A 144,179-nucleotide genomic window follows, 5' to 3' on the forward strand; every position below is an offset into this window, starting at 1 on the left:
TACAACATACGGTCCAAACCATCTTTTTTAGAACTTACGCATGACTGTGTGCTGGTTATCAAGGCTACTATCATACACTAAAACCCAGTCACCTTTGTCAATTGCTTTACTCTTGAGCCGATGTCGCTTATCAAAGTAGTTCTTGTTTTTCAGCCTTGCATTTTTTAAGCCTTCTGTTGCAGCCTCAATGTCTCCAGGTTTTCTCTCTAATTGCCTTATGCACAATGCAAGGAGACCTTCCCTGCTAAGCCCCTCTTGCTAAGGTAGTACATTCCATGTGGGAATTGTGTCTTCAATCGGCATCATTGGCTTTTGACCATACATGAGCTCCGCATGCATATAGCCAGTTACTGAGCTATGTGTTGTACGATTAGTCCATAAAGCATATGGCAACAATTTTGGCCACTCACCAACTCTTCCTTCGCAAGCCTTGGCCAAAGCTTTGATGATAAGATGATGCCCTCTTTCACTCTTTCCATTGCCTTTAGGGTTATAAGCTGTAGTAAGAGAAAGCTTACATCATCTCCCTCGTCAAACAAATGGGACTCATCTTTATACCTTGCCCTTGATAGCATATCTGCCACTGTATTATCTTTACCTGAAATGTGCTTAAACTCGGGATTTAAGGACTTAATGTAGGCAATCCACCGCAACATAGCAATGTGTGGCATTGATCAACTTGTAATCATCCCAAGAAGTGGTAGACAATCTGTTTCTAAAACCACATATGCACTAACATTTTTCAAGTATGTAACCATACCCCAGAACTCTCTCTTTATCTGTGGATAATTTCTTTGGCGAGCACTTTGTACCTTTGCTTCAAGTCTCACCATATACCTGTGTCCTTCTTCGTCATCTTGCCCTATTGCCCATCCAATCCCTGCAAGACTGGTGTCAACTATCACAATTATTGGCCTTTGACACTCATAGTCTACCTTTCTCAAAGTTGGTGCTGATTACAGTAACTCCTTTAGCTTTTTCATGGCTTTTACATGTGCTTCAGTCCATTTAAACTTTTGATTCTTTCTGAGTAATTGATAAAGAGGATTAGCTACATGTGTATAATGTGGAATCCAAATAACATAGTAGACACATGCTCCCAAAAATCTTCTAACTTCAGTGATGCTAGTGCTTGTTTCTTTCATTATTTGGACGGAATCTACCTTTGTTGGACAAGGTTTCCTACCATATGGCCTGCACATATGCCCCACAATGAGCACTTCATTGACACCAAACATAGACTTGTTCTCTGACAAAGTAAGATTCACTTCTTCCAACTTGGACAAAATTTTATCACAATCATTTATGTGATTTACCACAAACCTGTGACATCCCTTGAGATCCAAAGATTCATCTTTCTCACTTTATTCTCAACCGTGGCTCCAAATAAAGAAATAAAAATAGGAGCAAAAAATTCAGCTCATTAGCTACGACTCCCATTTTATTTATTTTTTCCAATTCGGATTGGAATCTTGTGTAAAAAATTCACCAAAATAGGGTATCTTTTTGGCATCAAAAGTCTTCTTATGGTCCCCTTAGCTTAGACTTCCACTTGATTCCAATGGACACCTCATGCAATATGAAAACATGACATTGCTCCTTGACGAAGGTTTGTAAGCATCCTCTTAAATAATAATGCATTAAAATGAGTGCATCTTTGAAAATCATGCAAGCTAGTGTCCCACTAGGATTTGATTCCTTCCTAGTAGCTATTAAAAATAAATATAAGAAATAAATAGAATATATATATATATATATATATATATATACACACACACACACACACACACACACAAATACACACACACATGTCTATATATATATATATATATATATATATATACATATATATATATAGACACACACACACACACACACACACACACACATATATATATATATTAGTAGTTACCCTAGATATAAGATCCAGCTAGGGTGTGAGATGATAATGAGATAGTAGAAATAAAGAACCAATGCTTTTTGCCCCAAGTTAAATAGGCACAGCTATTGACGCTTTTTCCACATTAGTTTTTGATGGTAAAGTAAGAATATGTTACCCTTGAATAAATAATAGAATGAGATAGAAAGATTATTATTATAATTAGATATGCATATGTACATTATGGAAAACATACTTACGTATCTAAAAAGTCACAAGATAGATCTTGTAGCATTCGTTTTCACTATGTAAGTGTCACAGTACAACAGCGTGCCTGTGACTGAGTTGTCGGACAACGAAAGGGTTTGGAAGGAAGGGAAGGTGCAGCCGGTTTTGAGGGTAGCCATCTGGTAAGGCAGCAAGCTTGAGAGGCCGATACTGTCCAGCCAGAGGTGCTGTACGAAGCGTCCTGTGATGGCGATGTTGGTTATATTAAGAAGAGTGGAATCTGGACGGATGATATTATTGAGATGAGCATTTACACACACACACACACACACACACAGATACACATTCCAAGCCACCATCTACGCATGAAGCATGGACATTACTCCAAGTGACCATATGCAAATACATGCCACATACATGCATACATAGACACACGGGGCATGGGGAGTGCACACTCACACTCTTTGACACCCACGTTTTGACAAGCTCAGCGGTTTCAAATACATCCACTTGTGCACATATAGGTGCATGTACCCACGAGTCACAACAAAAATATGCAATGCAACAAGGAGGTGCGCCCACATACTGTACCTAACCTAAACATGTTATGTCATGGCAAAGAGAAAATATGGGCGATCTCTCCTCTCTGTTAGCCTGCCCCAAGGACCTACGGCCTGCTCTCTCTCTCTCTCTCTCTCTCTCTCTCTCTCTCTCTCTCTCTCTCTCTCTCTCTCTCTCTCTCTCTCTCTCTCTCTCTCTCTAATTCTAGCTCTCGCTTGGACTAGAGTGCTACATATCTTCACCTTGGCGGAACTGGCAAGGAGGGGGAGTAGGGGGAGAGAGAGAAGAAGAAGAAGATGAAGAAGAAAGAGGTTGCTAGAGAGAGAGAGAGAGAGAGAGAGAGAGAGAGAGAGAGAGAGAGAGAGAGAGAGAGAGAGAGAGAGTCAGAGAGAAGAAGAAGAAGAAGACGTAGGTGTTTAGGGTTTTCAACTTTGCAGAGATTGAACGAAAGATAATTTGTAAAGTGTCCAATATTTTACTCTATCATGAGGACAGAAGGTGGATGTGTAAAGAGCCCCATCATCATCATAGCTTGAAATTAAAATCTTTCAAATGATGCAAAATGCTTCTCTTTGTAATGAGTATCTTATGCATGCTCCAACCAATTATAAAAAATACATTTAAAAAATATAACCTCCTTTTTCATGAGCAAAAAGGGGAGGCATCACTAAGGCCTCACCCCTTTGGGGCAAGCCAAAGAAAAGAACTAGAATGAGTAGTAGTATATCTATACTAAAGTTTGATTATCTTTACTAGTTGACTAGCCCATAGCTTTTCACCTTTTGAGTTCTTGGTTTGTTTTCAGCCCCAACACTATCACGGGGTCTTGGAATGAACCCCAAGCGGTGGGATCGACAACGGGGTACATGGGCATGATAATCACGGTGATTTCCATATATCAAATGGGTTCGAGTTTACTTGTTTTGTCAGAGTTTATTTTTTCCTAGACTAGTTCAACAAATGAAGTGGCAATATGGACAAGAAAACCCATACATGGGCATGGATAGGGCATCAGCTTGCCAACTGGGAGGTCATGGGTTTGTTACGTGAGTCATGAGGGGGCATGTTAATTTTTTGTAGCCGTTCATACTCTTTGAGATCCAAATGCTTCACTGCTCACCCACTGTAGATCCCACCTATGGGAGTTATTCAGTTGTACGCTTAATAAGCTAAGTTTCATGCTAGACTTGCCCTTGTCTTGCATTCTACTTGTAAGTAGCCAAACATTTTGACTCAATTAAAAAATGTTTCTGCTAGGGTCAAAGTTTTACTTAATTAGTGGTTATTAAATCATGCAAGATAAGTGATTGAGACGCGCCCTTGAATTTCTTCCATTTATTTTTTATATTCTTGGTTTACAAAAGGAAATGGGAATCAAGTATATGCTATTACATATCGATTAAAGCAACACATGTTTACCCCCAAAATTGTCATATTGAAACTACTAATTGTTTAAATATCCTTAAAAAAATTTCAAATCGTTCTCCTCCAAATTATGGGATATTTTGGAGGATTGGTGAAGCGCACACACTTTTGGTAAATGTCATCTAATTAGGTTAATAGTAAAAACTTCAGCAATACATAAGACATTGAATTATTCTCGACGATCATGTCATAGTTTAACTTCATTTATTTATTTTTTTTAAATTGTTCTTTGGAAAATAACAAAAATATGCAAACTAATTTCAAAAAATAAGAAGAAATGATCCAAAACCTATTTATGGTGCAATTTATCAGTAGTTATGAAATAAAAAATAGAGGTAGATCACATGTGAATGTGTTCAACAATTAAAGCATAGACTAACTTCATCGCCCTTGCGAAAAGGAAATTAGCTTCAAAAAATCACAAGTAATTACTCAATGCTTGGTTAGGATGTAATCTATAATGTATCAATTTTTGTAGTAGCTAATGTTATCCTTGCTATCATTGGTGGACTATAGCCCATGACTTCACATAGTTCTTGTTGACTAGATTGCTCGTTGGTTGGCTAGGATAAAGACATAGCAGACAAAAGCTGGCTTACCTCAAGAACCTTTGAAGTAAGCTTAAGCTTTTAGAAAAAAGGAAAATATTACACTCAAGAATTTTAATAAATACATGATGCTACACATGATTGACAGAATGCTAAATGAGGGCTTTGCATGGCATGTAACCAACGGACTAGTAAGATTGTGAATTGGTTACTTAATTAGATCCGTGCAACCCTGTGTATTTCTAGGATTAACACTTTCTTAAAATTTAGATATAAAATTATAGTCCCAAAGTTAGCATAAAAGGTCAAGAATTTAGTGGAGACTTCTATAAATAAGTTAAATTACACACATACATGTGCTAAAGACGGGCTCCAATGTTTCTATAATGAGTGTCTCAAAGGTAACTAAAGATATTGACACAATCTGTTACAGTCAACTTACTTTGGCCACAAAATGATGCTACTAATGATTGAAACAATGCTAAATGTAGGCATTGCATAACCTATCAAGTGTTGCACCGATGAACTAGTAACAAATGTGATCTAGAAATCAACAACAACCATCCCTATGCTTCTTTGAATGATGGAATTTGAATGTTTTACATATAGAATGGTAGTCCCACATGTAGCACAAAAATTGGAGACTTTAATGGAGACGACTATAAATAAGTGATAGGAGAGCTTGAAATTACTATAAATATTGGAGAAAGTAGAGTCATCAATTGTAGGGAACGCCAAGAGAACTCAAATGCTCCCTCTCTCTCTCTCACCGTGTGCACATCTGCTCTCTCTATGCACAGATCTCACCCAATAAATTCCTAATGAATGGCACCAAGCTAAAAGCAAATGGTTGATTTTTTGTTGCAAGATAAGAAGATTCAAAGAGGACACACTCTTATCATATTTATTGATCTCAATGAAAGGAGTGGCTCACAGCTAGAATATATCACAAAATTTGAGTTACCAGACAAACTATTGAAGATAAGAGTGTGACTAGGAGGGGAGATAATACAAGAGAAGAGATAATTAGAGCAAGATGGGGAGATTGGGGTTGATTAGGATCTCTATGAGATTGGAAAATGCTAATTACTATGTAGATTTGATGCCACTTGTAAGTTGTTTTGGAAACGTTATATAGCATTCACAGTGATGTTAATCGCATAAGATTAAAAATGGTGTACATAGATGCCTCTTATATAGGCAAATGGCAAAGCATCCTGTTGAAATAGAGTAGAACATATAGGGCATCACCATCCTCAGTGGACTATCAAAGAAGACCTCATGGCTCTTGTTGGCTAGGCTACTTGTCTAATTGAGGATGATACATACATAAAAGACAACATTTTTGCTTATTAAAAGATCATTCCATGTAAAAGCATATAGTTGAGTGATGAAGATTTCTTGATAATTTATACTTCTTTTTCCAAGTAAAAAAATCTTGATTTCACACAGAAAATTCATTTGGAGACTTTAGAAAGGACCCTAAAATATTAGAAGCTTTCATTTTAGGATCATTTGTTCCAATCTTGCATGTAAGTTTTCCATTTAACCTTTAGTACTTTCTAATGCCCACTTTTGATGTCTTTGTTGGTAACAATGATGTGCGAAGAGCTACATGGTGATATTAAAGCTTTTGGAAAACATAGTCAAGCTAGCCCATGTGCATGACATTGGGAGAACTAATATACGTGGTTCATATTAAACATCCAATGTTATTGAGCCACTGCAAGAACTCCAATCCTCTCAAAAATAGTGTGAGCAAACCTCCCAAGCTATTAGAAAATTGCTCTAAAAGCCCATGAGGATGGAACAAGGTACTACAAATGATGATAACTTTCAACATAAAATGTGACAAAAATGAAGCTCTTCTCTGCTCAAAGGAGGCCAAGTTCAAAAAAGAGGGCCATTAAAAAAATATATATATTTTTTGTCATATAAAATCTCTAACATAACTACATCAGCTAATGCTCTACTTTTGAGAAAATGAATAAATTTATAGATGATTCCTCTAGTCAATGGCTAAAGATATTACACCCTACACAGAAGAAATGTAACTATCTAGAGAGAGAGAGAGAGAGAGAGAGAGAGAGAGAGAGAGAGAGAGAGAGAGCCCATCTGGTGTCAATGTACTTCATTTCTCATTGTTAGATTTTAAATTGCATATGGGTTTAGTGTGCTATGAATATATACCTAGATGAATCTAAGAAGCGCCTAGATTCACCTTTGGAGGGAAGTTCAAAATATAGACTCAAAAGTAGTCGTCCTAAGAAACCATATACTGCTCTTATAGTTTTATTGAATCCTCTACCTATGACATCCTGTTCAAAGACTACCTTTAGATATGAGCATTCTTGCAAAGATTGTCAAGGGACGACAAGCCATGTTTGGTCAAGTTATCATCTTCCTCTTAACACCAGGAACAAGCTCATCATTGCTTACATGTACTCCATATCATAGACATCTCATTTGTGCAAGCTGCATAACCACACTTTTGTACATATCCTTTCTGAACAGTCGTATGACCTTGACTTCGTCCTCAATCAGTAGAATATAAAATCCGACAGACCATCAACACAGAAAACCAGACGGAGTAAGCACTTTTAGCATATAAAATCAAAGAATAAAACCAAAACTGGCACTAGCAGAAAATGAGTCAGACTCTTCAAACTAAACTACACATTCAGCAAAAGATGAGTTATTACATTCACTTGTTAGGGGAGCTCCTCTCTTAAAACATGCAAGAAATTCAATGTTTCCATCAGCACCCTTCAATGGAGACTCTATCCATCCATCACATCTAAAGTCATGACCCTCAACCCCAGCAACCACTTTGTCAATTACCTGCCACACATCCACATGCACATAGTTAATGCCTTCGGAGTATCTAAAGAAACTCTTAAGACAATAAAACTTTCAAGTTACTACGGTTTTCTGAAAACTGACTAAAAATTCAAGTAATATGTGGTAGCCGTGTGAATGACAAATGCTATATTGCTTAAAAATGGATAACAAGGGCGCAGAAAAGTCCATGTTTTGTGGTGTGAACATAACAAGACCAGAAAGCATGCTTATTGCTCTACTCCTGTACTCATTAAGGTGCAAATGTTTTGATGGGTTTAAGTGTTCAAAAAAATGCGAAAGGCCCATAGTAACGCATGCTGAGCTTTGGAAACAACCTTTCCTTGCCCTTCATCTTCTTTAATCTTGCCTTTTCAAATCGCAAAAGAACCTAATCACCAAGTGAAAACAAGAGTTCACGCTGGTGACGATCAGCAACCCTTTTCTGCTTTGCCCCAAGGCAAGCTTAATTTTCTTATGCATTCCATCCATATTTTCTACATATCAATCTCCTTCAAAATCTTTGTGTGCAAAATGGGAGGGAGGAACCTTTTTGCCCCCTTCAACAATTTCAAAGGGTGCCTTGCTTGTTGACAAATGCACCGTATTGTTGTATGCATACTCAAGCATGAGTAATTATTGTTCCCACTTGCCCTTATTGTCTGACATTAGCAGATCTAAGACAATAGAATTAGCCTCTTCTGACATTCCATCAATTTGTGGATGAAATGAGGATAAAAACTTAAGCGTAGTGCCCATGTTATCAAACAAACCTCTCCATAACAAACTTGTCATACGAGGATCATGATCACTAACAATTGATTGTGGCATACCATGGTACTTAAAACACATTGTACATGAACAATTGTGCCATCTGATCAGATTTTATCTTCTTCCTGACAGAAATAAAGTGGGCCTGTTTGCTGAACCTCCAAATAATGGTCCATATACCATCATTCCCTGTCTGCATTCTCGGAAGATCAAAGATAAGATCCATAGCAATACTTTCCCATGGCTGATCGAGAATAGGCAATGGCTGTAACAACCCTAGTGCCTTTTGCCTCTCAAACTTGACTTCTGGGCAAATTATGCATGCTCGCACAATAACATCCTCAAAGTAGACCAATACAAGAATGTCTCAACTGCTTTCACTATCGCATTTATACCACGATGCTCCGCATATGTTGGGACATGACTTTCTACCATAACCTTACGTCGCTATGGCCTAGTGATACATAGTCTTCCATGCATCATCATAAAACCATCCCTGAGGAGATAGTACTCTAACAATTGTTCAAAGATTCTTGCAAAATCTTCATCAGTAGCATATTGTTTCTTCATAGCATCACGCTCATGATGATGAGGAATTGACACAATTGAAATTTGTGGCTTTCTTGGCAATGCATCAGCCACAACATTCTTTTTGCCTTCCACATGCACAATCTAAAAGTGGAACATACACAGAATGTTTGCCCATCGCATATGCTTTTCAGATAACTTTGACTTTGTCAAAAAGTAGGTCTGATGATCTGTTTGGACAACAAATCAGCACTAGCGGGTAATGTTTCGCATGAATCACAACCAATAACTCTTTCTCATAGACTTGCATAGTCTTTTTTGGCCCTTGCAAGATCCTGCTTTCATAGGCTACTACCCGACCATCTTGCATTAATATTGTACCAATACTATTGCCACAAGCATGACACTTGGGCCACAAACGACTTCCTCAGATCTGGTAAAACGATTACTGGATCCAAAGTCATCTTTTCCTTAAAGAGATTAAAAGTTGAAATCTCTTTTTGAGTCCATTTGAAAGCGATCCCTTTCTTCTGCAAAGCATGTAGGGGTGAAGCAATTTCGGATAAATCGTCTATAATAAGAACATAATCCCAAGAAGCTATGGACATCATGCACAACCTTCAAAGTTAGCCATGTCTTGATTGCTTCAACCTTGGTAGGATCCATTCAGACACCATCCTTTGACACTATGTGCCCTAGAAAGTGAATCTCTTCCAAGAAGAATTCACTTTTCTTGCCCTTGATGAGCAACATGTTACTGCGTAACTCTCCAAACACAATGGTCCTCCTCATTCTTCAAATAAAATATCATGTCATCAAAGAATGTGCCAACAAACTTTTGATGTGGGCGGAAAATCCGATCCATCATCCTATTGAACGTAGCAGGAGCATTTGTAAGACCAAATGGTATCCCCAGAAACTCATATAGAAAAATGTCGTTCTAAACGCAGTCTTGTGCACATCCTCTGGCTTGATACGAATCTAATGGTATCCACTCTTAAGATCTATCCTGCTGAAAATTGCCACCCTCTCCCGATCTTAATGGTATTCTTATTCAACGCACAGTAATCAATATACATGCGCCAGGAGCCATCTTTCTTCTGCACTAAAAGAGCACTAGAGAGCAAAATAGTGAAGAACTAGGTTGAATCGGCCCTTTTTCTAACAGGTCCTCTACTTGGCTCATAATCTCTTTCTGTTGGGCCGCACTAACCCTATAGAGAGGTCTATTTGGTGGACTACAACCTGGCACCAAATCTATTGCACGATCCTCGGGCCTCTTTGGCGACAGCTGAGACGGTAATGAATCAGAGAAACAATCACTAAACTCCTGCAAAAATGTTGATCTTTCTTTATCTAACGCAGATAAATTTAACTAACAATTATCTAAAACCTCAAGTGCAAAAATTAAGTATGCAGAAAGATGATTCTTAATTACAAAAATGATAGCAGAAGCTACTACAATAGGGACAAACTCTCCGTTTAGCTTTACATCCAAGATGTGAGTTTTGCCCCTGATCTTTTTGTTGAGAAGACATACAACACTCCATGTATATGGAACATCCATGGGATTCTCCACAAAGCATCGCAATCTTCCAAAGGCATGATATATTTTTCTTTTGTTTCCATATATGACTGAATTTTCAAATGCAATTTCCAATGATGAGAGCTACATTCTTTCAATGTCGAGGACATGCCAAACATGCTTCACTTGTGTACCCCATCTCTTGAGCTTTAATGCCCAGCTTGATAGCCAACTTTGGTGAGATAAAGTTTTCCTTCGCACCTAGATAAAAGAAATAAGCGTTGTTTGATCCTTGACTTCACTCCATGCTCTGCATAGCTCACTTGCATCAGAATTTGGCCTATCCCCCACCATATCTGGCACAAAACCAGCTATGGGTTTGGGCTTCTTTCCTTTCTTGTCCTCTTTGTCATTTGAGTTAGGTGGCCTCTTCTTCTTCTTTGAACAATCCTCTAAGTTTTTGCACGTAGCCACAATGAGTTGGTGTCAATCTGTCATAACATTAACTTTAAACTCATTTGACAGCCAAGCAGATGCAGACATGTTTTTGAAGTAAACCCAGTGGCCGGTGCCTGTCCTTGCACTAACAACCTACAAGGTCGTCCACCATGAACGTGCATTTCCTTTCAAGAAAGTGGCAACTTTCCGAACCTTCGAAGCCTTTATACAAAGTCCCCCCTACATAAGCAGTATCAAACTGTTGGAGGAAGGTAAGAGCATCCGTCTTGTCTTCAAACCACTGAAAGTGTCAAACTTCATAGTTGCACCACCTTCATAGTTACGGCTTGTCAAGCGCTATCAAATTGTCAAAGGGAAGTGTCTGCAACACGGGCACAGTGGTTGGAATCATCTTTGCTCCCTGGCCATTCGCATTTTGTCTTTCTGGCGTTATATTTGCTTGCTGATTAGAAAAACCAGCCACACCAAAACTGCCCTATGGCACCCCACACTAGCCCTAAGTACTCTGAAACCTGACTATAAGCCAAGATTACCATATATAGGATTTGGCATCATGCCTTGCATACCCCCAAACATTGTTCCTAGCATGTACTACTGATTTTCAGGCGCATAACCAGCCATGCTTTGAAACACAGATCCACCTCCAAAATACCCACGATGTACCAATTGGTGGTGGAAATACCTGATGCATAGCCTGGAAGGTAGTTCCTTGTCCATTTAGACCAACATTTGGAGATTCAAAGGTGGCTGGCTGAATTGGTATAGCCTGAGAAATTGGCATCCTAGCCACTTGTTCATGGACAAAAAGGGTTTGCCTTGGAGTCTCAAGTGATTGCACAACATGTGAATGCTCCCTACCTGTTGGGTCACATTTGGGACCTGCCCATGAGCCTCAACAGGCTCTACTGGATGAGAATGTTGCCTTGCCTACTTTGACAGTGGTGGAGCTTGCAGAAACTCCATAAACCTGGGATTCTGCATCAACCGGGTAAACACATTCACAGCTGCTACCAACCGTCTCCTAAACACATCCTCATCTAGTTACCCAGTCATTGTCCTTTGAGCTTGCGATACATTCACATCAATAGTAGGTACAGACAGTGGTGGCTGTGAACTTTCGCCAACCTCATGCACTGTAGGAATAGTCTATTTGTCCTATGAAGAGGAACCCTCTTCTCTAGTGTCATTCGTCATGTCAGCCATAGTGGAATTCCAAGTTCCTATGCTTTGTGTCTTCGCCCAAAATAGACCAAGGCTCACTTCTTGAGGAAAAAGTAGTGATGTCTCCACAACGGAACCATGAAACCGGCCTGTAGCCTTACTAAAGGGCGGTAAACTTTGGCTTTCACCCAAATTATATCGTCTAACTTTTCGTGTACTCTACGACACAAAGTAAATTCACAAATAAAGCCATAACTAGAATTCACCACTTCAAAAGAGTTCACGACTTGGTAGCTAGAGCACTCCCAAGTAGACAACAACACCTTGTAGGCCCCAAAGATTGGCACCCTTTCGGTATTTCTTTTCACCTAACTGTTGGAATTAGGGTTGCACGAAAACACACACAGCTCGGAGAAGACGAAGGGAGCTCAAGGCACACAACCGAGAGTGTATAACTTAGTGTGCAGTGGAAAAAGATAGATAGCCCTAAAATGATGGGCGTATATACAATGCACAAGAGAAAAAACCTCCTAAAGAAAGAAAAAATGCCCCGGCGGTCTTAAGTGTGTTCACACACATCACTACCACATGTGTATGGTAACAAATCCTCCCTGGAGTGATGCGGTGAACAAGAGCTGGCACATAGAGTAAAGGGAAGTGTCAGTCCTGAGGACATGATCAGTCCACAAAGGGGAGTAAGCCCAAAGCTTTGCGAAAAGCTTCAAACTTCTCACGAGACAATGCCTTTGTGAAAAGATCTGCAAGGTTGTCCTGCGTTGGCACATAAGCCAAGCTGAGCTCTCCTGCTGAGAGCCTCTCCCTAACATAGTGGTAATGCACCTCAATGTGCTTTGTGTGAGCATGAGAAACTGGGTTCCTCGAACTGCCAATGAACTCTGATTTTCAGTGTAGATAATGTTGACAGTGTCCTGTCCAACACCCAAATCAGGCATAAGGTGTCTGAGCCATACACACTCAACCGTAGCTATGAAGACTGCCTTGTACTTAGCTTCACAACTCGAAGTGGCCACAATAGGTTGCTTCTTGATCAACCATGATATACATGAACTGCCAAGCATGAAACAAACAAAAACCACTTGTGGACACTCGCGTGTCAAAACAACCAGCTCAATCTGAGTCCGAAAAAGTACGTAAGTCCCGCGGCAATGATCCCCCCTTGGGATAAAACAAGACAAGATGTAAAGTACCACTCAAAAAGCGAAAAATCCTCTTGATAGCCTACCAATGCTTAGACACTCAACTATGCATAACTCTGTGACCTGTGAGACTGCAAACTGAATATCCGGCCTCGTGTTGCATACATAAATGAGGCATCCAAAGAGTGACATCTGTAGGATCACCAGCATCATGAAGACTCAATTTCAAACCTGTTTCCATGGGAGTGGCAATAGGTTTGCAATCCTCAAGTCCAAACTTACATAGCAATGTCTCTATGTAACTTTTCTGACACAAGGCAATCATAGTCACAAGGGATGCATCCCAAGAAGTGGGGACGGGGAACGGGGCTCAAATGGATTTTTGATGTAAAAAAGAGGGCGGGGCGGCAAGTGGGGATGGGAAGCCCAAAAATGGGTGTCCCCTGTGACTATGAAGGCAATACCACCATCACACTTCTTAAATTGTATACCCAAGTAATGATGCAACAGCCCCAAATCTTTTATCTTGAAAGTAGCCTTCAAATCAGCCTTAAATTCAGCAATATGTCTCTCATTTGGTCCAGTTATCAGCAAACCATCCACATAAAGAACCACAATGAGAAGTACATTACCCTCATGCTTTACAAACAATGTGCTTTCTGTTGGTCTGTTACGAAAGCCTCGTTTGACCAAATGAGTGTCAACCTCTCATACCAAGCACGAAGAGATTGCTTCAACCCATACAAAGCTTTGTTACATTTGCACACCTTATCCTCTTCTCCTTTCTTGACAAAACCGCGAGGCTGCGTTACATAAACTTCCTCAAATGTGTCACCATTCAAGAAAGCAGTAATAATGTTTGATTGATGTACATCCCAACCAAAATGAGCTGCCAATGCACATAGAAAACGCACAGTAGTCATACGACAAGTGGAAGCAAAAGTCTCTTCATAATCTATGCCTTTTTATTGTGCATAACCTTTTGCAACAAGTGGAGCCTTATAGCAATCAATCTCACCATCCGGCTTGCATTTCAACTTGTAAACCCACTTCGTACCAATGGCCTTTTCGCTAGGAGGCAAAGCACATAAAGTCCATGTGTCATTTTCTACAAGTGCATCATATTCTTTTCTGAATTATGTGCTTCATCAAAAGACAGAGGTTCCTCAACATCATGTAAGCTAGACACAGCGAAAGCATAACAATTTCATGCATAAGATGCATGGCGAGAACCTGAACGAGTGCAACTAGACAACGGTGCATCCAATTTACTGTCATGCAATGTATGCACCAGCCATTTTGGTATACCTCTAGCCTGCTCATTTTCAGCCATTTCCTCATCAAGTACATCATGTACATCTGCATCAGTAATAGGCTGATCTGTAACATTTTCAGAAACCCCCATAGGTTGTACATTTGCCTCATTGGAATTTACATACGAACTTCCACCACTGAAAAGAGGTAACAAAGTGTCATAAATGTCCTATGAACTGACATTAGTGTCTTTAGTATATGACAGCAAGGGTTGAACAGAATCTTCCACAAACACAACATCCCGTGAGACCAAGATACGCTTTGCTTGTGGATGATACAACCTATAACCTTTGCTTTCAGCACTATAACCAACAAAAATACATTTTACAGCCTTACTAACCAATTTTCTGTGCTGTGTTTGTGGCACCAAAGCATACGCCAAACAACCAAAAACATGTATGTGCTCAATAGAAGGCTTTCTATATGGAGTAATAGACTGCAAAGCTTTCGTAGGACACCTGTTAAGTATATAAGTGACACACATGATGGCCTCAAGCCAAATCGAATGCGGTAAAGCTTGACTTTTGACCATACATCGTGCCATTTTTGTAAGTGACCTGTTTTTCCTCTCAGCAACGCCATTTTGCTGAGGCGTATAAGGCACTGTCATTGGTGTTTTATCCCACGACTAGCCAGAAATGCATTAAATTCATGAGACATATACTCCTCCCCTCGATTGAAACGGAGGGTGTCCATAATACATTTCGAGACATTTTCAGCCATAGCCAAAAATTGTTTGAAGCACATAAAAACTTCGGACTTCGCTTTAAGCGGAAATACCCATGCATGCCTGGAGTAATCATCAATGAAAGTCACGAAGTAAAGGTAATTGCCCAAGGACGGAGTTTGCATGGGCCCACAAACATCACTATGCACAAGCTACAATCTGCATGTGGCTCTAACTGAACCATCCTTTGGAAATTTAGAACGGTCCATCTCACCCAAAATACGGCCTTTACAAACATGTTTGACACGTGCTTCAAGAGGCGGTAAAGAAGCAACCATATCAGATTTCTGCAAACGCAACAAACTGACAAAATTCAGATGACCAAAACGGCATGCAACAGTTTTGCATCTGAAATAGCCTTTGAATCCACAACTACATTTGCAAAATTCTGCCCCCACTTGTCATACAAAGTGAGCTTATACAGCCCATCGCATAAAATGCCAGAAGCAACAATTTCATCACCAAAACTGAGATCATGCACAATACATCTTTCATCCACAAATTTGACTACAAGACCAAGTCTAGCAAGTGCAAATACAGACAAAAGATTCTTCTTGATCCCAGGTACATAAAGTGCATCAACAAGCGTGGAAGAATTGCCATTTGTAGTAGTAAGCACAATCTTTCCAACTCCCTGAACCGGATAAGAGACATTGTTGGCACAAGTAACTGAATTCCCATGAGGGACAGACTCAAGAGAGGTGAACAAATCACGATGTGAGGTAATGTGCTTTGTAGCACCACTGTCAAAATACCACACATGTGAATCTGCAGCAACTGACATGCATGCATCATGGACAGCACGATTATAGGTACAGTCTGCACTAAAATCCCATTCTGCATCAACATCAGCATCACAGTCTCCTTTCACAGAAAACTCAACAATAGCTGCATTTGTAGTGGAGCTAGCATTTGCATTGGAAGCACCCTCTTTCTTCTTTGCCTCTTTGGTCTTCAACTTAGGACACTATTTGATCCGTGATCATTAGCTTTACAATAATGGCAACGCATCTTCTTTTTGCCTTATCACCAGAATTCCTAGATGAATTGCTGCCCGTAGAAGCATTAGGAGCAGGTGATTTTCCACTCGCAGAAGAACCATGAGAAGTGGCTGCATTATTGTTACCACCTTTTCTTTGAGCAACAATAAAGGCCTGTTCAACTGCACGTTGTCTAGTCTCGTTTTTTCTCGAAAGCGACTCTTGCAACAGCAATGTGCATAATGCATCAAACTTGACAACTTCACGATTTCATTGGGTCATAAGTCTCCAAGTATTGGCAAAAGTCTGGTAAGAATCTTGCGAGGCATCAAGAATAGTTTGCACAAAGGAACTGTCTGAAATAACTTCACCTGCAGAAATAAGTTGCTCATTGATATCCTTGACAACAGCAAGGGAAGTGTCCATATCATCTTCCTCATGCATAATCTTCGATTCCAGCTCTTTACGCAACAATGCGATTTTAGCCTCATTGCGACTTGCATAAAGACCAGCCAGAATATCACAAGCCTGTTTGACAGATTTTGTTGAACGAATGTGGGGAGTGATAGTGCGCTTCACAGACAACGCAATCAATGCATGAGCCTGCGCATCTTTTACATCCCAACGAGCTTGCTCAACTGTAGGAAAAACAACTCTAACTGTAGCAATCCTTGCAACATCCTCGACATCACCTACATCCTCACAATTAGAACGTACATCAATGCCCTGCACAATATTCCAGACGCCCTTCGACACAAGAACATGTTGCATCATATAAGCCCACATAGGGTAATTGTCCCCGTCCAATCTGTCCATAGTAGGAAACATCTTGAACACATCTGTTGTTGTCAGCCATGGTAAATGTTGCACTTGATGTGAAAACAGCCCGAAAAGAGGAGAAACGAAGCGGGAACAACATGTGCTATGTAGCACACGTAACTCAAAATTATTTCAAGAATTCCCATGTCAAAGTACTTTCATAAAGTCATACAACAGAATACTATCAACCAGTTAGTATCCCTAAAATCCAAAAGAAACTCAGTGACTTTATTCTAGCTGGGTAACCTGTGACAAACGAGCAGAGTGATCTCCTCTCGTGCAGTCCCATCTGCACCATATTCAACCCTGCTGATCTGCGAGATCTCTCAGAATAGTCGAAGCTAGACCGAAAGTCTCAAGGTAAAGTTCCAGTATTTGAGTAGTATCTCCTAGGTCCTCCTCATCCACTTCGCATCCAATGCTGGATAGTTCTTGACTAAGAACCATCGTTTACTTTATTTTTCTCTTTCTTTTCCTTGTGAGCCGGTATCTATTCTAGAACGAGAATCTCCTCGCTCTCTTCTACATTAGGTTGCTCCCCATGCTCCCTGTCAACCGAGTCCTGACACCTCACTCTTCAAAGGTTTCAACACGCTCACATGAAACGCATTGTGAATCTTCCAAGTATCTGGCAACTTCAATCTGAAGGATACATCAATGATCTTCTCTTGAATTTGGAAAGGACCATAATGCCACATACTTAGCTTTGGAAAAAGCCACTCCTTTCCCTTTCATTTCCTTAGGCGTGTCTTCTCAAACCATAAGAGCACCCAATCATCTTCCCTCAGCTTGAAGTCGCACCGATGCTTGTCCGCTGCCTTCTTATGCCTTGCTTCAGACTTCTCAAGAGCCTCGTGCACCTTGGCAAAAGCAGTATCCACATCTAGATCATACTGATTTGCTCCAAAAATCTTATCCTTGGTGTGGGGAAATCTCTTATTACCAGCCAATTCCCTTTTCCTTTCTTTCCTTGTGCCCTAGGACCTGTGAGTAGCTTCACTAGCTTCCCCTGTCCATTGACACGCTTGTCTCAATCATTGAAACCCTGAAATGCACTATCATCTGATCCCCTTTCTTCTTCGGAATCCTCTGATGAACGTGCATCCTTGGGGGGTTCACCTCTTAAACATGTAAGTTACCACGTGAGTTTAAATGAATGGGTTTTTTAACGCCAAAATTTTAAAATTTTAATAGGATTTTATTAACAAAGGGGTTTTTTAAATTGATTTTAGAGATGGTGTTCTGTGAACCGTCCTACAGAGAAGGCAATCTCAAACCGTTGTACAAACTCAAGGGCTCGATGGGTGTCCTGGTAGCCTAAAAACGTCTCCAACCTGACGGCTTGACCCCCTTCCTTGAACTCCTTGGTCTTCTTGCTCATCTGGTCACTTTCAGAAGAGGACGAGCTCTCCTCCTCTGAGTTGCTAGATGGCCTTTCATGCCTTCTAGACCTTCTCACAAATCTGCTTTTCTTGCTTTTTCTCCGCTTCTTCCGCCTTTTCTCGTTCTCTTTGGAACTAGAGGACGATGAACTATCGGAACTCTCTGAAGACGAAGAAAATCTGGGTCATCCTCGAAACCAGCACGCTTCTTGGATCTGCTTGCCACCTCAAAACTTCGACTTCTGGCCCAAATAACCGGAGAAATTCACCGATTTCCTCTTCTTTCAAGAGTGCAGCTTTCCTCTTGACTCGAGAGCAGAATCAATGGCCTCGCGCCATCTCAAGTGAATCTCATCAAAATCGGGTAATTCTTCAGGTGTTTCGCAAATCTCGAGTCTCTAGAATACTTGAGCAATCTTTTCACACGTGTCAACCTGCAATTGACGCTTGTACTCCGCTTTGGCAAACTTCTCCGCCGAAAATTTGCACAAATCTTCATTGTTTTCTTGAGTTCCCACACCAGATTTCAATTTTTCTTTGCCTTCCCCTTGAGAGGTGTTATCTCCGTCAGATTCTCCACGAGAACCCATGTGTAATCTGGGGTTCTTTATGGCTTAAGCCCTTTAAGACAGAGCGATGAAGACGGGAGCGTGTCCGATGCGCGATGGACAAAGGGTGGGAGTGGCTAATAAGTTCGGGATCGGGACGCGAAGATTCTTGCACAAAACCCTGCTTGTGCTGCAAAAAGGATCGGATCCTCTGTAGAAGAAGAATCGTTTTGAGCTTTGATACCACTGTTACAAGCTTGGACACTCCAAGCGTAAAAGCAATAGCAACACACGAATAGAAACTTCAAAATCACTGAACTTCAATAGAGAGAGGGAGAGACAACACAGCGCGGTGTAGTTGCCTGCCTAGAGGTATCTGCCCCAAAGTCTTGAGCCCCTTTCGGTATTTATTTTTATATTAATGCTTGAGCAAAGTACGAAGTCTGAGAATCCTCTATGCTCGGTGCTCCGATCCAAATCTGAGAGACAGAGAGGCCCTAGTTACAATTTATAGACTTCGGGCCTTCTAAAAGTAGTACATGAAAAGCTTCAAGTCTCAAAAGCTTCTGGTCCAAAAGCTACCAGCACAAATCGCGGAAATCCATACACAGTGCCACGTCAGCAACCAGCACGTTTTGCGGACATCCGTATAGCTTGCCACGTCAGCAGCTTTTACGCAATTTGGTCTTCCGGCATATTTTAACTGTCATGTGTCCCTTGGGCCTCGTCGGAAAGGAACCCATAAGTTGGAACAATTTATAAAATCACTTTTATTTGCAAGGGATTGTTCGGGTGGTCATGCCACATCATCACTTTGTGACAAGATTAGCAATTAGCTAATTCGATTCGTATTCAGAAGGCTCTTGTCTTGGCAAACGCACTTAAAACCCACAGAATTGTACATGGTCATTTGAGTAGCCCAATTAGTGGGGCATTACCAGATGTGCAAAGGGAGAGAGATGCACGAGAGAAAATCATCGAGCTACATGAGACAAGGGAGAAGGTAAGCTTTCCATTAAAGCTATGATCACCTGCACCCACTACTCACACACACACTGTAGTCACTTAATGAGCAAAAATCACCTCCCCTCTCAATTTTGGGCTCTTCGCATGAGACCTTCTAGATGTTGAGCTGGCTTGCAAGTTACTCTCCTTCTGCTGTGTGTCCAGCTTGCTCCTTTTGGTTTGATTCCTAATATCCACCAACTTATAAAGTCCTGCCGAGGGGCCTAAATGTCTTTAATTGATCGGATTTCAGTATCTCATGGCTCCCTGGCCTTGACTCCTGTGAGTGAAACTCTTGCTCAACAACCATTTCACACTGGCCATGCAATGTCCAGGCATTTGTAATTTCAACAAGAGGGTCCCAAAAATTAAATAAAAATCAAGGGAAGGAAACCAACAAATAAGGTTAGTGTTTGTCAGTCTCATGACACACAAACAACACGGATAAGAAAATCATGGCAAGCTTTTGGCATGGAATGGGTCTAAAATTAGCTCATTTGTCAGCAATATTTGCCTGACGCATATCTTAGTCAAAAGTCTAGGATACTTTTCCAGCTGGATAGAGGAAAGTAAAGCATGTACTGACATGCCCTCCACCTACTGGACAACCTTTTTCATTCAAAAAGGAATGTGGGTAAAGCATGTGCTGGCAACATTCCCACTCAAATCATCAGTGCCCCATCCAGTCATCGCAACACAATACATACAAAAGAGAATACAGTAATACAAAGGTGTCTGTAGTTTCCATTGTCGCTCCAGAGACGCAATGCTCCTGTTTAACACAATATTGATCTTTCTACATTCTCTATACGTACGTGGAAACACCTTTTTGACCAGTGAAACGCCTCAAAAGGAGATGAGGAGCAATATTCCTTTGACAACAACAAGGGGTCAGCTAAAAGTAATCAAGAGCTGGTGCAACTTAAACACAAGGGCCTTTTGGTGAATGTTTACTGGGAAACACGTAGCTAACATTGATTCACCTCTTTATGTACAGCTGGATCTCTCACGATGCCTCCGCTGCCGACCTGCATGGGGAATCAACAATATCGATGAAACAGTTCACAGCATTAAGATGCTCAATCAAGCACGTTGCCAACATGCTTTGTGCCTCTTGTGCTACCTTCTCTCTCTCAACTCTTCCGTGGCCATATCAAGCTAATAAATCCCTTTTTTTCTGTGCTTATGCATACCAAAGGACAGCAGGGCACATTGTGCTAGCACACATTGTCTGGTGATGCTTGTGAGCCGATGTTTATGCAAGATTTCACAAACCTGAGATCTTTGAGCCTCAAACTGGGGTTTGATCAGTGTAATTAAAGTTGAGCTCTCCTTCATTAGGGCAGATACAGCAGGCATCACCTGAAAAGTTTCAGGTTACCTGTGTCAATCTAATTTTTGCAGATTGTGTCAACTGCATGAATGGAAAGAGTACAAGATGCTACCGTGAGAATAGAAATAAAAGACAAGTCAAGTGTTGCAATATCCACAGGTTGAGGCAAAGATGATAGGTGCCGCAAATTGGTTCTCTCGAGCACATGAACCCTTCTATCAGTCCTGATTTTATCGGCTACCTAAAGGTGGCAACAGTAAGAGAGTCCTCAAAATTTTTTCCAACATAAGCTTCAAACAAGAGAACTATTGCTCATTCAACAGCATTCGAGATCAAAGATGAAATTTGATATGATTCAAGATAAAAAGCAATCAGCTTGCCAAAATAGACAAACAAAATATGCAGCTTAGAAATCAAACCTCAGAAGAAAGAAAACCCCTGTATTTACAGAAATAACAGCTTGACAACTTTGTGCGGCTTATTACATTATCCTAATTGCAGAAGTTAATCAGTATGCTAATTACACTATGCTGATTGCAGATGCAGTCCGTCACAAACAGCTGGCATGTAATGAAACTTGGCAGTGAGGCATCACATTCTCCAACTGGCTAGAGTCTAGATCATGCACAAGAGCTTAACAGTAGATACTGTGAGACCATGCTAGTGATAAGAAAATACCTGCCCATAACCCACATCAATGCCATAGACACAGGCTGCACCCGACTGAAGCAAACAGTCTGTAAAACCCCCAGTTGAGAGTCCTGCATCAAGCACCACCTTCTCAGAAACATCGCACTTGAAATGCTCAATAGCAGCCTCCAGCTTATATCCTGCTCTGCAAAATCCAAAGATTCTTTCAAGATCTGTACTGTTTAATAGCAGCCTCAGCTTGCTAAACCTACTGACAATGGACTGCTAGCCAGAATAGTACAAATATGGTAAGATAATTTCATTAAAGCGCAATTTAATAAGGATAATTAAGGATAGCAGTGTCAGACCATGTATGCCCACACACGCGCGCGCGCGCGCGCACACACACACACACACACACACACACACACACACACAGAGAGAGAGAGAGAGAGAGAGAGAGAGAGAGAGAGAGAGAGAGAGAGAGAGAGAGAGAGAGAGAGAGATGAAATGTAATATTAATGTCTTCAAAAGGCCAAAATGACCTATGAGACCAAAAGGTTACATGTGGTGAATCTAATACCAGGGCTGGGTACAACAAGTACAAAGAACTGAAAAGAAAATAGTGGGTAGGGGTAAGGTGAAGGCTGATACAATGGAGCTCTCTGACAATCGAGGCATCATATACATATACATCAGTATCCAAAAGGCTATAGAGATTCAATGTCCTCCAAGGTAGGCACTCTGTCGGGAGGGCTCCTATGTCGCACCAGTATGGTATGGATCCTCTGTCGCAATCTGTGTCGATGTCGAGAGGGCCCCCTCATCCGTGGGCGACGGGACCGTCCCAACTCTGTCGCCCAATCAAGCAGTATGCCTCTAGTGCCTCTGGTGTTGCTATGCTGTGGGGGCTGCTCGAACTCCTCTATCTGTGACTGAAAGAAATCTGTAATCTTCTGCTGTCGCTGGATCTCTCTCATTGTGCCCCTCTTCAGGAGGTCCTCTCTGTGTTTGTGAATCTCCAATAAGTATAATCCAAGGCATCTCTGATCCTGGTATCTCATGACTCTAGAAAGTGGCCCAAAACCCTCTCTCAATAGACGGTGAAAGCGGCCTCGTATCTCATAGTATACTCGGCAGTGACATATGTAAGGTAGCTCTGTCTCGGGCTCTATCTGGCACACCAGACAAATCCTGGACTCAGCAGGTACTCCTCTAAATCTTCCTGTCTCGATCTCTAGCTGATGTGAGGATGTGCGTATCTGACCAATAGCACATCGTAATATCGTATCCCATGGGATAGATGAGTATCCATGTATCTTGGTCTAATCACAAAACCATCCTCTGTGAGCTGGAGAAGATGCTCTCTATAGAAAGTCATCTTTGTACCTAGCTCATGTGTAGGCTGTATCCATGTCCTCTTCGTATCCAACTGAATCAAGTCCTGTCTGATGAGCCTGGTAATCTCTGTCCTAGTGAGGGAGATGGAGGGTGCATCCAAAGAGTACTGAAATGGGGGTAGCCGATCCATGCTAAAGCCATGTAACTGAAACCAAGATGCCATCTCTGCATACCAACATGATTCATCTCTCTGCAATGCCAGCTGTCGCGAAGACTCTAGTGCTAATCGAGCATATCTATCTCTAGGGAGAGCCCAAGTGCTATGCATAAATAAAACTGATCGAGTGAGTGACTCCACTACCAATGGAGGAGCAGTGGCCGAAGTGACCAAAGTGTCAAAGAGCCAAAGCTTTGTTCGAGGTTCCTGGAACTGAACCTGCGAACATATCCTCTCAAGTCTCCCCAATGCTGCATAGGCTCTGGTCAATTGCGTATCTATTGCACGTCTCAGGGAAAATACTAGACCACTAAAACTGCCCCAAGATAAGTGTATGTATATGCATACTCCACAGTCTCTTGACCATATGTAAAAGTGGGGGCGGACCTCCTTACCCACTGCACCGTGGTGTTAAACACCATTACCTTGGTCTTACCAAGGTTCACAGACAATCCACTATCCCGTGCAAATACATGCAATGCATCCAAATGACGTTGCATCCCCTCTGGAGAATCTGAGATCAGCACAATATCATCAGCATATAATAGCAACGAAATCCATGTCCCTGCAAGCTGAGCTCCTCTATCACTCTCTGTCTGTACATAATCTGAAAACTCATCTACATATATGAGAGTAGGAGATAGGGGACAACCCTGCTTCACCCCAACGGTGGAGTGAACCATGTCGGACATGCCCTGAGTAGTGCGTACCTGTCCTACCACTGTCTTGTATAAAGCTAAGATCCCCCAAATCAGCTCTGTGGGCACCCCCATGTCTTGCAATCTGCGTATGAGTCTAGCTCATGGCACTGTATGAAAGGCTTTGCAGAAATCCACAAAGCTACAATACATCCTCCTGCCATGGTGTCTACCCTCCTCAATAATGGCTCTGAGTGTCAAAATTTGGTCAAGAGTGGAAAAACCTCTCTTGAATCCTGCCTGTCGTGCTGCCCATATGCCCTCTCTCTCTGCCCATCCACTCAACTCATGCTCAAGAATTGATGCATATAGCCTAGCCAGAGTGTGACAAACCATGATGGTGCGGTAATTCCCAGGAAGCATAGGATCTCCCGACTTGAAGATAGGCACAATCGTGGACATACTCCCAAGTCTCAAGAAAACCCTCATACATGGCTCTATTAAACATCATAGCAAGAGGCTCTGCAAGCATATCTCTGGCATGGATAAAGTGCTTTGCTACCAGACCATCATGATCCTGTGCTCTTCCTGTCTTTATCCTGTCAATGGCTTTCCTTACCCTCTCAACAGTAAAGAAAGTACATGTTTCTGGGCATGCCTCTGGAGGGTCAGGCAAAGGGTGCTGCCCCGATGCTGTATAGAGAGATGTAGCATATTCCCCCCATGTCTCTGTGGAAGTGATGGCTGGCGGTGGAGTGTGCTCATTGAAAAGCCTCCATGTCTCACTAGAGTCCCGACTCATAAACAACTGATACAGATCACGCTCTAATTGAGATAGGTAAGCCCTCTTCTTTCGTCGCACTAGGCGGCGAAAGTTAATCCGTGACTGTCTATGTGTAGTGGTACCCATGAGCACCTCTCTGTAATCTGTTCCTCGTCTCTTTACACTCCTCATCATACCAACTGTTCTGAGGCATGCTCCCAGATCGTCTGCGTGTAGGCTGGCTGTGGGGATATGCCTCTGATGCTGCATCATGGAGCGTCTCTGTTAGAATCTGGGTGAGCTCATCTAGTGGTCGCCCTGGCCCTTGAGTGCATCGGTTGCCTGTATATCTCATCAGTGTACACGAGATCCGTCTCCCTCGTGAAGGTATACCGAGTATGTGTGGAGGCCTCTCCCAATACCTTGGGTGAGGTTCTTGGCATTTCTAAACGCGAGTTTCATGAAGAAATTATAGATATCATAAAAAGAAAGAGGCAAACTCTCACTGAGTCTATTTCTCCACAGTCTGAGGGTGAAGGGGAGTCACTTAAGGCACATGGAATACATGTCCAAGAGAGTGATTGTGATGAAAATATGGAAGGATGCTACCAATCTTCTCGAAGAGATGCACATGCTCGATTTGCAGATGATGATGATGATGATGAAGCCTCCTATAAAAGCCACTACTCCAAAAGTCATTAGGCAAGAGCTACAACAAAAACCTTAGTCAAGGTGGGTGATCTTGAGGAGCCATATGTTACATTGATAGATCATGGCTCTGAGATCAATCTTATGTCCAAGAGTCTTTACATAAAGGGTAAGTGGCCAATAGACACAGATCATGGGTGGATGATTAGAGCTGCAAATAACTCATCAGGGGAGTTGTATGGGGCTTGTCCAAATGTGGAAGTGACGATTGGTAATGTGAAGGATGAGGAAAATTTCTTTGTGCAGGAGATGTCTACCTATCCTCTTATCCTTGGGCAGCCATACATCACAGCCGTTCGCATGGAAACAAAGGTCTTGGATGATGGATCTGCTTATGCTAGGGTAAAGAGCAGAGATGGGAAGCGAGCTGTGCAATTTTTGACTGTGTGTGTGAATCACGAGAGGAACCGCAATAGTCTTCATGAGTATCCTCTACCAAAAGCGAGCAAAGAGTTCAAAGAGTACAGGGAGACAAGGGGTTTTGGCCATGTACCATTGTGAAGCGGGATTGCAATGGTACAAGAAGAAAAAGATTCTCGCCTGACCCAAAGCGAGAAGAAGCTTTTTCTATAGGTTTCCAGGGATTAACAGAGCATGGGTCAGTATGTTTTATGAAGCTTGAGGATATGAAAAGAAGTGCACGACAATATGTATATAGTGTATAAAAATACATGAAAGAAAATGGTTTCATAGAGGATAGTGAATACATTTCAGGTTTCTTTGAACAAGTTTCTCATGTAGATACTATGCTTGAGCTTGAAGCTATAATGGATTCTAGCATGCAAGATGGAACCCACATTGTGGAAGTATGCTCTATGGAAATGTGTGATGTGATTGTGGCTTTTGAAGATCATAAAGATTTCAATGCTAATGAAGGACCGGAAGTGTGTGTGGAGACCAAGTACAAAACGGTGGCAAAGAAAGTGAGACCAGTGGCCTTACCTTTACCATCAGATTGCAGGAAAAAGCTAGAGCAAAGCTTCTTTGCAGCCGAGTCTCAGGGATCCAAAAAGAACTGGACACAAGTTTACAATGGAATCCCTAAAAGCTGTGTTGCAGGAAATGTTTCTACTTGGAAATGTCAATAGGCAGAAACGTGAGGAAATAGCAACACCAAACCCAAGGAAACATCGGAGGTAGAATGAGTTTCTACTATCTAGTCATGCAAATTATTGAGACTTACTGAATATGAAAAAATTTACAGTTTGAAGACCAGCATGGATGAGTTTTTGACCAAATAGAAAGCAACAACTTACAACACCCAAAGTCCCTCTCAGCAGGTGATTTATAAAACTCTCTCTCTCTCTCTCTCTCTCTCTCTCTCTCTCTTCCCCCAAAGTCCCTCTCGGCAGGTGATTTATAAAACACTCTCTCTCTCTCTCTCTCTCTCTCTCTCTCTTCCCCCAATTCTGGAAACGCTCAGCTGTACGTGGAGTCACCCAAGCCAAGCGCAGATACAACCCGTATGTGGTATGGCCCAGGCCACGCACATCAATTTCAGGTAAATTTAAGCCACGCACGTCAATTTAAAAAAAAATTTAAGCCAGGTGGCAATAAAAAATGGTCCCTAAAATTGAAGCCGTTTCATAAGTGTTTCCAAAGGTGGGAAACTGACGCAAGGCTGGGAAACGCTGAAACGCTGTAACAGGAAGGACCCTTCACGTTTCCTGCAACACAGCCTAAAAGAGATAAAAGTTGGCTGTGAAGAGTTTTTAACAGAAGAAGAGAAGAAGAGTTTTAAAGAAATGCTTTCAAGACATGGTAAGGCTTTTGCTTTCCAGCCACATGAGATAGGGTGTGTTGATCCTAATGTTGTTGCACCTATGGTGATCTTCACTATCCCTCACGTACCTTGGAATCTACGCCCAATTCTGGTTCCGAAAGCACATTTGCCAAAGTTAATAGAATTACTCAATGAAAAGATTAGCATGGGTATCCTGGAGCCTTCTTGTGCGCCATATTCAAACAGGTGGTTCACTATGCCTAAGAAGAATGGAGCTTTGCGGTTCATACAAGATATGCAACCTGTAAACAAGGTTACCATCAGGAATGTGGGTACAGGACCTATAGTGGATGAATTTACAGAGGCGTTTGCAGGAAGGTCAATTTACTCAATGGGAGATCTCTATTCAAGGTACGATCAATTTCAACTAGATGTTGAGAGTAGAGATCTGACAACTATGAAAACACCTTTGGGATTGGTAAGGATGTGTACCTTACCTCAAGGAGCAACAAATTCACTTGCACACATGATGAATGGGATGAACATGGTTCTACGTGACTTCATACCTCAAATCACAATGCCATTTCTTGGTGATGTGCCCATCAAAGGATGTGAAGACAAAGATAAAAATGAAGCTATGGATTCAAGGGGGTGCCGTAAGTTTCTTGCAGACCATATCAAAGATTATGAGAAGATTTTGTCAAAGCTAGAAGAAGTTAATCTCACCCTGTCAGGGCAAAAATCTGTATTTGGTGTTAATGAAGTGTTGATTGTGGGGCATATGTGTGGTCCTTATGGTAGAAGGCCTTGTCCAAAAAAGATGGATGCAATCAAAAACATGAAAGAAACACGTACAACTATAACTGAAGTTCGAAGATTTCTTGGTGCTTGCGTCTTCTATCTTATTTGGATACCACATTATGCACATGTAGCAGATCCCCTTTATAGGTTGTTGAGAAAGAATCAGAAGTTTCGATGGGAAGAAGAGCACACAAAAGCCATGAGAAAGCTAAAGAATCTACTTCTTTCATCGCCAACCTTGAGAAAGGTAGACTATGCATGTGAGAGACCCATCATTGTGATAGTGGACACGAGTCCTACAGGGATAGGATGGGCAGTAGGGCAAGATGATGATGAAGGAAAAAGGTATGTGGTGAGATTTGGAGCCAAGATTCTGAGTTCTCGCCAACGCGATTATGCACAAGTAAAAAGGGAACTATGGGGGGTGGTTACAGCATTGAGGTGTGATAAGGAGTACTTGATAGGGGCATCAGTGGTTGTGGAAACTAATTGTTTGCCTCTTCTTGGAATGATCACAAACTCTTCGACTCCTGATATTGCAATGCTACGATGGATAGCCTACATAAAGTCCTTGAATCCTGAGTTCAAGCATATTGCAGGGAAAGACAATCCAATGGCAGATATGCTATCTAGGGCAAGGTATGAAGATGAACAAGACATGATTATTGAGGGAGATGATGTTGGCACAAAGTTTTACACTATTGATCATGCAAAGAGTAGTCATGCATGTTTTGTGTCTTCACTTGAGTCCTTTTCAGAGGAACTATATGAGGATGAATGGCTCTTGATAGGTCGCTACTTAAGTACTCTGCAGAAGTAGGATGATTGGACTGAGCAAGAATTTAAGAGGATAAGAAGAAAAGCATATGGATACTTCTTGAGGGATGGCTACTTATGGAAGCATCCTAAACGAAGAGATGGAACACCATTGCGCGTAGTATGCGATAAGGTTACTCAGCAACAAATCATCAAGGAGTTCCATGAAAGTTTATGGGCAGGACATCGAGGTGTATGGGCAACATTTGCCAAGGTAAAAGAAAGGTATTGGTGGAAAGGAATGTATAAGGATGTGACTGAGTTTGTGGAGTCTTGTGTGACATGCCAAATGTATTCAAATATACGGCATCGTGATGGACTACATCCTACTTATCCATTAGCCATGCATTACAAATGGGTTGTGGATTTGGTTACAATGTCTTTGGGACTTTGGCAAATGAGGTATTTGGTGCTTGCAAGAGAAGATTTGTCTAATCAAGTTGAAGGGCGTGCATTGAGGACAAAGAGTACACAAGCTGTATGTAAATTTCTTCTTGAAGATGTGATCTGTCGCTATGGGTGTGTGGGAAAGATAACTGCAGATAGAGGAGAATTGGATGTTGATGAAGAAAGGGAATTCTTCTCTAGAATGGGCATCAAACTAGCTTTAACTTGTGCTTATAACCTAGAGGGAAATGGCAAAAGTGAAAGAGGGCATCATCCAATAATAAAAGCTTTAGCTAAGGCTTGTGAAGGTAAGCTTGGAGAGTGGCCAAGGTTACTGCCATTTGCATTGTGGGCTGACCGTACAACACATAGTTCAGTCACAGGCTATATGCCTGTTGAATTGATGTATGGTCAAAAACCTGTGATGCCAATTGAAGATGTAGTTCTTACATAGAATGTATTGCCATGGGAAGATGGAATGAGTAGAGAAGACCTTGCATTGCGCATACGGCAGCTAGAAAGAAGGCCTGAAGACATTGAGCTTGCAAAAGCTCAACTAAAGAATGCAAGGTTGAAAAACAAAGACAGATTTGACAAGATGTATAGGCTCAGACCGAAAGACATTGAAGAAGGTGATTGGATGTTGGTGTACGATAGTAGCCTTGAAAACCAGCACTCTACAATAAGGAAGCTTGCAAAGAGATGGTTTGGTCCTTATGTTGTCAAACATGTGCATGGAAATGCAACTTACACCTTGCGTGAACTGGATGGGACAGAACTGAAAATTCCCGTTGCAGGAAAAAGAATTAAATTATTTAAAAGAAGAGGGGATTCTGATCCATTTGATGCACAACCAAGTGAAGAGGATGATGAAGCCAACTATATGCAAAGTGAGGATGAAATGTGAGAATATGGCGCTTGACCATGAGTTTTAATGCTCTACAAATGTTGTTGTGGCACATACCGGAGGATGTGCAGGTTCAAAGGGGGTGGATGTCGTGCCGTGGCACGTACATAGTGTGAAATAAAAACATTCACCTCACTCTTGACACTTCTCGATGTATGTAAATAAAAGCAACCATGTACATATTGTGATATATGTTGAAGCGTCTACGGCGGTCATTATCATGTACATACCTATCCGCGGAGTCGTGGCCCTGGATGTGGCGCATTTGCGTGCTTTTCCACTTGATGAGATTCTTAATTTGGTTTTACAATGTATATATTCCAAGTGTTTCATGGTGGCACACTCATCTCGCCTATAAAGATTGATGCGGGCAAAAATTGCCAAAAAATAGCTAACGGTCGTCGTTGCAGAATTGCATGGAAAGTGATCCAAAATGGTATATTGATGGAAAATGATGCTTATTTATGCTTTTTATGCTTATGTGAGTGATCCCACAAATTTAGGGATTTTTCTGATTCCGTTTGGGATTTTTCGCATCAAAATTGGCATTTTTTGGATTAAAAATGAGCTGAAAATGACCTTGTTTTGGTCCAAAGTGGAAAAATGGCCCAAAAATTGACACATCAGCTGAAAATGCTGTGGATAAGAGAGAGAGGGCTGCCTTTTACAGAAAAAACCTGCAATTTTGCTCTACTGTGTAATACCCAAAATGGTATATTGATGGAAAATGATGCTTATCTATGCTTTTTATGCTTATGCGAGTGATCCCACAAATTTAGGGATTTTTCTGATTCCGTTCGGGATTTTTCGTATCAAAATTGGCATTTTTTGGATAAAAAATGAGCTGAAAATGACCTAGTTTTGGTCCAAAGTGGAAAAATGGCCCAAAAATTGACACATCAGCTGAAAATGCCGTGGGTAAGAGAGAGGGCTGCCTTTTACAGAAAAAACCTGCAATTTTGCTCTACTGTGTAATAGCTTTCATGGTTGCTCAATCTATGTGTAGGGCAGTCCCGCCTCTTTGAAATCTTGTATCTGAGCTAGTGAGGGAGTGAATTAGGGTTTCCCCTTATCAAAATGGTGTGTGGGCTTCACTTTCGAAGCTCTTAAATCTCTGTAAATTCAGAAAATGGTCACCATGAAGGTGGAAGCTCGTGTATTCCTTTCAGCTGTTTGATGTTACGACTATGTAATTGGGGGCGAGGCTACATGATACCATGAAAGAGGTTTGGGTTTTGATTGAGAATTGTGCTTGTATGAGCATCGAGGTTTCATGGCTGAAACATTAGTGTTTTTCAATGGTCTTTTGAAGTGAAATTGAATGTGATTTGATGATCCTCTCATCATACTCTTGACTACGAAAACAAGCAATTTCCAAGCACAATAGGAAAGAGGGTTTGTGACTTTGCTGTCACAAACGCTCTTAGATTCTCTGTCACCCTTAGAAAGAGGGTTGGTGATTCTCCACAAACGCTTTCTCGCAAAGGGTTTGTGACTCTCATCACAAACTCTCACAGCCAGAGATCCTGCGCCCTCCCAGCTAGACCACACACTTTCCGACAGCGGTCTACTATTGATTGCACAAATCTCTACACTGCTTTGGACTTGCCGAGTATGTCGACGACGATGAGGACGACGACGAGACGGGCTGAAATCTGTAAACGCTAATGGCTGAAATCTGCAAATATTTACTTGCCGAATTCTGACTCTATGTCGATGACAACGGTGCGACGACAGATGCTGAAATCTGCGTTTTCCGGGCTGAAACTGTAAACCTTGCGGAATCTGACCGTGCGGCGAGCAACTACTTCGGAAAGGTGAGATCTGCGAGATTCGGGACTCCTTCTGCGAGTGCTAATTGCTGAAAACTGAAAACGCTGATACTTGTGGGGATTCCGTCGCGAAGATCTGCAAAAACGCGGAAGTGTCCGCAGATGCAAAAACGCTAAGGCTGATCTTTGCCTTCTGCTGCTGCCGATGGTTTGCAATGCAAAACGCTAGGCTGATCTGATGGGGTTCTGTCGCCAGGAAGATGCATAAGCAAAAACGCTGGCTGCTCTGGTCCAAAAACGCTAGGTGTTGCAGTCTCTTGCAAAACGCTAGGCCTCCGTGGGGTTCTGCTGAGAAGTTGCCTGTTGAGCAAGGTGCTCCTGTTGCCTCTTCTGCCAGAAAGTGCTAGCGCTAGGTTTTTATTTATACAAACTTAGCAAAATTGCCCTACCTACTTTCCAACAAAAGTCACTTAATAAATAAGTGAAAAATGTCAAAAAAATAGGGAAAATAGGTTTAATGCACTGGAAAATTCCCCTGATGGATTCTGATAAATTCCGATCAAAATGCTTATGATCATGTTGTGTGCAACCAGAGGATATGCATCTAATTTAAGTGTCTGGACATGCACGGTCTGGGAACAGACTCACAAAAGTGCCAGATCACTTCCTATTCTAAACTGACTTGACTGAACTGAACCCTGATCATGCTGTAGCTTGTCCACGGACACATAGGGTTGGATGTGTCACATGACAAAAAGCAATGCTCAAAAGGCTTGAAGCATGGAGTTTGCAGCATATTGAGAGGTCTCTAAATGATGAAGCTCATGATGCTGCCCAAGAGATGATCACTTGTGTGTTTGTGGTAAACGCGGATGCCTCTTTATATCATGGGAGGGAAATTTTATCAAAGGAAGTGGACTTTCTATTGATAGGTGTTCTACCTGAAGGTTTACCGTCTTCTAAAAAGTATGCGTTTATAAGAAAAGCTAGGAAATATAAAATGCTTGATGATGTGCTTTACATGAAAGGGGGTGATTTGATTTTGCGTCGTGTACATTGGAAAGAAGAAATTTACAAAATTCTAGAAGAAAATCATGAGGGGTCTTGTGGAGGCCATTTGGCTATAAAGATCATGTTGCATAAGATCTTGCAAGGAGGTTACATATGGCCGAGTATTCAACGGGATGTTAATCTTTGGTGCAAGTCGTGTTTGCCTTGTCAAAGGATGGGAAAGAGAATTTTGAAGCCTGAATTGCGAAAGATAATGCTAGCTTTTGATGTGTTTGAGAAATGGGGTCTCGATGCCATTGGACCCTTATCTATGACTAGCAAAAGAAATACTTATATCTTGACTGCAGTGGATTATTTGTCACGATGGGCAGAAGCCAAGGCTGTCAAACAAATTATCAGTAAAGAAATGGGAAAATTTGTTTATCAGTACATATGTTTCAAATTTGGTGTGCCACTAGAGTTACTTTCTGATAGAGGACCAGGATCTAGAGGAGAGCTGTTTGATTTCTTATGCGAAAAGCTCAATATACAGCAAAGGTATTGTTATCCCTATTATCCACAATGCAATGGTCTTAATGAAAGGTTCAATGGAGAGTTGGTAAAGATCTTGACAAAAATGACTCAGACACATGGGAAAACTTGGGATTTAACGTTGCCTTGTGCGTTATGGGCCTACAGAACTGCTATCGAAACGAGCGCAGGATTTTTCCCTTACCACTTGGTTTATGGCAAGGAAGCTTTATTGCCAATTGAAGTGGAAATTCCTGCTCTCAAGTTGTTGTCATTGGAAGATGAGGAGAAAACAAATGCATGGCAGAAAAGATTATTGGATTTACAATGCTTGCAATTGGATAGAGCTTTAGCTTTGAGCTACTTTGAGGAAATGTCAAGGAAGGCTCAGCTAAAAGCCAATGAGTGCGTGGAGGATAAAAAAATTGAGAAGGGTGATTTGGTGTTGCGATACAATAGTAAATTGGACAATACCTTCCAGAAGAAATTTCAAATCAAATGGGAAGGTCCTTTTACTGTTGTAAACAAGTTTGAAAATGGCACATATTAGTTGGCAGACTTGAATGGTGCACAGCATAAATATCGTGTCAATGGTTATAGATTGAAGGAATATCTGGCACATTTGATGATAGTTGTGACTGATGAAATGCTGTCAATAGAAGGAGACAATGTGGAAACATCTGAAAATATGGATGAGGTTTCTGGGGATGAGATGCAGCAGTTGTTCACCCTAGACACCTCTGCTTGTCATGAATGATCAAGCAGGCTAGGGGGGGTTGGCAAGCTATGTCAGGCATTTTTTGGATGAAGATAAAGTCACTAATCCATGCTAAAAAACTTGCTCACTAGCCTCGATTACAAAGATGTACATGATGCTTTTAGTTTTCAGAGTGCTCTTGTAAAATTTATGTATAAAGGCTTGGTTCTACTTAGTCATTTGCAAGAGTTTCGGGTTGGTCGAACTTCTAAAAGGTGGGCTTCAATGAGTACTTTCAATCGTGCTTGATAGCCGGTGAATCGGACTCATACATCATAAGTTACATGCATTGGAAGTGGGCGGTTCCTTACTTAGAAAGTGGGTGCGGATACAAGCGAGGAAAGGCAAGTGGGCTGATTTGATGGATTTAATTAGAAAAGGTGTGGCCAAGGATTTCTCGAAATAGCCGAAGTGATAAGCTCCGAGCCGGGCTTTACAGCGTCGCATTCGGTGCTTGGAGTCACCCGCCACGCCTCCGCCAAGATTGCTCGGTACGGGGAGCAAAATAGAAAATTTATTGGCTTAAGTGGGGAGGTGGGAGGATGGTGCCAAGTGGCAATAGAGTAATCCCACATGGGGGGGAGCAAGTGGAAATTGGAGGGTATAAGGGGGGGGCGTGGGTACCTCCTAAGGGTGTATCAAAGGAGCAAATGAAGCCTCCTTGCCTTGCTAATAAGGGCTCGTGGGTGTTGGGGGAGAGAGGGGGCACCCTTTTTCAATTCCCACTGCTGCCCAGGTGCCTGGCCACTTTTTGGTCCATTGGACATCTCCCTTCCCCACTTGCCTTGGTCAAAAAGTGGCCGACAGCTCATTTTTCACCCAAAAAAGGCCTAAAATGGACCAATTAAAAGGTGCTCGAAGGGGGAAATGATGTCGGCTAAGAAGAGAGAAAATCACTTGGGATAAGAGCCAAAAAATCCCCTTTGAATAGCTGCAATTCCTTGCATACCCTTTTTCCTAACAGAGACTAGCTTTTTGGAGCTTTTGAGAGATACCCCGACTTCGAAAGCTTGTAACTCTCTCGTCTGTTGTCGGAATCAAGCATATGGATACTCTACGGAGGTCTACACGACACGAGCTTCATCTTTATGGTCTTGGTTTTCATCAATTTTAATCATGGTTCGGGTCAAGGCTGTTTCCCGCCAGACTTTACAGGTGTTCCACATAGGTGTTTTCCGCAGCTTTATGGTGTTTCCTTCCGACGGTGTGGTGTGTGCAAGGCTATAGAGGTTCTCGTTTTTCTTCTTGTTTGCACGCTAACACCGTCAGTCTCATGCTTTGGCCACCTTTCCTTCTGCAGCTGACGGTTAGCCCTTCCCCCTCTTTTCATTTTCTGTTTTTTCTTCATATTTGGTTGGTTTTTGTTCTTGATGTGGTTTTCGTTTGCATACTGTTTAGGTGGATGAGTTAATGTGTGCGTGTGGGTGTCTCAGCGTGTGGCTTGCCTTGGTTTTTTTTTCCTTGGTTCTGTCATTTGCAGGCTGGGTGAGTATGGATGTGTGGGTGGGTGGGTGGGTGTGCCTGTGTGGAAATGTGTTTGTATGTGAGTTTTGCTTGTTGTTTCTCTTTCTTGCGGGGGTGATTGCAGCGGATTGCTCAGTGTGGTGTTTGCTTTGTTTCTTTCGATGCCGACCTTGCTAGCTCCCTCTTGCGGTGTTGCTTTTAAGCCGCTACCTAGTGATTGCATCTCGGTCTCCTCGATTTCCTTCATGGAACACTGGAGGTTTTTCTTCTTCCTTCCTCCTTGCTTTGCTGGTGATTGCTCCGCTGGCTTTCAATGCCAACCTTGTTGGCTCCCTCTTTCCATGGTGCTTTTAAGCGGCCGCGGTCTCTTCAATTTCCTTCATGGCATTTCACGTGGTTTTCTTCTTCCTTATGGATGGGCATCGACCACGACAGCAGTTTGTGGTCATCCTCTTCTCTCGCATCTTTCACCCTCCTGTGCAATGGTTGCCTCTCAAAGCATTCTTTTGATGTTGTCTCAAGCTTCTCAATTACGCCCCGTACCTTCTTGGGTGGTTTTCTCTTCACATAAGTTGGAGATGTTTTTCTTTTAGAGGCTTTGGTGGATACCCTCCCTCTCTTCCTCCTTCGTTAACAGTGGTTGCCAGGGCATTTTTTTTCCCTCGCTCCCCTCCAAGTTCATGTTATTTCCTTTCACATCAAGTGGAACCAAGGTGGTACCAAACATACTCTACGTGGCGTATATGTACGTACTGTACATTGTTGCATACAGTAAATTTTTTTATGTACGTAAAAATACGTACTCTTGTAAAAAACCCACAAAGTACTAAATTTTCTAGGACATTTCCAATAAAAAAACAAGAGAGAAGTCAACAACTTATAGAGACATTCAAAGACACGTTTTACAAGACAACCACATACTGTGTAACTACTGCAAGAGACTTAGATTTTTATTTTAAATCAGCACCGTACGGGCTTCTCACAAACAGGGGGGGGGGGGGGGGAACGGCGTACGGATCGTTCCATACGGTACGGAACCGATCCGTAAGTACGTTTTGATCCAACCTTGAGTGGAACAGTGTTAACTTGGGTATCTTAGACCTCAATATCACTCTCTCATACCTTAGTGAAGTACCTCAATTTTCTTCTTTAAGAAATACACCCATACCTTCCTTCTGCAAATATGGATATGGAAGCACACAATTTGGTAGAATTAGCCAAAAATCAATGCAACAATTAGTGTGAATTCGTGACCTACACACAAAAGTCAGTGCAATTAGTGCAAACTTAGTGTGTGTGTGTGTGTGTGTGTGTGTGTGTGTGTGTGTGAGTGAGCTAATTTAGTGCATGCAAATGCTTAAATTAGCAAAAGATGTGAGCTAAGTTCAACCAAAAGGGGGTAAACTAATACCTTTTTTCAGGTTTTTTCATTGTCGGACATTGCATATGGCCGTCTCATCTAACATTTTTTGTATTTCCCCTTGGGGTAGGCACCATTTTGGGGGCTCCGAGGGGCTCAAGTAATAAAGTGTCAGCCATCAAAAGACACACACAGAAATGAAATGTTATAGTAACGTCTTCAAAAGGCCGAATGACTTATGAGACCAAAAGGTTACATCCATGTGTGACAATGTCTCAGGAACATAAAAATAGAAATAAATGAGGGCACCTACATCCTCCTCCTCCTCATCATCACCATCACACAATATATCATGTCAAAACATATAGGGAGGGGTACAATCACATGAGGGCTAATGAGGTGTACAATGGAGAAAGTATACAATGGTGATCATCCCATGAACTCTCTCATTAGTCTTTGTAGTATGGCATCAATGTCCTCCATGGTCAGCTCTGTGTGTGTGTGTGTGTGTGTGTGTGTGTGTGTGTGTGTGTGAGAAAGGGGGGGGGGGGGGAGAAGTAAAAGGAGGAGGAGAAGAAGAACCTACCGGCCTAAAGCCAAGAAGGGTTAGGACCGGAGCCACATGACATCCCGATTTGAAGTACAGCTTTTGGCAGACTGGGATAACCTAAAAGTGCTTGCCACCGAGCATGGAAGACTACAACCAAAGGTTCCTTGATGTATACCTGCCGGTGTCTTTATTCAAGATGATAACCTTGGAGAACTAGTATGAACGCTATACCATTGGAATGTTGTCATCTTTAAAAGAATAATATTTGTCTAAACAAGTTGTTACCATGCAAGAGCTTATATACCATGCTGCGGTCAGTTACAAGTTTAAGAAAGGAAGTATAAAATTTGAAGATCCACCGACAAATACCCAGAATCCTCAACACAACAACCAAATTCTTGTGACAACTCGAGTCACTCGACAAGACCTCGTTTGACACAATGCCAACGAGAAATTCTACAACAAGAAGGCAAATGCTTTGAATGTTTCAAGATGGGACACAACTACAATAATTGTCTGTCACGTGCACATCTAACCCTGTGTGTACGTGGACAAGCTACTTCATGATATGGGTTCAGTTCAGTTCAGTCAGTCTAGAATAGGAAGTGATCTGGCACATTTGTGAGTCTGTTCGCAGACCGTGCATGTCCAGACACTTAAATTAGATGCATATCCTCCGGTTGCACACAGCATGATCATCAGATTTCCATCTGAACCCATCAAGAGCATTTTTACAATGCATAGACCTATTTTCCCTATTTTTGACATTTTTTCACTTATTATTTTTAAGTGACTTTTGTTGGAAACTAGGTAGGGCAAATTTACTCAGTTTGTATATAAGAAAACCTAGCGCTAGCACTTTCTGGCAGAAGAGGCAGCAGGAGCACCTTGCTCAACAAGCAACTTCTCAGCAAGACCAACCCCCGCGACAACTCTAGCATTTTCAGCATTGCAGAAGGCCGCGTTTTTGCACCAGATCAGCCAATGTTTTTGCACTTGCAGATTCCCGGCGACAGTAGACAGCAGATCAGCCCTAGCATTAGCAGATTTCCTTGAAACAGTAGATCAGCCCTGGCGTTAGCAGTTCCATCAGCAAGGACCGATTTCAGCCCCTAGCGTTTTTGGTTTACAGATCAACCGCGGCGTTTTTGTAGACCTTCGCGACAAGGACATCAAGAACACCAGCGTTTTCAGTTTTCAGCAGTCAGTACCCGCAGAAGAAGTCCCGAATCTCGCAGATCTCACCTTCCCGCAACAGATTTTCGCCGCACGGTCAGATTCCGCGAAGTTTGCAGTTTAAGCCCGGAAAACACAGATTTCAGCATCTGCGTTTTCAGCGCGTCATCGTCGCATCGTCACCATTGACATTGTCACCGACATAGAGTCAGAATTCAGCAGATAAAGATTTGCATATTTCAGCCCTTAGCATTTTCAGATTTCAGCCCATCTCGTCGTCGTACTCATCGTCGTCGACATCGCCGGCAAGTCAAAGCATTGTAGAGATTAGTGCAATCATAAGTAGACCGCTCTCACCATAGAGAGTGGGGCCTTTGGAGGAGGGTTTGACAAAATTATGGTGTCATATTCTCTTCTCTCTCTATCTCTCAGTCTCAGCATCTTCATTCACAGTGTTCATCCACTTTGTTTGTGTCCATTGCACTCTCTCACTAAAGGAACGGAAGGCTCTTCCTTTCGTAAGTAAAAGGAACCCTTGAGCACAGTTCGGAGCATTCATCTTGAGCAAAGTTCAGCATTCATTCTGCTGCACCTTACATTGGTATCAGAGCTTTGGCAGTGTTCTGTATCACTCAAGGAAAGAACCACAAGAACCACATTTTTATTTTTTTTTGCTTGTTGCGGTCGCACGTAACCCAAGTCCACTTGGGCGTGTCGATTCCTAATCGTGTTTTTGAAGAGTGACAGGAAACCCAAGAAAGAAGGGCTTGTCCAACCTCCCCTTGTGCCTCTTTTGACTCATTGAGAGCGGACCGTGCACTTCGCGGCCGGCCAATCGACGTGAGGTGGGAAAAAGCAACCTGGTGTGAGCGCAATGCCGCAAAGGGGTGCGCCCGCGGAAAAGAGCAGAACTCGGGTGAAGAGAAGATCCTTCTCTAACACACATTGCAAGCGAAAGAAGAACCCAAGAGCCTCAAGAACCTCAAGACCCGCAAGAACCTCAAGAACTCAAGAACCCCAAGAACCCAAGTTCCTCGTGAACTTAAGAACCCAAGACTTCAGTGGATGGTCATCACTCAAAGCAGAATGGATACTTCGCTTGGAGGTGATGAGCATGAGAGAGGCGAAGAAGAATTTTCCCCACCACGAGGTTTTTCCGACCCTCCCCCTTTCCCATCTACGCCAAGGATTGCACTAACTCCTATGAAGGAGTTGACGCAGTTGTTTATGGACAACAAGTTCGAACGTGAAGCAAGAGAAGCAAAAAGAAAGGCCTATGAAGAAAGTATGGCAGCCATAGATCGTGAATACGACGTAAGAATGGAAGCCATAGAGCGTGAGAACAAAGAAAGACAAGCAAGATTTGATCGCGAGAATAGAGCAAGAATGCAAGAGATGTTGCGACTCTTTTCTCAAGTGCAGGCGCACTTTGCAGAGATTCGGGAAAAGGACTCTCTCAGTCTCTTCCTCTCCAAAGCATGACACACAAGATTTGCATGATGATAAGCAGACTGAATTGCATGATAATGATGAGCATGATGGTTTGGATGATAAGGACAAGCATGATGATTTGCATGATGATCACGATGTGGTTTCTCACAAGCATGAGGAATTGCATGAAGATGATGTGATTGTTCACAAGGATGATTTGTTCATGAAAAGCTGAAAAGTATGCATTCAAGGAAGTCACATTCCCCGTCTCTTCCTTGGCACGACACAGTTGTAGAAAGAGCACAAGAAAGTATGCGCACCTAGCATGGGCATTTCCATTGTGTTTTGCCACAGTTGATTGATTTAGATCAGCACGACAAGAATCAATCTCATTGTTTGCATGTGTGTGGTGAACGGGTTGGCACTCCGTCTCTTTGTTCATCTACGTTGCATGCACAGTCTTTGAGGAAGACAATTACATGGAATGGGTATGTTCATGTTTTTGTGTTGAAAGTGGTTTCAGGAATTTTCAGCCATGGAGATTCTTGAAGAAGATGAACCTACGTCCATAGACAAAGTTGAAGCATGGAAGGAGCTACAGCAGACTTTGTGTCGCTTTCGGCGCGGCCCAAAGAAGCAAGCGTTGCAGACCTTTATGAAGTTCAAGTATCGCATGACCCACGCATCAGAGTGGGCCGGCAACGAGTCCTTTCCAAGATTTCAGGCACTGTTGGCGATCTCCCTCGACGCCATACAATTCGGTACCAGTAAATCACTTTGAAAAGGAGGGGATGTCACATGCACATGTAACCCTATGTGTACGTGGACAAGCTACTTCATGATATGGGTTCAGTTCAGTTCCGTCAGTCTAGAATAGGAAGTGATCTAGCACTTTTGTGAGTCTGTTCGCAGACTGAGCATGTCCAGACACTTAGATTAGATGCATATCCTCCGGTTGCACACAACATAACCATCAAATTTCCATCAGCACCCATCAGGAGCATTTTTACAGTGCATAGACCTATTTTCCCTATTTTTGACATCTTTTCACTTATTATTTTTAAGTGACTTTTGTTGGAAACTAGGTAGGTCAAATTTACTAAGTTTGTATATAAGAAAACCTAGCGCTAGCACTTTCTGGCAGAAGAGGCAGCAGGAGCACCTTGCTCAACAGGCAACTTCTCAACAAGACCAACCCCCGCGACAACTCTAGCATTTTCAGCATTGCAGAAGGCCTAGCGTTTTTGCACCAGATCAGCCAGCGTTTTTGCACTTGCAGATTCTCGGCGACAGTAGACAGCAGATCAGCCCTAGCATTAACAGATTTCCTTGAAACAGTAGATCAGCCCTGGCGTTAGCAGTTCCATCAGCAAGGACCGATTTCAGCCCCTAGCGTTTTTGGTTTACAGATCAACCGCGGCGTTTTTGTAGACCTTCGCGACAAGGACATCAAGAACACCAGCGTTTTCAGTTTTCAGCAGTCAGTACCCGCAGAAGAAGTCCCGAATCTCGCAGATCTCACCTTCCCGCAACAGATTTTCGCCGCACGGTCAGATTCCGCGAAGTTTGCAGTTTAAGCCCGGAAAACACAGATTTCAGCATCTGCGTTTTCAGCGCGTCATCGTCGCATCGTCACCATGGACATTGTCACCGACATAGAGTCAGAATTCAGCAGATAAAGATTTGCATATTTCAGCCCTTAGCATTTTCAGATTTCAGCCCATCTCGTCGTCGTACTCATCGTCGTCGACATCGCCGGCAAGTCAAAGCATTGTAGAGATTAGTGCAATCATAAGTAGACCGCTCTCACCATAGAGAGTGGGGCCTTTGGAGGAGGGTTTGACAAAATTATGGTGTCGTATTCTCTTCTCTCTCTATCTCTCAATCTCAACACTTTCATTCACAGTGTTCATCCACTTTGTTTGTGTCCATTGCACTCTCTCACTAAAGGAACGGAAGGCTCTTCCTTCTGTAAGGAAAAGGAACCCTTGAGCACAGTTCGGAGCACTCATCTTGAGCAAAGTTCAACATTCATTCCGGTGCACCTTACATTGTCCTACAAAAGGGGACGAGTCTCTAGAGAAACCTCCTGCTAAGAAAGCTAAAATTGGGTGAGACTTGTTCCAGACATTCATCATCGCTCTTGAAGGTTCCAATGCATCGTGTAGAGCTTATGGAAAGATCAATGGCTTCAAGGCACTTATCTTCTTCGACCCAGGAGCCACCGAGTCATCCATCCAGAATTCTTGAAACGGATGGACTTTGATTATGATCGTTTTTTTGAAGAACTTAAAGCCAAGCTAGCCACAAGGAAAACCCAAAACGTTGTACCACTCATTGGTGCTCTCTTCCGATCACCATCCAAGGGTACCATGGCAAGGGAGACTTTCACATCATGAAGTTAGGCAACTATGACGCTCTTTTGGGCATTCCTTGGCATGATAATAACAATGCTACCATCCAGATCTAGAACCGTACCATCACTTTGCTACAGAAAGACAAGCCAATCGTCCTAATCATTTTGGCCTTTTGAACCTCAATATAACATTTCGTTTCATCATCTCTCTCTCTCTCTCTCTCTCTCTCTCTCTCTCTCTCTCTCTCTCTCTCTCTCTCTCATGTATTATGTGATGAGGACATTGATGATGATGAAGATGTAGGTTAGGCTTAAAAACCTACCGACTCTAGGTACCCTCATTTATCTTTATCTTTATGTTCATTTGACACTGTACTAGAGTAGCAAATCAATGTAACCTTTTCGTCTCATAGGTCATTTTGGCCTTTTGAGAGAGTTAATATAACATTTCATTTCATTAATCTCTCTCTCTCTCTCTGTGTGTGCGCGCGCGCGTGCGCAAAGCCATTCTACTAGCAGGACACTTGTGCCAGGTGTAGCGCAAGTGTTTAAGGATTTAGCTCGGATCTAGTACTTCGCACAAACATAAGGGGCACTTTACTTCACTTGAAAGAACTGAACTGAAAGAGAGAGAGAGAGAGAGAGAGAGAGAGACGACACCGAATGTCGGGTTCCAAATCCTCAAGGGCCCCCTTGCTCTGTTGCCAGAGCAAGTACTTTCTTTATTCTTGCACAATGCTGATACAATGACTAAATGCTGAGATGATGATGCTAATGGGTACTCTGATGCTACTGATGTTGGGTACTACTGGGTACTGATGGGTAATGAGGGATACTGCGGGTACTTAGGTATTGCGGGGGGGTATTGCTAGGTTCTATGTCGACGACAATGATGTCGATGACGAGGTACTGCTCGGTTCTATGTCGATGACAATGATGTCGACGACGAGATATTGTTGGGCTCTATGTCGACGATGTTGATGTTAATGACGAGGTACTGATGGGTTCTATGTTGACGATGATGATGATCACATCCTAAAGTAGCCTCTTCCATGTATCTCTAATATACAGCTGCCAGAGATCCTGTCTAAGGACCTAGTTCCTCTCCACATGAGAGAGGCAAATGAATGGTGAATCGGGGTCGTACTGAAATGGTGGTAGCTTCTTGATATCCAAGCCATGTGTGCTAAACCATTGTGTCATTTGTGCATACCATGATCCACTCTCTCCAGTCACAACTAGCTGGCGGAGAGAGAGAGAGAGAGAGAGACACACAGAGAGAGAGAGAGAGAGAGAGAGAGAGTAGTTGACAGGGCATTACACATGACTAAGATTTAAAAAATTAGCACTATATGAACTAATTGCAGCTTGGATGAAAACTTCACGATAAGAAATTTGTCCACAAAAAATTCTCTGACATACACCTATGTAAACAAGGAAAGCCCAAATCCACCTATAAACATATGTCTTCTGCACAATATTTTTTATGTTTCCTCACACAATGAAATTTGTTGTCTGCAAATACTCTTCAACATATACCTAGATGGATCGAGGACAAGCCCAAACCCACCTATACAAATATGTCTCTTGCACACTACCATGTGGTAATTTGTGTGTGATAAACCCTGACACAACTCTGACATTAGATTGATTTCCCTCAAGGAGCTTAATCCCCTGTAAACAAAAAAGTATATTGGACCCCCTTGTGTCACCATTTTAATAGTAGTAGATCCACAAAAATGCTCAACAGTGGCAGTCACAGCACCAATACTCATTTTAAGAAGATAGACTTTAGGAAACATGCATATGCTCATGATTGAGAATTCTCCATTCTGGATCATTATATGTGAGACAGTAATGACACCTAACCTGCAAGTGGCTTGAAAATTTTGACGAAAAGGTTTAATACAGACACGTAAGCTTCCTATCAAATCAAAATCAATAGATAAGCTTATTGCATATATCACCCTTTCAAAGAAGGATGCTTTGAACTTGCAGTATCCTGTAACGGGAGAATGTAGTGAACTTGCTATATTGCCACTTCAGACAGCATGTGGTTGCCTATTCGAGATACTAGATACTTAAGCAAATTACTTACTTTTCAAATACAAGAGGAAGATCCTTGCACCAGTACTCAATACAACCATAGAGAAAGAAAGGGTATGTTAGCTACTTAGAGTAAACTGTGGGTAAAGCCATATAGTGCAGAAATGATTTACTACCAAACTCATGTTGAAGTATTGTGACTCAATCAACCAGCATAAAGAATGGTACTTGCATGACTAGCATGAACAATATCATACCTGCAAACATATTTGGGTACCTCCGCGATGATCTTTACCTCTGACTTTAGTGATAAACGGACTCCAGCCTTCAGAACTGGTTGGCCATCTACAAGCACCTTTCCTAGAATTCTCACACAAATACTGGTCCTCGTCAAAAAGCTGCATTTTTTATCTCCTCATAAGGCATTCATGCTCACCTTGGAGAATCCATGACTGGATTAATGTTCGGCTATGTTGAGGGAACCTCTCTTGACACAATTCATCCAGCCTCGGTCGAGGTTTCTTTAGTTTGGCACTAATTAATGTCAAAAAGTTCATTCAACTCTCAATACAAATAGAAACAAAGCTTGTAATCCATACAGGCACTTTGCATGCAGAGAACATTTACACTGCAATGCTGAGAAATAGATTTCAGCTCAAAAGCAAGAGAAGACATACCTACTTCACCATTAAAGGAAGTACCATGATGGAGCTAGAGCTACAACAGAAGAGCTAAGATCATAAGTAAATATATACATTCACACTAGGATTTGTGCCCACATGAAAGATCCCCGTGCCCTCCCACAAAAAAGAATCTTTGGACAAAAGAGGTAACAATTTACGGTGGAAAAAATGTCACGCATCAAGGCATATGGCGATTGCACACTACACAACACATTAGCTGGGATCATCCTTTACAAAAGCATCTTGATTCTTCATAGAAAGAACATTAGCTCAAAGTTGAATAGAGTTTAGACTCCACACAAGCTTGGAGCAAAAAGATGATAGATTATAAAGATGGCTTACAAGGCCAGCCAAGGTGCTACAAAGACATGTAGAGGCTAGAGTGCTAAATAACAACTGTAATAGTCACTAGGTGACATGTCAAGACTCAATCACTTGTGTGGTAGTGCATTACAAAAAGGGGGACAAAACCGGTGGCTACAAAGGAAACAAATGTCAAAAACCAATGAGCAATGAGTCATGACTCATGCCTAAAGTTCACCTCCGGCTAGGGACAGAAGAGCATTCCACCTCCCAATCTGTAGTGGTGTCCTCGATGTCATGAATATCATCCCAATCCTCCTGCGTAGGCTCATCCTCATGCGTAGATCCTCCTACCTCTCCAAGCACCGCTGCCTTTGTCTCCATCTCCCATTGTAGAAAAGGATCTGTCATTTTGAATGCTGACTTGCAAAGCATTCTTAAGTTTGCAATGAAAAACAAGGTCATTGGCTTTTTCCACTCCAAGTCGATTTCTCTTTCTAGATGCAATGTGGCTATATACACTCCACAATTGCTCCAAGCGAGAGAGCTAACCGCTTAGTTGAGAATGCGGACGGAAGTTGTTGAAGATCGGGACCATCTGAACCATTTTCTTGCCACCACAAGACGGAGGAAATCTTGATGCGATCGATTTGGGCATCGGCTGTCCCAAATGATCCTCACATATCCCTGTAAAATGCAAGCTAATCCTTGATTTTGCGTTGCATGTCACGATCAGGGTGAAGCTTCTTCAAGAAGGTGTTCCAATGTGTGTTCACCTCCGAATCATGCTCCTGTCCTGCACCCTGGAACTCTGGGTCCAACACAAAAGCTGCACCATGAAGAGGTAAACTATAGGCATTCCACCTGCTACTGCAAAGGTCTTTGATTTCTTCGAGCCTATCTGGGTCCTTCTCAAGATCTTCAAGCGTCTCGACCATGCAATCCATTGCTTCATAAACCTTACCAATGCAAGGTTGCATACCATCCATCACTCTAAGCAAGTGGATCATTGGTTTCACCATTTTGTCAAGAGTCTTAAGAGACTCCCAGAACTCAGGATCCTCTACCTCGACTGTACTTGAATGGGAAGTCTCAGCAAACTCTGTACTCATGAAGAGCTGCCGCGCTGCACTTTGACACTCTACAAAGCGGCTTACCATAAGATAGTTGTAGGCAAAGCGGGTCTCACAATACTTTAGAAGCACTTTACCCCCCTATCGCTTCAAGAACTCGGCCCGAAGTATGTTGTGGTTGTTGATGAAAGAAACCACCTTGGACGTGGATGCAATGAGAGGCTCTATCCAAGGTAGTTTGCCGAAATCCTTCAAGAGGTTGTTAAAACAATGTGCCATGCAAAAGGACACGGTGATGTGAGGATAAATGCCCTCTAAAATTGCTTCGGCTGCCCTGTTTGATGCCTCCCCATCGGTGACTAGACCTATCACAAGGTCCAACCCAATGGTCTCTATGGCGGAGGCCCACTCTCTCGCAAGCACATCCGCTGATTTTCCTGTTTCCGTAGCGCCATGGGAGTGGACAAAATACATCTCCCCTTTGGAGTAGACAATAGTGCCATGAATGGACCTCCTAGTGTCGCTCCATCCATCCGCAATGAGGGTCACGCCATACTTTGTCCATTGCCTCTTCATGTTGAGGGTTGCCATCTCCACAACAGCCTTCTCTTTGTCGAGTATAGTGCGGAAGGCCTCGGTAGAGGGTGGCACATAGCGTGCCCTATACTCTCCAATCCTCGTGCACATAGTCTTGAAGTACCCTGACCTACATAAAGCACACAAGAGGTATTAGGATTTACTATTTAGATGAGAATGAGAATCAAGATGATTGATCAAAATGATAACTTACCGAAGATTTATGAAGGGGATGTGATCGTGATAAAAAAAGCGTGCAACACTTGCATCCACATCCTCCCTCCTTTTTGGATCCCAAGTTGCATGTAAGTGGAGACTAGAGTAGTATTAGGTATTAGGATTTACTATTTAGATAAGAATGAGAATCGAGATGATTGATCATGAGAAAATGATAGTCTTACCGAGCCTTTATGAAGGGGATGTGATCATGATAGAAAAAGCGTGCAACACTTGCATCCACATCCTCCTTCCTTTCTGTCTCCACCGTTGCTGCATTACTATCACCACCAACCGATAAAGGTGTAGAAGAGGGAAAAACTAAGTCGTTGGGGTCAATTGTGGGACGCTTTGGCTTGGCCGCTTCTTTCTCTACTTTGTTTGCTTTGATGGCGGCATCCTTGGCTTCAGATACTTTCAACAATTGCTCGTTGACCACCTTACATGTTGCTACTTGTTGTCCCTCTAGCGTAAGGAGGTGAGCACTAACTTTAGTTGTGCCAGATTGTCGTTCGAAGCCGCATAGTTTGCACTTCCATGCACGTGCACCACCAGCCTTTCCCAACACTCGGGAATACACTTCGTCCCACCATGAAGCTTCATCTTTCTTCTTCTTCGGACCCAAGGGCACACGGTCACTTGATGCGGAAACTTGGGCTATGAGACTCGAGAGAGGGAGGGAGCTTGAGACGAGACGAGAGAGAGAGAGAGAGAGAGAGAGAGAGAGAGAGAGAGAGAGAGAGAGAGAGAGGTTGCAGCATGGAGCTTGAAACTTGAGCCTTGAGCAAAAGAGAGAGAGACTAGAGTGAGGGAGAAATGCCAAGTGGAGCTTGAAGCCTTGAAGCTTGAGGCTTGACTCTTGAGCCTTGAGACCCAAGAGAGAAGGAGAGAGACGAGACTCGAGAGAGGGAGAATAGATGGAGAGACCTCCGAGCTTCAAGCTTGAGCCTTGAAGGCTTGAGGCCCAAGGGATACGGAGAGACTCGAGAGAGGCTTGAGGGAGAGGCTAGAGCATGTGAGCGGCGTCGCGGCAAGCCTTGAAGCCTTGAGGGAGGGATGAGCTTTCAAGGAGGCCTTGAGCCATTATATAGGATAACCCCCCCCCCCCCCCCCCCCCCCCCCCATTCCCAAACGTTGCCTCCTAAACGGCCCGGTTTTTTTAAAGACGGTCAGAATTTTGAATTTCAAAATTTCCGTTCCGGCCGGCTCGTTTTGCAGCCGAACTCCCGTTCCAGCCCCATTCCGACAAACATTCCGGTTACTACTCTGGACGGAACGCCGTTCCGATCCCATACCCATTCCGGGTGCCTGGCTCAAGTGGGAACACGTTTCGATAACGGCAGGGGCCCGTTCTCCCCGTCCCCTCTTACTTTGAGTTGTGTGTGAGCCTCTAGAAGGACGTGCATGATGAGGCAGGTCATAGTTGCATACCCTCACTTTCACACTACAATCACTTACGCCTATAGGCTTACGAACAGTCACTCAAGTCATTTATTAATAAGTGACTTTGACATGACAATTATTGAAAGTAGGTAGGGAAAATGGCTAAAAGACCTATAAAAGAGTCACTTGGCCTTCTGTTTAAGGACAGTAGAGCAAGACCCCTGTAGTACAAGTTCCAACAACACAAGCACCCACCAACGTTTCCATCCGCGGCACCTTCATCATCATCAGCGTGCTGCGAATTCTTGCCAGGTTTTGTGAAGTGTCCGTATGCGCTGGGAAAGTCACCTATTGTGTGGGGATATTGTCTGTGAAGCGCCCTAGTACAGCTATGCTGCCAAAATCGGGCCAAAACAGGTTATTTTCAGCCCGGATTATGCGGGACAGCTCAAAGGAAATCGTAGGTTTTATTCCCTCTTTGAATACAATAAACAAATACCGAAAGGGGCACCAATCTTTGGGGCCAACAGGTGTCAGTGTTTGCTTGGTAGCACTCTAGCTTCCAAGCCGTGTGTGTTTGAAGTGTCAATTCTCGTTACAGGTTTTTAGTTGCAAAGTTTCTCTGTGTCCTAAAGTCTAAAGTAAAGTTTCGGGTGAAAGCCAAAGTCTACCACCCTACTGGCCGGTTTCACAATCCCTCAAATCTGATGGCGGACAGCAGCAACATCCAAATGTCATGTTACTTTGGGCAAAAATATTCTTGAAAGCTTGCCTAGTCCTCGGAGCGTGAGGCTTGGTGGCTATAAAACTCCCACCATTGCATAGCATTGTCTTTGAATAAAAGAGCATTTGCTTAAGAGATCTCAAATTCTTTTGTATAGTTGCCAAGTGCATAAATATTGTTGAATTGCTAGAGGAATTGTAAAGCTTTCTTCGGATCTCTCACTCCTGAAAAAGTGAAAAATTCTACCATAGATCCACCATCCTTGAAGTCCTTGGGTTGATTTTGTGCAAGTCCCGGAGGTGGATAATAGGGGTAGGCATACGAGCTCCAATAGTTAAACTCAGGTGGCGGTGGTGGCACAAGGTAAAAATCAAATGGTTGAACCATATTTTTGGAAAGTCCCCCAATCGGAATAGAAGTTTGTGTAGGTTGTCGAGAGGAGACCGAAGGCATTTTTTGGTGCCGAGAGGGGAAATCTTGAGGCAACAAAGGTGGCAACATGTAGTTCTGAAAAAACTGGTGGAAGTTTTGCAGAATCAGTAGGTTCTCTTGAGGATGCCTTGAGAGTATGTCACGGAGTTCGTCGAGGAGGAAATGCAAATACTCGGAATCAAGAAGCGCCATCTTATTGTTTGCTCATGGAAAGGACGATCGGTGTGCTCGTCTTAAGAGCAGATGCTTGAAGCTTTGACACTACTGTAATGGGAGAGCACCACGTGCTAGCTGAGCCACGTTAGCAATTTTTTCCTTCAGCCAGTTGTCCATAGTTGCTCTTTAATGTCCGAACCCCCTAGGGTCATGCCATGTCCGTTGTCACCAAATTGTGACTATTTACCTCTTCTTTTCTCGAAGAACCATTTCTTCTAACTCAATCAAACGGGGTCCTATAAGTTGGTGGGAACTTCTTTAAAAATTGCCCCACTTAGTGAGGTTCTGTAACTTGGTAAAACTTCTTCTGCTACTTCTACTTCCGGTCCTTCTTCTTAGGGTTCAGGCCCCTCGGCTGGGATCTGCAAGTTGGTTGTCCTTCAGGGGCTTGACACGCCAGCAGTTTGTGACACCGGGATTCAGGCGTGCTAGATTTGCTACTAGATGTACAAGCAAGTGTCACTCGCACGTGCTAGTTACAACTAAGTAGAGTTTTTGACCGAGAGCAAAGGGAGACGTACCTTGCCTAGTTGTCTTTTCAGACACGGGATAGACGAGCTTCTTTTTTAGATGTCACTTAGCAGCTCCACAGTCGTGCAGTTGGACTAGGAGTTGAGAGGGGGTGTAAGAATTAGTCACCTCTCCTTTTGGTCTTGGAGGAGCTGCTAGTGCCTCAATATCTCCCAGGGGTTGATTGGCAGTGGGGATGGTTGATCATTGGGAGTGGGGGTTGCTTTCTTCTTGTGCTCCGCCGGTAGTTTTCTCATTATTGGCCTATTCTCATGTCATGTGCGCATCTAACCCTATGTGCATATAGACAAGCTATAACTTCTCTCTCTAGGGTTTAGGAGAGCCTAGGAAGTGTTTGGCACCCTTGTGAACTTCTATGGAGTAGTTGCGTACCCTCTGATCGCACATGAGCACAACCAATGTCTGCTAGGTGTAGGCATTGGGGAATGTTCCCATACAACACCCAACACCATTACTTCTAAGCCTAAGTAATAACTGCATACGAAGCTCCTCTTATTAGTAGTTCATTAACTTATTAATAAGTGACATATTAGCATCATTTTATAAAGTTGTGGGGGCTCAATCTGACACTTCTCGACCCAAACTTTTGCTCTTATACAGGAGACCCTAGGGGTCACCTCTCCAGACATCGAGTACCCATTGTACAAGTACCCGCATCACAAGCATCTTCAATGTTTTTCAGCCACCAACCCGTCGCCAACTTTAGCAATAGAATCATCCCAACATTTTCAGATTTCAGCCCTAGCCTCATCATCAGATCGCAGTTCAAAGCCAGATCAGCCCTAACATTTTCAGTTTCCAGCCCTTACCCTCTCAGATCCCAGCATCTACCGCAAGATCCCATCATCATCTCAGCATGTAGGACCATTGTATCAGCATTTGTGCAATCTAAAGAAAATACCTCTCTAGCAATAGAGAGGGGGGCCCTTTGTAACAGACTTGGACACTCCAAGTCAAGAATCAATCACCACAGCACCAAATAACCACTTCAAAACAATTCACAGATCACAATAGATTTGCACTGGCCCGGCGGAGTTCCGTGACTAGAGATATTGGCCCCAAAGACTGGCGCCCCTTTTGGTTTTTTATTTATTTATTAAATCAATGTCAAAGTACAAGAGAGCGGTTAGGGTTTCACTCTCAAACTCTGCGTCCAGATGCTCTACAGAGTGAGCAGATGCTCTACAGAGTGAGCAGATGCTCTACAGAGTGAGCCCTAAACCACTTATTTATTTGTTTACAAGGGATGCCCAAAAGTAGAGCCCCAAAAGCTTTCAAAAATAAAAGCAAAATTTCCCTCCCTCTCTCTCAAGAGAGTAAAAATAAAGCAGTCAATTCTTCTCTCTCTCTCTCGGTCAAATTGCGTCGCCCATAGGGCTGCTTTTCAGCTCCGCGTTTTCCGGAAATCCGTACGCTGGCCACGTGGCATTTGCAACCGCCAATTTTAGGATTTCAGCCACTTTAGGGTTTCAGCCAGAAATTAGGGTTAGGTTTTCCAGAAATTAGGGTTTCTGCAGATTAGGGTTTCTGGCAGAAATTAGGGTTTCTGTTGTCGGTAGCCACGTCATCACTTTGTGACATACCCCCCTATTGAAAGCATTGTAATCGACCGCGATTACGCCTGCAAAACCGACATTCCACATTCATTCGGATCTTAGACCATGATTTATCGGCAATGTAGCTAGCAATCGCATCTAGGTCCAATCGGGACCTCATCGATGTCCGATTGACTAACCCCTATCGCAACCATGTCTATTTGAGATCAATCAGACCAAAATGTTGCAGTCATTTCTTCTATCAGTTCCTACACTTAAAAGAAGTCAAGAACAAATCAGTATCATAATCAAGAATTCCATTTCATTAAAGTCATACAACAGAATACTGTCATCTTTCAGTATCCCTGAAGCTCAAAGAGACATCAGTGACTCTAACATCTAAATCAAGGCATCTGTTGACAAAGGAGCGGAGTGACTCCCCTCTTGTGCATCCCACTGCACCAGATCTCCGGCCAAGCTGAATTTTGGGTTCCATTTGTAGTAGACTATGCTAAACCAAAAGCATCGAGGTAAAGTTTCACAATCTGAGGAGTATCTGCTAGGTCCTCCTCCTCCATCAACTTCGCATCCAATGCAGGATAGTTCTTGAACTTAACCAAGAACCGCCTTCGGACTTTACCTTTATTCTTCGTATTCTTATGTGCCAAAATTTGTTCAAGAACAAAGATCTCGTTTTCTTCCACTTCGGGTTGCTCATCAGGCTCCCCATCATCAGGCACATCACCCTTAAAAGGTTTCAAGAGACTCACATGAAATGCATTGTGAATCCTCCAAGTATCTGGCAGTTTCAATCAGAAGGAGACATCATTTATCTTTTCAGTGATCTGGAAAGGTCCGTAGTATCGCATACTGAGCTTTGGAAAAAGCCTCTCCTTGGCCTTTTTCTTTCTTAGGCCTGCCTTCTCAAAACGTAAGAGCACCCAATCATCCTCCTTCAATTTCAAGTCGCGACGATGGCAATCTGTTGCCTTTTGATGGCAATCCGCTGCCTTTTTCTGTCGTTCTTGAGAATTCTACAAAGTCTCGCGAACCTTGGCAAAAGCCGTGTCCAAATCTCGCGTATATTCATCCGCTTCAAAAATTTATCTTTCGTGCTTAGGAAGGGTGGAACCTTCGCAGCACCTTCAACAATCTCAAATGGCGCCTTCCCCGTCAAAGAGTGTATCATGTTATTGTAGGCAAATTCCACCAAAGGTAAGTAATTTTCCCATTGAGTCTTCTGATCTGAGATATAAAAATCTAGAACCACTCAATTTGCAATCTCAGGATGACGAGAATTGCAACCACGTGCCAATGTTCTCCCAAATTTGTGAGAAGCGCGTGCGGAAGCGTGTAGTGTACACAGAGGAGAAGAGAGAGAGAGAGAGAGAGAGAGAGAGAGAGAGAGAGAGAGAGGGACATGGAAACACGGGGAGACCCCCAACCATCTGGAACAAAGAACGCAAGGGAGATGTGTGGGGGGGGGGGGCGATCAGCCCCCCATGTCCTCCTATGTGAAAACGCCCAAGCCTGGGCTGAATAGGGATACCACCGTGTGATGTGAGACCCTGGCAGCCTATATATAGGCCACCAAGCATGGGTCGAGCAGGGTCCGCGACCCCCCATCTCATAAATGAGGAAAAGGCCCACGACCTCAGTAAAGGTGCCCATCATATAAGGGACCTGTCCTATGTAGGGTGCTCGGACATGAACCAGGCGGGCGGCCATGTGAGATGACCGGAAGACAATGCAGCTTATCTATGATATGCATGGGTGGCCAGCACGGGAACATACTAACCATACAAGTATGCCTAGACCTGAGTGAAGCAGCAGAGTGGTGTAAACGTGAAGTCTAACACCCCCTCTCAGCACCGGATGCTGAACGAACCACATGAAGCCGAAGATGTGAGTCAAGTGATGAAGATGTCTGTTGCGATGTCCACTGAAGGACAATACTCCACGAGTGTAGCAGCAGTCTGGGATGTAATAATCACCGAGAAATCTCCATGGAAAGATGCCGTCACGAGTAGTGTAGAAACTGCTGTACTCCGCCGATATGCAGTGTGTGTACTACGTGAAGGTCCCGAACTGTGTGTAGAAACAACTTCTTGTCGAGAAAGAAGTGCCATAGGCCTGCAAGTGTCCTGCCCAAGTAGGAACTGAGGTGTCTGTAGTCAAGAGACCGTCTGGAGAAGATCAGTGGCCCAGGAACCGTCATAAGCATGACCGGAAGCCTGTGAATGCAGGAGCATGCTACCGTGAGTGGCCAGGTGGCTAGAGATGTATCAAACTCCAGGAAGACGAGATGTTAAATCCGCGTCGTACACGTCCTCCGAATCAAGGAAAGCCAGACTAAGCAGTCTGCACTGTAGAAGCTACCGTAAAGCTGCAGCAGTCGTCAAGTGACCGCACGGACTACCACCGGATGGTGTCCTGTCAGTAGGTAGGGTCTGTACTCCAAGATGAGGGTAAAGCCAGACTAAGCAGTCTGCACTGGGGTGTGGTCAGATTAAGTGTCTGCACTGGGGAATATCCTCCATGTAGAGAAGCCAGGCTAAGCAACCTGCGCTATGGAGAATTTGGGTAATCAGTGGTCAGACAGGGATGTCTGCACCAACTTGCCTGTAACTCCTGCCTCCAGTCCTCCGGTGTCAACCAAAGCATAATCTCGCCAACAAAGCCACTGGACCTGGCCGGGTCTGGTGTGGCTCTCAAGTGGATGAGCTGGGAGCGGATCAAACTCCCCAGGTCGGGGGAGACGTCTGTTGTGAGGTTACCGAGGATGAGTGTCAGCAACTCTGAAGGTATAAAATCCAAAGGATCAGGAATGTGAAGGAGCAACTGCACTACCATCCAAGTCAAGCTCCGGGTGACTCCGGAAGTAGTCACATGAGTATGCCTGATCTCCCACATCTCGTGGGGAAACCCTCCAAGAGAGTCCAAAGCACTGAAGTCCCACTCCAGGCTGTAGATCCAAGCTATGAACCTGTGCAAGAAGAGATACAAGGTCCCCTCCTTAAGTCCATGTAGATGCTCCTGTGTAAAAAAGTAACTGAAAAGTCAATGTCAAGGTCAAAGTGTCTATCCACCGCTAATGGTGGTGTCCTCTCCGGGATGTCGGAATCCCATATGCCATGAGCATGGCCATATCTCGTGTGAACTCCGCTGATGAGTGCAAAGGTGTGTCCAAAGCAAACCACAAGTCGCCACCCCCTCTGGAGTGCACAACCGCCTGTGAAGGGCTGGAATGAATGGATCTCCCAAGGATGTCGCCCGTGTATGATCAAGCCGATGTCGAAGCTACCGTGTGCTGCTGCAGTCTCGAACAGACCGCAAGGACCACCACCATATGGTGTCCGGTCAGGAGACAACTCCATCCTCTGTCGAAAAGGCAAGCCAAGTGTGTGCTGTCCACCCAAAAACTCAACTGCGAGGTGATGAAAACGCTGCTGCGCAGCGAATTTCAGCGTGCTCGTATGCACCCGAATGAAACCAGTGCACTGCAGATGGTGTAAGGAGGGTGACCAATCAAAGGAACAACCCCAATGGGCCGAAATCTGAGAAAAAACAGCGGGTAACACAAGGCTGAATTTGCTGAAATCTGTGTGAAGAGGATTCTTATGCAAAGCATGTTAGGAGGCAAGACCAGTGTGGGGCTGAATGGCAAGAAGCGCTCCCCATCTCCCAGCATCAATCCTGAAAACGCAGCTCCTTGTTGACCTTGCCAAAAAACGCAAGGAGGGTCTTCCATGAAGAAAAAAAACGCAGGGATAATGCCTGGCTGAGAATGCAACAGGCAGATATGGGGCTTTCTTCGCGACCAAAATGTCTGAAGAAGGGCTGAGTGGCCAGCGCCAGAGGGTGTTGCTTGTTCGCAATGCTGGGAATGAGAAAACGCAGGCCAAAAACTGCTCTTCTTGGGAGTGTGTACACCATGCGGAAGCGATGCCCAAGACCCGTGGTTTGGGCTCTGATACCATGTGAGAAGCACGTGCGGAAGCGTGTAGTGTACACAGAGGAGAAGAGAGAGAGAGAGAGAGGGACATGGAAACACGGGGAGACCCCCAACCATCTGGAACAAAGAACGCAAGGGAGATGTGTGGGGGGGGGCGATCAGCCCCCCATGTCCTCCTATGTGAAAACGCCCAAGCCTGGGCTGAATAGGGATACCACCATGTGACATGTGAGACCCTAGCAGCCTATATATAGGCCACCAAGCATGGGTCGAGCAGGGTCCACGACCCCCCATCTCATAAATGAGGAAAAGGCCCACGACCTCAGTAAAGGTGGCCATCATATAAGGGACCTGTCCTATGTAGGGTGCTCGGACATGAACCAAGCGGGCGGCCATGTGAGATGACTGAAAGACAATGCAGCCTATCTATGATATGCATGGGTGGCCAGCCCGGGAACATACTAGCCGCACAAGTATGCCTAGACCTGAGTGAAGCAGCAGAGTGGTGTAAACGTGAAGTCTAACAAAATTGCCTCCCAAAACAAACTCGTAAATCTGGGGTCTCTGTCGGAGACAATCGTCTTAGGCATGCCATATAATCTGAAGATCTGGGCCACAAACAGTCTCGCTAAGTGATCCGGCTTGACTGCTTTCTTCACTAAAAAATGAAATGAGCCTGTTTGCTAAATCTGTCAATAACAGTCCAGATACCATCGTGACCACTCTGTGTTCTCGGGAGATCAAAAATGAAATCCATTGCAATACTTTCCCAGGGGCGGGTGGGTATGGGTAAAGGCTGTAACAATCCCTGTGCCTTATGCCTGTCAAACTTGACCTTCTGGTATACTAACCAACTGCGCACAAACTCTTCCACATCCTTTTTGAGTCTCGGCCAAAAGAAGTATCTCTCTACCCCTTTCATGGTGGTAACAATGCCGCGGTGACCCGTAAAAGGTCATCCAACCCTATGTGTCTGTGGACAAGCTACACCATAACAAGGTTTCCGTCAGTCCAGTCAGGATAGATTAAAAGTGATCTGGCACTTTTTGTGAGTCTATTCGGAGACCGTGCATGCCCAGTCACTTAGTATAGATGCATATCCTCTAGTTGCACACAACATGATCATAAGCATTCCAATCAGAATCTATTAGAATCAATTAGGGGATTTTTCCAATGCATTTAGCCTATTTTACCTATTTTTGACATTTTTCACTTATTAATTTAAGTGACTTTTCAACAAAAGTAGGTAGGGCAATTTGGGTAAGAAAATATATAAGCAAACCAAAGTTAGCACTAAAGGGCAGATGAGCCAGGAGTACAGCAGGCCTGTGGCAGCAGGTCCTCCCCTCTCTCAGCAAGAACCATCAAGAACCCACTAGCCTTGGCGTTTTTCCCTCACCATAGCCTAGCGTTTTCTGTGCACCCTCGCCAACCATTCCCTTGGCGTTTTTGCAGCCCTTACCTTGCGGGTTCACACCCTAGAAGCTAGCGTTTTCCATATCGCTAGCAAGCTGCAGAGGCCAGCGTTTATCACATCGCTATGGGGCTGAATTCCTAGAGTTTTTCAGCAGCAGATCAGGCTGCATTTTCAGCTTGAGTCGCATCAGATTCAGCAGCATTTTCAGCCCTAAAACACAGCAGCATCTCAGCATTTTTCATCAGGCAAACTAACGTTTTTCAGCAGCACCAAAATAGCCTCGAAATCAGTGTTTTCCATCGCAACAGATTTCAGCAGTTGGCGTTTTTGGACAGCAATTAGAACCATCCCATTTTCAGCCCTATTGTCGTCATCGCCATCCTAGTTATCGTCGTCGACATAGCCTAGATCTGCATCAGTTTTATGCATCATCATTGTACCCGTTTGTGCAATCAATCGCAGACCACTCTCGCCAACGAGAGTGGGGCCTTCGGAGGAGGGTTTTACGTCTCTGGTGTCGTATCTCTCTTCTCTCTATCTCTCAGTCTCATACACTTGCACACACAATGTCCACTGACTTTGTTCGTGATCATAGCACTCTCCATTAAGAACGGAAGGCTCTCCCTTCCATAAGAACTAAAAGGAACCTTGAGCGAATATGGATCACTCATCTTGAGAAAGAACAACGTTCATTCCGCTGCACCTTACATTGGTATCAGAGCTTTGGCAGTGTTCTGTATCACTCAAGGAAAGAACCACAAGAATCACAAGAAATTTTTTTTCTTGTTGTGGTCGCACGAACCCAAGTTCGCTTGGGCGTGTCGATTCCTAATCGTGTTTTTTTGAAGAGTGACAGGAATCCCAAGAAAGAAGGGCTTGTCCAGCCTCCCCTTGTGTCTCTTTTCACTCATTGAGAGCGGACCGTGCACTTAGCGGCCGGCCAATCGACGTGAGGTGGGCAAAAGCAACCTTGGTGTGAGCGCAAGGCCGCCAAGGGGTGCGCCCGCGGGAAGGAGTAGAACTCGGGTGAAGAGAAGATCCTTCTCAAACACGGTTTGCAAGCGAAAGAAAACCTCAAGAACCCAAGACCCTCAAGAACCCAAGTTCCTCGTGAACTTAAGAAACCAAAGATCATAGTGCATGGTCGTCACCCGAAGCGGAATGGATACTTCACATACAGGTGATGAGCATGGGAGAGGCAACGAAGAGTTCTCCACACCAAGAGATTTTTCCGACCCTCCCCCTTCGCCATCTACGCCACGAGTTGTACCAACTTCTATGGAGGCAATGGTCAAGTCGATGTTGGACATGATGGCACAACAACAAGAAACGAATCGAGTTGCGTTGGCACAACTAGCAAGCAAAGCAGAACAACAAGAAGTTAAGGACCGCGAGCGCGACGAAAGAAACAAAAGAATTTCCGCACAACAAGAAGCAAATCGCATTGCTTTAGAACGTGAGCGCGACGAACGAAGCGCGGCCTTGGAGGAAGCGGCAGCACGAAGCGCGGCCTTGGAGGCCGAGCGTGCCGCTCAAAGAGTGGCCTTGCAGATCGAGCGAGAGGCTCAAAGAGAACTATGCACTCAAGAGTTGGTTCGACAAGTACTTGCTTCGAAATCCGAACCAGCCAAAGATCATGGGAGTTCTTCAAGTGGCACAAGCAACGATGCGGATTCCAACCATCCAGTCCACAGAGAAGTTGACTTTCATTAAGTATGATGATAAGATGGATGCTACGGTTATTCATTCTTGGTTGCATCAATTTAATGCTTATTTTGCGACAACTAAGAAGACAGGAAATAGCAAAGTTTTGACGGCAGCTATGTACCTTGCCAGTGATGCCATCAATTGGTACCACGCATGGCAAGAGGCACAGCTAGCCGCGCACCTCGAGGAAGCCAACGAACTCACGCCCCTGTCCTTCAGTTCGGCTGATTTCCAAGACAAGCTCAAGGCGCGGTTTATGCCACCTCAGTACCTCGCACGATTGAAGGACGATTGGCGCGCTCTCAAGCAAAATGGTATGCCGGTTATGTCTTTTTCTAATCGTGTTTTGTAGCTAGGTACCCAATTACTAACCTAAACTTGAAGAAAGCTTTAACTATACCAAGCCTCAGTCCCAAGACCTCAAACACCTTCGAAGGTGGAGAGAGCTAGCAGGGAATGAGGGTAGGGAAGAGGAAGAAGAAACATTTCATACGAGAAAGAGCTAGTTCCTCACTTATCATAACTCTTGTGCTAGCATACATAATAGCATAGTAATGAAGAAGAAATAGATGGCAAGCTCAAGCATTGAAGCATGGCTCTTGGATGGATTTGCACTCCATAGCCAAGAGTGTTGGTGTAGGCTCTCAACCTCTACTTGCTTGGAGAAAGAGAGGGAGCTCTTGCACTTTGCATAGTACACAATGAGAGTGTTTGTGAGTGTGTGTGGGTGAGTATACCCCCTAAGCACCCCCCTAGCTTGCTTGGGTCGACCCCCCCTTGTAGCTCATGCTTGAAGCTCATTGGACCCCTCCAGGCCTAGCCAATCACAAGCAAGAGCCATTACAAGCAACAGGGATAGCCTTGGGACAAGTGTCCCCCTTTCCCCTTTGAGAGAGAGGACTTGATAAATGCAAAATCAATTAATTAAATATCCATTATTATCATTGGACCCCTTGGGTGGCCAACCAATAGGTTTCAGGCACACCATGAGGGCAACATGAGGAGGAACTTGACAAGTGTCCTTGCTGCCTCTTCAAGCTGGGGCTTCCCTTGTGTGTGTGTGTGTGTGTGTGTGTGTGTGTTGTCTCTCATCCCCCCCCCTTGTAGGCTCGCCCCCCTCCTTGTAGGGATCTTTTTGACTTTGGATGAGCAAGCCCCTTAGTCATCAAGCATGACTAAGCACTTGAAGTAGGGGGTGTTCCCACAAGCATCTCAGGCAAGCTTCTCAAGGCACCTCAAGCACCTTAATCATGCACCAAGTCAAGCACCTCAAGCATGGAGCCAGTCAAGCACCTCAAGCATCTTAATCAAGCACCTCAAGCATGACAAGCACCTCAAGCAGGACAAGCACCTCAAGCACGACAAGCACCTCGAGTTTGGGCCGGGTTCCCACCTCAAGCTCATCCCTAGCTTACCTAAGGTCAAAGGACTTTTACACACATTATTGGAGGTCTTCAATGAAGCTAACCCTAAGGTCTTATGCTCCATTGGTTAGCCTTGCTCTTGATAGACCATCTCCCATTTGGGCCCCTTTACTATTGGCCCCGTGTTGAGATAGATCTATAAGCACATATCTATATCTTAACACTTGTTCCTGTTTATTCTCCCACATTAAGTGATCAATTTAATATGAGAAAATCATTTGGGTTGGTTAGATATTAGATTTTATGACACTAACACTCTCACTCTCCATGCCAAAAGTGATTCTCCCATTGTCATTCGTGGAGGAGAGGACATTGTTCATTCTCCATCTCTCATTGCTAATATGCAGGACAAGATTGAACGGATTCAGGAGAAGGAGACTCTCTCAGTCTCTTCTTCTCCAAAGCAAGACACACATGATTTGCATGATCAAGATGTGATTTCTCACAAGCATGATGATTTGCATGATCAAGATGTGATTTCTCACAAGCATGATGAGTTGCATGAAAAGGATGTGATTGTTCACAAGAAGGATGATGTGTTAGTTGATGTTTCTTCTACCGAAGCTAACCTCGTTGTAGATTCGATCAATCACGAAGAACCGATCTTGGCTTTCGAAGCGAGGTCCAAAGAACCCCCACGGGACGATTCGATCACTGAAGAAGAACCGATCTTGGCTCTCGAGCCTAGGTCCAAAGAAACCTCACAGGAAGTATTATGTGTTCGCATGATTGATACGCACGCATTGTTCGAGTGTTTCAGTCGTGATCGTTTCCTGTATTTTAGTCAACGTCTTCATGTGATCGCTTTTCCTAGGCATGACATATTGGACGTTGAGCATGTTTCACTCATGAATGAGCACGGATGTATGCGGATTGTTCATGAAAAGCTGAAAAGTATTCATTCAAGGAAGTCACATTCCATGTCTCTTCCTTGGCATGACACAGTTTCCGAACGAGCACATGAAAGTATGAGCACCAAGCATGGGCATTTCCATTGTGATTTGCCACAGTTGATTGATTTCGATCAAACTGAAAAGATTCGATCTCATTATTTGCATGTGTTTGATGAACAACCGGTTGGTCACTCCTCTCTATGTTCATCTACATTGCATACACAGTCTTTAGAGAAGACAAGATTTTTTCCACTCACTTTACATGGAATGGGTATGTTCATGGTTTTGTGTTGGAAATGGTTTCAGGAATTTTCAGCCATGGAGCTTCTTGAAGAAGAAAGAAGCATGACTCTATACGAAGTTGAAGCATCGAAGGAGCCACAGAAGACTTTGTGTCGCCTTCGGCGCGGCCCAAAGAAGCAAGCGTTGCAGACCTTTATGAAGTTCAAGTACCGCACAACCCACGCATCAGAGTGGGCGGGCGAAGAGTCCCTTCCAGGATTCCGGATGCTATTGACGATCTCCCTCGACGCCATGGAGTTCGGTACCAATACCTCACTTTGAAAAGGAGGGGATGTCACGTGACACATCCAACCCTATGTGTCCGTGGACAAGCTACAGCACGACAAGGGTCCAGTCAGTCTAGATTAGAAGTAATCTAGCACTTTTGTGAGTCTATTCGCAGACCGTGCATGCCCAGACACTTAGTGTAGATGCATTTCCTCTGGTTGCACACAGCATGATCATAAGCATTCCCATCAAAATCCTTCAAGGGAATTTTCCAGTGCATTTAGCCTATTTTACCTATTTTTGACATTTTTCACTTATTATTTTTAAGTGACTTTTGTTGGAAAGTAGGTAGGGCAATTTTGCTTAGTTTGTATATAAGCAAACTAGAGCTAGCACTATTTGGCAGAAGAGGCAACAGGAGCCAAGCTCAACGGGCAACTTCTCAACAAGAACTTGGCAACTTCCCTCCAAGCAAGAACCTCCCCTAGCGTTTTCTCCATCAAGCACCCTCGCCTAGATCTGCATCACCATTGCGTTTTTAGCATTTGGATCATCGCCAAAAGACCCCAGATCCTAGCATTTTCTGAAAACTGCAGCCCTAGCGTTTTTGAACATTCCTAGCGTTTGCAGATTTCAGCCTTGGACAGTTTTAGGCAATGTTTTTAGCAATGAAGCATCTGCCTATTCAGCCCCCCAAAGAGTAGCAGATTCAGCCCGGAAAGACCATCAGTTTTCAGCCTAAAGAAGCCTCAGTTTTCATCCCTAAACCTGCAGATTTTCAGCATCAAAGACCCACCGAAAACAGCCTCCAAATCAGCGTTTTTGGACTAGTCGCAGATTTCAGCCCATACCGTTTTTGGACAGCAATAGGAAGAGTGCAGATTTTAGCCCTTAGGTCGGTCTCGTCCTCACCATCGTCATCACCGACATAGCCTAGACTTGCATCAGTCTCATGCATTCCCATTGTACCAGATTGTGCAATCATAAGTAGACCACTCTCGCCGACGAGAGTGGGGCCTTCGGAGGAGGGTTTTACGTCTCTGGTGTCGTATCTCTCTTCTCTCTCTATCTCTCAGTCTCATACACTTGCACGCACAGTGTCCATTCACTTTGTTTGTGATCATAGCATTCTCTCATTAAGAACGGAAGGCTCTACCTTCCATAAGAACAAAAGGAACCTTGAGCACAGTTCGGAGTACTCATCTTGAGCAAAGCGCAAACATTCATTCCGCTGCACCTAACAGAATGATTGAAAAGTGTTGTTTTTTTACTCATGGCCGGGACCCTTGTGGTTATTTACGGGGGGAGTATTGTTGTTGTGACTCTCGGCCCGGACCTGGATGGTTATGCGGGAGGAGTATTAAGAAGTTTGAGTAGTGGTTACTCTCAGCACCTCCAAACGACTCATGCTGCGGTCTGGGGGGCGTTTGGTTGTAAAAGGCCTCTATATCTCCCGGCCCGGACCTTTTTAGGTTATGTGGGAGGAGTGATGAGGGAGTCGTTGAATATCTCCCGCCCCGGACCTTGTTAGGTTATGCGAGAGGAGTGTTCATCGGCGGCTTTATGTTTCTATGTCTTGTAACATGCATATGTCAGCATTTGTGTTGCATTGTGATGTGCCAACCAATGAATATTCCTAATTGGATGAGATTGCTTGGGTATGTAATTTTAGTGCATCAAGACACCCGTGGAAGGTCAGTACGGTTTGGGTGTGATGGCTAATTTTACTACGACGGAATATCAAGAGTTCCGATCTGGACGAAAGGAGAAGCTAACTCCTTGATAAAAACAGCCGAAAGGAGAAGCTAACTCCTTGATCAAAAGAGCAGAAAGGAGAAGCTAACTCCTTAATAAAAAGAGCAAACTGATTGTCCCTCGAAATGACCCTCGGAAATTTTTGAGCTAACTTGAGTTGTTTTGCAGATATGTTGTAATCGCGGACAATTACTCTCTTTTAAGAAGGGGAGATGTAACAAACTGCTGACGTGTCGAAACCCTAATTCTGTTGAAACCCCAACCCTAAAATCAGAAACCCTAATTCTGCCCGAAACCCTAATTCTGCTCAAACCCTAACCCTAAAATCAAAAACCCTAATTATGCCCAAAACCCTAATTCTGTTGAAACCCTAACCCTAAAATCAAAAACCCTAATTCTGCCCAAAACCCTAACCCTAACCCTGATTTGCTGACGTGGCGGGTTGACACGTGGCCTGCTGTACGTACACCAGCGCGATTTACGAAAAGCTGACAGCTTTTGGCATTGCTTTTTGGACCAGGAGCTTTTGAGTTTTGAAGGCTCTTCACTGTAATTGCTTTTTAGGCCAAGGGCCTTTAGATATGAGGTTAGGGCTCATTCTCTGGCATGCTTCCTAGAGAAGGTGCAAAGTCTTGGAGTACCGGCTTGTACTGTGTTGATGCAGTATAACGAAATACCGAAAGGGGCACCAAGGTTTGGGGCCAATACTCTCTGGGGTAGAATTCCGCCACTCCGTGTCGCATGTCGTCTCTCTCTATTTCAGTTCAGTTGTTATTTGAAGTGCTTAAAGCTGTTCAGTCTGTTCTTTTCTATTGGCGCGTGGTGCCCATCTTGTGACACGATGATGACGACGACAAGGTTCTTGATGGAGTCTATGTCGACGACGATGATGACGACGACGGGTACTACTAGGTCTATGTCGACGAGATGATGTCGACGTATTGATGGGTCTATGTCGACGACGATGATGTCGACAACGAGGTATTGATGGGTCTATGTCAACGACGATGATGTCGACGACGAGGTTTTGTGGATCTATGTCGATGACGAGGTACTATTGGTTCTTCTGGGCTGAAAACTCTAGTCCTACTAGGCTATGAGAAAAACGCCAAGGGCTGGGTGGTGTTGTAGGTGCTGACTGGTAATCCTCGCCCCTGATGTCTTCTGCCTTCTATTGACGCCCATAGGTTGCTTATATAGGTGGAAATGCCTGAGTTGGGCAGCCATTCCAACAAGGGTAAATGAAACGTCTTTTATTAATAAAAAGCACTTTTAGAGGTGGTTCATGCATAGTAAATGCCTTAGTGTTGTAATGGTATATTGTGCAAGAGAGGGTATGCAACTATGACCGGCCTGGGCATGCACGTCCTGCTAGAGGCTCACAAAGTGCCAGGCTCAGTCCCAGGCTAATGACTCATGCTAGACTGTAGCAGAAGCATGTCCACGTAGCGCAAGTGAAGTGCGCACGTGACATCCCTACCTGTTAAAGGTGAGGCACAACTGTAACGAACTTCTAAATTTGGATTCTTTTCTGTTCTTCTGATGCTGAGTGCGTCTGATCAATGTGGATGCATAAGCCAATGAAAAATCTTCCAAAGAGGTGGATACTGTGGATGTAGGTCTTTTGCGATGTAAACAGTGACCTCGACGACGAGGTTCTGTGGATCTATGTCGACGACGATGATGTTGACGACCAGGTACTATAGGTTCTTCTAGGCTGAAAACGCTGGTCCTTTTGGGCTGTGAGAAAAACGCCAAGGGTTGGGTGGTGTTGCAGGTGCTGCATGGTACTCCTGGCCCCTGATGTCTTCTACCTTCTATTGGCGCCCATAGGATTCTTATATAGGTGGAAATGCCTGGGTCGGGCAGCCATTCCAACAAGGGTAAATGAAAAGTCACTTATTAATAAAATGCACTTTGAGGGGTGGTTCATGTGTAGTAAATGCCTAAGTGATGTAATTATATACTGTGCAAGAGAAGATATGGAACTATGACCGGCCTGGGCATGCACGTCTTGGTAGAGGCTCACAAAGTGCCAGGCTCAATCCTAAGCTAATGACTCATGATAGACTGTAGCAGAAGCATGTTCACGTAGCGCAAGTGAAGTGCACACGTTACACCATTCCTCCCACATTGGGAGCGCAATTCAGCCCCAAATCTTCCCCTTGGTGGCCGTCTGCAATCCCCCATCGAGAAGGATCCAAAGGTGCATCAAATCAGCCCCGAAGATGCCTCGTCTTGAGGAGTTACCGCGGCAAAAGTCATCATCCGAGTCTATAGAGTCTACATTTGAGGTATTGCATTGTGTGTACATTCCATTTACGCAATTTAAAGCAAATACCACAGGGGGGCCCTTGAGAGGGATGGTTGGGACCCCATCGAGTGTCGTTCTCTTCTCTCTCCCTCTACACATCTCTACCGCACTCTCTCATTCTCTCTAGAGTAAAGATAAAAGGAACCATCATTCAAGCTAAGAGCAATCACTAACACAAGGAAAAGAAGTAAAGGTTTTGTGGAAGTGTAAAATCTAGATCGTCACCATTTCAATTCCGCTTCACCTGACATGGATAGTGGTCCTTCCTGGACTAGGAACCAGTTACAGTTAGCTCGAGCATTTTTACAGTGGGGAGACGGTCTTCTTAGTTCTCCCAGATTTGGTTCCAGGTTCCACAGGTATATTTTCGTTTGGATTCACCTCCCTTGGTGATCCAGCTACACACGCAGAGACTATTGGAGAGTTATTACGTTTATCAATGGTTCGAGTATTCTCCCTTCAGAGGGCGATGTGGCACCAGCTTGGGAGTCAGTTTCCGCGAACTACTTCCTTACAATTCTTGTGGTTCCATGTGCAACGAGCAGGATTGACATCCTATTTGGTGGCTTTCTACAGCACCTTGTTCCTCTGTTGTAGAGCTTGGTAGCAGGATCTTCTTTTTATCTTGCCGTGTTAGTTGCAGTCTCCATATTGATGTGTGTTCCACAAGTATATTTTCATTTGGATTCACCTCCCTTGGTGATTCAGCTACACACGCAGAGACTATTGGAGAGTTATTACGCTTATCAATGGTTCGAGTATTCTCCCTTCAGAGGGCGATGTGGCACCAGCTTGGGAGTCAGTTTCCGCGGATTACTTCCTTACAATTCTTGTGGTTCCATGTGCAACGAGCAGGATTGACAGCCTATTTGGTGGCTTTCTACAGCACCTTGTTCCTCTCTTGCAGAGCTTGGTAGCAGGATCTTCTTTTGATCTTGCCGTGTTAGTTGCAATCTCCATATTGATGTGTGTTCCTTTCTACTGGATGTTTGTTCCCAATTCACTTTGAGATTGGGGTGATACTCCCTCAGGATTTGTTCCAGACATTTGAAGATCAGTTACAGTTTCACTCTTAGTTCCGATGAAGTTCCTTCAGATACAATTTGCAGTTCATCATTCTATATGGTGGTTGGTCCAATTCTTTGGTTCTACGTCGTCAAATATATATTTCCTTAGTAGCCTCGGTTGTCCCATTCCTGCAGCAGCTTGGAGAGTCTAGCATGTGGTATATGATCAGAAGTGGAGATTTCCGGCTCTTTGCTCAAGGGTGGAGCACTCTAGAGTTGGAAAATGATCTGGATACCAGTAGGCTATGCCTTTTACCCTCACTTCTGATGCATTCTCTTGGAGCGATCAGCAGTAGTACCTTCTGCAAATGTTGATTGTGCGACTTGTGAGTCAGTTTGTCACGTGACACATCCAACCCTATGTGTCCGTGGACAAGCTACACTACAGCAGGGTTCAGTCAGTCCAGTCAAGTCTAGATTAGCAGTGATCTGGCACTTTTGTGAGTCTATTCGTAGACCGTGCATGCCCAGTCACTTAGCAATAGATGCATATCCTCCGGTTGCACACAGCATGATCATCAGTATTCCCTTCAAAATCCATCAGATTCAGTCAGGGGAATTTTCCAGTGCATTTAGCCTATTTTCCCTATTTTTGGTATTTTCACTTATTATTTTTAAGTGACTTTCCAACAAAAGTAGGTAGGGCAATTTTGCTAAGTAATATATAAGCAAACCCAAGTTTGCACTCAATGGCAGAAGAGGCAGCAGGAGCTCCCCGCTCAACAGGCAACTTCTCAGCAGAACCCGCAGAACACCCTCAACCTTGGCGCTACCTCCCCCATTGGCTAGCATTTTTGGTTTTCCAGCAGTACTTCCCCAAAATCCGGCATTGCAGCCCTTGCATGATCGCCATCATCTCCCAAGTCCCCTAGCGTTTGCAGATCCACCCAATTTGCAGCAGAAGTACCAATTGACCTAGCGTTTTTACTAACGCTCAGCCCACAGTCCAGCGTTTTTTTATTTTCAGCCAAAACGCAGCAGAATATGCAGCGTTTTCAGCATGCTTGATCAGTAGCAGATTCAGCCTAATTGGATGCAGAAGAACCCCCATTTTCAGCCCTCGATAACGCAGCCAAAACAGTCCCGAAATTCAGCAGATAGAAGACCACAGATTTCAGCCATCAAGTCGTCGTCGTCATCACTGTCGTCGTCACCAGCATAGTCCCAGATTGCATCAGTCCATTGCATTGTCATTTTACCACTTTGTGCAATCATAAGTAGACCACTCTCACCGACGAGAGTGGGGCCTTCGGAGGAGGGTTTTACGTCTCTGGTGTCGTATCTCTCTTCTCTCTCTATCTCTCAGTCTCGTTCACTTACACGCACATTGTCCATTCACTTTGTTTGTGACCATAGCATTCTCTCATTAAGAACGGAAGGCTCTACCCTCCATAAGAACAAAAGGAACCTTGAGCACAGTTCGGAGCACTCATCTTGAGCAAAGTGCAAACAATCATTCCGCTGCACCTAACATTGGTATCAGAGCTTTGGCAGTGTTCTATATCACTCAAGGAAAGAACCACAAGAATTTTTTTGCTTGTTGAGGTCGCACGAACCCAAGTTCGCTTGGGCGTGTCGATTCCTAATCGTGTTTTGTTGAAGAGTGACACGAATCCCAAGAGCGGACCGTGCACTTAGCGGCCGGCCAATCGACGTAAGGTGGGAAAAAGCAACCTTGGTGTGAGCGCAAGGCCGCCAAGGGGTGCGCCCACAGAAAGGAGTAGAACTCGAGTGAAGAGAAGATCCTTCTCAAACGCGGTTTGCAAGCCAAAGAAAACCTTAAGAACCAAGACCCGCAAGAAGCCAAGTTCCTCGTGAACTTAAGAACCCAAGAACCCACAAGAACCAACGACTTCAGAATGATCATCACTCGAAGCGGAATGGATACTTCGCTTGGAGGTGATGAGCATGAGAGAGGCGAAGAAGAATTTTCTCCATAGGAGGTTTTCCCGACCCTCCCCCTTCACCATCTACGACAAGGATTGCGCTAACTCCTATGAAGGAGTTGGACCAGGAAAGAAAAGCAGAAATAGAGAGTGAGCACAAAGAAAGAATGGCAGCCATAGAGCGTAACTACACAGAAAGAATGGCAGCCATAGATCGCGAGAACAAAGCAATCAGGCAAGAGATGTTGCGACTCTTTTCTCGAATGCAGGCACAGATGCAACACGATCAGGAAAAGGAGACTCTCTCAGTCTCTTCTTCTCCAAAGCATGACACACAGGAGTTGCATGATTATGAGAAGCATGATGAATTGATTGATAATGATAAGCATGATGATGATTTGCATAATGATTTGGATGCCAATGACAAGCATGATGATTTGCATGATCAAGATGTGATTTCTCACGAGCATGATGATTTGCATGATCAAGATGTGATCTCTCACAAGCATGATGAGTTGCATGAAAAGGATGTGATTGTTCACAAGAAGGATGATGTGTTAGTGGATTCTTTTTCTAGCGAAGCTAACCTCGTTGTAGATTCGATCAATCACGAAGAACCGATCTTGGCTTTCGAGTCGAGGTCCAAAGAACCCCCACAAGACGATTCGATCATTCAGGAAGAATCGATCTTGGCTCTCGAGCCTAGGTCCAAAGAACCCTCACAGGAAGTATTATGTGTTCGCATGATTGATACGCACGCATTGTTCGAGTGTTTTGTTCGTGATTGTTTCCTGTTTTTTAGTCAGCATCGTTATGTGATCCCTTTTCCTACGCATGACATATTGTACGTTGAGCCCGTTTCACTCATGAATGAGCACGGATGTATGCGTATTGTTCATGAAAAGCTGAAAAGTATGCATTCAAGGAAGTCACATTCCATGTCTCTTCCTTGGCACGACACAGTTGTAGAAATAGCACATGAAAGTATGAGCACCAAGCATGGGCATTTCCATTGTGTTTTGCCACAGTTGATTGCTCTAGATCATAAGAGAAAGATTCGATCTCATTGTTTGCATGTGTTTAATGAACGGGTTGTCACTCCGTCTATTTGTTCATCTACATTGCATGCACAGTCTTTGAGGAAGACGAGATTTTTTCCACTCACTTTACATAGAATAGGTATGTTCATGGTTTTGTGTTGGAAATGGTTTCAGGAATTTTCAACCTCGGAGATTCTTGAAGAAGAAAGAAGCATGACTCTCGACGAAGTTGAAGCATTGAAGGAGCCACAGGAGACTTTGTGTCGCTTTTGGCGCGGCCCAAAGAAGCAAGAGTTGCAGACCTTTATGAAGTTCAAGTACCGCACAACCCACACATCAAAGTGGGCCGGCGAAGAATCCCTTCCAGGATTCCGGATGCTGTTGACGATCTCCCTCGACGCCATACAATTCGGTACCAATACCTCACTTTGAAAAGGAGGGGATGTCACGTGACACATCCAACCCTATGTGTCCGTGGACAAGCTACACCACAGCAGGGTTCAGTCAGTCCAGCCAAGTCTAGATTAGCAGTGATCTGGCACTTTTTTGAGTCTATTCGTAGACCGTGCATGCCCAGTCACTTAGCAATAGATGCATATCCTCCGGTTGCACACAGCATGATCATTAGTATTCCCTTCAGAATCCATCAGATTCAGTCGGGGAATTTTCCAGTGCATTTAGTCTATTTTTCCTATTTTGGTTATTTTCACTTATTATTTTTAAGTGACTTTCCAACAAAAGTAGGTAGGGCAATTTTGCTAAGTTAATATATAAGCAAACCCAAGTTAGCACTCAATGGCAGAAGAGGCAGCAGGAGCTCCCCGCTCAACAGGCAACTTCTCAGCAGAACACCCTCAACCTTGGCGCTACCTCTCCCATTGGCTAGCGTTTTTGGTTTTCCAGCAGTACTTCCCCAAGATCCGACATTTCAGCCCTTGCATGATCGCCATCATCTCCCAAGTCCCCTAGCGTTTGCAGATCCACCCAATTTGCAGCAGAAGTACCAATTGACCTAGCGTTTTTACTAACGCTCAGCCCACAGTCCAGCGTTTTTTTATTTTCAGCCAAAACGCAGCAGAATATGCAGCGTTTTCAGCATGCTTGATCAGTAGCAGATTCAGCCTAATTGGATGCAGAAGAACCCCCATTTTCAGCCCTCGATAACGCAGCCAAAACAGTCCCGAAATTCAGCAGATAGAAGACCACAGATTTCAGCCATCAAGTCGTCGTCGTCATCACCGTCGTCGTCACCGGCATAGTCCCAGATTGCATCAGTCCATTGCATCGTCATTGTACCACTTTGTGCAATCATAAGTAGACCACTCTCGCCGACGAGAGTGGGGCCTTCGGAGGAGGGTTTTACGTCTCTAGTGTCGTATCTCTCTTCTCTCTCTATCTCTCAGTCTCGTTCACTTACACGCACATTGTCCATTCACTTTGTTTGTGACCATAGCATTCTCTCATTAACAACGGAAGGCTCTACCTTCCATAAGAACAAAAGGAACCTTGAGCACAGTTCGGAGCACTCATCTTGAGCAAAGCGCAAACAATCGTTCCGCTGCACCTAACACGGTTGGCTTGAGGAGATTCTTGTTAGAGCTCAATTTACTTTCAGCGTACAGCATTGTACTTCCCAGACGTCTTTCAAAGGTAGCGGTTGGATGGTAAACTGGCAAGGTACTATTCGAACTCAGAGTTATGTAGCAAATATCCTCGTCCACAAAACCCTCTCTTTACAGTTGCAGATTGCTCACTCCCACTACCTGGTCCGACTTCCTTTCTGGGAGCTGAGAGAGGCATCTCTATGGATTCATCCGGTCGGTCCCAGTTTCTCCCAGGGACAGGTGTTAGGGAGTGAGGGTTGCCTTGTGGCTGTGCTCGGCCAATGTGAGGTAGGTTTCTCATGTCGGGTTGTGTCCACTGTCTAGCCATGTTTAGCTCAAGTTTTGACTTGGTTCCATGGCTATGTAGCCTTCTCCACCCCCTAGGCATTTTTCCCTACCAGGTCATGGAGATATAGGGCTCGGTTGGGTAGGCTATGGCAGCCCATATATCGGGGGGGGGGGGGGGGGGGGGGGGGGGGGGGGGCATGTGCATGCAGCTCAGCCTCAGTGTGGGCAGCCCTTTGAGGCCAACAATCGGTGGGCAAGAAGAGGGGGCAGCCCAGCGTTTTTGGGCAGCAGGCAGCCAGCCATTTTTGGCATTTTTCGCCTCTGCACAAGGAGATGCAATGCTTGGCGATCACCTCTACGGTGCAGTGCTTTCTCGCGGCAACCTCCCGCAAGCCTTGTGATCATGCAATGGCAGGGATTCTCATCCGAGATCCAGATCCTCATCTAAATCTTGCCAGAGGAGGTGCACCAGATCTATGCTGTTAGAGCATGTAGGAGGTGATATCCATGACGAGACCGTGCCAGTGGTCTCGTGTGCAGGAGCAGTTGGCAATGTCACTAGCAGTCATAGTTGAGTGCACCTCAGGTCTATCCATAGGGCATGTTAGTTCCATGCCGGACCACCCTTGGTCACTTGTATGAGCAAATTGTTATCAACATGGAGACTCTCTCTCTCTCTCTCTCTCTCTCTCTCTCTCTCTCTCTCTCTCTCTCTCTCTCTCTCTCTCTCTCTAACTCTAATGTCCTGTCTCTTTCTACCTTAGTGATCTCTCTTCTCCACAAGTGTGCCTCATTCATGTGTTTGACATTGGAGGTGTTCTAGATCGGAGTCGAGGTGCCAAGAGGATCACGAGCCAGTTCTTGTCTTCATTGCATCTTCCGCTGCCACCTTTGACAACTTTCTCAAGGAAATCCTAGAAAGGTTTATAATTCAATTACACTCACAAAATGCAAAATATTGTGTTTGGATAATGATCACCTATATGCCCTCGCAGTCTAAGTAAACATGGCACAGTAGTTCTTTCTTTCTACTAAAGGTCAAAGAACATTCAGTGACGAGGAACCAAGGAACCACATAGTAGCACAACAGAGTAAGAAGTAATGTTATGTAAGTGTAATATCTCGTTCTCTGTCAAGTTCAACATCTGCTGTGCCCAATATCTGGATATGGAGTCCTCAAAGACGCTCCCCTTTCCTTGAGCTTGAATCATGAAAGTTCCAGTCTATTTACGATCTGGTGCTTTGACAGGCCTAGTGGGGCTTTCGATCTATTTTTCAAGGGCCTTCCAAACATTTATCATCTACATTGTGCCGTATCACCTTCACCCAAAACAAACTACGATGCTCTGCGGTAAGCAACAAAGACTCAAACCTGGTATCATGGTGTGCAAGCAAAGCCGACGGTGGAGAAGCAGTGTAGCGACGCAGGAGCAACTTGCAACTGTAAGGAATGTGGGTAGGCTGTTTGCAGGTGAGGTCGACGAGGGGTAGAGCTCCCACGTGAGCTGCGCCGCCAGCCATGCCAATCCTTGCTGCCACTTTCACAATCACAATCATTCACCGAGCCAAGTGACGAGGTTACGTGCAGCCTCGTCACTAGATGGCAAGGATATATGGTCCACAGGGGATCTACGGCCTAAATTTGGGCAGTGAGGCGGCTTTAATGTCAGCCGTGGGATCAAATAGTGAACTAGGGGTGAACTAGGGGCAGATAAACTAAGGTGCAATCATGTGTCATGTCAAGATGGACAGCAACATGCACTAACGTGGTGGTAGGGCATTTTTTTCCGAAGTTCATCCCTAGTTCACCACTCGAACAGACGGTTGAGATCAAAGCCGTTTCGCACCCCAAATTTGGGCCTTAGATCCCCCCTCATTGACCCCGTGTAAGATAGTAATGAAGTGTAGAGCTTGTGTGTGTGTGTGTGTGTGTGTGTGTGTGTGTGTGTGTGTGTGTGTGTGTGTGTGAGAGAGAGAGAGAGAGAGAGCCAATTGTATCTCTCATCATAACAACACAGAACACACCAAAAGACACATGCTTGGAGAACTTGTTGTATGCATAAGGCAAGGGGGGTTCTTGGTATTCTAGACATGGAAAGAATACATGCTTGGAGAACTTATTGTATGCATAAGACAAGGGGGGGTCTTGGTATTGTGGATATGGACAGCGTAAATCAAGCCCCCTTCTTGCTCATCTTAAATCAGCATGTATGTGTGCGCTCTTCAATGCATTTTTAGATCTTTAGGCTGCTTACACATCCCATGCCCAAGATTGGGTGCACAGACATGGAACCCATCCGGCAAAAGAGGATTGGATGTGCAGAACGGGCAGAGGACATTAGCGTGGGTAGCCGTGACTTTTTGCCCAAGCTCAAGCGGGGATGGATCCGACAGCAAGGAGAAAGCTGTGTCTCCAACCAATACACTACACAGGCATGCTGACAGAAATGAAGAGTTTTTATTTTCGATGCGTAAAGCATGCATGCCCATCTTGAAAAGGAATGTTCATGCAAAGCTTTGGTGTATATTTAGCCTTAGTTAGAAGCTTTATTTTTAGTTCTTCCTTTATACTCTCTCCAATGAAATGTTGCCAAGTGGCCACTCTCCCCATGCTCCACTGTCCAAAACGTTCTTACACAATCAAGGTAAAGAATGGTAGAGAAAATGGCTAGAAAGTGGATAGTCAAAGCTATGGAAAGTAAGGATTTATGTGCCTTCTTAATCAAAAGGCACATACCTAACTTTATTTTGTAGGAGTACAAGGTCTGATCCAACCTCTCAATATGGGATATGATCACTACCAAGTGGAAAGTAAAACCAGTTGGAACCACTGTCTCTACTAGAATGTGGAATGCTTGGTTCACAATTAAAGAAGGCTTGCATTTAATCCAGAATGTTTTACTTTATTTTGCAGGAGTACAAGGTCTGATCCAACCTCTCAATATGGGATATGATCACTACCAAGTGGAAAGTAAAACCAGTTGGAACCACTGTCTCTACTAGAATGTGGAATGCTTGGTTCACAATTAAAGAAGGCTTGCATTTAATCCAGAATGTTTTACTTGACTTCTCTATTTTGTGCCAGGACTCTATCTAGATAAGTTGGTGTGCCAAGAAACATGGTAGATCACCATCTATCAAAGCACACAAGTGTTTCAAAGCTGGAATAAAAACTTGGGGAGGTATCCAAAGAAATGGGATCTAGTTAACTCCAGAGCACATCACTAATCAATTTAACATCTCTATTCGCTGTCTTAATGAAATTTTGTGCAGGTTGGAGCACTCGAAGAACATCCAAGCTCAAGTTGGGCTGAACATAGCAAGAGTATCACTCTAGATAACATAGCAAGTAAGGCTTACAAGATATTATCCTGCATCCCAAACTTTGATGAAGAGCTCATGAAGAATCTTAGCAAGAAATAGAGACTCAATTGGGCCTCTAAACATTTGATATAATGGAAACGGCCTATGAACTTTGAGAGTAGCGAAATTAGGAAAATTAGAGAAAGCACTTTTGTGAGATTACTTTGTGAGCATAGAGTGTGAACTTAATTGATGGTAGCAACATAAACATAGTACTTAGTTAACTTGGCATGAACAAGACTTTTCCAAAAGAGAGAATTTAGAGAACATGACAACAATTGAGGATCGGATTTATGTGGAGCCGTCCCCCCTACAATAGGCATTTGTATTATAGATTCTCCCATCAAGAGAGACTTGGTACATTACAATCTTTGTGTTCCTTGTGACCTAGGTGATGCAATGAAGATGGAAAGCTTCATGCATCACGAGCATAATATCAACTTTGCAAAAAGCATTAACTATCCCAAGCCTCAGTCCCAAGGCCTCAAACACCTTCGAAGGTGGAGAGAGCTAGCAGGGAATGAGGGTAGGGAAGAGGAAGAAGAAACATTCCATAGAAGAAAGAAATAGTTACTCACTTATCATCACTCTTCTTGCTAGCATACATAATAGCATAGTAATGAAGATGGAGAAGATGACAAGCTTAAGCATTGAAGAATGGCTCTTGGTTTGATTTGCATTCCATAGCCAAGAGTCTTGGTGTAGGCTCTCAACTTCTCTACTTACTTGGATAAGGAGATGGAGCTCTTTCACTTTGCACTTCACACAATGAGAGTGTGTGTGAGTGTGTGTGGGAGAGTATACCCTCCAAGCTAACCCCCTTCTTGCTTTGGTCGACCCCCCCTTGTAGCTCATATGCTTGAAGCTCATTGGACCCTTCCAGGCCTAGCCAATCACCTACAAGAAGCATATCAAGCAACAAGGGTAGGCTTAGGACAAGTGTCCCCCTTTCCCCTTTGAGAGAGAGGACTTGATAAATGCTGAAACAATTAATTAAATTAACTAATTTATCATTAGACCCCTTGGGAGGCCAGCCAGTAGACTTTAGGCACACCATGAGGGCAACATGAGGAGGAGTTGACAAGTGTCCTATTTGCTTTCTTTGTACCAAGCTTGCCTTGTGTGAGGATGTGTGTGTTCTCTCTCTAGCCCCTCCTTGTAGGGCTCGCCCCCTCCTTGTAGGGACCTTTGTTGACTTTGTGGAACACCTTACCCTCAAGCACCTTAGTCAGCAAGCATGACAAAGCACTTCAAGCTTGGGTAATGTTCCCACAAGCATCTCAAGCTACCTAATCGACAAGCACCTCAAGCACCTTAGTCATCAAGCACCTCAAGCTTGGGTCAGGTTCCCACCTCAAGATCAGCCCTAGCTTACCGAAGGTCAAAGGACTTTTAACACTAACATTTGGAGGTCTTTAATGAAGCTAACCCTAAGGTCTTTTAAGCTCCATTGGTTATCCTTGCTCTTTGACATATCATCTCTCATTTGGACCCCTTTACCATTGGCCCCGTGTTGAGATAGATCTGTCAGCACATGTCTATATTCTAACCCTTGTTCTCATTTATTTTGCCACATTAAATGATCAGTTTAATATGAGAAAATCATTTAGGTTGGTTAGATATTAGATTTTATGGCATTACCTCTCTCTTGCAATCATAGTCGTCCTCGACTATGAGGTAGAAGAGATAATCATTAGTCAATCTTGCATACCGGGTAGGGGATCCCTTTTTAGCCTACGACATCTTTCCAAGATGGACCGTAGGATTTTTGCTCTTCGTTTGCCTCAATTGAGCCTTGGGAAACTTAAGTTAGACCCAATCATTTTCTTTGAACGTTAAGGCCCTTCTATGCTTGTTAGCAACAACTTTTTGCCTTTGTTGAGAGATGGATATAGCCTCCTTAATCTTTTGAAAAGATTCTTGTAGGTCATGGCTATACTCATCGACAATGAAGATCTTCCCATGTACTCTAAGTAGCAAGGGACTTTTAGGTCTTCCCTCAATGATTTCAAAAGGTGCTTTTCCCGTAGAAGTATGGGCAGTGTTATTGTACGCATACTCTACAAGAGGTAACTACTTCTCCCATTGTAAGCGTTGATCTACTTCTATAGCATAAGTCTTTGATAGATCCAGTATCGTAAGATTGGCGATCTCACTTTGGCCATCCGTTTGTGGATGATAGGCCGAAGAGAAATTCAATCTTGTGCCTAAATTTTCAAAGAGACCTTTCCAAAAATTATTGGTCATTCTAGGATCTGTATCTGACACAATGAATATGGGCAATCCATGGTGTTTGAAAATCTGAGATATGAAGAGAGTTGCTATTTGGTGTGCCTTAATAGTCTTTTTGACAGGAATGAAGTGTGTTTGCTTGATAAACCTGCGACTATTGTCCATATTCTCGTATACCCATGGATAGACTTGGGTAATCCAAAGATGTAATCCATGGATATACTCTCCCATGGTAAATTTGGTATAGGCAATGGCTGGAGTAATCCAGGTTGCTTCCCTCTATCATACTTAGTCTTTTGGCATACCACACATTTTGAAACATACTCTTGTACGTCCACTTTCATGGTAGGCCAATAGAAATACATCTCTATGCCTCGGAGAGTAGGTTGAATGTCTCTATGCTCCGCATAGGGAGGAGCATGGGATTCATACATGACTTTCTTACGAAGGGAGTGGGTACCACATAGCCTATTTCCATGGAGAAGATAACCATCCTGCAAGGTGAATGGTTCCTCTTTCTTCCCCAAAGCAAGGGCTGACCTTATGTCTCTAAAGTCAGGGTTAGTAGCATACTCATCTATCATAGAAGATAGATCATTGTGAGTTCCTATAGACACCACATTACCTTTTGTCATCGTAAAAGTGCATCGGCCACTTGATTGCGCTTATCAGCAATGTGAGCAATATGAAAATTTAATTGCAAAAGAAAGTTTGCCCACCTCATTTGTTTGTCGAAAAGGTTGGTTTGTGTCATGAAGTACATGAGACTTTGGTGATCTGTTCGGATGCCCAAGGCTCATTCATCCGTATTGAGCCTTCGGCTCTCATATGCTATAGCATGCCCTTCTTGAAGCAAGACTGCTCCAAGGCAATCACCACAAGCATCACCTCAAATGCTTTGAGGGATCCAAAAGCATGAGGACTGGTTGGGAGGTAAGATTCTCTTTGAGCGTGTCAAAAGCATATTGCTCCTTAGCAATCCATGAATACTTAATGCTTTTCTTTGTTAAGTCGTGTAATGGTCCTTCTATTTAAGAGAATTTTGCTATGAAACATCTATAGTATGCACACATGCCAATAAAGCTTCTTAGCTCATGTAGATTCCTTGGATTAGGCCATGCTTTTATTACCTCCAATTTTGATGGATCCATTCGGATGCCATCTTGAGAGATAATATGACCTAAGTATTGAATCTCTTGAAGGAAAAATTCGCTTTTCTTTTGGTTGAGAAACAGCCTGCTCTCCCTCAATGCTTGAAAAATCAGTTGGAGATATTTCTTATTTTCTCCATAAATCGATTGAACGTGGCTGGTGCATTAGTCAAGCCAAAAGGCATGCCTAGATATCGTAAAGACCAAACGTTGTGCGAAACATGGTCTTTAGGATATCTTCATCCACTATCCTTATTTGATGATAGCCACTTTTAAGATCAATCCTACTGAAGTAGGTAGAGCCTTGTAGCTTATCAAACAGATCTTCAACCGGAGGCATGGGAAATCTATTTTTTTGATAGTGATATGGTTTAGTGCTCGATATTCCACACACATACGGTATGTACCACCTTTCTTTTGCACTAAAACGACTGGAGAATAAAAGGGAGAGGAGCTAGGCCTCACCATCCCTTTGTCAACCAATTCTTGTACTTGCCTCATGATCTCCTCTTGTTGAGCTTGAGAAACTTGATAAGGAGGCTTGTTAGGCGGTGAGCTTCCTGGTAGGAGCTCAATGTGATGGTCATTATTCCCTTGTTTTGGAGGTATGTACATAGGTATATTATCGATGAACACATCTTGGCATCTTTTTAGAAAATTAGACAAGTCTAACTCTTCTTGATTCCTATCATTTACATTTGACGAAACATTAGGATCTTTTTGAGACTCTTTGACAAAAATCATGTACGTAAAAACTGAGCTCTTCATTGATTTATCAAAAGCAGGAGGATTTACAAGTGGTATAGTATGACCACACTCAGTAGCATCTATATACATGCTCTTTCCCTTGTAGGTGAAGTAGATTCTCCTTTCAAGGAGCTTCATGTTGGCGGCCATGCGGTTGAACCATGGTGCCCCCAGGATAGCATCCTCATGTTGGAGAGAAGAGATGAAAAAGTCTTTTTTGTCAACATAGCTTTGGACATGAAGCCTCAAGGAGTAACGGAGGTTTGATGTCCCTTGAAAGCGGTATCGACCGCGCAATTACAGTATCTCCCATTTCAAAAGCTTGAATGCCCAACTTGGAGTCCAACTCCGTTTCTATGAAGTTGTGAGTAGAGCCAGGGTCAAACAAGATGAAGGCATCATGCTCCCTTACCTTTCCCCAAGCATAGGAGAGGGGTAATCCTTTGCAATGAGCATCCTCTTTTGAAGCTTAAATGGTGGAAGCTCTAGGGTCTCATTGTGAGCATTTCTCTTCGGGCAAGAACGATAGCCATGTCCTTGCTCCCCACACTTAAAAACATTTATGCTCCTTGCAAAAAGCTTCAAGCTCTTCAGGAGAGAGTTTGTTTTTAACTTTGTAAACTCCCTTCTCCTTGGACCGATTGTTGTTGTTGGAATTGCCTTGGAAAGAATTTTGGGCATTGGTTTTCCCCTTTGCATCACTTTTTTCTTTGTTTTCCATGGCTTCACATTCCGTCTAGCCCCTTGTTGGAAATTGATACGCGAAGCAACCATGGTGTGGTGGATTACTTCAGTGATAGAACCAGGCCGTTGAGAGTTGACATGCTCGGCCATCTCTTCAGATAATCCCACACAAATTGTTGCTTTTGCTCGACAAAGTCTATCTTTTGGAAGACAGTAGCCTTGAGATGTAAATCCCAAAACTTGTCTACATACTTGTGGATAGACTCATGGGAGAGAATCTTGAAACTGTGCCATTCGGTGAGCACTTTGTCCTTTGTATTGCTTGCAAGGAATTGATTCATGATGGAAACTCATAGAGTCTTCCATGTCTTTGGGAATTTTCCGTTGCCAGGAAGGCTAGCCCTCCATTGACGAGCTGATTTCTGGAAGTGCATAGCTATAGGGTGTAGCTTGGAGGACTCCGTGAAGCCCTCGTCTCCAAAGGCCGCATCAAATTTCTGGATGAAGGCCAATACTTTGTTGGTGGCATCAAAGGTGTCATCATAGGTGAGAAAAGAGATACACTTTCCTCTCTCTTTGAACTTCTTGATCTTTTGTGACATTCACCATGCAGGGTAAGATTTACGATGTCCTCCCCTCTTGTATTCTCTAGGAGAATAGCCATAGCTTTCGTCGGAAGATGAAGAAGAAGGAGAAGAGGGTGACCTCTTTCTTGCCTCTTTTCTTCCTTTGTTTCCTCTCTTCCCTTTAGGAGTGACGAGGAGAAGGACTATGGGTTGCTCGTTTCCTCTTGGGAGGAGTTGGCGATTGTCTAGACCGCCGTCTTCATGGAGCCACATCTTCAGAGGAACTTAAAGATTCATTATTTTCTTGCTCTTTGGATTTCTCCTCTCGTATGGGAGAGAGTCCTCATCTTGGGCATCTCTTCAAGAGGCCTCCTAAGCTCTCTCGCCTCTTGGACAGGAAGGAAATCCCATAAGAACGAAGTTGTTGAATAACTTTGGCTTGTAAAACAGGGTAAATATGGGATCTGATCACTACCAAGTGGAAAGTAAAACCAGTTGGAACCATTGTCTGTACTAGAATGTGGAATGCTTGGTTCACAATTAAAGGAGGCTTGCATTTAATCAAAAATGTTTTACTTGAATTCTCTTTTTTGTGCCAGGACTCTATCTAGATAAGTTGGTGTGCCAAGAAACATGGCAGTTCACCATCTATCAAAGCACACAAGTGTTTCAAAGATGGAATAAGAACTTGGGGAGATATCCAAAGAAATGGGATCTAGTTAACTCAAGAGCACATCACTAACCAATTTAACATCTCTATTGGCTATCTTAATGAATTTTTGTGCAGGTTGGAGGACTCAAAGAACATCCAAGCTCAAGCTGGACTGAGACATAGCAAGAGTATCACTCTAGCTAACATAGCAAGTAAGGCTTACAAGCTATTCTCCTGCATCCCAAACTTTGATGAAGAGCTCATGAAGAATTTTAACAAGAAATGGAGACTCAATTGGGGATCTAAACATTTGATATACATGTTTGAGTGTTTGTGAGGATTCTCTATTCCTGTGAAACATAAGTTTTTTGTCATGGCTAATCATACATCAAGGGGTATGGACTGCTTAGAAAGTGTAATGGAAATGGCCTATGAACTTTGAGAGTAGCAAAATTAGGAAAATTAGAGAAATCACTTTTGTGAGATTACTTTGTGAGCATAGAGTGTGAACTTAACTGATGGTAGCAACATAAACATAGTACTTAGTTAGCTTGGCATGAACAATACTTTTGCAAGAGAGAGAGTTTAGAGAACATGACAACAATTAAGGATCGGATTTATGTGGAGTCGGTCCCCCCTCCAATAGGCATTTGTATTATAGATTCTCCCATCAAGAGAGACTTGGTACAATACAATCTTTGTGTTCCTTGTGACCTAGGTGATGCAATAAAGATGGAAAGCTTCATGCATCACGAGCATAACATCAACTTTGCAAAAAGCATTAACTATCCCAAGCCTTAGTCCCAAGGCCTCAATAACCTTCGAAGGTGGAGAGAGCTAGCGAGGAATGAGGGTACGGAAGAGGAAGAAGAAACATTGCATAGGAGAAAGCAATAGTTCCTCACATATCATCACTATTCTTGCTAGCATACATAATAGCATAGTAATGAAGATGGAGAAGATGGAAATCTTAAGCATTGAAGCATGGCTCTTGGTTGGATTTGCATTCCTTAGCCAAGAGTCTTGGTGTAGGCTCTCAACTTCTCTACTTACTTGGATAAGGAGATGGAGCTCTTTCACTTTGCACTTCACAGAATGAGAGTGTGTGTGAGTGTGTGTGGGAGAGTATACCCTCCAAGCTAACCCCCTTCTTGCTTTGGTCGACCCCCCCTTGTAGCTCATATGCTTGAAGCTCATTGGACCCTTCCAGGCCTAGCCAATCACCTACAAGAAGCATATCAAGCAACAAGGGTAGGCTTAGGACAAGTGTCCCCCTTTCCCCTTTGAGAGAGATGACTTGATAAATGCTAAAACAATTAATTAAATTAACTAATTTATCATTAGACCCCTTGGGAGGCCAACCAATAGGCTTTAGGAACACCATGAGGGCAACATCAGAAGGAGCTTGACAAGTGTCCTATTTGATTTCTTTGTACCAAGCTTGCCTTGTTTTGAGGATGTGTGTGTTCTCTCTCTAGCCCCTCCTTGTAGGGCTCGCCCCCTCCTTGGAGGGACCTTTGTTGACTTTGTCGAACACCTCACCCTCAAGCACCTTAGTCAGCAAGCATGACAAAGCACCTCAAGCTTGGGTAATGTTCCCACAAGCATCTCAAGCTCCCTAGTCGACAAGCACGACAAGCACCTCAAGCACCTTAGTCATCGAGCACGATAAGCACCTCAAGCTTGGGCCAGGTTCCCACCTCAAGGTCAATCCTACCTTACCTAAGGTCAAGGACTTTTAATACTAACCTTTGGAGGTCTTTAATGAAGCTAACCCTAAGGTCTTTTAAGCTCCATTGTTTAGCCTTGCTCTTTGACATACCATCTCTCATTTGGACCCCTTTACCATTGGCCAAGTGTTGAGATAGATCTGGAAGCACATGTCTATATTATAACCCTTGTTCTCGTTTATTCTGTCACATTAAATGATTAGTTTAATATGAGAAAATCATTTGGGTTGGTTAGATATTAGATTTTATGACATTACCTCTCTCTTGACATCATAGTCCTCCTCGACTATGAGGTAGAAGAGATAAAGCCTTAGTCATTAGTCAATCTTGCTTAGTGGGTAGGGGATCCTTGTTTACCCTATGACATCTTTCCAAGATGGATGACTAATCCATTTGGTGCTTGGGAGACATAGCTGCCGCAAGCATGTATGCTCTTTAGTCCATTTCATTTTCCCAAGTAGATTGACAAATTCTACTTGGTGTTTGATAGACGTCGTCATCACAAATATGATTCTAAGCATGCATATTATTTAAATTTTTCCACAATAAAAAGAGAACTAGTCTTATAAGACAAAAACATTGGTCATTTAAAAGCCATTTTCTTACTCTAATGTAGCATTGTAAGCTTTAACAAGGTTCATACTAGCCTTAAGATGTATTCCTTGCATCCATCTAGCATCTTCAAAAGGATAATTTTTGAAGTTAATAACATATCGTCGGATAATCTTACCATGTCGTAGTACCTTGTCTCCATGCCGAAGGATAGCTTCAGGTTGTAGCACCTCTTCTTGGTCTTTGATTTTGGGAGGGTCTTCAATAATTGGTTCATTTGGTGGCTCTCCCTTGTAGGGCTTAAGTAGGCTCACATGAAAAGCATTGTGTATGGGCCAATGGTTGGGCAACTTGAGTTGATAAGCCATCTCGTTGATGGGCTTCAAGATTTGGAAAGGACCATAGTATCTTTTTGCTAGTTTAGCATAATAATTTTGATGGCCCGTAGGATTTTTGCTCGTCGTTTGCCTCAATCAAGCCTTGGGAAACTTAAGTAAGACCCAATCATTTTCTTTGAACGTTAAGGCCCTTCTGTGCTTGTCAGCAACAAATTTTTGCCTTTGTTGAAAGATGGATATAGCCTCCTTAATCTTTTGAAAAGATTCTTGTAGGTCATGGCTATACTCATCGACAACGAAGATCTTCCCATGTACTCTAAGTAGCAAGGGACTTTTAGGTCTTCGCTCAATGATTTCAAAAGGTGCTTTTCTCGTAGAAGTATGGACATTGTTATTGTACGCATACTCTACAAGAGGTAACTACTTCTCCCATTGTGAGCGTTGATCTACTTCTGTAACATAAGTCTGTAGTAGATCGAGTATCGTTAGATTGGCTATCTCACTTTGGCCATCCGTTTGTGGATGATAGGCTGAAGAGAAATTCAACCTTGTACCTAGATTTTAAAAGAGACCTTTCCAAAAATTATTGGTCATTCTAGGACCTCTATCTTACACGATGAATATTGCCAATCCACAGTGTTTGAAAATCTGAGATATAAAGAGAGTTGCTATTTGGTGTGCCTTAATAGTCTTTTTGATAGGAATGAAGTGTGCTTGCTTGCTAAACCTGTCAACTATTGTCCATATTCTTGTATTCCCATGGATGGACTTGGGTAATCCAAAGATGAAATCCATGGATATACTCTCCCATGGTGAATTTGGGATAGGCAATGGCTGGAGTAATCTAAGTTTCTTCCCTCTATCATACTTAGTCTTTTGGCATACCACACATTTTGAAACATACTCTTGTATGTCCACTTTCATGGTAGGCCAATAGAAATACATCTCTACTCCTCAAAGAGTAGGTTGAATGCCTCTATGCCCCGCATAGGGAGGAGCATGGGATTCATACATGACCTTTTTACGAAGGCACTGGGTACCACATAGCCTAATTCTGTGAAGAAGATAACCATCCTGCAAGGTGAATGGTTCTTCTTTCTTTCCCAAAGCAAGGGCTGACCTTATGTCTCTAAAGTCAGGGTCAATAGCATACTCATCTATCAAAGAAGATAGATCATTGTGAGTTCCTATAGACACCGCATTACCTTTTGGTCGTCGTGAAAGTGCATCGGCCACTTGATTGCGCTTACCAGCAATGTGAGCAATATGCAAATTAAATTGGAAAATAAAGTTTGACCATCTAATTTGTTTGTCGGAAAGGTTGGTTTGCGTCATGAAGTACTTGAGACTTTGGTGGTCTGTTCGTAAAATGAATGGAGTCCCCAATAAATAGTGCTTCCATGTGTCTAGGGCATGTAGAACAACTAAAAGCTCTTTCTCATAAATGCCCAAGACTCATTCATCCGTATTGAGCCTTTGGCTCTCATATGCTATGGCATGCCCTTCTTGAAGCAAGACTGCTCCAAGGCAATCACCACAAGCATCACATTGGACCTCAAATGGCTTTGAGAGATCCGGAAGCATGAGGACTGGTTGGAAGGTAAGCTTCTCTTTGAGCTTGTCAAAAGCATTTTTGCTCCTTAGTTATCCATGAATACTTAACGTTCTTCTTTGTTAAGTCATGTAATGGTCCTGCTATTTGAGAAAATTTTGGTATGAAGCGTCTATAGTATGCACATATACCAATAAAGCTTCTTAGCTCATGTAGATTCCTTGGATTAGGCCATGATTTTATTACCTCCAATTTTGATGGATCCATTTGTATGCCATCTTGAGAGATAATATGACCTAAGTATTGAATCTCTTGAAGTAAAAATTTGCTTTTCTTTTGGTTGAGAAACAGCTTCTTCTACCTCAATGCTTGAAAAATCAGTTGGAGATTGCTTATTTTCTCCATTAATCGAGTGAACGTGGCTGGTGCATTAGTCAAGCCAAAAGGCATGACTAGATTTTCATAAAGACCAAATGTTGTGCGAAACATGGTCTTTAGGATATCTTCATCCACTATCCTTATTTGATGATAGCCACTTTTAAGATCAATCCTACTGAAGTAGGTAGGGCCTTGTAGCTTATCAAACAGATCTTCTACCTGAGGCATGGGAAATCTGTTTTTTTGATAGTGATATAATTTAGTGCCCGATAGTCCACACACATATGATATGTACCATCTTTCTTTTGCCCTAAAAGGATTGGAGAATAAAAGGGAGAGGAGCTAGGCCTCACCATCCATTTGTCAACCAATTCTTGTACTTGCCTCATGATCTCCTCTTGTTGAGCTTGCGAAACTTGATAAGGAGGCTTGTTAGGCGAGAGCTTCCTGGTAGGAGCTCAATGAGATTGTCATCATCCCCTTGTTTTGGAGGTATGTCCATAGGTATATCATCGATGAACACATCTTAGACAAAAATCATGTACGCAGAAACTGAGCTCTTCATTGATTTATCAAAAGCAGAAGGATTTGCAAGTGGTATAGTACGACTAGACTCACTAGCATCTATATACATGCTCTTTCCCCTGTAGGTGAAGTAGATTCTCCTTTCAGGGAACTTCATGTTGGCAGCCATGCGGTTGAATCATGGTGCCCCTAGGATAGCATCCTCATGTTGGAGAGGAGAGATGAAAAAGTCTTCTTTGTCAACATAGCTTTGGACATGAAACCTCAAGGAGTAACAGAGGCTTGCTGTCCCTTGAAAGCAGTGTCGACCGTTACAGTATCTCCCATTCCGGAAGCTTGAATGCCCAACTTAGCGGCCAACTCCATTTATATGAAGTTGCGAGTTGAGCGAGGGTCAAACAAGATGAAGGCATCATACTCCCTTAACTTTCCCCAAGCATAGGAGAGAGGTGATCCTTTGCAATGAGCATCCTCTTTTGAAGCTTAAAAGGTGGAAGCTCTAGGAGTCTCATTGTGAGCATTTCTCTTGGGGCAAGAACGATAGCCATGTCCTTTCTCCCCACGCTAGCAAAAAGCTTCAAGCTCTTCAGGAGAGAGTTTGTTTTTGACATTGTAAACTCCCTTCTCCTTGGACCAATTTTTGTTGTTAGAATTGCCTTGGAAAGAATTTTGGGCATTGGTTTTCCCCTTTGCATAACTTTTGTCTTTGTTTTCCATGGCTTGACATTTCATCTAGCCCCTTGTTGGAAATTGATGCGCGAAGCAACCATGGTGTGGTTGATTACTTCAGTGATCGAACCAGGCCCTTGAGAGTTGATGTGCTCGGCCATCTCTTCAAGTAATCCCGCAAAAAATTGTTGCTTTTGCTCGGCAAAGTCTATATTTTGGAAGGCAGTAGCCTTGAGATGTAAATCCCAAAAATTGTCTACATACTTGTGGATAGACTCATGGGAGAGAATCTTGAAACTGCTCCATTTGGTAAGCACTTTGTCCTTTGTATCGCTTGCAAGGAATCGATTCATGATGGAAACTCTTAGAGTCTTCCATGTCTTTGGGAATTCGTCGTTGCCAGGAAGGCTAGCCCACCATTGACGAGCCTATTTTTGGAAGTACATAGCTACATGGCATAGGTTGGATGACTCCGTGAAGCCCTTGTGTCCAAAGGCCGCATCAAATATCTGGATGAAGGCCAATACTTTGTCAGTGGCATCAAAGGTGCCATCATAGGTGAGAAAAGAGATACGCTTTCCTCCCTCTTTGAACTTCTTGATCTTTTCACCATGCAGGGTAAGATTTACGATGTCCTCCCCTCTTGTATTCTCTAGGAGAATATCCATAGCTTTCGTCAGAAGAGGAGGAAGGTGAAGAAGAAGGAGAAGAGGGTGACCTCTTTCTTGCCCTTTTCTTCCTTTGTTTCCTCTCTTCCCTTTCGGAGTGACAAGGAGAAGGACTGTGGGTTGCTTGTTTCCTCTTGGGAGGAGTTGGCGATTGTCTAGACCGCCGTCTTCGTGGAGCCACATCTTCAAAGGAACTTAAAGATTCATTATTTTCTTGCTCTTTGGATTCCTCCTTTCGTATGGGAGAGAGTATTCTTTTGGGGGTCTCTTCAAGAGGCCTCCTAAGCTCTCTCTCCTCTTGGAGAGGAAGGGAAATCCCATAAGAACAAAGTTGTTGAATAACTTTGGCTTGCAAAGCAGGGTTGCCCATAGCTTGCTGCAACCTAGTAGCAAGATAATTGATAGACATGGGGGCATCATCATTAGCATCTTCATGTGCAAAATCAAAGTTATCAATGTTCATTCTACTCTCTTGTTTATTGTCAGCCATGTTAACAAAGTTTGTGTACTTACTTAGTGTATTCTTTGGCAATTCAAAGCCTTAGTTTCTACTCCTCTTAGCCTTTGAAAATCAGCACTTAATTATCTACACCCACGACTCAAATTGGTTAATTATAGAGAGTAGTGGAGTGGGTCTAATATTACAGAGTTGTCGAGGGATAGCTCCTTTTAGACTTCTTATGGCTCAATAATTGTAAAACCGCTGGCAAGTCTAAAAAGACTCTATTATAAAGACCAAAGCTCCCGAGGTTTACACCATATCCCACATAGTGGGATCAACAAAATTGATAATAGATCCCAGTCCTACTTACCCTAATATAATAAAAAAATCAACCTCTCTTCTTAAGGACCTCTCTTCTTAAGCAACAAAAGAGAAACCAAATGCTCTGAGACCAATGTAATGGAAATGACCTATGAACTTAAGGATCTCTCTTCTTAAGGACCTCTCGTCTTAAGAAACAAAAGAGAAACCAAATGCTCCGAGACCAATGTAATGGAAATGGCCTATGAACTTTGAGAGTAGCGGAATTAGGAAAATTAGAGAAAGCACTTTTGTGAGATTAATTTGTGGGCATAGAGTGTGAACTTAATTGATGATAGCAACATAAACATAGTACTTAGTTAGCTTGGCATGAACAATACTTTTGCAAGAGAGAGAGGTTAGAGAACATGACAACAATTAAGGATCGGATTTATGTGGAGTCGGTCCCCCCTCCAATAGGCATTTGTATTATAGATTCTCCCATCAAGAGAGACTTGGTACAATACAATCTTTGTGTTCCTTGTGATCTAGGTGATGCAATGAAGATGGAAAGCTTCATGCATCACGAGCATAACATCAACTTTGCAAAAAGCATTAACTATCCCAAGCCTCAGTCCCAAGGCCTCAAACACCTTCAAAGGTGGAGAGAGCTAGCGAGGAATGAGGGTAGGGAAGAGGAAGAAGAAACATTCCATAGGAGAAAGCAATAGTTCCTCACTTATCATCACTCTTCTTGCTAGCGTACATAATAGCATAGTAATGAAGATGGAGAAGATGGCAAGCTTAAGCATTGAAGCATGGATCTTGGTTGGATTTGCATTCCATAGCCAAGAGTGTTGGTGTAGGCTCTTAACTTCTCTACTTGCTTGGAGAAGGAGATGGAGCTCTTGCACTTTGCACTTCACACAATGAGAGTGTGTGTGGGAGAGTATACCCTCCAAGCTAGCCCCCTTCTTGCTTTGATCGACCCCCCTTGTAGCTCATGCTTGAAGCTCATTGGACCCTTCCTGGCCTAGCCAATCACCTACAAGAAGCATATCAAGCAACAAGGGTAGGAGGCTTGGGACAAGTGTCCCCCTTTCCCCTTTGAGAGAGAGGACTTGATAAATGCTAAAACAATTAATTAGATTAATTGATTTATCATTGGACCCCTTAGGAGGCCAACCAATAGGCCTTAGGCACACCATGAGGGCAACATGAGGAGGAGCTTGACAAGTGTCCTATTGTACCAAGCTTGCCTTGTGTGAGGGTGTGTGTGTTCTATCTCTAGCCCCTCTTTGTAGGGCTTGCCCCCTCCATCTAGGGACCTTTGTTGACTTTGTGGAGCACCTTACCCTCAAGCACCTTAGTCAGAAATCATGACAAAGCACCTCAAGCTTGGATAATGTTCCCACAAGCATCTCAAGCTCCCTAGTTGGCAAGCACTACAAGCATCTTACTCAGCAAGCCTGACAAGCACCTCAAGCACCTTAGTCATCAAGCACCTCAAGCTTGGGCCGCGTTCCCACCTCAAGCTCAGCCCTAGCTTACCTAAGGTCAAAGGACTTTTAATACTAACCTTTGGAGGTCTTTAATGAAGCTAACGCTAAGGTCTTTTAAGCTCCATGGTTAGTGTTGCTCTTTGACATACCATATCTTATTTGGAACCATTTACCATTGGCCTCGTGTTGAGATAGATTTGTAAGCACATGTCTATATTCTAACCCTTGTTCCCATTTATTCTCCCACATTAAATGATCAGTTTAATATGAGAAAATGATTTGGGCTGGCTAGATATTAGATTTTATGACAGAAAGCATTGAAGACCAGGTTTGGAAATGGATTGTGCAGCAAATGTGGTGCTTCACAAGACCTCAAACACCTATTTGTAGAGTGCCCAACCAACACCAAAAAGCTTAAGGTGTTCAGTAGTTGCTGCAAGGAGCTTCATTGCAATCATTTCTCTACCTAGGAACTCCTATTTGGAGACTATATTAGATTGGACATACCTTTGTGGAATTTGTTGAGATTATCCTACCTATGGCCATGTTGGACCCAAAGGACTGAAGCTGTTTTTCAATTGAAGATAGAGGAAGATGCTATATCATTTTTCATCCAGATCAAGAATTTATCCTCCTACTATTTGGGCAAGATGCAAATTGTTTCGAATTATCCCCTATATACTCTCCAAAGAAGAGATAGATGGTAATGTTGGAAGGAGTTAATGTTAAAGTTCTACTCTAGAGAGAGACTCATTATGGCAGAAACATTCCTTGCCTTGTAATTTTTCTTTTCTCTGAATTATTGGGATGCCTCTCCTCCCATCTGTGAGGCAAGTCTTTAATTTTTTTTCTCCTTTTAATACATTTCTACTCTCTTAAAAAAAAGATACATGCTAAAAAAATTTCCTTTTAATACATTTCTACTCTCTTAAAAAAGATACATGCTAAAAAAATTCTATGAAACACACTTGTGATGCTAAAACCACACTTTAATTGTTATACTGAAATGAAATACCATTTTTGGCCTGCTAAAAAAGGCCATAAAGGAAAGCCGCCAAAGGCGTGCTTTCACATGAACCCTCTATGTGGACGACCTAGAGGTTAGGGCTTGCAACTTGCGTCTTCATAAAAAATTCTTTGTGTGAGTTTGAGGCAATGCAATGCGTGGTGGTCAAGACCCACAATGAATGCACCGATTTCCACACAGAAACCAAAACGTGTCACTTTAGCTATGCAAGGTCCTAGGGATTTGAAGGATCTAGTTGAAGAGGATGCATCTGTCTCTAATAGTGTTTCCATATTCAAAATTGTTGAGGAAACTTGTTGCAGTTATTGACTTAGTCCTGTTTTGCACTTACATTTGATGCCACTGTGCCAAAATGGTTACTATGATTGCTGAAGTTGTATTGAAACAGATAAAAATTGGATTTCTAGGTCAGTAACTAATGTGATTTAAGATTTTCTTTCAACCACAGTTGAAAATGACTTTACTCAAAGTGCTAGTGCATTGGTGTAATGGAAATGGCCTATGAACATTGCAAATAACAAAATTAAGAGAACTGCAGTGAGCATTTTTATGAGACTACTTGGAGAAAATAGAGGGTAAACTTGATTAGCGGTAGCAACTTAATCAATATACTTAATTAACTTGGCATGAACAATACTTTGCAAGAGAGAGAATTAGAGAACTTGCTAACAGTTGAGGGCCGGATTTATGTGGAGCCGGTTCCCCCTCCAAAAGGCTTTTGTATTATAATTTCTCCCATAAAGAGAGACTTGGTACAATACAAGCTTTGTGTTCCTTGAGACCTTGATGGTGCAATGAAGATAGAGAGCTTCATGCACCACACTTAAGCGTGTAACTTAGCTAAATGAAAGCATTAACTTGTCCCCGGCCTCAGTCCCAAGACCTCAAACACCTTCAAAGGCGGAGAGAGCTAGAATGGAATGAGGGTAGGGAAGAGGAACAAGAAACATTCTTACGAGAAAGGAATAATTTCTCACTTATCACCACTCTTGTTGCATAGCATAGCATAATAGCATAATAATGATGAAGAAGAAGATGGCAAGCTTAAGCATTGAAGCATGGCTCTTGGTTGGATTTGCATTCCATAGCCAAGAGTGTTGGTGTAGGCTCTCAAGTTCTCAACAAGTTTGGAGAAGGGGATGAAGTTCTTGCAATTAGCACTTCACACAATGTGTGTGTGTGTGTGTGTGTAAGGGTCAACCAATAGGCTTTAGGCACAGCTTGAGTGCAACCTAGCTAGGGGCTTGACATGTGTCCCTTTTGCCTCTTGAGTAAGGGGTTCCCTTTAGGAAAAGGAGGAGTCATTCAACCCCACCCCCTACTCTCATGGCGCATGCCCTTTTTTGTAGGCATGATTTTTGACTTTCAAGGCCCCAAGCACCTTGGCCCCCTACATGCTTAAGCACATCAAACACCTTAGTCATCAAGCATGGGATTATCAAGTCCATGGCCTCTCCATCTCTCTCATGCCCTAGCCTCAAGTGCTCGCCCCCTCCTTGTAGGCATTGGATTTGACCTTTCAAGAACATGCCTAGATTAAGCATGCACCTTAGCTATCGAGCATCTCATGAACTTTAATCATCAAGCACCTCAAGCATAGGCCTAGCTTAATCTAAGGTCTAAGGACTTTTACACTAACTTTTGGAGGTCTTTAATGAAGCTAACCTTAAGGTCTTTTTAAGCTCCATTAGCTAGCTTTTCTCTTTGATAGACCATCTCTCATTTGGACCCATTGGCTTTGGTCCCATGCTGAGATAGATACATAAGCACATGTCTATATTCTATAGAGCTCTTGTTCCCCTTTATTCTCCCACATTATATGATCAGTTTAATAGGAAAAAACCATCTGGGTTAGTTAGATATTAGATTTTATGACATTACCTCTCTCTTGAAATCATAGTCGTCCTCAACTATGAGGTAGAAGAGATAAATCCTTAGTCATTAGTCTATGTTCCTTAACGGGTAGAGGATCTCTTTTAATCCTACGACATCATTCCAAGATAGATGACTAATCCATTTGGGGATTGGGATGCTTAGCTGCCACAAGCATGTCTGCTCTTGAGTCCATTCCATTCTCCCAAAGTAGAGTGATAAATTCTACTTGGTGTTTGAGAGACGTGGTCATCACAAACATGATTCTAAGAATACATACTATTTAGATTTGTGTACAATAAAAAGAGAATTAGTCTTATAAGACAAAACTTTGATCATCTAAAAGAAAAATTTACATTTGCTTACTCTAATGTAGCATTCTAAGCATTGACAAGGTTCATATTATCCTTAATCTGTATTCCTTGCATCCATATAGCATCTTTAAAAGGATAATTTTTTATTTTAATAAGATACCGTTAGCGGATAATCTTACCATGTCGTGGGACCTTGTCCTCATGTCGAAGGATAGCTTTGGGTTGTAGCACCTCTTCTTGGTCTTCAATTTCTGGGGGGGACTAATTGGGTTTGTTGGTGGCTCTCCTTTGTAAGGCTTGAGTAGGCTCACATGAAAAGCATTGTGTATGAGCCAATGGTTGGGCAACTTGAGTTGATAAGCCATGTCATTGATTGGCTTCAAGATTTGAAAAGGACCATAGTATCTTTTTGCTACTTTAGCATAATACTTTTGGTGGCCTGTAGGGTTTTTGCCCGTCGTTTGCCTCAATCGAACCTTGGGAAACTTGAGTAAGACCCAATCATTTTCTTTAAACATTAAGGCCCTTCTGTGCTTATCAACAATAGATTTTTGCCTTTGTTCATCGGCAGCTAAGATATTCCCATGTACTTTAAGTAGCAACAAGGACTTTTAGGCCCTCCCTCTACGATCTCAAAAAGTGCCTTTCCCATAGTAGTCTGGACATTATTATTGTATGCATACTCTACAAGGGGTAAGTACTTCTCCCATTATGAGCATTGATCTACTTTTGTAACATAGGTCTTTAGTAGATCAAGAATTGTAAGATTGGCTATCTCACTTTGGCCATCCGTTTGTGGGTGATAGGCTGAAGACAAATTCAATCTTGTACATAGATTTTCAAAGAGACCTTTCTAGAAGCTACTTGTCATTCTAGGATCTCTATCTAACATGATAGATGTTGGCAATCCATGCTGTTTGAAAATCTGAGATATGAAGAGGGGTGCCATTTGTTGTGCCTTAATAGTCTTTTTGATGGGAATAAAGTGTGCTTGCTTACTAAACTTATCAACTATTGTCCATATTCCCATGGATAGACTTGGGTAATCCAAAGATAAAATCCATGGATATACTCTCCCATGGAAAATTAAGGATTGGCAATGGCTGGAGTAATCTAGGTTGTTTCCCTCTATCATACTTTGTCTTTTGGCATATCACACATTTGGATACATACTCTTGTATGTCCACTTTTATGGTAGGCCAATAGAAGTACATTTCTACTCCTCGAAGGGTAGGTTCAATTCCTCGATGCCCCGCATAGGGAGGATCATGGGATTTGTACATGACTTTCTCACAAAGGGAGTGAGTAACACATAGCATGTTGCCATGGAGAAGATAACCATCTTGCAAGGTGAATAGCTCCTCTTTCTTCCCTAAGGCTAGGGTTGAAATTATGTCTTTAAAATCAGGGTCAATAGCGTACTCATCTATCATGGAAGATAGATAATTGTGAGTTGCTGTAGACACCACATAACCCTCGGTGGTCGTGATAGTACATCAACCACTTGATTATGCTTACCAGCAATGTGAGCAATATGAAAATTAAATTATGAAAGAAAATTTGCCCACCTCATTTACTTGTTGGAAAGCTTAGTTTGTGTCATGAAGTACTTGAGATTTTGGTGGTCCGTTTGCAAAATGAATGGAGTCCTCAACAGATAGTGCTTCCATGTGTCTAGGGCATGTAGAATATCTAAAAGCTCTTTTTTATGTATGCCCAAGACCCGTTCATCGGCATTGAGCCTTCGGCTCCTGCTATGGCATGCCCTTCTTGAAGCAAAATTGCTCCAAGGCAATCACCACAAGCATCACATTAGACCTTAAATGGCTTTGAGAGATCTAGAAGCATAAGCACTGGTTGGGAGGTAAGCTTCTCGTTGTGTTGGGAGAAGAGGGGGAGATCGACCGCTTAAACTATTTAACACAAGCTCCCAAGCATCACCATCAACCTGTCCACCTCTTCTTCCAATTTCCAAGCACACACACTCACACCTAGAGTATGACACACACACACACACACACACACACACACACACACACACACACACACACACACACACACACACACACACACACACACACACACACACACAGAGTAAACATAGAATTGACATAGACATGCTTGTAAGAGAGTGTAAGAGATGTGTAAGGGATGGAGACTAGATTAGAGAGTACACAACAAAATAACCATAGCATAAGAGACTAGAAAGGAGAATCTGCAAGAGCAAGGCCTAAATCTAGCCCCAAACTCCACGGCCCCTCTCTTGTGGAGTTGGTATTTAATATATTATATGTGAGTTTTAGGTGCCAAAAATTGAGGCCCCTCTTTTTACAACCACTTCACTTTTGTAAATGAGTGAAGCTCATTAGTTCTTGCATGACCCATAAGGGGATTTCCCACTACAACTATTTACAGAGCCATAGTGGCTTATTGAAATGATATTCCAATATACTGTGCAAATATAAAATGGCCAAGAGTAATTGTTGTCGCCTCTTCATCAACTCCCCGCATTCCACTCTACAAAATCATCATCAACTCAATTAGTAAAATAAATAGATAGCACATAATTAACCATTCGCCAGCTATCACAATTGCAGCTAACCACTACCACAGGAGGGTGCCCAGTCTTGTAACACGTTGAGCTTGTCAAATTCATTTTTCTCCTTAGCAGTCCATGAGTACTTAACATTCTTCTGGTTAAGTCATATAATTGTCGTGCTATTTGAGAGAATTTGGCTATGAAGCATCTGTAGTATGAACGCATACCAATAAATCTCATAGCTCATGTAGATTCCTTGGATTAGGCCATGCTATTATTACCTCCAACTTTGATGGATCCATACAAATACCATCTTGAGAGATAACACAACTAAGTATTGAATTGTTTGAAGGAAAAAATCACTCTTCTTTTGATAAAAAGCTTGTTCTCCCTCAAATCTTGAAAAATTACCTGGAGATGTTACTTATGCTCCTCCAAAGATTTAAAGTAGATGATAATGTCATTGAAGAACACTTCAATGAACTTGCGGTAGGGTCTAAGTTTTCTCCATTAGACGGTTGAATGTGGCTAGAGAATTTGTCAAACTAAAAGGCATGACTAGATATTCATAAAGACCAAACGTTGTACAAAACACAATCTTTACGATATCTTCATTGACTATCCTTATTTGATGATAGCCACTTTTAAGGTCAATCCTATTGAAGTAGGTAGAGCCTTGTATCTTATCAAATAGATCTTCTACCCATGGTACGGGAAATTTGTTTTTGATAGTGATATGATTTAGTGCTCGGTAGTTCACACACATGCAGTATGTACCATCTTTCTTTTGCACTAAAAGGGCTGGAGAATAGAAGGGAGAGGAGCTAGGCCTCACCATCCCTTTTTTAACCAATTCTTGTACTTGCCTCATGATCTCCTTCTTGTTGAGCTTGGGAAACTCGATAAGGAGGCATAATAGGCGGCGATCTCTTTGGTAGGAGCTCAATTCGATGATCATCATCCCCTTGTTTTGGAGGTAACTCCATAGGGATATCATTGATGAAAACATCTTGCAACCTATTTAGAAAATTAGATAAGTCTAACTCTTCCTGATTCCTACCATTTACATTTGACAAAATATTAGGAACTTTTTTGGATTGTTTGACAAAAATCATGTACGCAGAAATAGAGCTTTTCATTGATTTGTCAAAATCAAGAGAATTTACATGGGGTGTGGTATGACCAGGCTCATTAGCATCTATGTGCCTGTTCTTTTTTTTGTACTTGAAATACAACCTTCTTTTAGGGAACTTTACATTAACGGCCATACAATCAAACCATGGTTCCCTAGAATGACATCTTCATGTTTGAGAGGAGAGATGAAGAAATCTTCTTTGTCAACATAGACTTGGACATGACACCTCAATTTCCCATTCAAGGGAGTAACTGTGGCTTCTTGCCCTTGAAGGATCCATCGTCTACAACATCTCTCGTCTCATGAGCTTGAATGCCTAACTTGGTGGCCAACATTGATTTTAAATTGTGAGTTGAGCCATGGTCAAACAAGATGAAGGAATCATGCTCCCTTACCTTTCCCCTAGCATAGGAGAGAGGTGATCCTTTGCAATGAGCATCCTCTTTTGGAGCTTCGACCGTAGAAGCTCTAGGAGTCTCATTGCGGGCATTTCTTTTAGGATAAGAATGATAGCCATGTCCTTGCTCCCCACACTTAAATCATTTGTGGTCCATACAAAAAGCTTCTAGCTCTTCAAGAGAGAGTTTTTTTTTTTTGTAAACTCCCTTCTCCTTGGACCGATTCTTCTTGCTGTTGTTATTGGAATTGCCTTGGGAAGCGTTTTGGGCATTGTTCTTGATTCATTTTTGTCTTTGTTTTCCATGGGCTTGGCATTCCTTTTAGCCCCTTGTTGGAAATTGACACACGAAGCAACCAGAGTGTGGTGGATTACTTCGGTGATAGTAGCAGGCTGTTGCGAGTTTTGACATACTCGACCATTCCTTCAGGTAATCTTGCCCAAAATTGTTGCTTTTTCTCGGTGAAGTCTATCTTTTGAAGGACAGTAGCCTTGAGATGTAAATTGCAAAACTCGTCAACATATTTATGGATAGACTCATTGGAGAGCAACTTCAAACTCTGCCATTCAGTAAGCACTTTTTCCTTTGCATTGCTTGCAAGGAATTGCTTCATGATGTTAACTCGTAGAGTTTTCCATGTCCTTGGGGCTTCACCATTTCTACGGAGACTAGCCCACTATTGACGAGAAGATTTTTGAAAGTGCATAGCTACATGGTGTAGCTTGGAGGACTTTGTGAAGCCCTCATCTCCAAAGGCCGCATCGAATCGTTGGATGAAGGCCGATACTTTTTTAGTAGCACCAAAGGTGCCATCATATTTCCTCCCTCTTTGAACTTCTTAAGCTTTTGGAACCTTCTCCAAGTAGGGTAGGATTTGCAATTTCCTCTCCTCTTGTATTCTCAGAAGAATATCCGTTGCTTTCATCGGAAGAGGAGTAAGGTGAAGAAGAAGGAGAAGAGGGTGACCTATTTCTTGCCTTTTTCTTCCTTTGTTTTCTCTCTTCCCTTTCGGAGTGATGAGGAGGACTATAGGATGATTGTTTCTCTTGGAAGGACTTGGGTATCTTTGAGACCACCATCTTCATGGAGCTACATCTTTAAAGGAATTTGGAGATTCACTTCTTTCTCGTTCATTGGATTCCTCCTCTTCTCTTATCGGAGAGAGTCTTCTTTTGGGTGTCTCAGCAAGAGGCTTCTTAAGCTTTGGCTCTTCTTGGAGAGGAAGGGAAATCCCATAAGCACGAAATTGTTTAGTAACTTTGGCTTGCAAATCAAGGTTGCCCATAGATTGTTGCAACCTAGTAACAAGATAGTTAACAAACATTGGGGCATCATGAGTAGCACCTTCATGTGAAAAATCAAAGCTGTCAACATTCATTCTACTCTCTTTATTATTGTCAGCCATGCGAATTAAACCTATGTATAGGATACTTTGTGCTTTGGTACCCTCAAAAACCTTAGTTGCTACTCTTCTTTACCTTTGATAATTAGTTCTCAAGCAGCCACACCTGTGGTTTAGAGATTGTTGATTGCAAAGAATAGTGGAGAGGGTCTAACATTGCTCGATTGATTATGGTTCCTGTTAAGCTTGCTAATAGCTCAATAATGGTTAAGCCAAAGGCAAGCCATGAGAGACTCCATTATTAATTCTATAGTTCTCAACAGTGTACCTCAAACTAAGTCCTTTTGAACCAAGATACTAGATCCCTGTCCCATTTACCCTATTGCAATGAACAGGTCCAACCTTTCATGGACAACTTAAGCACCCTTCTTCTTAAGCAAGAAAAGAGAAACCAGTAGCTATGATACCAATGTAATGAAAATGGCCTATGAACATTGAGAATAGAGGAATTAAGAGAACTATAGTGAGCATTTTTATGAGACTACTTGGAGAAAATAGAGGGTGAACTTGATTAGCGGTAGCAACAAACCATTATATTTAATTAACTTGGCATGAATAATACTTTGTAAGAGAGAGAATTAGAGAACTTGACAACAGCTTTGAGTTCCTTGAGACCTTGATGGTGCAATGAAGATAGAGAGATTCATGCACCACAATTATGCCCGTAGCATAGCTAAATGAAAGCATTAACTAGTGCCCGGCCTTAGTCCCAAGACCTCAAACACCTTCAAAGGTGGAGAGGTAGCGGGGAATGATGGTAGGGAAGAAGAGAAAGAAACATCCCTACAAGAAAGAAATAGTTCCTCACTTATCACTACTCTTGTTGCATAGCATAGCATAATAGCATAATAATGATGAAGAAGAAGATGGAAAGCTTAAGCATTGAAGCATGGCTCTTGGTTTTATTTGCATTCCATAGCCAAGAGTATTGGTGTAGGATTTCAACTTCTCAACAAGCTTGGAGAAGGAGATGAAGTTCTTGCATGTATGGTACAACCATGTAAGCATCTCTGTACATGTTCATTTTACTGTACTTGAAATACAACCTTCTTTCAAGGAACTTTACATTAACACCCATATGGTCAAACCATGGTGCCCCTAGGATGATATCTTCATACTTGAGAGGAGAGATGAAGAAATGTTCTTTGTCAACATAGCCTTGGACATGAAGTCTCAATTTCCCAATTAAGGGAGTAATTGCGGCTTCTTTCCCCTTGAAGGTTCCATCGGCTACAACAACATCTCCCATCTCATGAACTTGAATGCCTAACTTGGTGGCCAAATCTGTTGATATAAAATTGTGAGTAGATCCTGGGTCGAACCCTTAGAATCCACAACTGCCCTTAGAACCCTTTACATTTGTCATCCATAAATTTGACTACAAGACCAAATCTAGCAAGTGCAAATACAAACAAAAGATTCTTCTTGATCCCAAGTACATAAAGTGCATCAACAAGTGTGAAAGATCTGCCATTTGCAGCAGCAAGCACAATCTTTCCAACTCCCTGAACTGGATAAGAGGCATTGTTGGCACAAGTAACTAAATTCTCATGAGGGACAGACTCAAGAAAGGTGAACAAATCATGATGTGAGGTGATGTGCTTTGTAGCACCACTGTCAAAATACCACACATGTGAATTTGTACCAACTCACATGCATGCATAATGGAGATTAGGATTATAAGTGCACTCTGCACTAAAAGCCCATTCTGCATCAATATCAGCATCACAGCCTCCTTTCACAGAAGACTCAACAATAGCTGCATTTGTAGTGGAACCAACATTTGCAGTGGAATCACCCTCTTTCTTCTTTGCCTCTTTGGCCTTCAACTTAGGACACTGCTTGATCAAGTGATCATCAGCTTTATAATAATGGCAACACATCTTCTTTTTGTCCTTATCACTAGATTTTCTAGACGAATTTTTGATTGAAAAAGAATTAGGAACATATGTTTTTCCACTCGTAGAAGAACCATAAGAAGTGGCTGCATTGTCGTTACCACCTTTTCTTTGAGCAGCAATAAAGGCATGTTCAACTACACGCTGTCTAGTCTTGTTTTTTTGTAAAGCAACTCTTGCAATAGCAATGTGCATAATGCATCAAACTAGACAACTTCAAGATTTCTTTGGATCATAAGTCTCCAAGTACTAGCAAAAGTTTGGTAAGAATCTGCTAAGGCATCAAGAACAATCTGCACAAGGGAACTATATGAAATGACTTCTCCTGCATAAATAAGTTTCTCATTGATATCCTTGTGATGCCAGCAAGGAAAGTTTCCATGTCATCTTCCTCATGCATAATCTTCAACTCCAGCTCTTTACACAGCAATGCAATTTTTGCCTCATTGCGACTGCATAAAGACCAGCTAAAGTATCCCAAGCCTGTTTTGAAGATTTTACTGAACGAATGTGAGGAGTAATAGTGAGCTTCACATACAACACAATCAATGCATGAGCCTATGCATCTTTCATATCCCAAGGAGCTTATTCTCTCGTAGGCAAAACAACTCTAACTGCAGCAATCCTTGCAGCAAGAGTTTTGAAGATTTTACTGAACGAATGTGAGGAGTAATAGTGAGCTTCACATACAACACAATCAATGCATGAGCCTATGCATCTTTCATATCCCAAGGAGCTTATTCTATCGTAGGCAAAACAACTCTAACTGCAGCAATCCTTGCAGCAAGACCTGCAACATCCTCAACATCGCTTACATCCTCAGAACCAGGACGTACATCAATGCCCTGCACAATATTCTCGGTGACATCCTTTGACACAAGAACATGTTGCATCATGTAAGCCCACATAGGGTAATTGTCCCCATCCAATCCGTCCTCAGCAGCAGCAAACATCTTGAACACATTTGTGTTGTTGTCAGCCATGGCGAATGCCTACACCTGATGTGAAAATTGCTTGAAAAGAGGAGGAATGAAGCGAGAAAAACACATGCTATATAGCACAAACTATAGAAAACTGTAAGGGACATGTTATGCAAAAAACGACACTGACAAAATTTATGCACAAAATGACGAAATAGCCTGCACAGTACTGTCTAAGTGGAAACGGAGGCCAAAATGAGCCCAAATCAAAATTCTGAGCAGACCAAGCTCTTCAAGATTTCTTGAAATTTTTTTTGACCTACGAACGCTTGCCAAAATTCACCGAAATCAAAGAAAGTGAGCAGGCGTGTGCTGGAGCTGCTAGCGACTAAGATCGAGAGGATGCAACTTGCTCTGATACCAATTGTTGGAATTAGGGTTGTAAGAAAACACACACAACTTGGAGAAGACGAAGGAAGCTCAAGGCACACAATAGAGTATGTGTTACTTAGTGTGCAATGGAAAGATCAGTTAGCCCTAGAGTGATGGGTGTACTTATAATGCACGGGGGAAAAAACCTCCTAGTGAGGGAAAAAATGCCCCGACAGTCCTAAGAGTATTCACACACATCACTACCAAATGTATATGGTAACATGGGAGAGTATATCTTGCAAGCAAGTCCCCCTAGTTTCTTGGGTTGACCCCTCGTTCTAGATCATGCCTTATGCTCATTGGCTCTCTCAAGCCTAGCAATCACAAGCCTAGGTCAATTCAAGCAATATAGGTAGCCTTTGGACAATGTCCTCCTTTCCCCTTTGAGAGAGAGGTCTTGATAACTGTCTAAACAATTAATTTAATTAGCTAAAAGAGGCCAACCAATAGGCTCTAGGCACCTTATGAGGGCAACATCGGGAGGAGCTTGACATGTGTCCTTGTTGCCTCTTTAGACTAGGCTTGCCTTGAGTGAGGGTGTGTGTATTCTGTCTCATGCCCCTATTTCTAGGGCTTACCCCCCCCATATGTAGAGATCCTTGTTGACTTTTGGAACACCTTAGGCCCCTTTAGTACCTTAGTCATGAAGCACCTCAAGAACCTTATTTAGCAAGCACGATAAGCACCTCAAGAACCTTATTCAACAAGCACGATAAGCACCTCAAGCACCTTAGTCAGCAAGCACGACAAGCATCTCAAGCAACCTTTGGAGGTGTTTAATGAAGCTAAACCTAAGTTCTTTGAAGCTCCATTAGCTAGCAATTCTCTTTGACAAACCATCTCGAATTTGGATCCATTGATTATGGACCCGTGTTGAGATAGATCCATAAGCACATGTCTATATTCTAACTCTCGTTCCTGTTTATTCTCTCACATTAAATGATTAGTTTAATATGAGAAAATCATTTGGGTTAGTTATATATGAGATTTTATGACATTACCTCTTTGTTGAAATCATAGTTGTCCTCGACTATGAGATAGAGGAGATAAAGCCTTAGTCATTAGTCTCTGTTTTGTAGCGGGTAGAGGATCCCTTTTTACCCTAAGACATCATTCCAACAAGATGAATGACAAACCCATTTGGGGCTTGGGAGACTTAGCTTCCGCAAGCATGTCTGCTCTTTAGTCCATATCATAGTTCCAAAGTAGAGTAACAATTTCTACTTGGTGTTTGAGAGACGTCGCCAACACAAACATGATTCTAAGCATGCATACTACTACTTAAATTTGTGCACAATAAAAAGAGAATTAGTCTTATAAGACCAAAGCATTGATCATTCAAAAGAAACCTTACATTTGCTTACTCTAATATAGCATTGTAAGCATTGACAAGGTTCATACTTTTCCTTAAGTTGTATTCCTTGCATCCATCTAGCATCTTCAAAAGGGTAAATTTTGAACTTAATAAGATGCCGTCGGATAATCTTACCATGTTGTAGTACCTTGTCCTCCTATCAAAGGATAGCTTTGGGTTGTAGTACCTCTTCTTGATCTTGATCTTGTAGCACCTCTTCTTTGATCTCTGGTGGGTCTTCAATAATTGATTCTCTTGTTGCTCTCGTTTGTAGGGCCTAAGTAGGCTCACCACATGAAAAGCATTGTGTATGAGCCAATGGTTGGGAAACTTGAGTTGATAAGCCATGTCATTGATTGGCTTCAGGATTTGAAAAGGATCATAGTATCTTTTTGCTAGTTTAGCATAATATTTTTGATGGTTCATAGGATTTTTACCCGTTGTTTGCCTCTATCGAGCCTTTGAAAACTTGAGTAAGACCCTATCATTGTCTTTGAATGTTAAGGCCCTTCTGTGCTTACCAGCCGTAGCTTTTTGCCTTTATTGAGAGACAGATATAGCCTCCTTCATCTTTTGGAAAGATTCTTGTAGGTCACGGCTATACTCATCAGCAGGCAAAGATCTTCCCATGTACTTCAAGTAGCAAGGGACTTTGAGGTCTTCCCTCCTCTATGATCTCAAAAGGTTCCTTTCCCATAGTATTATGGATAGTATTATTGTATGCATACTCTACAAGGGGTAAGTACTTCTCCCATTGTGAGTGTTGATCTACTTCTGTAACATAAGTCTTTAGTAGATCGAGAATTGTAAGATTGGCTATCTCACTTTGGCCATCCGTTTATGGGTGATAGGCCAAAGAGAAAATTCAATCTTGTACCTAGATTTTCAAAGAGACCTTTCCAAAAATTACTGGTCATTCTAGGATCTCTATCTGAAACCATGGGTGTTGGCAATCCATGGTGTTTGAAAATTTGAGATATGAAGAGGGTTGCCATTTGATGTGCCTTAATTGTCTTTTTGACGGGAACAAAGCGTGCTTGCTTGCTATCCTGTCGACTATTTTTCATATTTTCGTATTCCCATGGATAGACTTGGGTAATCCAAAGATAAAATCCATGGACATACTCTCGCATGGCAAATTAGGAATGGGCAATGGCTAGAGTAAATCCAGGATGCTTCCCTCTATCATACTTGGTCTTTTGGCATACCACACATTTTGAAACATACTCTTGTATGTCCATTTTCATGGTAGGCCAATAGAAATACATCTCTACTCCTCAAAGAGTAGGTTGAATGCCTTGATGCCCCGCATAGGGAGGAGAATGAGATTCATACATGACTTTCTCACGAAGGGAATGGGTAACACATAGCCTATTTCCATGGAGAAGATAACCATCTTGCAAGGTGAATGGTTCTTATTTATTCCCCAAGTCAAGGTCCGACATTATGTCTCTAAAGTCGGGGTCAGTGGCATACTCATTTATCATAGAAGTTAGATCATTTGTGAGTTGCTATAGACACTGCATTGGCTCTTGATCGTTGTGATAATGCATCGGCCACTTGATTATGCTTACAAGTAACGTGAGCAATATGAAAATTAAATTTCAAAACAAAATTTTCCCACCTCATTTTCTTGTTGAAAAGCTTTGTTTGTGTCATGAAGTACTTGTGAGACTTTGGTGGTCCGTTTGCAAAATAAATGGAGTCTCCAATAGATAGTGCTTCCATGTGTCTAGGGCATGTAGAACAGCTAAAAGCTCTTTTTCATATATGCCTAAGACTCATTCATCAGCATTGAGCCTTCGGCTCTCATATGCTATGAAATTCCCTTCTTGAAGCAAAATGGCTCCAAGGCAATCACCACAAGCACCACATTGGACCTCAAATGGTTTTGAGAGATCCGGAAGCATAAGCACTGGTTGGGAGGTAAGCTCCTCTTTGAGCTTGTCAGAATAATTTTCCTCATTAATAGTCCATGAGTACTTAGCGTTCTTCTTTGTTAAGTCATATAATGGTCCTGCTATTTGAGAGAATTTTGCTATGAAGTGTCTATAGTATGCATACACACCAATAAAGCTTCTTAGCTCATGTAGATTCCTTGGATTAGGCCATGCTTTTATTACCTCCAACTTTAATGGATCCATACAGATACCATCTTGAGAGATAATATGACCTAAGTATTGAATCTCTTGAAGGAAAAATTCACTCTTCTTTTGATTGACAAAAAGTTTGTTCTCCCTCAAAGCTTGAAAAATTACTTGGAGATGTTGCTTGTGCTCCTCCAAGGATTTGGAGTAGATGACTATATAATCAAAGAACACTCTCATGAATTTGCAGTAGGGTACATTAAACGATTGAACGTGGCTAGAGCATTTGTCAAACCAAAACGCATGACAAGATATTCATAAAGACCAAACATTGTACAAAACGCTGTCTTTAAAATATCTATATTCACTATCATTATTTGATGATAGCCACTTTTAAGGTCAATCCTACTGAAGTAGGTAGATCCTTGCAGTTTATCAAACAAATCTTAGACCCGCGGTATGAGAAATTTGTTTTTGATAGTGATTGGTTTAGTGCCCTATAGTCCACACATATGCGGTAGGTGCCGTCTTTCTTTTGCACTAACAAAACAGGTGAGCAGAAGGGGGAGGAACTAGGCCTCACCATCCCTTTGTCTACCAATTCTTGTACTTGCCTCATGATCTCCTCTTGTTGAGCTTGGGAAACTCGATAAGGAGGCTTGTTAGGCGGTGAGCTTCGTGGTAGGAGCTGAGTTCAATGGTCATCATCCCCTCATTTTGGAGGTAAGTCCATAAGGATATCATCGATAAAAACATCTTGGAATCTATTGAGAAAGTTAGACAAGTCTAACTCTTCTTGATTTCTACCATTTTTATTTGATGAAACATTAGGACTTTTTAGGGACTCTTTGACAAAAATCATGTACCCAAAACTAAGCTTTTCATCGATTTGTCAAAAGCAAGAGAATTTACAAGGGGTATGGTACGACCAGGCTCATTAGCATCTATGTACATGTTCTTTTCCCTGTACTTGAAATACAACCTTCTTTAAGGGAGCTTTACCTTAACAAACATACGGTCAAACCATGGTACCCCTAGGATGATATCTTCATACTTGAGAGGAGAGATGAAGAAATTTTCTTTGTCAGCATAGCCTTGGACATGAAGTCTCAATTTCCCAATTAAGGGAGTAACTGTAGCTTCTTGCCACTTGAAGGCTCCATCGGCTACAACAACATCTCCCATCTCATGAGCTTGAATGCCTAACTTGGTGGCCAACTCTGTTGATATAAAATTTCTTTGTCAGCATAGCCTTGGACATGAAGTCTCAATTTCCCAATTAAGGGAGTAACTGCAGCTTCTTGCCACTTGAAGGCTCCATCGGCTACAACAACATCTCCCATATCATGAGCTTGAATGCCTAACTTGGTGGCCAACTCCGTTGATATAAAATTGTGAGTGCCAGGGTCAAATAGGCTAAAGGCATCATGCTCCCTTACCTTTCCCCAAGCATAGGAGAGAGGTGATCCTTTGCAATGAGCATCCTCTTTTGGAGTTTCAACCATGACAGCTCTAGGAGTCTCATTGCGGGTATTTCTTTTGGGACAAGAATGGTAGCCATGTCCTTGCTCCCCACACTTGAAACATTTGTGATCCTTAGGAAAATCTTCTAGCTCTTCAGGAGAGAGTTTATTTTTACCTCTGTAAACTCCCTTCTCCTTGGACTAATTGTTGTTGAGTGCATTTGTTCCGTCTCTCTGCAATCTTGTATATGAGCTTGTGAGGGAGTGAATTAGGGTTTCCATTTATCAAAGTGGTGTGTGGGATTCAATACAGAAGCTCTAAAATATCTAGAAAATTATAAAATGGTCATCGTAAAGGTGGAAGCTCGTGATTTCCTTTCAACCGTTTGAAGTTACGACTTTGTAATTGGGGACAAGGCTACATGATTCCATGAAAGAGGTTTGGGTTTTGAATGGGATTTGTGCTTGTATGAGAGTTGAGGTTTCATGGTTGAAATTTTAGTGTTTTTAATTGATCTTTTTAAGTGAATTTGGATGTGAATTAAAACTCCTTTCATTAGGTCTCCCCAATTTTAAAGAATAAAAAGTCTTTCAAAACATATTAATTGTGTAAGTGAAGGGTGAGTTTAGGTAATGAAAAGACAAATGAAGGTGTAAAGTCAAAAGACATATGAAGGTGGAAAATCAAAAGACTTTTTGTGTCCATATAAAGAGGTGGTCAACTTCACATTGTATATTTGTGGTTCTCTTCTCCTTTATTTTTCCTATATTGTTTTCTTTTCTTTAAAGTGCCCCCCCCCCCCTCTCTCTCTCTAGTTCACTCTCTCCTTCTCTGCATAGTGTCATCTACTACAAGAAATTCTCTCTCTCTCTCTCTCTCTCTCTCTCTCTCTCTCTCTCTCTCATCTTCACACTCTTGGTGTCATGCTCCTTGCAGATGGCACCTTTTTTCTCCTCTCTCTTATTGTCTATGGTGGCCACCCTTCAATAGGTGACACCTTCTCTCTCTCTCTCTCTCTCTCTCTCTCTCTCTCTCTCTCTCTCTCTCTCTCTCTCTCTCTCTCTCTCTCTCTACATTGTATACATACAAGCACGCGTGTACACCACACACACACACAAAAAAAAAGCTCACTGGACAAAAAAGCTTAGCTGATGATTATTTCAGGAGCCTTGCATCTACATCTCTATTATGACGCTCATTACATGATCACACAAACAGCTATCATAGTAGAAGCAAGTATTTGGCCTCTCAGGCAAAGGCACGATACGAGTCGCCAAGGCTATCCCATACTCCCGAGTGTGATGAGTACAGTTAAAATATCCTCGTAGCTAATGACCATAACTACGGTATAGGAAAATCTTCTGAGGAGGTAGAAACTGGGCTAGCAGATATAGCCGATCTGAAAAACCAGGCTTTATTGAATACTCGATATAATAGTACTTTGGCCCTAGACCCAATGCTTCAGTAAACATCGCCAATCGGATATTATTCTTGAAATGTTCACGACCCCAAAGTGTCACTCGTGTCACTCGGTCCTGATACGTCAACCACTTTGTTTGGGAAACAGAGGTTCCTAACTGCGGAAATAGATGAAGTTCATAACGGAGTAATGTTGCTCGACGTATAGATTCATTTGACATAAAGAGATCTGCAGTTGCTACGAAAAAAACCTGGTCATGACTGTAGGCCATAATACACCAAGGATGCAAAATAGTTGAGGAAAGCCCAACTCTGGAAATGATACTCTGTACTTGGGGTTTTATATTTGACCAACCATCTTTAATAAAACCAGTTTTTCCCTAAAGCAAATTGGAAATAGGAAAGTGTGCCTAAAATTGTGTTTACTCTCACACTGTAAATTGTGCTCCCTTTTTTTCACACTATAGGGAGTGGTGAAGCTTAGTATAGGGCATGGATAGCAGGTATAAATACCTACTGCGTATATATACCCGAGACCTGATAGAACTTACTAGCTATGAGTCTATAGACCTAGGTGTGGATATGGGAATTATTGCTATTTAATTTTACCTTGGGGTGATGTAGACTGTCTGACCGGGCTTTACCGGGCTTTACATTTAACTTAAATAAAAAAGTTGAAGACCACTTACTCTGGAAATGATACTCGAGATTTTTTTTTTATATAACCAACCATTTATAATAAAACCAGTTTATTGACTCTTAAGACTTATTGTGATTTGGAAAGTTTACCCAAAATGTATCATACACTCATAGTGTAGAATGGTTTTTTACACTAGTGGAATGCTAAAACTTAAAGTCGGGCTAGGATAGCAGATAAAAATACCTACTGGGTTTTAAATATCCGATGACGAATACAGTTTACTTGCTTTTTGTCAAAAAAGCCGGGCTTTGACTATGGGAATTAATGCTATCTTAATTTACCATAGGTTGAGGTGGACTGCCCGACTTGGCTTCACATTTTCTGGTCACAGTACTAATCTTTAATTTTTGAAAGCGTGGCATGGGGTCCTTCTTACCTCTACTGCACGCCACCGCTTAGGTTTTGGGGTATGGTCTGCGATGACTGTCTTCCCCGCCATTTTTCCTTGAGCATAAGGTGCTGATATCGTGGAATCTTACCTGTTACCCTCCGGATCTTGGGCTGTGAGGGATTCTGGTGTACGTGCCTGTACTGACATCCTCGTTTGTGGGCTTAACCTGTCCAACTCAATGGTCGCGTCTGCTACTGACTTCTAAGGTGAGTTATCATACTCACATAGCTGCGTGCTCTGTTATTGTATCTCTGCGTGTGTTAGTTCAAAACTGTGTGTATTTGATCTACTAGTTGCTGTGGCTCAACATGCGAAAAAAATCAGAGAAAGCCATTGTGGAGGCGTCGTCGTCTCCTGATCTACAGGTTAACAGAAATCTGTTTTTTTAATTCCTGAATTTTTTAAAAAAGGGAAATCTTTTTTTGCTCTTAACGGAAAAAAACCAGTTAAATAGACTGTTTTTTCTATCTTTTAGCTTGCTCCGGAGATTGTTCTTAAAAGGTTTATGAGGAGAAAAGTATGTGGTAAAGTATGGTAACTTTTGACAGATTGGAATGGGGGTTTTGCCTCGACTAATGATGCATATTGCTATTTAAAGTATAGATAGACTGGCTCAGGAACATGGCTCTTCCTCCTTATGAAAAAAGCGCAGTAACTACTGAGTAATGTTTGATGGAAATAAATAAATCTGGTTGAAAAAAAAGGGGGCTGTTTAACTGGTTTTTTTTGAGTAAAAATTGTCCTTTATAATTTCTTGAAAAAAGGCAGATTGTCAGGTGTATTTCTTATCTTATGACTGCATGAAAATGAGGATGGTGGGGTATTTAAATGACATGGAGTGTATATACGGTTGACTCTGGTAATATTGTTACTCAATTGGGTAATGTACTCATGAAAGGTGTACTGCAAATCTGAAAATAACCTGTCCTTCACAAAATAATGAGATGTATGTGAGTGGTTGGATAAGTTTGGTTACTTTGCTGAGGTAATTTTGGTAAAAGGACTTACCTGGAATTAAATCTGTTACTAATTCTGGGGCCTATTTTATTAAAACTACTTAAGATTATTCAGAGGTCATTGAAAACTGGTTAAGATTATTCAAAGGTCATTCAAAACTACTTAAGATTATTCAGAGGTCATTCAAAACTGGTTTTTTTTGGAAATGGTGGCCAGGCATCTGATATTACAGTAGGTCATGTAAGGCTTCGCATACCCCATTGTAGGAGTAAAGAATGTTTTTTCAACTTAACTCGACCATTTTTTACAAGTAAGATTGATCATTTTTACCAATTGCCTATTGTACTGAATCGGCTAAAAGATAAATTTGTAAATACCGAGTACTGGCTTCTGGTATGGTGCCCTATATGCTGACTGCACATACCGGACTAAGGTTGAATAAAAGCAAGTTTCATCATCATATGCTAGGAAGAGTAGTGGTAGGTTCTGATAAACCTATCACTAGTTCAATGTTTTGACAGATTTCTGATGGCTGAGGTTATGTCGAACCTTGGCTACTCAATTCAATTTTCTTACCATCTTCTGATGGCTTCTTTTTCTCATTTAAAGTATATAGGCACTTGTCCTTATCTACCATCTTGCTAGTAGGTTTGATCTCGATACTATAGGGTAAATCATATAGTGACATTAAGCGGATCGTGGCTGGTTACTCTGATGTTTTTTTAAGAAACAAACGTTTTTATTTATTGATGTAACTAAAATGATACTCTGAATTTACTGATTACTTCGAATTTATTGCCCTAGTTTCAGATATTTGATAGGAATGAATGCATTATATGGTAGATGAGTATGGCATATAGTTCCCTCTATCTGGGCATGACCGGAAATTCTTTTTTTAAATTTTTTCCGGACTGAGTCTAAGTTGGCTCACTGTGACTAAGTAGTCCAATATATTGTAGTATACATTTGTTAGCTGGCATGGGGCAGCAGTAGGAGTGACATAATATAATAGTAAGGATTTTTGGGAATAATGGTTATGATTTTTTTCTAAGAAAGGGGTATCTCAGTTAGGTAATAAGTGGTAAATACTAATTGTTTTTTGGGGATATCCCAACCCAATTATAAAACTATTTCCGAATAAAAGGTTCTATTACAAATGTTGTTGATATACAAGGAAGTGGGTAGTTTTGGTCTGGCTTGAGACTACTTCAAATGGAATATAAGTCACTCTTATCTAGTTAAGGATGAAGTTCTGGTAAAAATTTAAGGTTCCCCTTAAACTCCTTTAAACCTTAAGATTGGTTAAAAAAATGCGTTTTGAGAAAAAATAATCAGAATTTATGGCTGCTCCATGGGGTTGGGTACCGTCTGTATCAGATTGGCAGAAAAACCAAGGATCATCGTTGTTTTTTTTTTAAAACCTTTTAATCTAAAAGAACAAATTACAAGTTAAGAACTATGTTTTTTTTATGGTGACATGGATAACAACTGGGATGCCCAGCATCACCTGCGTATAGTCAGGTGCTAACGAACTGTTTTCTTTATGCTATGGGTGCAGGTGAGGGCTACCTTCCTTGATTAAAATGTCCAGTTCTTAACTAATGGTGGATCTCTTAGTGTGATGCAAAATTTCCCAGACTTTGGGTTTAAGGATTCTTGAGCTGTATTTTGTTATCTTCATTACCTTGTACAAAATTTATTTTCAACTGCAAATAAATTATTGTGCAAATCCACTGTGCAGTTCTAAATCTATATATATATATATATATATATATATATATATATATATATATATATATACGCAAACGAACACTAACTGTTCACAGACTAACACAATAAACGCAAAATAGAGATTGACTTGACAGTTTTTCTGTCTCAGACAATGCTAGAAACTTTCGCCTATTATAGTATAATGTTTTGTACTCTAATAGGCTGGGGTGCTATCACACAGTCTCTGTGGTTTTTTTAACCTGACTGGTGAAAAGGTTGCTAGCACTACCATTCCACTTTATATTCATGTTTCTCACTTTACTTTAAATACTATCATTTACATGATCTATTACTTCTGTTAACCAAGTTGTGGGAAAGCTCACTGCAAGAATGAAAGTCTGCTCTGACCCAGAAAATAAAGCTATGATTTCAGAGAAATTACGACTAGCTAAAGAAATAGAAAAGACCTTCCCTTGTATCTCACATAGGACTAGGCCTTATCTTCATAGGCTATTAAATTCAAAAAGATGTAACTCTTTGTATTAGATCTTCAGGTCTATACTCCTCTTCCTAGACTATGGAATTCTAACTAATGATTATTTTGCGGATTGTTTCCCTTTCCCAAGGACTGGCTCTTCCTGTGGAACCCCTTTCTCTTGCCTCTCTTCTTGTACTAAAATGTATACAAGATAGAGAAGCTTCTGCCTTAATTTATGATGCTTCGAAGGAGTCTAGTCTATCTCTTGTCCAGCTGATTTCATTTGACCTATGGGTTAAAGTACTAGCTCTCCTTGTAAAAAAACAATTATGATGGTATCAACCTTTTGATGGAATTTACTTCGAATCTGGCTGGACTTTCCAAAGCACGTATTCAAGACTTAGTGTCTTTTTCTTCCAAAGGTTCTGAACTGTCCAGTCTTCTTAGAAAATTTTGTGGGCTTAGTCCGATCTTTGTTGCTGCTCCCTCTATGCCTATTGTCCCTCCACCGAATAGCCTCTTCTGTAGAGACGCAGCTGCTTTAGAAGCAGTAAAGGAATTTCTGAAAGACCTTTGTTCATTCAATGAAGCTTCGCTTTTGGACATGGTACCGAAAGTCTCTAGGGCCTTTCCTTTTTTACCGTCACGACAAGTTGAGGTAGAATCCTTGGGAGTAGAGCACAGGCTATGGATGTTTTCGAATAAAGGATTTCTTGCACCCATATCCATGGAAACCTGGGTCTTCCTTACCAACTTGGCCCCTGCTACTATTGAGGAATGCAAACTTAAAGTTCTGAAAGGGATCCAGCTCTTGGACAAAGGGGATCTGATTAAAGCTCCTTTCAATATGAGTTTCCTTGATGATAAAAAATGTAGTTCGAATACAGGTTTATATGCAAGAACTAAAGGAGTGATGACCTTTAGTAAAAGCAATGCTGATTACTACACCGAGACAGTGTGGAATGTGTTTAGGCCTTACCTTAAGTGTGCTTGCAGATTCTTAGACCCCAAAGCTTCTTGCAAGTCAAGCATAATTTGGTTTGACCATGCTATTTGGTATGCCTTGAACAATCTCCCTAGTATCTTTCCCGATAAAGCAGAAGAAATTCACCTTTCCCTCTTTTGCTCTTGGCTTGGTGGACAAGCGAAGGATCTGGTCTTAGCTCAAATTGCCTTTATTCAATATAGATCAATTATGCGTGACACACTTGAAGAGCTTGGATCTGATGGATGTGGGACTCTGCTAACCACTTATGGCGGCTTTAAGGGTATCAAAAGTATAGTTGGCCAAATTAAACCGAATATTGAAGTGGATGAATCTCAAGTTTCCAAACGTCCTAATACTCTTGTCTCTCCGGCGGCGTCTTACACCTCTTTCTTAACTCCCTCCTCGAGTGAATCTGTGTTTGGAAGAGGGAGAGGTAGAAGTTATGTGAGAGGTAGGGGAAGAAACCTACCAGTCAGAAACCTTTTGGATATGTAATATGCAGGATCAAAGGATTGCTTGCGAAAGACGTTACCTACCTCCAAAGGAAGAAGTGTGGAACAAGATTTTCTCACATTGCTTGTTTACAAGCAAAATTTTGGATTTCTTTACTCCCCAAGCTATCTTTGCAGAATGTTTTGGACATATTTTTGGGTCAAATTTATTACTAAAGGATGTGATGATTGGTTGGAAATACTTGCGGCCTATTAAGAATCTTTTTTATTCCAATGAGTTTCTCCATAATAATGAGATACCTATCTGCTCTTGTCATCTATTTCAAAAATTTTGTAAAAACTTCACTGACTTTGGTTTACATGTTTGTACATCTAACTTAGAAATCATTTTGGATCCTCAAGTAAGGAGTCTCTTGAGTAATGGCTTGAATCATATTCCTCCTTTTCCACTAAATCCTTAAAGTGCCTTATCAGCACTACTTGAATGGCTGGCCGACTTGGCCTTAAAACTCCAACTGGAGGAGGAAGTTCACATCCAACTTACATCAACGCTCAAAAAGAATTTTTTGGAAAAAGATCAGTCTTATGCCACAAGTATGGCTAAGCACTGATACTACCTAGCTTATGCCAAAAATAAAGACCTCTATTTGTGATATTAAAAAGAAATGGCTCATTATTGGCCTAGATAAAGCCTCAAACACTGCATCCTTTATATGTAAAAAATTGGCATTTGAGGCTGCCAGTTCAAGACTTAATAGTAATGACTTTCTTAAACTTGATTACTCTCCACTTTGCGTAGCTACAACATTGAACAATGAATTATCAGGACTCGATTATAGTCCTGAATCTCTGAAAGTTCCTGTACTCTTCCCAACATAAAAGAATCATAATCATAAATTTAGATGGATTTCTGACGCTTCCAAAAGCCTGTTCTCTTGTATTACAAATGATATCACCCACTCCTTAAATTTTGTCCTACTAGAAATCGAAAATATTTGTGCCATCAAACACAGATATAATGAGATTCAAAAATGTAGATTATTGCCCTTTTTGGGTCATAAAAAACGCACCTGAGGTGTTTATCAACCTCCCAGAAAGCATTTACTCTATCTTCATGACAGACATAACTCAATGCTATGAAAATATCCCTTTAGATGGGCCATTTGGGCTTATTTATACCTTATCGTGTCTTATAAAGATTGCCTTTGCCCACAGAAAGGAACTTGGGTATACATGCATCTCACAAAAAGGGAATAAAGGATGGGTAAAAAAATCGAATAAATCTGCACCTTTCATCTTTAAAGAGGAAGATCTATATAAGTATATCTTTTGGCTACTGAATAACAGTTGTATCCAATTAGGTAATACCTGCTACAAACAAACTCTAGGGATCCCAATGGGTTTTGCATGCTCTCTGATTATGTGTAATCTTTATCTCTGTTACTTCGAATATCAATGGCTCCTAAAAATATTAAATAACCCAGCAAGTAATTCGTTACTCACACATTTTGCACATTCATTCAGATTTATGGATGACCTGTGTAGCCTCAACAACCCCATATTTGAGATTACTCTTAAAGATATATATCCACCTTGCTTAAGTATTGAACCTACATTCTCTGAGAGAGTACTATGGCAGGATAAATGGATCATTTCTAGAACACACTTCCTGAATATTGAGTTTACTTTAACTTCCCCATTTTTGGGAAACTTTTATACTCCTTTTTTTTGGAAAAGAGAAAAGCTTAAGCTTGTGTCCGCTGAATTTACGAAGAAAAAAAAGCAATAGACCGTACAAAAATTCTCTACACACCTGTCTAGGAACGCTTTTTCTTATAATGTATGCCTCTTCCGACTGTTTTAGAGCATATGAAGAGATCGAAACTTTGATTACCAAGTTCATTAAGAACATGTTTACAAAAAAAGACCTTGTTGCATGCATCTGCAACTCCTTAGAAAAACACAATTGGACCTACCTTAAGTTTGACTTACAAAATCTGATAAATCTACTTAAATCAGAATGAATCTAACCACATCATAGCTTGTTGCAAACTAATACAAACACTTCATGAGGTGGTAGGCCCCTATTCTATGGGGTCTACTACCTCATAGGATAAGGTGCCTGGGAATGGGTGGGCACACACACACACACACACACACACAAAGCTGTCAACTGGACAAAAAAGCTTAGCTGGTGATTATTTCAGGAGCCTTGCATCTACATCTCTATTATGCCGCTCATTACATGATCACACAAACAACTATCACAGTAGAAGCAAGTATTTGGCCTCTCAGCCAAAGGCACGATACGAGTCGCCAAGGCTACCCCATACTCCCGAGTGTGATGAGTACATTTAAAATATCCTCGTAGCTGATGACCATAACTACGATATAGGAAAATCTTATGAGGAGGTAGAAACTGGGATAGCAGATATAGCCGATCTGAAAAACCAGGCTTTATTGAATGCTCGATATAATAATACTTTGGCCCTAGACCCACTGCTTCAGTAAACATCGCCAATCGGATATTATTCTTGAAATGTTCACGACCCCAAAGTGTCACTCGTGTCACTCGGTCCTGATACGTCCACCACTTTGTTTGGAAAACAGAGGTTCCTAACTGCGGAAATAGATGAAGTTCATAACGGAGTAATGTTGATCGACGTATAGATTCATTTGACATAAAGAGATGTGCAGTTGCTGGTCATGACTGTAGGCCATAATACACCAAGGATGCAAAATAGTTGAAGAAAGCCCAACTTTGGAAATGATACTCTGTACTTGGGGTTTTATATTTGACCAACCATCTTTAATAAAACCATTTTTTTCCCTAAACCAAATTAGAAATAGGAAAGTGTGCCTAAAATTGTGTGTACTCTCACACTGTAAATTGTGCTCCCGTTTTTTCACACTATAGGGAGTGGTGAAGCTTAGTATAGGGCATGGATAGCAGGTATAAATACCTACTGTGTATATATACCCGAGACCTGATACAACTTACTAGCTATGAGTCTATAGACTTGGGTGTGATTATGGGAATTATTGCAATTTAATTTTACCTTGGGGTGATGTAGACTGTCTGACCGGGCTTTACATTTAACTTAAATAAAAAAGTTGAAGACCACTTACTTTGGAAATGATACTTGAGATTTTTTTTTAATATAACCAACCATTTATTATAAAACCAGTTTATTGACTCTTAAGACTTATTGTGATTTGGAAAGTTTACCCAAAATGTATCATACACTCACAGTGTAGAATGGTTTTTTACACTAGTGGAATGCTAAAACTTAAAGTCGGGCTAGGATAGCAGATAAAAATACCTACTGGGTTTTAAATATCCGATGACGAATACAGTTTACTTGCTTTTTGTCGAAAAAGCCGGGCTTTGACTATGGGAATTAATGCTATCTTAATTTACCATAGGTTGAGGTGGACTGCCCGACTTGGCTTCACATTTTCTGGTCACAGTACTAATCTTTAATTTTTGTAAGCGTGTCTTGGGGTCCTTCTTGCCTCTACTGCACGCCACCGCTTAGGTTTTGGGGTATGGTCTGCGATGACTATCTTCCCCGCCCTTTTTCCTTGAGCATAAGGTGCTGATATGGTGGAATCTTACCTGTTACCCTCCGGATCTTGGGCTGTGCGGGATCCTGGTGTACGTGCCTGTACTGACATCCTCGCTTGTGGGATTTACCTGTCCAACTCAATGGTCACGTCTGCTACAGAGGAGCATCAACTGTATAAATATAACTTCTAAGGTGAGTTATCATACTCACATAGTTGCGTGCTCTGTTATTGTATCTGTGCGTGTGTTAGTTCAAAACTATGTGTATTTTATCTACTGGTTGCTGTGGCTCAACATGCGAAAAAAATCAGAGAAAGCCATTGTGGAGGCGTCGTCGTCTCCTGATCTACAGGTTAACAGAAATCTGTTTTTTTGATTCCTGAATTTTAAAAAAATGGGAAATCTTTTTTTGCTCTTAACGGAAAAAACCAGTTAAATAGACTGTTTTTTCTATCTTTTAGCTTGCTCCGGAGATTGTTCTTAAAAGGTTTATGAGGAGAAAAGTATGTGGTAAAGTATGGTAAATTTTGACAGATTGGAATGGGGGTTTTGCCTCGACTAATGATGCATATTGCTATTTAAAGTATAGATAGACTGGCTCAGGAACATGGCTCTTCCTCCTTATGAAAAAAGCGCAGTAACTACTGAGTAATGTTTGATGGAAATAAATAAATCTGGTTGAAAAAAAAGGGGGCTGTTTAACTGGTTTTTTTTGAGTAAAAATTGTCCTTTATAATTTCTTGAAAAAAGGCAGATTGTTAGGTGTATTTCTTATCTTATGACTGCATGAAAATGAGGATGGTGGGGTATTTAAATGACATGGAGTGTATATACGGTTGACTCTGGTAATATTGTTACTCAATTGGGTAATGTACTCATGAAAGGAGTACTGCAAATCTGAAAATAACCTGTCCTTCACAAAATAATGAGATGTATGTGAGTGGTTGGATAAGTTTGGTTACTTTGCTGAGGTAATTTTGGTAAAAGGACTTACTCGGAATTAAATCTGTTACTAATTCTGGGGCCTATTTTATTAAAACTACTTAAGATTATTCAGAGGTCATTCAAAACTGATTTTTTTGGAAATGGTGGCCAGGCATCTGATATTACAGTAGGTCATGTAAGGCTTCGCATACCCCATTGTAGGAGTAAATAATGTTTTTTCAACTTAACTCGACCATTTTTTACAAGTAAGATTGATCATTTTTACCAGTTGCCTATCGTACTGAATCGGCTAAAAGATTAATTTGTATATACTGAGTACTGGCTTCTGGTATGGTGCCCTATATGCTGACTGCACATACCGGACTAAGGTTGAATAAAAGCAAGTTTCATCATCATATGCTAGGAAGAGTAGTGGTAGGTTCTGATAAACCTATCACTAGTTCAATGTTTTGACAGATTTCTGATGGCTGAGGTTATGTCGAACCTTGGCTACTCAATTCAATTTTCTTACCATCTTCTGATGGCTTCTTTTTCTCATTTAAAGTATATAGGCACTTGTCCTTACCTACCATCTTGCTAGTAGGTTTGATCTCGATACTATAGGGTAAATCATATAGTGACATTAAGCGGATCGTGGCTGGTTACTCTGATGTTTTTTTAAGAAACAAACGTTTTTATTTACTGATGTAACTAAAATGATACTCTGAATTTACTGATTACTTCGGATTTATTGCCCTAGTTTCAAATATTTGATAGGAATGAATGCATTATATGGTAGATGAGTATGGCATATAGTTCCCTCTATCTGGGCATGACCGGAGATTCTTTTTTTAATTTTTTTTCAGACCGAGTCTAAGTTGGCTCACTGTGACTAAGTAGTCCAATATATTGTAGTATACATTTGTTAGCTAGCATGTGGCAGCAGTAGGAGTGACATAATATAATAGTAAGGATTTTTGGGAATAATGGTTATGATTTTTTTTCTAAGAAAGGGGTATCTTAGCTAGGTAATAAGTGGTAAATACTAAATTTTTTTTGGGGATATCCCAACCCAATTATAAAACTATTTCCGAATAAAAGGTTCTATTACAAATGTTGTTGATATACAAGGAAGTGGGTAGTTTTGGTCTGGCTTGAGACTACTTCAAATGGAATATAAGTCACTCTTATCTAGTTAAGGATGAAGTTCTGGTAAAAATTTAAGGTTCCCCTTAAACTCCTTTAAACCTTAAAATTGGTAAAAAAAATGCGTTTTGAGAAAAAATAATCAGAATTTATGGCTGCTCCATGGGGTTGGGTACCGTCTGTATCAGATTGGCAGAAAAGCCAAGGATCATCGTTGTTTTTTTTTTAAAACCTTTTAATCTAAAAGAACAAATTACAAGTTAAGAACTATGTTTTTTTTATGGTGACATGGATAACAACTGGGATGCCCAGCATCACCTGCGTACAGTCACGTTCTAACGAACTGTTTTCTTGTGGCTATGGGTGCAAGTGAGGGCTACCTTCCTTGATTTAAACGTCCAGTTCTTAACAAATGGTGGATCTCTTAGTGTGATGCAAAATTTCCTAGACTTTGGGTTTAAGGATTCTTGAGCTGTATTTTGTTATCTTCATTACCTTGTACAAAATTTATTTTCAACTGCAAATAAATTATTGTGCAAATCCAATGTACTTTTCTAGAATTGTTAGTCTGTGAACAGTTAGTGTTCGTTTGCGTATATATATATATATATATATATAGATTTAGAACTGCTACACACACACACACAATTTTCAAATCAATCTCTCCCTTCATGAGAAGATGAATATTAACATCATCGTCCAGGACAATCCCAAAAGACCTTGATCTTTTGCTTTAATGAGTCTGGAAATCAAGAAACAAAGCATCCCAATACTAATACACCCTTGCTAACATTATCATCATCATCAAATAGTGTCTATAAGAATGGCTATGGATTTAGTTACTCTAATGACAAACTTGAATGTTTTTATAGATCTAAATCAATATTAACAGGCAAGAGTTTCTAACCAACTTCTAACTAATCATAGCACTAACTTTAACTCTGTTATCTGAGAGTCACTAATGCCTAAACCCTTGCTAGCACTATCTAACTTGCTAGTTGACACTAGCTACAATTATAATGACTCCACTTACAATTATAATGACTCCACTTACACTAAGAACTCTGTTGCGGGAGCGAATCACACCACCCATAAAGTGCATGTAACACAACCTAGATCAACATAATGTCAATCGAGGACACATATGACAAGATAGGGACATGAAGGAAATCTCTAGATCTTGTTAGGCTGATGAAAGGACAGGGGAACTGAACATGCTCATCACCACCTAGCCATGCCCTATATAGGCCCTTGCCCTTCTAAATATAGGGTCCCCCTTGACTGCATGTCCGTCTTGGCCCTTGGCCCGGACTGGTCCTATCATTGTCCTGACATTACTCCCCCCTTGGAGAAGCGTTTTCGTCTGCAAAAACATAAGTGATGGTATCTTCATAAGAACACCAATGTTTTCTACCGTAACATCCCACATGGATCCAACGGCTCATTTGAGCGGAACCTGGTTCAGTAGGAGGTTGAATGAAACCAAGAGTAACATCTTGATTTTCCACACTGTTGTCCGTTTGTAACCATCTGATGGTACCGGTTCCTATGCAAACATAGTGTGTAGACTCCATTTAGAACACTCATGATCATGGTAAACGAGTTTATCACAACACAGGTGTACCAAAAACAGTACTTCTTGTCACTTTCTATGAAAGTAACTTGCTGACAAAACTCATCAGCCAATTTTAAGTCCTTGACTTGGTCCCAATTTTCATCATCAGTAAACAACCCCACCCTAACAAGTGTTCAAGGTTGAGAACCTAAGTTATACATGAAGAGACTACCTAGTCGCAACATGCGTTAACTGATAGTAAGTAAACTCCAAAAAGAGCAATAAATGCTTATGAATTTGATTGCTTGGTGCTAATGTACACACTTTGCATATCCTGTAGCCCAAGATTACACTTTGTAATCTGTCAATCCCCTTGGATACTGACAGTACTGAGGTGTGGTTCCCCCACGGTTTACAGACAGTCTTCCCAGACGACTGGTAAACGGGGAATCACAGTAGCGTATAACATTGTTGAGGAATCAACAATGTTCGGAATAACCATCTTGGTTAACTTGAAAAATCGACAAACACTCAAACCGAGCCATGACCTCTATTGGTGATTAGTAGACCCAAAAGTAATCTCCTAGAGATAGTGCACATAGAGTGCAAAATGCTTCATAAGCAACAACTTGAGGAATATGCATGCCGTTCCAAATCAGCCTTTGCTAAACACTAGGGCCCATAACACCTAGTGTGCATGCATTTAGCAAAAAACAGATCCGAACCTGTATATCCATGGTGATCCTTGCCGATACTTATGGCAATGTGATGCGCCTAGCACACATTAAAAGGGAATGTAAATAGTTCTGAAGAGAAACTAAATACTTTCAGTTGCAAGCTTTTGCAAGCCTTGCTGAAACGTCTGAATCACAATAGAAGGTGAAACATTGATCACTATTAGGTACAGACAATGAAACTTTTTCATTAACAACTTATAGCCTTGCTATATGTATAAACAACCATCTGTAATGTTGTTTAGTAGTACTTGTAGCTGAACAAGTCATTCTAAGTATCCGACAATTTTTGGCCACTGAAATTGCTCCTGATACGTCGTGCTGAAAATGGTCTAAAAAACAGATGTGACCAGCACCTAGGGACTTTGTTGTGACACATATTTGAAATAGGGGACGCCAGTGTCAGTCCCGGAGACTCATATTCGCCACATGTGGAATATGTCTCAACTAAGGATGTCTGAAAAAGAACATCCTTCAAGTACAAGATGCACTTGTGTGTGGAGGTAACTCTAAACACTCTGCGACAAGAGTGAGAGGGACCCTCATTCATTGCTCCACACTGGCTAAACCGAACTCTTTGAGTTCGTAGAGCATGTTGTATCCCATGTGACAACATGTGCCAAATCGAATCCTATAAGTGGATTCATAGCAGCATTATTGTACTTTGGTCACTATGGCCCAAAATACTTGTTTTGACATGCCCTTGGCATGGCCTTGGGGATTGAACTGAAAGTTCAGTTACCTGTATTCAAATGCACAGGAGTACATCTCCGCCCTGTGAAAAAACCAAGCAGCATTGCACTAGGAACCCTGGGTGTTACCTTCACAATCCAAACCCATTGGGTAGAATCTACGTAGTCAAACCCCTTGGTAAGACCCTTTGTAGAAATTGCTCAACTAGCAGGTTGTGACGGTAACCAACTTAGTTAACCGTGTATACAATGACAAGAAACAACTTGAAAAGTTGAATTTTTCCACTACCGCGTGGTAGATTGCGGAATTCTTTCCTTGAAAGTATAACGGAAATAGATCAAACTGTGATCCTCTATGTGTATGGGGTGATTTAGCAAGCACCCGATATGGGTCGTACCCCAAAACTGTGATGTCGTAGACACTCGTAGTACTATAAAGAGAGCAAGAAATCCACACAAGTGAGATGCCTAGCTCGTATCAACAGCCATGCTGTCTCAACTGTTTGCTGCCTCTAGAATCATGGTATAGATCAGCTGATGTAAGTGCAAGAGTATCAAAACCTCAACTTGAGCATTTCACTAGAAACATATAGTGCAAAAATGACACCCTAATCCTCCGAAATAACAAGACTCTTGCTCGTCCATTAACGTCGATATGTTCAATGTGTACTCCACTGGGCAAATCTGTTCGATCAGAAGAACATGTTCTTGAAGGAATGTCAACCGTTGGGTCGTACCCGAGATCTGACAATGACTCGTAGTCACGTGTGTGGCTCATAGCCCTGATGGCAATTAGTGTTCAATGAAAGAACCGATGAAGAATAATTTAGATGGCGTCTTGCCCTATGTCTAGCTGAGAGTTAGAGCACCTTTTGCTTAGGCTGACTTTCAAACAAACATGTTAAAAAGCGTCGTAGAAGTTTTCATTATTCTATGAGAGAAATAAGAAGAGAGAGAGAAAGAGAGCATGCTGGACTGAGGAACTTTCCTTAAGTTACTGTCTTGTATGTACTGCACCCCTGCTTGTGTGCATCTTATGCATAGCGTGCAGCTTATCCTATAAGCATGCAATAATCTGGCTATATCACGCTCGCATCGAGAGACGTAGTAGTAAACACAAGTCACATCTTGTTGCACTTATCGTGTAGGGGATCGTGACTATACAAAAATGACTTAAATATGGCACTTTTCCTGTGAAATAAGTCCTATTCTTAGGTTCCTTTGAATGTTATGGCATGCTTACAACAATCATACTAAACAATCCATCACTTATCGTGTCCTTGACAGAGTTGCGAGTGTGATAGTGGAAGCGTAATTCATGAGGCGGTAGAATTACATTCACCCAACCAGCATGCCTTGCATGTAGAATTTTAACTCCTCGTCGAGAGCGATGGCCGCAAACGTGAGAGCCAAAAAGTGCCTTGCTGGCTTCACGTAAAAATGTCAAAGCACTTTGCTTTGCACAACGTACAATATTGTCCATAATAAATGTGAAAACATGAAAAACAAGTAAAACTTACAATTGTCTAACCTGGTCATCCCGTTGGAACCAGTTGTCTTGAAATTTTGAAGGAAAAAACTCACTGGAAGATGGTTGATAGCCATAGCTACTGCACGAGAGAGAGTCCTTGTATATATCATATACACCCTCTTGGCATGTACATGCTCATAGCGTAAGCCAGACGAGAAAATGTCAATGCAAGATGTCGAATTGGAAGCCTTGCTTCCCTTAACAACGTATGGAGTTCAGGTTTCTGGTAGTTTGTTTGATTCCGGCGCATAGCCAGATGAACTATGCACGGGAGTTAGCATATGTATCATATACACATGCATGGAATGTAAAATTATGGCAATTGTTTCCCAGTTCGTATGCTAAAAGCATATTCCATACTGTGGAAAACGTGATGCCAAATATCAAAAGGAAGCCTTGATTCACATGAGTTCTCATGTAGTTCTGATGCGGATAGCAACCAGATACGCTTGTCAGTTGACAAGGGTATTCACAGCTTACTTGACCATGTCGAATTGTATTATGTAGTGCAAAAACAAAAAGAAAAAATTCATGCAAGTATGTACCTTTCACCTGATTGGCTGGACTATTGTAATCCTGAGGATTTGTAAATGGAGCTCTGCTCCCAGTATGCATAGAAAACTCGTCTAAGCACGCTTGTTGAGAATGGGAAGATCCTGTTGTTGCCTGATTTCAACAATGACAAAAAATTGGCCGAGGAGTCATGTCCTAGCAAACTTGGTTTACAACTTTGTGAAAGTGGAATCAGTGGTTGGCCTTGCCAAATATTGGCACCGTAAATGCCATAGGCCTTGCCTCTACCAGTATGGCATAAGCCTTGCCTGACACGGAGGAGCAAACATTGCCGAGGATCAAAAATTTCCAAACCAAAACTGGGAATTTGATAGCTATAACTGTAGACCCAAACTTGCTCAAATTGCCCCATGCTTTGCTTGTTGTGCGTATAATGCAGATAGGTCTGCGAGATTCAAAGAAGTTATCATTGAAAATATTAAAGTTGACTTGCTTACCAACTCATAGAAGTCCTTGTCGGCTTGTGTCTTCAGGGGGCCATGCCCACGGCCTGTATCTTCTCCCAGCCAAGAGAAACCATACATTCCACCTTTGGAGTCCACCACGAGCGTACGGTGCCTGGAAAACAATCCCGTTCGTTCCCAAGCAAAAGGGGGGATCCCTGCTGTGGGTACCCACCCCTAAACCTTCAAAAAAATTCTGTTTGGCCACCAACCCTAAGGGTTTGGGCGCCCATGTGTGTGGAAAACAAACTGCAGCGCCATGGTTTCTTCACAGGCGGCGTCGAGATGCAAGAACAGAGACGGATAATCCCCATCAGGGCCTCGCGCATCGGTCAAGCCCAAAAGTGGGGTGTTTTGTGCCGGTGCCACAGTCGGCCCTCCTCCTCGCAAGCGGGGTTGCCCATAGAAAAAACCCTTGCTCCCTTCGAGTCTGCAGGGGCTGCATCCCGCGAGAATCTCAATTCTGAGAGAGAGAGAAAAGACACTTTGATTCTGAGAGAAAACAAGAACGCCAAGCTTCTTCCAAAGCTTGCTACTCGTCCCCTTCCTGCCGGAGCTTCCATGAAGAGAGAGAGAGAGAGAGAGAGAGAGAGAGAGAGAGAGAGAGAGAGAGAGAGAGAGAGAGAGAGAGAGAGAGAGAGAGAGAGAGAGAGAGAGAGAGAGAGAGAGAGGGATTTCCTTCTTCTTCGATTGAGAGAGAGAGAGAGACCTAAAGAGAGAGAGTCGTTTCCCCTCCTCCATGGCTCTCCCCTCCCCCTGAGCTCTGATACCAGTGAAAGGACAGGGGAACTGAACATGCTCATCACCACCCAGCCATGCCCTATATAGGCCCTTGGCCTTCTAAATATAGGGACCCCCTTGACTGCATGTCCGTCCTGGCCCTTGGCCCGGACTGGTCCTACCATTGTCCTGACAGCTGAGACCATCCTACACATACAACACTCTGGAAGGCCAACTAAACCACAATCTAGAATATCACTCCTCTCAACTACACCACCAACCCACATACACACAATGGAAGGAAACCCATCAAATCATACCAGAATCATACGAAACTTAAGGAACACCATCCCCTCACTAGGATACACCTGTCCCAAAGTGTCTACACTCAAAACCCTTGCTCTAAACTCATATGTGGAGAACACGTATAAAGACAAAGAAGAATTTTCAAACACCCGAAACTGAAATCTATGAGTACCTATGCGTAGCTTCTGTCTCCACGATTCTAATGACTACTTGCACTCTGAAAACAGACATAATTTGATATACTTACGATCACAATAAGCTCATAGATGCACGAGCGCGTATGCTTTGTCTCACATGAAATGCTTGGCGTTGTCGCGTAGCTCTCCTCAAGCCTACAACCATGGTGCAGTCAGATCTCCAATGCGATGAGCGAGCCGGGGGTAGTGTGAGGATGAAGCTCACACTTACTCTCTTCCTCTCTCACACACAGTAGACGACAACGCTAAACTTCAATTATGAATAAGTGTTCTCTTTACAAAATGACCTAGGTACCCTATATACTAAGGCTATCATATGTTAAACCTAAAATAGAGTTCAAGGGGGAAAATGGCTTGGTATTTACAATTTGGAAGTGCCATCGTACCCGGCTTCTGCAACTAGACTAGCTACTTATTACAATTGATGTTTATAACCATAATCCATAGCATTTCATAACTCTAAAAAAATAAGGCTTTGTTGAGTTATGTCGTGTTGTTGACCCAGCGGTCAACATTCCCCCACTCCGAATTCATGTCGTTCTTGACATGATCTGGTTGTCGATGTTGGTGCGGTCTTTGTTGTCGTTTTGCTGATGTAAAGAAAGTATAGGCTATAGCCTTTGCACGAGCTCGTCATGTTTGTCCAATCCGATGTACATAGTCTTCACATCATTTAGGAAAATCATAATTGATGACGAACTTTATGTCCTTCACATCCATGAAACGGTCCAGTAAATCTGCAATTTTGAATATTTCTCACTCAAAAACAACTTCTACAATCTGTATAATTGAATGATTGGCTTTTAGATCTTGTGAACCAACACTACAAGAGGCTATTCATATTAGCGACGCTCACACAGCGACGCTCAAAAAAAAAAATCCCGGCGTCGCTATGAGCGTCGCAAATTTACAAAGACATTTGCGACGCTCATAGCGACGCCGATTGGGCTAAAAAAATAACAGAGAGCGCCCAAAAACTCAGATCTCAGATCTGAGTTTTTCAGCGCCCTCAAGCAAGGAGCAGGTAACGCTCTCCCTCTCTCTCTCTCTCTCTTTCTTCTCACACACACACACACACACACACACACACACACACACACACACACACACACACACAGAGGAGGAGAGGAAGGAGAGCCAGGTATGCTCCTTCCCTCTCCTCACTCTCATGTTCCCTTCCCCTCTTTCTCTCTCCCTCTCTCTCTCTCTCTCACACACACACATACACACACACATAGTGTTTTTGAGAGAGAGAGAGAGAGAGAGAGAGAGAGAGAGAGAGTACAAACATAAACAAAAATGCACACACACATACATAAACAAAGAATGCACACACACATTGAGAGAGGAAAAGAGAGAGAGAGCATGCATAAACAAAAAACGCACACATTGAGAGAGGAAAAGAGAGAGAGAACATGCATAAACAAAAAACGCACACATTGAGAGAGGAAAAGAGAGAGAAAACATGCATAAACAAAAAAACGCACACACATTGAGAGAGAAAGAGAGAGAAACTAATTTAACGTCATAGGAAACTAATTAAAATTAAAAGACCTAAAGATCTAGCCGACGAGGAGTTGAACTCAAGACCTATTATTCAAGAGGGAAATGGCATAACCAATCTATCATACTTGGCATGGGTGATAGAAAGGTAATACCATTTATCTCTTTTTATTGGCACACACATCCACACATGCGCACACACACACAAGAAGAAGAGAGTTATAACGTCGTAGGAAACTATCCTAAAAGACGTTAAAGATTAGGTTAGATGTAGACTTACGTTAAATTAGATTTAGGTTTATTTAAGTTAAATTAGATTAGATTTAGGTTTATTTTTAATTAGATTTACGTTTATTTACGCTAGATTTAGATTTACGTTATATTAGATTAGATTTAGGTCTCCATAGACTGCGATGCCTACATGAAGCGGGTGAAGAAAGCCCTCAATGGAATATAGGGTATTGCTGCCTTCACTCATGGTGGGCTCCGTCGATCCAAAAGTACTGGTGAAATGTCTTCAGAAGATAGGGAAGAAGGTGGATCTTCAGGGCGGCAAGAGTCACTACATCCCCGACACAATGACCATCTAGACAATCTCTAGTCATTCAACAACAACTTCAAAGTTAGTAACAAGAGCAAGAACGGTCTAAAGGGCCAATTGATGTCGTCAGATGTGGATGGAGATGAGGCAGCATCACCGCCGGAAGTTAACTCTCACATCTTTAGTGATGAGAATGCCAACTCTTGCCGAGTTATGTGAAAAATTATGTGTTAAATCAGTTTTAAGGTTCTTATAATCCCTGTTAGTTTAGTTCTTTGTTTTTAATATAACATAATTTACGTTAGATTTAGATTTATGTTATATTAGATTAGACTTAGGTTTATTTAGGTTTACCCACACACACACACACACACACACACACACACACAAGAAGAAGAGAGTTTTAACGTCGTAGGAAACTATCCCAAAAGACGTTAAAGATTAGGTTAGATGTAGAATTACGTTAAATTAGATTTAGGTTTATTTTTACTTAGATTTACGTTTATTTAGATTTACTCTTATTTACGTTAGATCGAGTCCACGCAAGAATTACTTACGGTTTAGGGTTTAGAGTTAGACGAACAGTGAAAAGATCTACTGTGAAAAGATGTCAAGATGCTGTGAAGTGCTACAGCTAGAGAAGAGGCAAAGGGGTTTTGTCCACTACATGCAGTATCATGTAGACGTGGGTCTGTAGATTTCTTGTACCCACAAATATAGGTATTGACCAATAAAGACGAGATTATAACCCGGTGGTTCTGATCTCCGTGCACCTCTAGACCGAGGTGTGCGGGGATTGGACATGACTAGAGAATGTGAGGTAAAGAGAGAGAGAGAGAGAGAGAGAGAGAGAGAGAGAGAGAGAGAGAGAAGGATAAGACGAAGAATGCCAATAGAATATTAAATTTGTTGTCCAGGTTATAAGATTTTTATCCTCATTATGAGTAGTGACGAGGATGTGGGACTGTCCAACCGAAACACCTATCTCTCAACGAGGGTCTTATGTCCTTGTAATCAATGCAAGCATGCTGTGCGACGGACAAGACGTGTTTCTTTGCAGCACGTTCGCGAATTTGGCGAGTTCGATCCATCTATTATAGATCGAGTTGTTGCCCATTATAACTCGTCGGACTCTGACGCTGGCCAACAAGCAGCAATCTTGCAACCCAATAGACGTGTTCGCAGGCGCTTTGGTCAAGCAGCATATGTGAGGCCACAAGATGTAGCCTCTGACAGCTCGGGGGATGATCATGCAGAGCACATTCCCAACGAGGCAATGTTTGAGCCCGAGATTGATGAAATGATCGAGAGGATCATGGATTCAGAAAGGCTTATCTATGATGATATGAAAAGTGAAGCCGATACGCAATGGTATAATGGAGCACGTATGTCTAGATTGAAAGCACTCCTGGTTCTTCTCAACATGCATGCAAAGTTTGGATGGAGTGACACTAGCGTCACAGCACTTTTCAGGTGATCTATTACAATTAGTTTACTTTAATAAAACTCTAAATGTATAATGATCTGATAGATTTTTACACGACTGTATCGTATTTTTATGTTGTGTAGATTGCTTAAAGAGCACATACTACTAGCTGACAATGTGATGCCAGATTCCCGAGATGAAGCAAGAAAGATTTTGCGAAACTTGGGGATGGATTACAATTCTATCCACACTTGTCCTAATGACTGCATTCTTTTCAGAGGGGAATACATAGACATGGAGAAGTGTCTGAAATGTGATTCCGAAAGATATCGAGTAGATCTCCACGGGACAAAAATTCCACAAAAGGTTTTGCGACATTTTCCTTTGCTTCCTCGCATCAAGCATTTCTTCGAATGTAAGTCCATGGCCGCCCTAACATCATGGCATGAGGAGAATAAATCTTCGGATGGTGTGCTACGAATTCCTGCAGATTGCGCAGCCTGGAAACATATAGATGGAACATGGTCGGATTTTGCCAGGGAAGCTCGAAATTTGCGCTTAGGCCTGGCTATGGATGGCGTAAATCCATTTGGTCAAAGATCAACATCTTACAGTGTATGGCCCGTTGTCATCGTCAACTACAACATTCCCCCGTGGTTGACTACGAAGAAGGGGCACCTATGGCTAAGCTTGATTGTGCCAGGGCGATATAAAGTGGGGAATATGGATGTGTATCTTCGTCCACTATTGGAAGAGCTACAACAATTGTGGATTGGCATAGAGGTGGTGGATATGAGCCGACACACAGGACGACGGAATGCTTTGATCAGAGGCATTCTAATGTGGACCATGCATGACTATCCCGGGCTAACAGAATGCTCAGGTGATCTATTGACACTCCTCACTCAGACACTGTAAATCTTGTTTTTTCCCATAGTTGATCTATTATCATGTGTATACATGCAGGGCTTCAAACAAGCGGATACAGAGCATGTGTCACATGTGGACCTAGACTGAATGCACGTAGGGCGCCCTCACTGAAGAAGCAAATCTACGAAGGTCATCAAGCGTATCTTCCAGAGAATCATGTGTTACGCGACGGCTTTTTGGGAAGAGAGCCACCAAGGATGTCTGCACAAGCATGGTTAGAGCAGAAGGAGATGTGCGATGACGGATTGCCTCCAGGGATGAAGAGACTATCTCTATGGTACGAGTTACCATACTGGACCCGACTCATGATCAATCACTTGCTCGATCCAATGCACATATTCAAGAATGTGGGTAATCTACTATGGGACCATCTGACCGGTAAGAAAGATACTTTGGGAGCCAGAGTTGACCTTAGAAATGTGGATCGTATGGAGCAATATTGGCCGCAAACAGCGTCTGATGGATCGATAAAACTCCCTAAAGCACCATGGATTTTCACAGGAGCCCAAGAACGCAAAGTAAAAGAGACCATTCGATCTTTGCGGACCCCCACTGGCGTAATGCACTCGCTCCGAACGTGTTTTACTAAAGAAGGAAAGCTTACCGGTTTGAAGTCACACGATTGGCATAAAATGTGTCAGGTACGTTCATAGTGGACTTTAATATCATTGCATAAAATGTGGACTTTAATATCATTGCTGCACATACTTTACAGTTTATTTTACCGGTTGCCATTGAGGGATGTTTGTCTTTCGACATCCGTAACACAATCTACAAACTTGCAAAGCTGGTGCAATGGATCTCACAAAAGGAGATCAACGTAGACTCCATACCATTCGCCAAACTAAATGCTGTGGAGCTTGTGTGCATGTTTGAGAAACATTTTCCTACTACCATGCTAACCATTCAGGTGCATCTTCTTGTTCACATAGTTGATGAGGTGGAAATAGCTGGCATAGTTCATTCCAGATGGATGTTCTTCTTAGAACGTTTCATGAAAACGCTTAAGGGATATGTGCGTCAAAAGGCACGTTCGGAGGGTAGCATGGCATAAGGTTGGTTGGTATCAGAGTCCCTAGTGTACATTGGAGAGTGGCTAGACGGATTTTATAAAGCCCGGGACACGCTATGGCGAACCATAGATGATGAGCGCATATCTGGGATTGTCATGTGCAATCTCAGTGTTGAGAAGAAGATGACGGAAGATCTAAAGGCTAAAATCAACCGATTTTGCATGCTTCACAATCCAGTGATGCAAAAGTGGATTTCACAATATGAGGATGCAAAGCAAGAGCAACAAAGGGCACGAATCGAGTGGAGACGGGGAAGACGACCACCGATGCACTATCCGACGGTTCTGGAGAGCCTACCAACCTTCATGAGCTTAAGATGGTTGCACAACCAATTGAAAAGCGCACAACAATGCGGTGACGAAGTGACTGAGGAAGAGTGGGAGTACTCTCGGGGTTGTGCGACCAAGGTAAGTTTGCAATGTACGACTAGCTAGTGACTTTATTTCTAAACGTTTGAACGGCCACTCATAATCTTTGTTCGTTGTAGTATAAGTCATACACAGCAGCATGGTGTAAAGGTCGACATTTTAGGGTGGAACGAATCGACAAAAAGCGTTTTACTCAAGATTGTGGAATCATGGCAAAATTTGAACAGTTTAGTCGACGACGTTCCTCTGATGCAGATCCTATGGTGGCGGAACTCACTTACTTCGGCACGCTGCAAGAGATTTTGAGGATCGATTACAGAGGATTTTTTGTCGACTTGTTCGACGTGCAATGGTTCAAGATAATCATGGAGGGTCGCAACGCTACTGTGCGTAGAGGAGAGTCTGGTTTTCTTGAGGTGGATTCTACTAAGAAATGGACTGACCTAAGAGACACTTTTGTACTACCCGAGCATTGTGAACAAGTAAGTATGAAATAGTTAACATCCCCCTTTTACAAGTTATGTGCTTGAAAGCTCTCATGTAAGTTATGTGGCTCTGGCAGGTAATATTTCATCCTACAAAGTCTACATCAAACTGGTGGTACGTCATAGAGGTAGCCCCTCGTAGTGCAAGGACGTATGAAGGCTACCATGTGCCAATCACAACGGCATCAATGGAGGAGATCAGAGCAGATGCTCAATCAGAAGCCGCTGCGGTGGTGCCAGACGAGCATCAAGATGCTACTACTCTATATGGGGTGCATGCAGAGGAGCTACAAAATGAAACAGAGGATATGTGTTTAAACGGAGAGATCTATATAGATATAGGAAGTTATGCTGAGTTATGCGAGGATGAGAGAGAGATCTCTTAAAGCCACAAATATTATATTTGAACAATTTTGCTCCGTGTTGTAAAAGCTCTGGCTCTCTAAGTACCTTCCATGGTGTATAACGCTCTTTTCTACTCGCGCTCACATCTTTTACCCGAGCATTCTGAGTTTTCGACTTGCCTCTTCTATCACTCAATTCATTGCGTCATTGTATTTATATGCGTCATTATGTCATTGTATTTAATGGTCTTTGCGTCATTGTCTACTCTATTCATTCAATATTAAGTTTAAATATTCGTGTGTTTAATGCAGGTATGGATGATGAGGAGTTTCTTTCTTCTTTGTCACCGCAGCAGAGACAGTGGTACGTGGAGCGTCATCGCTCTGGCGCATCATCGCGCATTCCTACTCCATCCGCATCTCCCTCTATTTCGGAGCATTCGGCGCGCTCCGAAGCTTCGGCGTCGACGAGACGAGCTTCACACTCGTCTAGACACCGGCGCTCTAGTGGTGGCGGTGGCTGTTGTTGTGGGGATTCCGCCACCGATGCCTCCACACCGCCTCGTGTTCGACGAGGCTCTTTACCCTCCCCTTCTTTGCCCGCCCCCACACCAGCCACAACATCGCCATCTACGCCAGGTTTTGCACGGCTGACTGTTCCTAGCAGCTACACACCTCTACCTACTCCGCCAGGAGCCACCCCACTCGACACTCCTCGCTTCGGGGCCCAGATGCCGGTGGAGACACCTGACATCCGTACCCCCATCGACACACCGCTAGAGACCCCTGCCGGGACACCCAGGTTCACGCGTCACCGGCCAGAGGGCTTGCCTTACTCCTTCGACTTCAGCGGCGGCATCATCATGAATGATGACGGCAAGAAGGTGATCTCGCGCATGCGTGGTCTTTGCTCTCAGCTGTTTAGACACTACATACTAAACAAATGGAGTGAAGTACCAAGTGATTTAAAAAACAGAGTCATCAGCATACTTCATGATGAGTTTCCCGTTCCAACACGGGATCAGCGCTTCAATGAAGACCTGATGAAGATTCGAATGCGCGAATACTGCAAACACAAGCGTTCCGAAGTGCAAAAAGCAATCAAGCATGGGTGGAATAGGCCAGATTGGCTGGCCAAAGAAGATTGGAAGAATGCGAAGAAAGCAGCGCGCGAGAATCCCGACAAGTGGAAACAACAAAAGGATGTAGCCAGAGCGCGAGTAGAGGCAGGGAGCTCGCACCACTTGGGGAGCGGTGGATGGGCATCATTTGAGGCCGATTTTGTAAGTGTTTTTGCATTGCTCTTTATGTTCGATAGTTTAGGGTTTATGAGTTTTTTAATTCTAACATAATGAATTCTTTGTATGTTTTGACAGTGGTCGATGACAGGACGTGATCCCACACCGTACGAGAGCGAGTACGCAGGTAGGAAGGGCTTAAACGCCCTGATGGACATTCTCAGTTCTCGCGGCGGCATGGTTAGTATTAGGGTTTACTCTTTTCTATTTTTTGTATTGTTTTATAAATGTCGTTATATGTTTATACTTACTGAAAGCTATCTTATTGTCTTTTTTTGCAGAATCCGACAGATACGCCGCTTGGACGCGATGAGACGTCTGACTAGACGACGTCAGTTTAGCCGTAGCTAGATAGCATTAGTTTAGGGTTTCTCATAGCTTATGTATCATGAGACGGATTTTATACGTCTTTTTGAACCATGTATATTATTACATTTGTCACCGTAGTTCATTTTGCCAATCAATTCTTTATGCCTATGATGTTGTACAATTGTCATTATTACATTTGCCAATCAATTCATTTTGCCTATGATGTGTACAATTGTCAATTTTACGCTTGTCAATTTTGCAAACAATACGTCTTGTGGGTGACTATTTTGGGTCTATTATCTACCCTTGCACTTTTTTTAAAAAGTGAATCAAGTACAATATGGTTGATGGGTGGCAGGGCATTCAATGCCCTGTCACCAAAATTTTTTTCTCTCGGGCGTCGCTATAACCGTCGCTATTTATGGCTCTGTAGCGTCGCTATGAGCGTCGCTATAGACTTCTGTGTAAACGTCGCTATAACCGTTGCTATGACCGTCGCTATATAGCGACGCAGATAGCGATGCATATAGCGACGCTCTCGTAGCGACGGTTTTAGCGACGCCGGGGGTTATAAAAACCTAGTGTATTTCCGTCGCTAACAGCGTCACAAGAGCACACAACCTCTTGTAGTGCAATGCCAACTTTGTAAGGATTCTGTAGAAATTGTATGGCTAAACCTTCAACTTCTTTAGGCCAATGCAATTCTATCTGCCAGGTTGAATCTGGGAGATAATTTTTTTTGTTTCGAGGTTCAAAACCCATGTCTAGCATTTGATCCGCCTTATCAAGGACAAGCAAAGGTTGGTTTGTCTACCATTTTTGTTTGCTCTTCTTTGCTGATGACTCCTTTGTTCCTGCATCAAGGTGATCAAAGTTGCATTTTCCATGATTAGATTTTGTGTGATGTGTAAATCATTATAATGCTTCTACTTGATACATGAGTTAATTAAAGCGGGAAAAACCCCAATTAATTCCCCAAGTTAGTAACTTGCTTCAAAATAGGGCTTTTCCAACACCATGCGTGATAGATGACCATCTATGAGCTATCATTGTTGTCCATTTATGCCCAAAACTCATATACATGATGTACCTGGTATGTAGATGTCTATCATGGCTTCAAACTTGAAAAAAATGCAGCTTTGGCTAGCTAGGGTTTAGCAAAATTAAAATAAAATAAAACCCTTAGCTTGTATCCTGTATTCATAGCCTCCTGACAAAGTTTGGCTTGATTTGGCTTTACAAGCTAACTTTTGAAATTTCAGTCTCGAGAAAGGATGATGGGCATCTCTGGCACCTTTTCGCCACCAAATTATGTAGAACCAATGATGATGACCAAAATTTGCCTGACTCTTTGTTGCTCCTGCAGATCTCTAACATGATAAATGATTGAACTATCATTTTTGCCCCTTTTGTTCTTGTCAGTATTGTTAGTCCCTTTTTTTTTCGGCTTCATTAAGTCACATACAAGATAGAAGATTACAATATAAAGATCTACTTCCTGTATATGGCCTTGTCGTCGCGTGAAGTGTCTGATGGAAACTTTACCTTGATGGGTGCTTTTGTTTAGTCGCATCACCCACATCGTTTGTCCTTGTAGGCCATCTTAGAGTTTTATGACCATTATCAGTCATTTTTGGCCTCGTATTGTTGTTGAACACTGATCGGCATTCTTTTTCACCTCTGACATCATAGCCTTATGCGTATGGCTTTTGAGCATACGTCGTGAAGTATCATCATTTTTTTGGACCTTCTTCTCTTTGTATTGCTTGGAGTCTCTTCAGTTTGTTCTTCATCTGGATTATGGATTTTTTTATTTTTCTCAAGAAAACCTCAAAAAACGACCTAAATAAAACAAGAAATAAACTCAACAAAAAGAAAAATCATTGAATAGAATTCTAAACGCTATGTACATTGTACACATGTCCCTAGGGGCTCATATATGGATTTTGTCCCCGTAATCCTCTTGTAATGCTATCATGAGGGCATATACTCTGAATTTTGTCAAAAAATGTCACACCCCCCTCCTATTTGGAGTTTTCCTCGACAAGAACAGGGTATCTCCAAGAGTATGTGTTGTGCTTCGGCCATAAAAAAATTGTGCCTATGCGAGCCTTGTAATGTAGCCCTATTATGCATGCATTGTCAATGTATGGAAAAATTTATGATGTGCAAGATGTGGGTATAAGAAATTTGCTTATTGGCATTTTCTGGCGAGGCTTCCTATTCTAAGAAATGTGCTGGTCTTTGAAGCTCTTGTGCCTCTGGTTATTTTACTTCCGCGATTTTCCTGTGCATTCACTTCATCTCTTGATCTATAAGCCTTGTGAACCATGCAATGGTGAAGTGAGTAGCTTGTTTGCTTCTAACTGTAACTGTAATCGTAGGAAGAATTGAAAGAATTCAAGCGGCAGTGCAGTGCCAATAGTTTTATTGGCTACCTTTGGGACCACTTCTTCGTGATTACTGATTGTTTCGTTGATGCTGCTCGGTTGGGAACCCATACTTGTCCTTGCTTCATTTGTGTTTGAAGGAGACTTATTTGAGATCCACCATGTCTTTGTGTTTGAAGGAGACTTCTTTGGGATCTACCATGTCTTTGTGTGTGTCTGCATCGGTCTTTGCTTCAGCCCTTGTACTCTTGGATGACGACGAGATTCAGACTTTGGGAGTTGACAATTCAACCGTTTTGGAATCCAAATGAACTCCTGACCTCTTTATCTTGAATCAACTTCTTTGAAACCCAAATATGAGTTGCGGAAGCTTGCAACTTTGGGATTTACATAGTCGTTCTTGCAGGCTTGGACTGTTTTTTTGTTGACATTGGATCTTGTGATTTTTCATTAAAGATTTTTATCTTCTTGATCCATACCTGCTTTTGGGCCAATCTGGCCCTTTGGTATCCAGATTTGTTGAAATTTTTGGTTTTGACTTGTTGTTCTTTGGCCTTCCTTGGTTGTTATAAAAGTTGCTACTTATAGTGATGACCTGATGTCATAAGAATCATCACTGTTGCTACTATCCTTAATAAGGTTGCATTCTAGAATTTTCCCTTTGTGGTTTGGCTGGTTATGAATAGTTACTATTTGTTTGCTCTTGAATTGGTCTTTTTTGGATGACTTTGGTATCTACTTGATTAGAGCGTTGGTAGCTCGTTGGCATGGCTGTGTTCTTCTTGACTAAGTTTTTTCTTCATGTAAAGGAGCCACGTATGAGGGTGCTTGTTGCAGTTGCGTTTCCACCGAGGATTTTGAAATCCACTTTTGATGCACTTTTTTTTTGTAGCAGTGACATTGGTTCCTAGTTCTTTGATCTGGAAAATCATAAAACCGTGAATTTGTTAAAGTGTTTTTCATGTCACCGGCTGGGTTGTCTGGATTTCCATTGTTGGCATCTTCTTGAAGCTCCAAGTGTTCTACAGAGTCATAGAACTCATCTTCTTCTTTGTCTTCTTTTTCTTGGATCACACTCAATGCAAAGTAAGGAACGACATCATAGCCATTTTTATCACAAAACTTTGTTGCTAGATCGTCTTGACTAGCATACACATCAAGAGTAGGCAAGATGTGTTCCCATTCAAGTGGATCTAAAGCTTCCTCAAGAAAGGGGTTTTGGGATGTAATGTATATCTTCAATTGCCATTTCTAGGATGCCTTCCTCTCGCTTTAAGCTTCTGTATTGGGAAGCTCCACACATCCACAATTCTTTAGGCTTACCCAACCATGCTAGAAGTTTTGATCTTGCTACAGTAGCAGAATCAAACTTCTCGATAGGTGTTCTTGTCAGATCCATATAACTATGGTCCTTTAGATTTATCCTTGTCGTGGTTTCCATATGTCTCAAGTAGATATAGTCATATCCCCAATCTTGGACCATTTTTAGCTGGCTCATGAATGGGTCTTCCTAGAATGATATCATAGTTGTTCTTCTTGCCAAATTCAACAATAGCAAAGGTTTGCTCATATTCAATTACACAAGAAGTAACAACTACTTTTTCTAGCAGTCCTATGGGTCTTTCTATGTGTCCGTCTGCAAGATGCAGTTTTATCCTATTAGCCCTCATTGCTGGTTTTCCCCATTTTCTCCAAATCTCTTTTGTTGTGATGGCAACACCAGCTCCGTTGTCAAGGATTGCCATGGTTTTTACACCTTGGAATTCCACGGGAAGAGTGGTGTTCCCATCTTCTCCCTCATAATACTTGCTTATCTTGCTTAATGGCACTGGCTTAGTGTTTAACTGAGGCATTTCCAACTCTTTGATCTCTTCCTCGATTTGAGTCATTGATTTTTTTAACACCAAATTTCTCTAGGCATTCTCCCACAGTAGCCCACATGTTTGGTCGTATTCTGAGCAACTCGGCTAACGTTATTGTACAGTTGACTGGTGTCAACAAAATGTCTATCAACCCTTTTGAATCGATGACCTTGTTGAAAGACAATATCTGTGATGGGACTACAACAACATGTAACTTAGCCTCGTGCTCTCCCATATAGGATGGTAGCGTTCTTAGCAAATGGGACTAACTGTCCATAGACTCTACAGATCCTTTGTCTCCCCAATACGATTCCACTTCTAGGTTGATTTGAGATCCAACCTCAAATTCCTATGTTGGTGGAAGAGACACTCCTCTTCCATCACCCGTTTGGTTTACTCATCTACTTATCTCACTTGCTTCATTGGTCTCTTTGACTTGTTTCCACAATTCGTCAAGACCATCTATTTTTGTACAATTGTCACATATAGCTATGTGAAATCCCTTGAAAGAGTTATCCGTGGTATTCAACACTATCCTTCTCTCTAATATGCAAGGTCCTTGAGATTTTTTCCGTTCTCGTGACTGGAATCTGGCTCTTTTCGTTCCTGGCTAGATTGGATTACTAGTGTAGGTGGGACAAGGATCACACCCTCAAGTTTTTCAACTCATGGTTCTAGTAAAGCTTGGCCTGTTTGAATCATTTTCTTGCACATTTCCAACCTGTCCTTTTCTAGTTTTTGCATATGGATATGTCATCCACCTATGTTCTTGGGATTGGTTGTTTTTGAGCCGTGTTTCATAGGCTTTTAGGAGGGTGTCTAATGGCTCATTGACCTTCTTGACCAATACTGATCCTCCTGAACCAGTACTTCTTGGTTTCTCTTCTATGGATAATTCTTTTAGAGATTGAGATGTCTCCAAAAGAGAAGGTGCAACCATTTCCTCATGTTGTCTTATCTTCGCTTTAGCTTGGGTAAGATCATCAGCTAGGGATTTTTGCTCTCGTTCCCTATGTGATTTCATTCTAGCCTTTCAAGCTTTCCAACTATTTCGTTTGCTCTTGGTTTTCTGACTAGGTGCGTTGATCTTTGGCTCACCTGTCTTTGGACTCGCATCAGTTTTTGTTTTCATTGTCTCTGGATTCTCACCTTCCTTTTGAGCTTGTGCTCTCATGACTACCTGAATTGGTACGACGTTTTCATTTCCAAGCTGCTGGATAGCTGAGCGATTCCCAATACATTTGTTGTAATCTTTATGACTTGGTTTGGGTTTTTTGGATAGTCGGGGATCAAGTAAATGACACCACAATCAAGACAATAGGCATTTACTTGTGTGATCTCCGTATGTGGACATTGTTTGACCAAGTGGTTGCCACTGCTTTGGTGACAATCTGGTTAAGGAGCTTCTTCTTGAATTTTCTCTAAGCTATAAACATGCTCTGACCTAGGTAAGCCTCTATTCACAATGAACTGCAATGTCCTTTTGTCCATCTCATACCTTCTTTCTTCAGGTCAAAACACAAGAGGTGGAGGTTGTACCGGCCTCACCACTCCATTTATTTATCTCATCTTCTATCGCATCAAAGGGTAGTACCCACTTTGGATTTTATAGCACATTGTAGCTGGTACTAGCACTTGTTTGTTAGATGCTTCTATCATCGACATGTATCTCATGTCTATAAGCATTATAACACCTGGCAGTGGATATTGTTGTCCTAAGATAGTTTGTGGACTTAAAACTCCTACTGGACCTGACGCATTCCTCGTAATGTATTTAGGTGGAGTAGGTGCTACTGGAATAGGTTGTAAATACCTCTCCTGAGCATATTCCATGGTATAGTAACACTCTTCCCTCGTATGGTTTGTCCATTTCTCTCAATTTTGCACTTAAGCTCCCTTGGATTAGCATTTACAAGAGGAACTAACCTCTTGACCATTTTGTTTAATACATGTTTCTTGATAGATACGTGCCGTTGGTTTTGCAATGGATTCACTCATCTGTGAATCACTGTGTTGAGAGGATATGTCGTCCTCTTGACTCTTACAATCATCTTCTTTATATTTATCATAGTTATCCACCAGATAAAGAGCTTCTTTGATCAATTTGTTTAGCGTCAAAATCCTTATCATATGCAAATCCTTCTGAAGATCCACATGTCTCATTCCCTGGATAAAGATCAACATCAATTGTGCTTGCATAGGTAGTTTTGCACTTGGATAGATCTTGATGTATCTCTTGAGCTGTAATGACTCTTTGTCCACTGATTCACTCTCTTTTTGTTTGAATCTATGGATTTGCGAGACTGTATTGTGAGCTATGCCTTTCTATAAGAATTCTTCAATGAATTCTTCAAACAACTCGTCAAGAGTCTCGAAATCACATCTTTTCATTGAGTCAAACCATGTAGGCGTGTCATCTTCCAAAGTCAGTCCGAATCCTGCAAACTGTGTTGCAAAATCTGGAACTTCCTCTTCTCTAATTACTCTTCTGAAAGCCGCTACGTGATCTCTCAAATCTTTATCTTCGGCGTATTTCCTGTTTACCCATTTCTAGATCTGGGATGGTCTAATTCGTTAATTGTCTACAAGTCTATCATAGACTCTCCCAGTCCTTCTCTCCCTTCAGGTCTTCTACTATGCCTAGGTTCTTCTTTGAAGGGATCAATTGTTCTGTTGGAGATTGATCTTTTAGGCGCATTCACTTGAGGGAGCATGTCTGCCATCTCTATTAATTCATCTCTCGTTATCGCTCTAGAAGGGAATCCTGGTGGCTCCCTTTTTGGAATTCTCGTGTTTGTTGGAGGTATCTGTGATCCTTCATTGAACAAATATCCACCTATGTCTAACACAGTCCATGAATTTGTGCTTTCTACAACTCTGTATTCTCATCCATACTTGTCAGCAACTATAGACTTTCATTGATAGTGGACTCCGTATATATAGAAATATAAGAGCTTGTAATCTATTAGCTCTTCTGGGTATGGCTCTGAGCACCTATAAAGGTTGACCTCATTGTCGTCAACATATCTATACAATCCTTCAATCTCATGATCTGCTATCCAAACTTTTTCAACAAGCTTGGTCTTTATCAATTGCAAGTTTGGAAGATCCATTGTGGGTGGCGGATGCTCCTCTATGGCTGGGATTTTGAAGCTTGTGTAAGGTGAGTTTGACTCTTAAGAGAACATGATCTCTGGGCTTAAGCGCTCTAGCTTGATTGTAAGAAGTCTTGGACCAATGTGTTCAAGTGCTTTGGTTAGGGAAAAGTCAAAACTATGTCCAAAACCATGATCGTTTTCTTATGAAAATTCTCTCAAATTGTCGGTTTTAGACACCCCTAACTTGCAGACTCATTTTGAGACCTTAAATGACGTTTTTTCAAGCGTTGACCAACCATGAATGATTTTTTTATTTTTGTTCAAGGTTTACACAAAAACTTGTAGAGCTATTCCGGAGCTTTGTTTTGATAAATTTTTTTTTTGAATCTGATCAAGTTACGGCCAAAACATTTTATTTTTTACTCAACCTATGCCTAAAGACTTATACGCGTATAATGTCTCCTGACTCAGATTTGCTCCAGACTTAAACTGTAGACTCCCCTTGATGTATTCTACCCAGTGCAAGTTTCAGTTTGTGATTCTGATCTTTATTTGACACTTGAGACATTATACGCGTACAATATCTTTTGTGGCAAAATGAGGCGACTTTTATCCCATTTATTCCTTATCACTCAAGCAACTCTCAACAACTTTCAGAATTCAATTTGGACAATTTTTTGGGCAAGTTATGATCAATACAAGCATGAATCTACCTTCTGGCCTTTTACAAGCTCAAATGAGCTCCAAATGCAATAAAATCTTGGCTAGGGACTTCTTTTATGCTCTAGGACACTGAGGTATGCCTAAATGTTTGTTTTGACCCAGATCTGGCCACTAAGACATTATACGCATATAAAGTCTTTTGGCTTAGAATGACATGAAAGTTTACAAACAGGCTTAAAATATCATTTCCAACCCTCCTATGTGCTCAAAAGTCAAGTCTGACTTTCACATCTTGGCATGCTACATTATACGCGTATAATGTCTATGTGCTTAGATTTTGACAAAATTTGGCATGTGAGCTTGTCTTGTGGTGCTTAACACCCTGGTATGCTTAGATCTCAATTTTGGTCTCTAAAAGTGGCCTTTAGACATTATACATGTATGATGTCTACTGGTCAATTTGAAGTGAAGTTTACTCTAGAGGTTCGTCACTACACTGGCAACTCACAACATTAAGTTTCAGAATTGAATTTGACCAATCTTTGTGCAAGTTATGGCCAATTCAAGCCTTTACTTTGCCTAGCTCTGTGCGGTCTTTGCAAGCCCAAAAATGCTTCAAATTTGATGAAATTTGGCATATATGCTTCCTAAATGCTGTAGATAACAAGAGTGCACTTAGTTGCAACTTTTGACCTCAAATCTGGCCTCAAGAATATATGCTCACAACAAATTTTGGATGTCAAAATTGCTCAAAATCACCACTTTGACAAGGAAATCCCTGAAAGAGTAAAATCCCCCCAGTTTTCAATCTATAAGCCCAAATGATATGAAATTTGGTGTATGTGCTCAACACATCATGCAGAAGATGGGTATAATGTCAAAAGTTCAAAATTGCTGCCAAAATCACTTCTTAGACATCATATGTGTATGATTTTGCTGATGAATTTTTGGACAGAATTCATTCACAAGCATCCCCAAGTCTCTAGCACTGGATTTCAAAAACTTCTACCAATTTTCATGTAAAAATGTGCTTAGAATCTCAAGCTTCTCTTTTTTCTATTTTCGACACTCCGTCTTTTGTCTTTTGGGTGTCCAGAGTTGGTCAAAACTCTAGTTTCAATGCGTACATAGGGTAAAATCCCCTTTCTGTACACACTTGCACATTTATTTTTTTCAAATTCGGTCTCCAAATGCCCCTTGAGACATTTTACGAGTATGATGGCCAAGCTTACAAAATTTGAATTTTTGTACCCAGAATCCTTGCACATGCCCTCTTATATGCTCAACACCAATTAGTCATGCAAAAATGTCAATAGAAAACTGTTTATTGCATTTTTACCTTCAAAAGCAGACTTTTTTTTATTTCAAATGCAAACAAGCACTTTAGCAAATAAATCAATGATGAATAGCTTTAGATCAAAATCAGAT

The 144,179-nt window shown here is 42.1% G+C and overlaps 1 protein-coding gene across 3 annotated transcripts; it reads right to left on the reverse strand.

The window, feature by feature from the left end:
- Window positions 1–6,755: 6,755 nt before the first annotated feature.
- Window positions 6,756–73,707, reverse strand: LOC147438958 (bacterial hemolysin-like protein). 3 transcript variants are annotated; one of them, XM_086484916.1, is made up of 9 exons: window positions 73,457–73,707; window positions 44,989–45,086; window positions 44,810–44,912; window positions 21,867–22,023; window positions 21,301–21,429; window positions 21,131–21,217; window positions 20,839–20,883; window positions 7,344–7,482; window positions 6,756–7,169 (listed from the first exon to the last, which is right to left on the reverse strand). In XM_086484916.1, the coding sequence occupies exons 1-9, from the start codon at window positions 73,639–73,641 to the stop codon at window positions 7,093–7,095; spliced, it is 1,020 nt and encodes a 339-aa protein (XP_086341042.1). In that variant the 5' UTR covers window positions 73,642–73,707; the 3' UTR covers window positions 6,756–7,092. The 3 variants fall into 3 exon arrangements, with proteins under 3 accessions (XP_086341042.1, XP_086341040.1, XP_086341041.1); XM_086484914.1 differs by lacking the exon at window positions 6,756–7,169 and having other exon boundaries at window positions 7,281–7,482; window positions 44,810–44,897; XM_086484915.1 differs by lacking the exon at window positions 6,756–7,169 and having other exon boundaries at window positions 7,281–7,482; window positions 20,829–20,883; window positions 73,457–73,705.
- Between the last annotated feature and the right edge of the window lie 70,472 nt (window positions 73,708–144,179).

Source organism: Adiantum capillus-veneris, chromosome 16 (genome assembly GCF_014529385.1).
Source record: "Adiantum capillus-veneris isolate H3 chromosome 16, ASM1452938v2, whole genome shotgun sequence".
Lineage (NCBI taxonomy): Eukaryota > Viridiplantae > Streptophyta > Polypodiopsida > Polypodiales > Pteridaceae > Adiantum > Adiantum capillus-veneris.

Excerpts from the sequence above, each read along its gene's own strand:
- LOC147438958 (XM_086484916.1), bottom strand. The coding sequence starts at position 73,641 with ATGATTGTGATTGTGAAAGTGGCAGCAAGGATTGGCATGGCTGGCGGC. Across the intron at positions 22,024-44,809 it reads GTACCCAAATATGTTTGCAG|AGCAGGATATAAGCTGGAGG; the intron begins GTATGATATTGT and ends TGGATTTTGCAG. Across the intron at positions 7,483-20,838 it reads ATCCAGCTGTACATAAAGAG|GTAATTGACAAAGTGGTTGC; the intron begins GTGAATCAATGT and ends GATGTGTGGCAG.